This window comes from Seriola dumerili, unplaced genomic scaffold (assembly GCF_002260705.1).
Source record: "Seriola dumerili isolate Sdu_G_001 unplaced genomic scaffold, Sdu_1.0 BDQW01000242.1, whole genome shotgun sequence".
Classification (NCBI taxonomy): domain Eukaryota; kingdom Metazoa; phylum Chordata; class Actinopteri; order Carangiformes; family Carangidae; genus Seriola; species Seriola dumerili.
The window spans coordinates 5,808,433-5,952,611 of NW_019174497.1; the positions used below are offsets into that span (position 1 = coordinate 5,808,433).

The 144,179-nt window shown below is 40.7% G+C and overlaps 4 protein-coding genes across 4 annotated transcripts in view; 3 read left to right on the plus strand and 1 right to left on the minus strand.

Moving 5' to 3' along the window:
- The first annotated feature begins 11,952 nt into the window (after positions 1 to 11,952).
- On the plus strand, positions 11,953 to 79,523 carry cspg4 (chondroitin sulfate proteoglycan 4). Its single transcript, XM_022756251.1, has 11 exons — positions 11,953 to 12,028; positions 49,758 to 49,921; positions 51,242 to 54,796; positions 56,526 to 56,714; positions 56,892 to 57,167; positions 61,046 to 61,222; positions 70,252 to 70,450; positions 71,122 to 71,253; positions 72,668 to 72,828; positions 75,511 to 75,694; positions 77,018 to 79,523. The coding sequence occupies exons 1-11, from the start codon at positions 11,953 to 11,955 to the stop codon at positions 78,838 to 78,840; spliced, it is 6,936 nt and encodes a 2,311-aa protein (XP_022611972.1). The 3' UTR covers positions 78,841 to 79,523.
- A 24,128-nt stretch (positions 79,524 to 103,651) lies between these two features.
- On the minus strand, positions 103,652 to 124,005 carry snx33 (sorting nexin 33). The gene is made up of 2 exons (XM_022756080.1): positions 121,683 to 124,005; positions 103,652 to 106,856 (listed from the first exon to the last, which is right to left on the minus strand). The coding sequence occupies exons 1-2, from the start codon at positions 123,112 to 123,114 to the stop codon at positions 106,603 to 106,605; spliced, it is 1,686 nt and encodes a 561-aa protein (XP_022611801.1). The 5' UTR covers positions 123,115 to 124,005; the 3' UTR covers positions 103,652 to 106,602.
- Positions 124,006 to 125,045: 1,040 nt separating this feature from the next.
- snupn (snurportin 1) lies at positions 125,046 to 133,931 on the plus strand. The gene is made up of 9 exons (XM_022756156.1): positions 125,046 to 125,144; positions 126,538 to 126,702; positions 127,204 to 127,387; positions 127,681 to 127,785; positions 130,804 to 130,900; positions 131,807 to 131,904; positions 132,071 to 132,148; positions 132,642 to 132,722; positions 132,907 to 133,931. The coding sequence occupies exons 2-9, from the start codon at positions 126,545 to 126,547 to the stop codon at positions 133,225 to 133,227; spliced, it is 1,122 nt and encodes a 373-aa protein (XP_022611877.1). The 5' UTR covers positions 125,046 to 125,144; positions 126,538 to 126,544; the 3' UTR covers positions 133,228 to 133,931.
- A 6,627-nt stretch (positions 133,932 to 140,558) lies between these two features.
- The window catches only part of ptpn9 (protein tyrosine phosphatase, non-receptor type 9), a 24,385-nt gene continuing 20,764 nt past the window's right edge, over positions 140,559 to 144,179 (plus strand). Inside the window, exon 1 of the mRNA XM_022756328.1 lies at positions 140,559 to 141,025. Coding sequence (XP_022612049.1) covers positions 140,993 to 141,025 — 33 coding nt within the window. The 5' untranslated portion in view covers positions 140,559 to 140,992. The remainder of the gene's footprint in view (positions 141,026 to 144,179) is intronic.

Sequence of the window (144,179 nt, forward strand, 5' to 3'; positions counted from 1 at the left end):
TCATGTCTTTTCACCCATTTCATGGCATAGATTTCCTGTTTATGTAAATAACAAACATACAGCATGATTGTTTGTTTCTGGAAACACTTGTTAAATTCCAATCACTCAGCCTTAGAAACCAGAGCGCTGCTGAAGGTGAAAAAAAAGAAAAGAAAGAGAGATAGAGAAAATAAAGGGAAAAATTATAAGGGGCAAAATGTGTCAATGCAGAGCATCTACAGTTGAAGCAGTGCAGAGCTTTACTGCAGTATTTTCTTTTGGCAGTGTGTGAGGCCTTATTATTGCAACAGAAGCCAGGAATCCTTAATCCACAGGGGTCTCAGTGGGAAGGAAAAGCTTCTTGAACAATCCCCGTTCTGGGAGCCTGTGGTGAAATCCAGCGATCAGTCAACCCTGAGCCCCTGAGCCTCCTGAGGGCTTGGGACTCAGGCCAGTGTTTTACAATGACCACGGTGCACTGAGGAGAAAGAGAGGAAGAGACAGGGAGAGGGAGAGAGAGATGTAGCGATTGAGAGAGACAGAGACAGCCAACGTCTGCTGGGGGGGGGGGGGGGGGGGACGACAAAAAGCAAACAAAAAAACACTATAACTCACAAACACATTAAAAACTGGCTCAACATTGGTGTGTTCACAGAGCTGAATTACAAGGCTGGCGGGACACAAGAGTGGGTGTTGATTTTGCGCGACGCCTACACACACACACACACACACACACACACACATACACATATATGCACATCTCCACAGAGTGTCTGTATCAAGCCGATGCATTTGTATCTGGATAGAAGTCTTTGCACAAGGGACCATTTTTGAGAACAAAACCGCCTTTCAAACTTCACCGTCGATATCATTCAAGACATCGGGGTCTGACAGGAGCCCACAGGAGGCCATCTTGTTCATTTTAAAACTGTGATTTAAAAACCATTCGGGCTGCACTGTGCATAATCTTGCCATGCTACTTACCAGAACCTTCTCTATCACTCTGGGATGTTGTATTGTTGAAATGTGAATGGACTGCCACAAGATTTTACACAGCTCATGAAATAATAAAGGCGGCTTTTGAAAAATGGGCAACCTTTCGCAGATTGATTGCTGGCATGAAAAATACAATTCGCTGTTAAATGCCACTGAAATTATGAACTGCAGAGAGGTTTTTTTTTTTTTATTAATAGAAGAGCAGGATTTTAAGGATGGAGCCAGCTGCAAAAAGTGAGAAATCAACATCAACTAAAAAAATAGTACATTTAGCAACGGTACATGCTGTACAGTTGCATGCATAGGCAGTCACTCTGCTCATGTAAGACGCGATCATTTTCTCTGATTCATTCGGTTGCCATTTAGTGTTCACAACCTTTGACCACAACTAACTAATGAAATTATATTTGCATGCATGATTTAATTTTGCAAGCATCCTGCGCTGCCTTGTTCCCAGGGACTCTGAGACTGACCTTGCGTTTCTGACCGTTTCCTCTCAGCACACCGGAAATGGCTGTTTACTCACCATGGCTTTGTTTACATGCTTTATTCATTCCACGAGCAGTTTCGTGTGACAGAGCAACACGAAATGTTCCTACTCTGTGAACCGGAAGACTATACTTTGAGAATTTTCCCATGGAACACTGTCTTGTGAGTTGTGCATCTGCATCAGGCTCTTTTAGAGGCTAAACCCATGCCCCTTGCAAACAATCTATTCATTATAATAATTGCAATTACACATTGAAGCGTGTGCAGGCAAACAGGCCTGATGGGTGGTCATCAAAGCTCATTTGATCCTCCACCAGAGGGCAGTGCTAAGTGCTCTCTTGACCTCAGAGCTCTGCCTGGGTCCCTGGTGGTGCAGAGGCTGCATCTCATCCCACCTACTACTGTACCCCAGAGCTGTGTTTATTTGTACTCAGCAGACTCATTTAGCATGATTATAACCGAGTGAAAAACACCAACTAATTGCTGCAGATGTTAAGCCTGTCCAATACATTGATGGTATTTTTTTTTTGTATTCCTGCAACGTTCAGTAGTATTTAGTAGGCATTGTGCAGCTTTGACTTTCAGACAGTGTGGGATGAAACTTTTCTTTCCTTGACTCTACACGCTACAAACCCTCATTCCTTTCTCTCAAAGCATAGATGGGAGGTGCTTTGGATCTGTGCCAGGACCTCTTGAAAAAATAAAAAGAATACAAGAACAGAGGATGCACAGAATCATTGAGAGCGCTGAAATGGAGCTTTTTTTAATAATCGCCTCGTCGCACTGTGCTAAGCTTTGTATCTGAGTGTGTCTTTTGTGTCTGAACAAGCCCGGCACAAACACAAAAGGCAGTCAAATATTTTTTTTAGGCTCCCAGCAGGTTTCTTTAAATGTTTAAAAAAAAAAAAGAAAAGAAAAGAATGATACTCAGTTTCCACATGGCATCCTCAATCAAGGTTACAGAATAGAAGGTAATTAAGTCATTCAAGTCTCCTATGCGCACCATGAAGCTAATTTCTCCTCTTAATGGAAGCCTAGACAAGGCTCTTCTTATGAAGTATTACTGTTACTGAACGAATATTATAAAAGAAAAAAGACATATGTCCTGACTATTATAACTGCAAGCCAAGTCTTTTCTCTTCTTGTGTATTCACCAGTGTGGCCGCAGCTGTGCGCTGACCTCTGCAAAGACAAGTGTCTCGCCACCCACATCCTGGCATTCAAACTATGCCTTCACTTCACATTATGTTATATAAATACAAATATATGTTTCCAATACAGGAACTTATAAAATGCAACTCTGTGAAGCGAGAAGCATGTCTCGTTTAATTACATATATGTGTGCAAAGTGACAGACAGATGCTTTGTTAGGATGAAAAGATAATGTCAAGGATGCTTTGGATGGCACATGCCCACATCTGTGGAGCTGTCAGTCAACATCAAGGTGACATTTTTTTTTTTTCCCTTACCAACAAGATATTTTTCAACAGATATCTGCATGATCATTCTTATAGCCAAAAGAATGGAAGAGAATATCTTGGGCAAAAGCACATGAAAATATTTTCCCAAAATATCAAACTATTCTTTTAATTTCCCCCATTTTAACCTTACGTATGGAGTTTTAGTCGACAAAGTCAACTACAGTGGCTCCCCAAACTTTATTTTTCCTCCTATTCACGACTTGTTTACTTTCTAAAGTTCCAGTGCATATTGACAACAGTGAGCCTTGTTTACTTCTAATACCAACCTTGACTTTGTAGTTTTTGTGCTCTTCCTCATGCAAAATGTCCACACTTGTTGATTATTAATGAGTCAAGTTTCTGATTTATCACATCAGTTTGCCTTTAAAAACACTTGTCAACTCCAGCTCCACTCACAACTCTTACCCTTGGAAGACAAAAAATCTTGGGAGATAAATTTTTAAATTAGTTTTAAAGGTCCCATATGTTATAGTATAGTTTTCCTGTTTTATTTTGTTTTGTTTTGATTAAGATTGGATGCCCATAAGTAGATATATTTGTGGTTTTAAGAACCAAAAACCATCTCAATGAGCCTCTCTTCTGATTGGCTGCCTGTTTTCTGGGTGATTGAATGAAAATATAGCAAGTAAACAGAGAAGCTCAGAGAAACCATATCCTTCAAGGTTGGATGGTGGGTCCAGGTGGGCGGGGCTTGTGGCATGGCTGAAAGCGGTGACTGCTTTGTTGTGACATCATAAAGTTTTAAGGCTGAATGTCTGAATACAGGCTGTGTGCATTTCTCTGTGGACTGAGCACTTTGATACTTTCACAGTATCAATATAGAACCTAGACCTGCTTTATAATCAAACAACACATTGACATCTCACCTTCAATACGGGGCCTTTAAATATCTTCGTCACAACTCAGTTTTGTAGTTACACAAGTTTCATGCTCAGCTGAGTTTCAGGAACATGCTGCAGTACATTACTTATTGACTTTAGGTGAGAAAATCAAAGGATGCTTTCGTTAACTTCAAATACAGATGCCTCTCTGTCTCATGTGCCTTAACTCACTGTTTCAGTCATTGCCTGACTTGTCTCTTCAAAGACAACTGGCAGCTTCATACGTTCTGTCGTCTTCATGCTGCATATTTGCTGCTTTAAAGCACTGTGATGTTCAGGGCACAGCAGGGGGATTCAGTGTTACCGCCACAGTGTTTACCTCCCTCCCCTCTTTTCCTCCCATTTAGCAAGTTCATATGCGAGCAGCTGAGCGGCTTGACATTCATCTCTTTATCAAGTGAAACGGCACGTGAAATCCGGAATTTAGTTTTATGTACATGCTGACTTTGGCACACAATTGATTGTTAGAAAGATTTCTGTCCCACTCTGTTACACTGATGATGTGTTAGCTTTGATGGAGGGAGAATCCAGTTTTAAGCGATCAGCTGTGATGTTATGCCTCGCACTATATTACGCATCTGTCAAGAAACAAGATTGGGAAAGTTTTTCCCGTAGCAAAGTGAGAGCATTTGTCAGAATTTAACCTTGAAATTCCAACAAATTCAGACGAGATAGAAATGGTAACCTGGTTAGCGAACACATCGCTGGTAACTGAAGCTAATCGGCTGAAACAGAGGAAAAAATAAAATGCTTTATGTGTTTCCTGTCATGTTCTACCTTTATCTTTAACAGTCCTGAGATTGTTTTCATCAACACAGTCATTCATCCTCCATTTTTCATGCGTCTTTGTTTTTAATTTATTTATGTTTTATTTCTCCAGTGGCATCATTTAATACCTGAGGATCCCCTGTCTATCTGCAGACAATGTGGCCCACAGCATTGCATTAGGGACGGAGATTCAAAGTCACAAAGCTGTCAGGGAAAAGATAAACAAACTGGATTTGGTGAGGATTTAACCAGAGAGCCATGTGCCTTTGAAAATGACATGCTAATAGAGATGAAGTCCCTGAAATGAAGTTTACAGCAAATGCCAAAACTCAGTTTGGGCTGCAGCCACTTATTATTAGATTATATTGCTTTAAACGGCCTTGAGATGATTTGATTGGCAAGTTTAATCCTCTCGACTCCGTGAGCAAACATATCTAAACGAGTGATTATTTAAGTAAGGGGGAAAAAATTGAAGGTGACACTAATATTGTCATAGGAATTAGCATCATTGACAAACATGGGAGACACACAACATTACATGGGCACACGCTGCAAATGAGTCAACCGTTTTCCTGTGGTGTTTGTGCGTTAGCTGAGGTGGGAAAAGCAAATTAAGTTGACACTGCCGATGGATTGTCAAAAAAGGAGAGTAATAGGCTTACAGCGGGAAGAAAGTAACTCTGACAACGAGCGTCCGCTGACGTCGTGGCACAAAATAGGAGCCTGAAAAACTAAATTTGCCATGCTTTTTTTTTTTTTTTTTTTTTAATCGTCAGAAAATGTTGGCTGTTGGTCACTGGGAGCCTTTTGAAAGTTGAAAATGTGTCCTGTGAGTGAACTGACTTTATCAGCGACTGTCAGTCAGTGGGTAGACAATCACTGTGGGTGCAGAACGTGCAGCCTGGATTCATTTATTGATTAAAATCCCTTCAGCAATGTGCAGAGCCTCATTTTGCCTGCCTGCCATAAACATCAGGCTATAACCTGAAAATCCGAGTTCAATCAACAACTCTCTGATAGCGTTGGACACGTTAATCACACTGTAACACCTCAACCTCTCTGGGTTAGGCAGATGTAGATTCTCAAAGCTTAAAATAGATTTATTTTATTTAATAATCCACCAAATTTTATCCATATAAGCCTCTTCTGTGCAGGACATATTCAGCTTTTTGGCAGTGAGCCCACGTACACAATTATATACGGGACATTGGAATGCTAATCTTATCTCAATACTGTATGTGACAAATTCCACTCTGGGCTCCAGAGCTTGTTCCCGAACAGAACCACTTAAAATTCATAAAATCTCTGCCGCGCATCAGGTCACAACTAGTGAGAGTAGAAGAGTAGTACCCTCAGATTACTGATCATTTTAAAGTAATAATAAGTCACTTTTCCACATCAAAATGTCTAAAAATGACCAGACCTATGTTATATATTTGTTTGAGTTATGTACTTACATTATCCCAAATATTTTCAGTAATTCACAAAACTAGAGAAATATGTGATTTTAATCATGGTAATGGTACATTGGTCATTTGCTCTCCTGTCGATGGCGTCATATCCCCTGTGCGCACGCATTGGTATTTCGGTTGCCTGTCAGAAGGTCAAAATCCAGTTTTGAGCCATATTTTTAAGATACACTTTTTACACCATGGTCGTTTTCATTTTAACAGGATGAAGGATTTTAGTCGTCAGACGTTTGGATCTCAAGTTGTCAGAGGAAAAAACGAAGCAAATTTTATCCGGCTCGGCTCTCTGCTCCGAGGCGTTTCTTCCGGTTTTAATCCCCTGGTCAACAAACGCCGTCTTTTATTAGTATTTTGATTGAAAGACCCCTCATGGCGTTTAAGACAAAAGTTATTGATTGACATTATTTACTGTCAAAGTACTCTATCATCATGTGGCACAATTTGTAATAGGGCAGGGAGTAATGATTAATAAATATAGTTTTTAGTCTATAAACATCATAAAATAGTTACAAAATGTGCGTCACACTTTCCAAGAGTCCAAGGTGATACCTTCAAATGTTTAGTCTAACATGAAAGACACTCACTTTTCACACTGAAGAAACTGGAAACAAATATTTTTTGGCAATCAAACCGTCGACCATCAAAATAGTTGTGCCAAATTGACTGACTTATCTTATGTGTAATATAACAAACCTGCTGTAGATAACGATAAAAAGCCTCAGTTTATAATGACAGGCCATTTTCTCCTTTCACCGTTTCATCTTTAAAGGCTTTCCTCCAATAATCATTGATCTGTAACAGATATCATCTTGAAATGAGCTTCTTTTCCCTGTTAAGAATCAAGGGCCTCATAAGCTTCACCTCTGCGTGAGCTGCTCTCTCTCACGGCCTCTCATCAAAGTGTTTACCTGCGCTGTTAACTGACAGGGGTTGCAACCTGCAACCTCTTTAAAAAAAAAAAAAAAACTTTTCCACTCATAAAATCCTGTCCAGTAACCATGCCTGAGGCGTACTGCATGGGGAGCACTGATGTTGTGCATGTGGTTTCAGTTTATTCTCAATTTTGGTTGTCACAGGGAAAAAAAAAAAAAAAGAGGAGTCACGGACTAATATTATTCATGTTGGATTAGTTTTCCATGCAGTTCGTCTTTGAATGGCTCTCAAAGAACAATAAAGACAAATGGGAGGAAAAGTGAACATTAGTCAAACAATTGAGCTAATGAAAAGTGAACCATTATACTGTACTGAAGAGACGGAGAGGAGCAACTGAGTGGGTTCACATTAGCTGAAAAGACATAGCACAGTGATATCTCCTGGCCAAAATTAAGAATCTCTTACAATGAAACACTTCTATTTTCCCCTCAGCAGGGTCCTTGCTGCTGCCAATGCCACTGAAGCTCTTTGTTCAGGGGCCACTTGATTATTACAGTGTATTTTAAAAGCAGTAAATCATCGTGATCAAAACAGAACACTGTGATTATCTGGCATTTGGCTTAAGTTTGGTGGAAAAAAAAAAAAAAAACGGTTTGGAATAACATCGACATACTTGCTGCGGTTTAATCAAGTCTGGGGCTTCGAGAACATAGCGGTGGGTCTGGCCAGACGGCTGCAGCAACACATGATGGTGATATTTGAGACCCTGTGGTGAATGCAGAGCTTCTTCGCTCTGCCCAAGATAGCTTAAGAGAGGTGATATTTCGGCAGAAATGTCCCCAGTTACTGCTCTGTGTGAAGATAACATCAACTGGGGGAGAGAAATGAGATCTGATAAGAGCTGCTGAACTAACTCCAACCTCAGGAGAGTCACTGAGATACAACAGTAGGTAATTGGAGGAGGTGGTAGAATCACATGTGACATATTGTTGCACAAGTATTTCTATCCATACGATAGGTTCAGACTGTTTTAAGTCTCTCTAATTACAATACTCGCATGCCCATATATTTTATACTGAAAGAGTTATTGAACGCTGTAATCATTCTTCCTGTCCTCAACGGCTGTGTAATGATCCCTTCACAGCATGACAGTGTAAGTGATGGGAGGGGACAAAATCCACAGTCTGCGTATAAAAATTCATTCCGCAATTTATCTGGAGCTAATGTGAGGTTTCATCAGGCTGAGTTAGTCATGTGGGGATCTTAACATACTTATGAGCGTGTTTCCTTGCTGAGCTGCAAAGGGGGGACAGCGAGACAAAGAAGGAATTTCATACTAAAAAGACTCTTATTTTGCAAGATACCTCCTTTATTTGTTGGCTGAAGCCTTCTATCAACTTAATCTGAACTTCAGAATCCATGTTTGGACTTTTAAGCTTGCCCCAATGCCAGTGTGGAGAAGAGGAATAATCACAGTGACTAATAACTCTTTCAATGTACCTATGGGAATGTGAATATTGTTTTAAGACGGACTGGAGCTAATGTGAACCTTTTAAGCTGCATCGAATGTATTTAATATTAGTAATGAATAAAATGAGTGGTAGTGAATTATGCAGCTCTATGGAGCCTTTTAGCCTCTTTTAGTTTTCAGGTCTGCAGACTCCAGCTCATCAACCTCATTTCCAGCCACAAGAGGTCGTTGTTCTCGGCTTAAAAAGCTCTGATAAAGTTAATGCATGATACCTGACCTGCACCAAACAGCAGACAGACACTAGCTAGTGACAAGCTGGTGAACACAGAGGAGCATTTAGCAACATAAGAGCCAGATTCACTTGGACAGACTCCAAATGAATCCAGTTAATGTATCTAATAGGTAAATATTTGCTAACAGTTTTTAAACAACAAGTTTATATATCAATTGTTGCACTTTCAGCTTGTTCTGCTGCCCCCAAGTGGCCAGAAAAAAATCATTAATGCACCTTTAAAGTTACTGTAAGGAGTTTTTTAGCACTAGCATTTCTGTAGTGTAATGTTTCCATAAGTCGGTCTTTATAACCATGTTTCTAAAAGGTTCCTGTGGCCCACTGGTGTCTGTGTTTCCAGCGCGGCCTAAAGTGGGAAGATTATGCAAAATTATTACTTGACATGAGATTATTCACTGCACTTTGAGGACATAACATGAACAAAAATACAGGGCAAATTGCGTCCCGTATATATTCAATACAGGATGCAGCATTTTATTTTGAAATACGTGAAGAGTGGCAACCCTAGCCACTCCGGTTGTTGTGGTCCAGTTTCAGTTTTTGTTACCTTCTCCTGGGCCTGTATGGCGGTGTGGAAAATGTGTTCGCTCGCTCGCTCACTGCGGACTTTTAAACATGGCGGGTGAAATAAAATGCAGACCACACCCCCCAAAGTTCCTGAACCTTTGGAAAGTACTACCCCCCCCGACCAGGGACTTTTTTGGGGGTCGATCACTTACCCCGGAACTAAATTTAGACCCTGGTTCCTGCGGTCGAAACGCGCATAGCTCCTGGGGAAAGTTACTGTGGTGGAAACGCGGCTTATGTTGTTTTTATCTTGTCTTCCACCACCACAAGGATGCGCACAGGGGATTGAGGTGATACAAATTACACTGTAAAATGTAGAAATGTAGCTATGAAAGTAGATAAATAGACAAAGAGCACATGCTGATGTAAACAAATCAGGTTTCAGAAAGGATTTAAAAAAGGTTTGTAGAAGTTTCATGATGTGGGAAATGCATTCAACATGTTTTTAGGCCCTTGAGGATATACATAAGGTATTTTGTTGGGAACGGTTGAATGTAAACAAACAGACAAACATTCGACTAATAAAGACTCCACGGGACACCTTAAATCAAAGCACATCCATGCATTATTAAGCCCCAAAAGATCTTTTGTATTGCATCAGCTTACTTTGATAAAGTCGGGTTCACACACACGTCTACTTGCATCATCTGTAGCACTTACGCTACAGGGGCCACTGGTGCCGCGGATTGCATAAGACTGTCTGTGCTCTCACATACTGCAGGAGCCCACTCATATCAGTGGGTGACATCCCTCCAGGGCAAATTATGCATCCCCAGGGAGGCGAGAGCATGTCATCGGTGCAAACGGTTGGCTGAGGCTCAGAGGGAGCATTTTTAATTGTAGCTCGTGTTGTGCTGGAATAATCAGGGAGGCTGTGGTGTCAGGAAAGGTTCCCTGCAATAAACAGTGTCACGTTACAACTGCCATGTGTTATTTCACAGGTTTTCTTACGGCTACGATCTTTCACGCTTTTTTTTTTTTGGTTTTGCGGGGTGCAGAGATGAGAGGTCCACTTCATCTTTGCTGTGGCTGTTGTTTTCCCAACAAATGAATGCTACTTCAGTCTGGAGATTATTTTCCACTGGAGGTGCTGTTGATCCAAATTCAAGAGATTAAGATTTCGTTTAAAGGAGAACTTGTTCTTCCCCGCACAGATCAGAGAAATCCATATGAAAGATGATCTGTATGAATATCAGTTCCAGTCAGGAATGAGAACACATCAAAAAGCGATGTTTAGAAGGCATTAAAGCGTCGATGTGCGCACACACGAGTTCGAGGGAAAACAAAAACAAAATTTCTCCATTTATTTAAAATAACCCCTCTTATTCTCGTGTTTTGGAACTGTTTATCATACTTCATATGCCGGCTAATTTGAAGATCATTTCCAAGGAATTATTTGTTCGGTTGAAAAGCAAACTTCTAATTGAACCGCAAGAGCCGCAGTCGAGTGAATTACTGTTGTAAGGTTATTCCACACCTGAGAGGAAGTGTTTAAAAAATTTTAATTGTATTCCCATTTCGGCTGTCAGAGAGAACGAGGAATAATTTGCCAACCAGCTGACTGTGAGACAGGTGAAATTGAACGTTGAGGCTTTGAGAGTGAACTTGAGGTTTAATCTTAGCATCCAACCAGAAAATACTAATCCTTGTGAGGAGTGTGCGCATGTTCTTCAAGGGGGGGGAAATAAATAAATAAATGGGAAAAAGAAAGTGAAAGCAAAGTGGAGAACAATCAGCGACAGCACTCACCACGATTAAAGTCTCTCTCTGAGTGCTTTTAGATAACTTGAGCCATAAAACTTTTCCATTGTCCCTGCCCTATCAACAGAGGGGAGATAGTGAATGCAAATCCAACACAACCCACCTCTGCTTCATGCTAAAGTGTGAGTTTAATTAGCTTCAGGAGCAGGTTTGTAGAACAAAAACATAAAGGACGAGACATTGATCAAGGGAAAGGCTAGGAAGATAAGGCACCGAGAGAGTTGAGCAACCTGATTTGTCTTTAATTAAAAGTAAAAGGTTTATCCTTGCAGAAGGCAGCTGCTGGTCTCCAAAGACCACTCCAATTACTGAATGAGACAAAAGGAGGGAGTCTACGATTCCAGGAGTTGCCAGACTGAGAAGCTGAGAGAGGGGCAGTGTGTTTGAAGGGTGGTACAGGAAGCATGCCTGTGAGCTGATATATGTAAATGCACGTGAGTGTGTATGTGTGTATGTGTGTGTGTGTGTGAGAGAGAAAGATCTTTTGCACATATGTGTATAGTAAAAGGTCTTGAGCTTGTGAATGCGTTGGGGCAGCAGAGAGAGGCAAGGCAGGATTTGACATTTCAATCTTTGAAGGTGTGTATGTATGTGTGTGTGTGTGTGTGTGTGTGTGTGTGTGTGTGTGTGTGTTTTATCCTTTACACATATGTGTGTAGTAACAGGTCTTGAACTTGTGAGTGCAAAGAGGCAGCAGGGAGCGGCAGGATATGATATTTCAATCTTTGAAAGAAGTGTGTGTATGAGTGTGCGTGCGTTGGGGTGGGTTGAAGGAGGGCGTCCTTCTCGTGGTCCCTCCCCAGCCCTGCCCCTTCACATAGAGGAGTATCCTGTAGCAGGTCCCAAAACTGGAAACTCATTCAGTCCCTTCTGAATGGCGTGTCTTTAACGTGAGAGTGGAGGACTTAACTTTCAACACGAAACTATGACAGCCCTGCATTCGGTCGTGGTCGGTGCATTCCTGACCCTGCTGCTCTGCCTCCCCAGCCCCGGTCATGGAGGTAAGTGCCACTGCAAATCACTCTGTTGGTGTCCTGTTCCTCCCTTCTGCTCCCCTCTGTCAGAGATGCACGGTAGGGGAATCAGATCACTGTCCCTCTCAGTGGCTTCCCCAAAGCACAAGTCAAAGCATGACAAGCTGACGAGTTAGTGCCTCAAACCTGAACTAAGAAAGCTTTAACTTTAACCTGCAATGACAGTGAGCACAAACTCCACACCAGGACTTCTTTTCTTTACTTTTTTGTATTTGTTGTCCACTCTCACAGTGCTCATACCATTCATTGCTCAGCAGTGAAACCTTCTTTTTCTTGGATGAAACTCAATACAAGAGGGTCTGTCTCTGGTCCAAGGTCTGAGACAACATCTGTCGGTTTCTCATCTAATGCTGTTTTTTTTTTTTTTTGTTGTTGTTGTTTTTTTTTTTTTTGCCTTTCAGCCTGTGCCTGGCAGAGTGTGAGAGCGCATTTACCTTGAGAATGTCTGCATTGAAAGCTTGTTGCCAAAACGCAGGAGGTAGTCAAGTTGAAGCCCTCTGTGGTTAGAAGGTGAGCTGAGGTCCCTCTGCCGGCAGCAATGAATGGCTCTTTCAGAGGGAAGTGCGCGGTGGCAGGCAGAGCTGCTCCCTATCCACCCAGAGAGGGGAGATGAAAGTGGGGGGTGCTAGTAAATGGGTGAGAGAGGCAGTGTGTGTGTTGGGGAGGGGGATGCTGGAAGGCTAAAGTATACAATGGCCCCATAGAGCTCGAGTTAAGTCAGCTACAGATGTACCTTTCTCAGTATATGATACAGAAGCTGTTCTTTTTTTATTCCCCTGCAGTGTGAGGACAGTTTGCGCGGGGCGTTCGGCCTTTGGGTGTGGGGGAAAATCCGGTATGTGGATGGAAGTTGAAACAGTGTCTTGGAAGTTGAAACAGTGTCTTCAAACAGCTTTACCAACTCACCTCATTGCAAAATTGTACATATGGCGAGTTGGCAGGATCAGCATCGGACTTAGAGCAGCTGTTGAGCCCATTGTCTTCTGCCTGCTGTCAGCTTTTCAAACTCTCACTGCAAATTCCACTCCAGTTAAGTCTGGGCAAACCTCTCCACGAGTGTCTCACTGGCAGCTAAAGTGAAAAAGTGGCTCTTGATCTGAACGGAGGAGTGTTGCTTTGTTTCAGTGGCGACGAATCAAAGCTCAGCTGGAGAGCAGGATTCACCACGAGCATGAAAAAGAGTCATCTGCCCTTCTGCTTGCTCATTTATAGATAAACCCCACTGACACCCGTGACGGCGACACCTCCGCCGAAGAATTAGCTGTACACTGAGCAAACAGTGGCTGCTGTCTGAGTGTGGTCACATTGCATTTGATGGCAATTTACAGACACCTTTTTGCACAACAGTGTGCAGTATATTTATATAGACATAGATACAGTAATTAGCATTATGGTTAGCGCTGACGGCGCATCTACAGCCGTAGATGTGATTTTCCACATATCTAAAAACAAATGTTCCCCTAATCAAAACGATGGCAGAATAAAAAAAAGGGGGGGGGGGGGGGGGGGACACTGTACGAGGGAACAATTTCTCCTCATCTAATTATCTGCTGGCACAATCTTCGCCGACTCAGTGTGAACACTACTCACCCACTGACCCTGGAGAACTAAATGCTAATGTTGACCAGATGTACCAAGTCACTGATTAGATTTTGGCCCCCCTTCGCTCCGCAAAATGCCTGCCACAAGCTGTCGGGGGACTCTTCCAACCAACCACCTCGAAGGCTTACAGAGGGTTTCATTTCTTGCCTGTGTTTACATCTTCAAATCTCCCAGGCCGGGCGCCACATGATGTGCAGATACCTTGGCTGTTCCTGAAGCCACTCTTTTTTTAAAGAGGCACTGTGCAATCTCAGAGGTGGTGTTTCCTGCAGCCACTCTTACTTTATTTCTCTACCTTCAGCAACTTCTTGCGTGGCAGCAGAAATGATTAGAGTCCAATCACGAACACAGAACAGTGAACCAGCCCCTATAATAACAGTTTCCATGAGTTTTTCTTACCACTTTCCCATAGTCTTACAGCATCGTGTGTTATCCGCCCACATGGCAGCCACGGGAACAATTATGATGCAGTGTGAGCATCAGCAGTAGCTCACCATATCAGTTTCTCTCTTTTTTTTTTATAAACATACTGTATATATTTTAGTTTTCATGTTGTTTAGCTTCGTGATAACACATGATCTTTCACCTACCCAGGTTTACTGAATAGCATTAACTCCTTTAGATCCTGTATATCAGTGAATACCATAGAATTTAAAAGGGACACATCTTCTTTTCTTTTTTTTTTGGCATTAAAAGTAGACGAGACGCAGGGTTTTGTATTTGGTATCAAGGCATGCATATTTTATCATGGCTATATCTGAAATTGGACTTGACATGTTCCTGCTCAGAGTCTCTGTGCAGCTCTGTATTTCTTCAGTGACCATTAAAGCTGCCCTTTAACCACCACTTCACCAAGATTTGGAAGAAAAAAAACTGGCAGGGCAGTTATTTCCGAAACCATAAATTGCTCTCCAGTGTTTGCGTGTTGTTCGGTTGGCCTGGTAATAGGATTTGTTTCCTGTCTGTCTGTAGATAGTCACACAAAGTTTGATGTTGTCATGTAAATCTGTTTGTGAAGTTTTGTGCTCCTAAGGAAGTCACGTCTGCTGCCACTCCCCTCTGCTGGCCCAACAGTGTGAAAAGTTAATGACTTTTTTTTTTTGCCCCATTATCTACCTCTCTGCAAACTCTGTTGTTTGTTGTCTTTTATTTTGTCTTTTCTGAAAACCCATTTATGACATGTTGGCATTTCCTAATATGAATACAAATATGAGCAGACAGATGAATAGACAGACAGGCAGACAGACAGACTCTGTTGGCAGAACTAATAATGCTCTGTGTAAAACACTATAAATATGTATGATGTGAAAAAGCTACTAGATAATATTCTAAGAGCATTAATTGAATTACCACACGTCTAATTGTGGACGCTTGTCTTCAATTGCTCAAATAACATATAAGACAACAGCATCTAGTACAAACATTGTCTAATGGTTTATGCACATTTGTGAGTGTTTCAGAGATGTCTTGCTCGTGAATGTGTTTGCATTTTCAATTGCAAAAGCTTAACGAGGGGATTTGCATCCCAAGACTGCATATGAGCCGCCTATCTCCCCCAGAGTATAATGTCACTATGGTAACAAGAAAAAAATAAATATGGAGTTTGCCTGGGCTTTGTGAAGTGTCTGTGTACAAGGCCTCCATGTGTTCCTCGAGTGTTGGCAGAGAGAATGGTGTGACTACAAGTGTCTGCACAGAAGATTAATAAGTCCAATATTTGCATTGGGAAATTGATGAGATTAGTGTTCGGCTGGTTGTGCTCTGGTTCGACAGACGCACTTGTGTGACCCTCCCCTCACCCCATAGCTTAAACACAACACAATGTTAGGACAGAACAGAAATGGGGCATTTGGAGCAGACCCAAACAAGAAAATCAGTGTGTTTATAAATGCAGAGCAAAATGCATAGCCCCTCGTCTGCTCTTTCTCTATGAAAATCCTTCCACATGTGACTGAAGGAGTGAATATCCAAAAAATAAGCAGGGGCTCCAACTTTGTGAGACATGTCCTAAGAGGTAGTGCTACATGCTGTAATTATTTTTCAATCACTTTGTTGTACACTTCCAACACAAAATATAAGATATAATCTTAACATACAGTATGCCAGTAAAAAAAGAATAAACTGGAGGCTTCTCTGCAGCAGAAAAAGTGCATTTCGTCTGAAACTGAAGTGCTGAACATGAGTCATTCTTTACTGCTTTGGAAGGCGTTTTTACTCATTGACAATCTTGTCCTTTTGGCTGCATGAAAATGAAACCCTCATAACATCTCGGAGCTCAGGAGACAACCAACATTGATAATGTTTGTAATGTGATATAACCTCCCTCACTTCTGCCCGCCCAATGTTTTATCCTGTCACTTTCAGAGAGAAAGTTTCGGTGAGTCATGGTTTATTAACTGTTCTTTTTTTTCTTTTTTTTTTTTTTTTGGTTTTCTGGCCTGAGGCAGACATTATTGCAAGAATCCAAAGTTAGCTGTACGGGCAACCTGACTCACCCTGCTCCTTTCCTCCATATAACTTCATCTTGTTACTATAGATAACATTTTATATCTGACCTACAGCAACAAGGTAGGCAGTGTGTCTGCCCAGTAATTACAGTGCTTGTCCCATAATGAAAATGTTAGAGGTTTGATTCCTGTAACAGCAGTTAACTTGTCCTTGAGCAAGACACTGGGCTACTTTCTCTCACTGACACTGACCTGCTGTAGTCAGATAAGCATGTGAGCTAAAAGCAGGAAATGTGAAATGTTAAAGAGTGACAAAAAGTGCGACAGGGCAAGAAATGTCAGAGGGCCAACAATCACACAGGGTGTAAATAAGCCAGTATTTTGGCCAGACTGTCTAAAACACTTTATTTGGAGGTAGAGATGAATGCACATGGTTTGTTACAGTGAGCATGGGAGGTCAAAGTTTATATCTGTAAACTGTGATGGATGTTTACAACAGTTCGGGTAATGACATTGCTATTGGTGTTTGGCCTTACCTTGGGGCAAGGCTTCAATTCCAAATGGGCAACTGCCCCAAGGCCCCAGACTCCCAGAGGACCTAGGTTCACTCTGTGGTTACTACTTTGTGGTAATTTGATGCTTTGGTAATACTTCATGCACCACCAATACAACTACCAGGTTTACCTTGCTTTTATTATTTCAGTTACTACTGCACTTAAGCATATTCCTGTATAACTTTTGTGCTGAATTAATTCATCACAAACTAATTGCTAGTATGAAAGAATACGTACTCAGTGTACAGAGAGTTTGAGAAATGGGGGAATCAATAGGGGCCCACTAGTTCATTTTTGCCCCAAGGCCACCAGGTCCTTTAATTAGGCCCTGCACACTGGTTTCTTGAAGGCCAGTCTGATCATCTGACTGTGTGTTTTTTCCCCCATCTGACTTCTTGTTCAGCCTTCCAGATCTCAGCAATTAACTCTGTGAGTGCGATGTTGTAATTACAGAGCGTAATAATGTCTAAAAATAAGAACAAAAACAAGACCCAACTTGTAATGAATCAGAATTATCCTTAAAAGCAGGGGGAACCTGTGATGAAGCTATCAGGCGGAGTCGTGGTAGATGCACAACCCATCCAAAATAGGAGAGAAACTCTCTCTTCCTCCTCAGTGCGCCACTTGCATTGTTGTCAGACTTAAAGCATAGGACTCAGTGACTTCAAAGCACAAGCATATATCATAGCTCAGTTTATTCTCATTGTGATGCAAGAATACTGAAAAAAAGACATGTCCCTCGCCTTGAGGACTCTATACTCCCCTGGCAGATGATCTTTCCCACATTGCTCTCTTTGAGGTTGCTGGCTGTCAATGGCAGGCTCCTCGGATTATATTTTAGGGCCATGATCTGCTTAGAGCAGGCAGACAGCCCACACACAGTCCTCATTTAGCCCTGGGTGTGTACACAAAAGATTTTCTGTACATAAACACAGACCCAGATTCTGTCCCTAGGTGGGAGGTCAAAGGCCATCTCATGGTGTGCTCCCGTGTTGTTTTAACCCCTTCCACGTCAATCAGATAAGCTGATGGTAGGGGGTTTTTGCAGCAGTTTAGTGACGGATGGTGTACATTCAGATTTCAGGTCTGTAAGTGGCAATTTGGGATTTTTCAAATTGTTGTTAAACTGTGATTACCTTCATGCCATGCAATTTTAGGCAATTCTAAGGACACAGTCTTACCTACAGCAGCAGCAGCAGCAGCAGAGTGGGTTAGAGCTGCATGAATAAAGGAGGAAAACAGTCAACATTTACTCCAGAGGATTACTCTGAAAAAACGGTAAATGCCTTGCTGAAGGGCATCATTCTCCTCACAATTCTTAATACTTATGAACCAAAGAGTTTTACAGCTGCAGGACCGGAGCCAGCCAGGGTTTTTCATGGGTTTTTTTGTGTTGGCGCACTGAACATGATAATAAACTTTAACAGCTTTATTTTTCATTCACTAGATTTTACAAAGTGTGGACATGTTACAGATGTTCATCACTCTTTTCACTAAGAAACTTCCTTAATTTTACTCAATTAGCATTTACATTAATAACAAGATTACGCTTTTACAGCCATGCCTTTGAGTCAAATGCTAACTTTAGCATGCTAACATCTTAGTTTAGCATTTTATTAACATTAAACACAAAGTACAAGTAAGGCTGATGGAAATGTCATTGGTATTACAGGTATTTGGTTTTTAAACGTAGCCATAAGCAATGGACGAATCACATTTTTTACCTTTAAAGGTGACATACGGTAAAGTCAAGGCATCACCAAACTCAGTAGGATTCATCAAGTGTTTGTACAAAATTTCATGACAATCCATCCAATATTTGTAGACATGTTACAGTCAGAAGGAAAGTGGTGGACTGAGGGGCATTGGTAGTTACAGAGGCGCGGAAGCAGCGTGGCTAAAAATCAGACACAACAGCAGAAACAACAAAAGCGCTCAGTTCAAGGTCCTGTTGAATTTCTGTCCTTCGGCAAAAGCTTGACGTGCTCGGACTGGACTACAAGATAAGATTTGATTAATGTGATTTTTGAAGATGTTGGATCTTTGCAGCATCAGACAACAGGATATAGATAAGGATAAGTATAAGAGAATGTCAATTATTCAATATAATCAAAAGGAAACATTGTAAAATATAAGAAAAATAACAATAGAACAAACCAAGACTGCTGCAAAAACCCAAAGACAATTACCACCTGTGTAGATGCACTAAAGTGATAATGTCATGGACACTTTCGGATACTTGTGGGGCCGAGACCTGAAGTGTAATATTTAAAACCAAAGGGTGTGTTATGACCCTGAGAAAGATGGGGCTTATATCCTTCCCCCACTGCAGCAGCTGAGCTCTGTGTGTTTATTTTTGATAAGAGCTGTTGGGGAGTTTAGTACCCAAAAATGAAAACTCCAGAGAAAATTCTCATCACCACAGAACTGCCAAGTTTTCAATAAGCAGGAATTATGCATGACCAGATGTCTCGATACGAGTGGCCTCTGTGGGTTTTTTTCTTTTTCATTTTTTTTTTTGTGGAGAATAGTCTGTTTTATCATTTTTTGGTTGAATAGAGAGGAATTAGTTCTATACTGGCTGCCGTTGTTTCTCTTATCCACTGAAAACAAATTAAAAGCAAAGAGGAACAACAAAATGTCTTCTTACCCCAGAGGGCTTTTGTGGAAATACTTTGTCAGTTTACCCCCCCCAAGATCTTTAATGTTTATTGTGACTGTTATCAGTTGGTAATATCATCCTGATACTGTCATCTTACATAAACATATGATACAGATTCATGCCTGAATTAGACTTCAGAACAATGCCTGCTTTGTTGAACACTCTTCATCTTGTGTAACTCACATGCCCTGATCAGTGGCTTTAGACTGATGTGGCCAGTGGGGTAACGATAATCTACTGGAAAAGCAGCGTGAATCATGGGAAATGTTTCCAGCGCCGGGGCTGACTCATCTGAGACGTGTTAGGAAAAGCCTGAGGTTTCCACTCGCAACATCTGGAGGTGGCTTGGTCAGTTAGTAGTGAGCCACAGCTGGAGGCTTTAATCAAATTGTCCCTCCGCTTCTCTTACCTAATATAGCCAAAACAACTGCAATGAAAGAATGCGAGTGTGCGGCAATTAGCCAACGTTTGAAGAATGTCAGATGTGAAGTGGTTGTCGAAAGAGGGATGGAGAGACCAGTTTGTTATCAGATGTGTTTCATGTTCTCTCAGCAAGACTCCATCTCCTGGGAACCAAAATCTTTTTAGCAAGCAAGCCACACGCAGTATCAGCCGAGCGTCTTTAATATTCATGTGTTGCATGTTGCATTTCACATGCGCTAAGTTCCGTTCTACATAGCACCATCCCTTATAGACTTCTGTCTACTATTTTTACACGTCCAGCAGGGACAGTAGCTTGCACATGCATATGACTCATATTTTAAATATAGAGAAATCCACTGCGAGAATGGGGACTCCCTCCAGCCCAGAGGGTGTATGACTCATAAGCACAAGGCTGCAGTTGTTGATCATGAGACATCAGACTCCAAACTAATAGTTTTTTTGTGCGTCTAATTAGTTCTCGACTCCAACATGTTATTAGCCTTTCTTCCAAGACACCAGAATTTAGCTTTAGCTGCTATGATGTGTTCATCTCCTGAGAGGAATAAAACATTCATTTATACTCGGTGCATTTGGTTACATACAAAAGTTTTGACACTCTAACAAAGTTTAGTGAACACCTGACACCTGATGGATAACACTGACTTCATTTTCTTTGTTTTCCATGAGGATGATACTGAGTCATGTAAAATAAATATGAACTCCCCCTTTTTTCTTTCAAATAGCTAGTCTCCTACTCTATCATTCCCACTGCTTGGCGGTGGGAGGCTGCAGTTAAGAGAGCCTCTTTTCACAGCATGCTGACATGAAGGCAGATCAGCGCCAGCTCCCATCCCGTTGAAAATCTTCATCAGCACCGCCGAGGGACCATGAAGTGTTCTGAGTAATTTGACGCCAGACGGCCTCATTACAGGCTGGGTTCAGACAGAATCAAGGGGGCTGGGGATAGCACCAGGGCTGGGATCTGGCAGATGACAGTCTGGAATAGCTTGCACCGGATAAATATAGCTAGACGGGACAACCAACAAAAGAGCATGTTGCTTCACATGGGGTTGATGAAAGATGGAAGGGGGGGGGGGGGGAATCCAGGGTGGGGACTATGTGTCTGTGTGTCAGGATTGTGTTTATTTGAGTGTGTGTGAGTGTGAGGGCGTGTATTCTGTATGTGCTGTGGTTCACATAGATCCTGGTGTTAAGAGGCCAGAACAAATGTCGTCATCCCGCTGGTTATGAAGGCTTAAAATAACCAGAGGAAACGATTTGTCCCATGAAGTTGGGTTACACTGACTATATGGCTGCCTCCAGTCGCATGGAACAGAGAACAGCTGCACTGACGAGCTGAAGCGCACGTCACTGGTTTGCCAAGCCAGACAACCAAGCTCCTTGTGTAATCATGTTGGATCTTTCACACAGTTATGGCAAAACAGATGCTGAAAACTTCAACATAGTGTCATAAACTAGTGTGAAGTGATCAGTGGGCGAGATGATCTGCATCTGTTCTCTGCAGTTTGTCACAAAAAAAAAATGTGCTCATGATTATGATTAGACAAGTAGAATAGTTGTTGTTGAAGCAGGAATATTGAAGAAGGTTTTGTCAAGGTAGAAAAGGTACAATTTTAGGGCTTAACCCTAATTTATTGTTGGGATTAAATGGCTGGGCAGTTTCTTAATACAGTAGCAAAGTCAGAATGAGCTGAAACAAAGTGGTATAATCAACGAAGAAATGAAGGAACATTGTGATGCGATGGTTCGTTGGTAGAAATTAGTAGAATAGTTACACATAGTAGGAATAGTTACACATTTTGGCGAATCTGCTCATTTGTTTTCTTGCTGAGAGTTAGATGACAAAATTCATACCACTCTCATGCTAGCTAAAACTAGCAGCCCATTAGCTTAGCTAAGCAGACTGGAAACAGAGGGAAACAGCCTAAATCTGCCCACCATCACCTCTAAAGCTCACTACATCTTGTTTGTTTTAAAAACCAAAGTGTTAAAATAACTTCTTGTGCCAGCTGTTTCCACTGGTTTCAGCCTTTGTGCTAAACTCAGCTAACTAGCTGCTAGTTGTAGCTTTATGTTTACTGTACACATGAGAGACAGAGAAGGACATATAGCAGGCTTCATACAGTAAAAATGCACAAGACAAAATATGCCAATACAATTTTATTGACTAATTTCTTAATTTGAAAGTTTGAATAGGCTCTACATTTCCCTTGTGTTGCTTGTTATTATTCCCTTCTTGGCCTTGAATGACCCCTCCATGGACTTTATTATCTACTACATTCCCATATTCATGTTTCCCCTGTGAACTAATTGATTTGAACCTCCAGTTATATACATTATGTATGTCCACTACATGATCACTGGCTTTTACCCCGATGGAGACAAAAATTCATTATGAGTGTGCCTTCATTTCCTATATAAAGTAAAACCACTCTCACTGTAACAAACTCACTCTCTGTAGCTTCACCCTCAAACCTCTCCCTTTTACTTGTTAGGTCTCCCATGTACTTTCGTCCTTGCTGAAAAGCATGTCTGCTTCACTTTTCACGCCTCAACTCCAACAACATATTTACCTTTTCAGACATTATTCACAGTCCATGAAAGAGACCCAGCTCAGAACGATTCCATGCTTGATTAAACAAACAGAGAATCTAAACATGTTTCTTAAAAAGTATCCTATCATGTGGAGGAGAATAGAGTTTGTGAGAAATAAGAAAAAAGGAAAGAAATCTGAATCTTGGAGCAGCTGACAACAACAGCTGAGCCCACTGAAGTCAACAAATGACGAGCCAAACCAGAGGACAGAAGAGATGAGTGTGCACCAAGAACAACCAGTATTTTTGCAGCCAACTATGCAATCTGATGCGCCATATTGTGCCAGACTTTGCCATGGGAACGGGCCTGTGGGGAATGTAAAGATAGCGAACAGGGAAGCTGGCCGTGTGACCCTGGAATCCCCCGTCACTTTACAGCCAAAAAAGCATTCTCAAAGCTTCTCCTCAGGATGAATCTCCATTGTGTAAGTGACCACAGAGGAGAAACTCGGGATGGTTTAAACATCATTGAGTTCAGTTTAGATTTGGTGAGCTCATTGCCAGGTTGTCAGGATCATTCAGTCCCCTGAAGGGGAAAGGACACTAGGTTTAAACACCATGGAGATGTTGAAACCAAACTACTGATACACATGACCTGCTCAGGTAGTCCAATCTAGCAGCAGTGTGGTCTGATCCTTGCTCAGTAACCTCCACTTGTTATGTAGCTAATTTGCAGTGTGTGAGAGCATTTTGCTTTACATAAAGGTACCAGCAACCATCGGATGGCAATTAGCTCAAGGCCAGCCTAAGGGGGAAAAAACTGAACTTGCTTTTTCTGGCTACCTGACTCTGTAATGCACATTAATTTATCAGAAAAATTAGCTAGCGCCTGGTGTTTCCTCCCTCCACTAAACACATGAACTCATTTTGTTGATATATGGAAAGGAAAGTGGTCAAGTGAAAGTAAAATGAGTTGTGTAGCCAGATGGACATTTAGTAAAAGTTGACTGAGGAAAAAGGGTGGACATTGGCATTTATTGGAAATCCTAAATACTCTAAAATGGTTAAGATCCTGGAGGTGGTGAACTAACATTTAACTCACCGATTCTGTCAGTGAAACCCAATTTATTCATAATATTAGAGCCACCTGCTCTTTCCACATCAGCAGGTGAATGCAGGTGAAAGCGATGACCCTATACTGAGTCGACTAAATAGCCTGCGTTCAGTCTCCAAAGGGAGATGTACAGTAGGTGAAGGAGAAGGAGACACTTTTAATCAGGTTTCAGTTATGAGTCAATAGAGACGCCATGGATGGGGAAGCAAAATTTACGGATGGTGGTTATAAAGTTTTACACACACAGGCCTTTTCTCTACTTTAGCAGACAGTGAAAGGTCAGCGGGTTAACATAGAAATATCTGATCCCAGGAAAGTGTGATGCAAACTTTAAAACAGGAAAATCTCCCCATGATTAGATTTCATTTTCACCCAAACACCCGATTTTACAGCCTCAAAAAACTTTCTCGAAACAAAATAATGTTTTCAACTTTGCAACCACACATCATCAAACCAGATAGCACATCAGTTAGTTGAGGTGCGGTGAGTTCAGAGAACACAGATGAGTGACAAAATACAGTCACGTATAGTTATAGAGATAATCCACCCCCACCAAAAAAAAGACTTTTGAGATGTAGAAGTAAGCAATTTCCTTCTGTAATTTTTCATATTCTGTTTTTTGCTGGATGTCTCCACACTCACTTGCTCAGCAGCTGTTGTAGCACAGGAATCAGAGGGTCATCCAACATGCAGCTACTTTTAAGCAGAAATATTTTCCTGGCAACTGAATGTGGAATAAACTGGGTTCACTGTGTTGCCAAATTACGGATTTCATTTCCAGACATAATTGAACATGCATGTCAAAGGCAGGGAAGCTATATGTAGTGCAGTATTTCTGCTTTACTCAAGCATTTACATGACAAGGAAGAAGCAAGAGAATGTAATTATGTTGGTAATGTTTGCCAGTAAAATGACTCAGGTTAATAACTATGATTGAATAGGCACATAATCAAGAATAATCTCGAATGGTAGATCATTGATTAGGCCTAATCACGAACATCCCTGTTACTGGCTGCAGAATCTAAACATTAACAGCCCCACTTCAGGCTACTTCTTGTGCTTGAAGCCTTCAACAAATTGCAATGCGTGCTCATTAAACACACGCTTGCATCTTGTAACCTTCCCTTCTCCTCTAATGGGAAACCTTCACTCTCTCTCCCATAATTGACTGAATTCTTTGAACAGTTTCTGTTGAGCAGCTAAAAAAATGTCGTCCTCATGTTTTACTGGGAATGCTCGGCTCCAGATAGCGCTGCAGAAGAGGCTGTTTCCAACATGACACCTATAGTACAGTGCTGAGGGATGAAATCCAGTCCACATTCTAATAAAAACACTATCTGGTGGTCTCTGGAAATTCAAAAATAGTGCACTACTGCCAGGGAATGTTCAGCCGTTACCTGACATCTGTCTTTGTGTATGCAGGTCAGCATTCCTGAGCCCCGTTGTTGAGCTGAGTGGTTACAGTTTGGGAGCTTATACAGGGAATTAACTGCATAGACGTGTCAGTGAGGTCAGGATTTTGGTCTGGCTGAAGAGTTTTTTTTTTTTCTAGTAGACAACACTTAAACTGCTCTCTCTCATATGCAAATGTATGAAAAGAAAAAAACACACTATTAAAAGTAGGTTCACATTTTTCAAGTCTTTCTTCCTGTTAAAAAAAAAATATTCATGTACGTTGAAAGAAATATTGGTCCCAGTAATTGTTCTTATCCATACTGGAAGAAATAATGTCAGTACAATGTAAGAGTTGTGTTATGAAATCCACAGTAAATGGACTGCACTCATATAGCTCTTTTCTAGTCTTATCAACCACTCAAACTGCTTTTACAATGGAAGCCACATTCACCTATACACACACATTCATACAGGGCTATTTCCAACACATATAGCACTTTGCTACCATACGCTCATATTCACATACCAATCATACATCGGGGCAATTTGAGGTTCAGTATCTTATCCAAGGACACTTTGCAATGCGGACTGCAGGAGCCGGGAATCAAACCACCAACCTTCCAGTTTCATGGACGACTGACAGCGGCAGAAACATATTTAAAAATCAGCTGGAGCGAAAATGAACAAAATGCATCCAAAAAGTAAAAAAATGAATCCATAGGATGAAATCAGTCTGTCCAACACTTAGGTCCAGAGCAAGATATCTGACGACAACTGGTCAAATCATCATAAGGTTTTATATGGATATTGACGGTCGCAAGACAATTTGGGAATCAATGACCTTTTGTTTGCAGCCACCTGTAGTTTAAAGACCAACACCTTTGTCCGTGAATGTCCGTTATTTCAGGAACTAACTGGTTGGTTTTTATTTTTTTAATTATCTGTAGATATTCATGATTCCAAGATGATTAAATCAGATGTTTTCATCTACATTCATTCTTCCAAGGATATAACCACTTATGATGTTATTGTTACAGCACTCTTTCTTGAAGCACCACTTCCAGGACAATTTTTAACCCCGTCACTGTTCGATTTTCTCCAGCACCCTCATGTTATGGTTTACAATGAACATCACAGACAATAGAGGCTTTACATTTTCAGCCATATCACTTTTTATCACCAAAGTCACTTAAGGCCGTTACTGCAGTATTTCCATATTCCATTTGAGCCTCTCACATACTGATCTAACCCCCCCCCCCCGGTTATCCCAGCACTTTCTCTAAAGCATGCAGTGTCAGGACTGTGTGCTGGGTAGTGCGAAGCCATACTATCAGATGTGTGAATCATTCACATTTGATAATGGTTTTACCTTGACCAGAACAGTCCTCCTCAGGCCTCTTTTAAATGCAAGTCATAAACTATTGATGGTGGTCTCCGTTTGAACTCACTGCTGACTCCTGAATCACATCACTGCAGAGTGAGGTCATTTGGAATCAAACTTAGTGGCCCTGAAAAGGTCTGTCTTTGAGAGAGGAAAAAAAATCGGGGTTGGCTAATATGTACTGGAACAGGCTGTTGTAGTGGATTTATGAATGGGACTTTAACTGTGAGCAGGTGTGCTGTGTTACAGATATAATATACTTCCTTCCTGTGAGTCTTGAACTACAAAAATATATTGTTTAGGTAAAAGAAGGCCCCTATGGTGTTGTTTAGTGAAATCTAGATAAATCATGTAAAACCACTGAACCTCAGGAGACGCAGAGTGACGTATGGGAACATGGTACGATTTTAGTGAATCACTTTGAGGACGTGAAACACACATTGTGCGAGGAGGATGTTGTGGTGGCGCGGAGCTGGACATTTCATTGCCAATTCCAACAGGACCGGACCCGCGCTGCCCAGCCATCCAAGCCTGCCGCGCCCTCCTGTGTCGGCTTTCCTCCGTCTCCGCCTAACACGCCAAGAACGGATCTTTTCAAAAAACACGTGTCAAAAAAATATGAATGCGGCGACTTCTTTCTTCATGTGGCATTCATGGTGAAATTAAAAACAGATAACAAAAGGACAGCTTGGATAACTTACTATGCCTGGATTGCAGTTTCGGTGAGGCAGAGAGACTTCACAATAACAGCCCTGATGTGTCTCTGAGCTCTTTTCACTACACCTCGGTCTGTCTTTCTTATCCCTCTTATTCTTTGGTTCTGCGCCCATCCAGTGAGATTTCACACAAATAAATGAAAATCTTTCTCCCTGTTTCCCAGAGGTATTTGCACAACTAACATTTGAAACACACTTCTGAATCATTTCAGAGTGTACAGTTAATTCAGTGCGGCACATCCTTATCCAACTGTACCAGAACATTGATACGTAGGTTTTCCGGAAAGATCATTCTGTAATTTCCACTATGTAATACACAGTGGACGACAGCGGATGACATATATTGAAAAACCTCTTTTGACTTGATGAGTGCAGAGTATGAACCTCGGCATCCTCTGGAACCAAACCACTCAACAACAAATGGACTATTGTGCCTCCATAGTGTTACTCATATCCAAACGGCTAAGTATGTTTATGAAAATGCATCATTGACGCGTTCCATACTTTGCAGTGCACTGCGCTGGATGTGTTTATTTCCATGGGCGTTATTCTTGGTGAATTGAGCGCATCTGTAGAACATCTAAATGCCAGCTGGATGGTATTGGATGCCTTTGGCAGGATTATTGAGAATCAGTGCAGTTTCGGAACAGCGTTCATTAGTAGTCAGAAATATATGGGCTGCTTCATTTGGTCTGTGAAATTCAATTCCTCAACCTCATTTAAATTCTAATAAACAACCGCAAATATATTCATAACTAAAGGCCAGACCTCATTTACATTAGATTCACAGAACCAGTGTTGTGAATTTTGAAAAGCTTCAACATATGCTGTGTTACATACATGTTTCACACCCATTATAATAGCTCTGATTCTAACACTGGAGCTATATTAAAGAGGGGCGAGTTAATAGCTTGACTTTGATGAGCTTGATTTCACAGGCATGTAAAGAAATGTGAGACCTTTGAAGTGAACTGTAATACAAAGTAAGTTATATTCACTTTCAAATGGATCACCAGGACCCTTCTTCACAGTAGGCTTGTTTTACTCAGTGTTTCCAGCTGGAGGCATGCCTTATTATATGTTTCAGACAGTTCTGAGGGCGTAGCATGCTGTACCGTGCTCAGAGCACCAAAGGGGTTGAAGTCACGTGAACAGATGGGGGGCAAACTAAAGGAAAAAACCTGAAATGAGTGAAGAAATCTAACTATAAGAAATATAGGAAATATAAATATGCAAATGCTTCTACACTGGTGCACTGCATGATAAGAAATTAACATCCCATTATGCTCCGTGGCAGGTACAAAAATGCTAAGCATTCCCAGTTGATTCTGATTTTGTATCAAGATGACTGCAAGAGGAAAAGATGTAAGTGACTTTGAACAAGGGATGGTTGTTGGGAAAGATGCTCAACTGGCTCGTGTTTCAATAGGAGCGTGACTGAAGTGACATCTGCATTTCGGTCTATGGGAAAGACGTCAGTAAATAGTGATGCTTGTGCATTAGGGCAATACTGTAGGTAAGGAAAAACAGAACGGCAACTCATCCTCAAGTGACTCAGAAAGTCAGTGCAGGACGTGATCAGACTGACAGCAAGAACAGTCCATCGACAATTACATAGAGAAAGGGATGTTATAGTAGGGTTGCAGTGCATAAACCCCTCATTACAGAGATGAATGCACATTTGAGAGTTCAGTGGTGCACTGGTCTACAGAGATGTGGAAAAAGAAGTGATAGGGTCAGATGATTCATCCTTCACCATATTCTCCACAAGTGGACGAGTGTGTGTGTGTGTGTGTGTGTGTGTGTGTGTGTGTGTGTGTGTGTATGTGTGTGTGTGTGGCATACACCAAGAGAAGGGCACAGGCCTGAATGCTTGACCCCTACAGTGTGGAGATCCTGTGGCTCTGTGATGCAGTGAGGGGCATTTGCTGGTATGGTTTGGGTCCACTTAGAGGGAAGGGTTACTGCAAATCAATACTAAGCTGTTCTAAGGGATCACCCCCATCATCAAAACACAAAATGAGGGAATATCCTTGGTGTTTATCCCTCCAGTAGAGTTCAGAGACTTGTAGAATCAATGCTAAGGCACAATGAAGCTGTTCTGGCTGTAGTGGCCCAGCACCCTTACAAAGATACAACCCGTCTGTATATAATCTGGTTGTAAATGGATAAAGTGCTTGAAATGGGTTTTATGTAGTCACATGGAATCAGCCAGAAGCATCAATGTCCATTAGCGGCAACTGCAGCTGAAAGAGAGGTGTTCAAGGTACACAGGTTTCTTCTCCATGGACAAACAGTACAGCACATTTCTGCCTTGAGTTATCTGTCAAAGTAAAACCACAATCGTAGTTTGTGTGTGCTTTAGTGTAACTACAGCTTCTCATTGAAAATGACTGTTGCGTTTAGCGCTGCCACATCAGATAAGTAAAGCAGTTAAAAATAAAACACATTATTAAGGTCTTATGAAGCTGCTGTCGCACAGAAAGTGACGCTATTGGAAACAAGACCAACGCCCTGACACCATGCCAAGGCCTTCTGGTGAAGCAGCAGATCAGAAGCCTCAAGAAGGAGCTCTTTTCCCCAAAATACATCTTTTGCTGCTCTCCAGAAAATCCCCTCCTCCCACTGGGTACATGGCGTACTTTCTCTTTGACTCTTTCTTTCCATTTGTCCTTTCCTTTGCTGCATTTAGTCAAGTGTCAGTTGGAGCAGATTTTCATGGACACAAAGGCTCCTTTTACAGTAGCCATCTGAAAAATAACTTTCTGTGCCATTTGTTTGGTTTGCTTTTTTTTGGGAGGCGGTTTCCTCCACAGCACTGGGTTGGATGGCCCCTCCCTTCTTTGCGTCGGATTGCCCTACAGCTTATAAAACTTTAAAAAAAGAGCCTTCTTCTCTTCGATCCAAAACCACCTCAAAGCTTGGCTGAGTTAAAGGACAAATGCAGTAAAACATGGCAAACACATTCCATGTCATCAGCTACACAAAGCGGCTTTGGTTGTGCATGCAACGCTGTGTGTTTGTGAACTAAATCCATGTGTGTTTGCATGTGTGCAGCTCGGCTTTCCAAAGTTCTGTCAATTCACTGCAAGTCTCACACTTTGTGTTTGCTCCCAACACCCCATAAGAAGCCACTTTTTGTGACTTTACATTCAACTGCTTAGTAGTATGATGATTTAGGGAATTTATGAGCTTCATGTTCACAACATTTTTTTTTTTTTTTTTTTCATGTGGCAGAGCCATGAATGCTCATATAGTCTCCATATGGCAGGTGTGTAGGGTGATGAGCACTACAGAGATGAGGATTTTTTTTTTTTTCCCAACACTTAGCAACATTCATGTCATTAGGCACATGCACACTGGGGAGCCACCAGTGTTAACTGCAGCTTACGTGTCTTGCTCAAGGGCACCTCATTGGACCTTTTCAGTGGGAGGAAACAGCATTACTCAACCCCCAGCTCGTTTGGGGGATTCAAACTGACATCCCCGCAGTCATAAACCCTCCTCTGTAACCTTCATGCCACCAGCACATGCATATGCTTTCGCTTAATCAGGCAGTCCTTTATCTGCATCAGAGGCTGTGTGTGTATGTGTGTATGTGTGTGTGTGTGTGTGTTTTGTTTCTGTTGAGTGGATTGAATTGAGCGTGTCTGTGGCTCGTTGGCAGGATTCTGTGAGAGCAGGAAATGGGGATCCTTATGTGTTTATGTGTGCGTTTTCATGTGTGTGGCCATTGGAAGCATGAAGGCAGATGGATGAGTCATACATTTTAAGCTTCTCACTTTCCTCGCTGCCAATACGTTCAGATCCGTTGTTTTATTTTATCTGTATTTATGTCTGTTGTTCTGTGAAAAACTTTTTTACACGTCTGTTTGCCCAGAATATGGTTTATAATTAAAATTAATGCTGATTTCTTTCAGTATTTGGTGGAAGCATTTAAGCATCAGAGCTCAGTTAATCTGATTATACACAACTGAAAGACACATAAATCACTGCAGCAGTATATAAGGCAAGGATTAGACAAAGTAACTGAGCAGTTGACATCAGTTATCATCAGGTTATAAAACAGCACACTGACTTCATGCAGCACTGACAAATATAGAAGAATACTAACTGCAGCGCCACACCCTTCATATGACTCAAAGAAAGGAAACAAAATGTCATGCAGCCTTTACAAAACTGCTAACTTCACACCATTATTTATACCTGCCTAAATACCAAGTCTTATTTGTCTGGGAAAGACAGCCACATTCACCGTCAGCTATTTGTAGCAATGGCTTGTTAACTGTTAATCACGCTGAGTACTCGCACATTATTCAATTACCTTGAATGTAAACTACCTCTGCAGGTGGGCTGCCAATATTCAGCAAAGTGTGGCTTCTTATTTGTAGTCGTTTTTATTTAAAGGAGAGCACAAAGCAGCAGTGAGTCACCTGCAGTAACCTCTTTGAACATGGGAGATGTTGTCACAAATAACTGTTATTTTTAAGGGGAGCCATGTTTTCTGGGCCTGAGGGCGGTGAGCTGGCTTTTCCAAACCTTTTCCTGTCATCCACATATGTTGCTTGGGATGTTTAGTTTTTTTTGTTTGTTTTTTTTGCCTGGAAAAGCAGCATGCACAAGCTGCCTGTCCAAAATTAGTGTTTTTAAATTTCTCCGAAAAAGTAACCATGTCATGATCCCTCAAAGTCTGTTAAAAACCAAACCAGCTGAACATGTGCAACATCAAACCAGCCAAGAGGGGCTCGTCCCCTTTTTTTGTCTTTTTGGTTTTGAGACTTTTGCTTGTTTATTACGCCTGCGTTAAGTTTGGGTGCAAAGCGCTCAGTGGCTTACAAATTGTTTCAAAGGGATTGAGTCACTGGAATCAAAGTGAGACTGCACACACCAAAAGAGATAGAAATGATATCACCCGCGCACATGATGGGAAAAATTACTAATGAGTCTTTATGAATGTCTGACCCTAATAAGAGTATAATCACATTGGGAGCTGTGAAATCATGTGTTCACCCATTAGCGAACGGAACACACTTCTCAGTCGCTCCGATTACTCCAAGAAGCTCCCAAAAGGGCCGTTAGCATGCGCACTCGAGAATGTATTTAAATCCAGAGGAATTTTAATTACACTCAGATAGCTTTCAAGTGGGTTAGCTTGTGTTGTTTGGATGGTAAATTAATGGTTTTGTAAGCTGTTTTCATTTCATCCACAAACTCAGGAGTAAACAAGCAGACGACAGCATCACAGGTGATGCGAGTGACTCGTTTAAATGATAAACCCCCATATAAAATGTTATTCAAAGCTTTAGCCAGTTAGGAGCTTTAATCCACTTCACAAAGACTGATGTGTGTTTCAGATTTCAGTGGTCTGCTGATGATCAGTTGGTTGGTTGATAGATTTGAACATGTCTCTGCATGTGTCTGTTTTTCAAGTCTGTTTGACAGACGTGTCTGAGAAACCAGTAAAATATTTTCATTTTACCCATTTCATTAAAAGACAAAATATAAATGAAGAAAAAATAGCATTTCTTCGAATCATCAGAGGTTAGAAATGTTGTGACACGTGTGTGATATGCACATGAATGATCTAGGGTTTGTTTTTTGTTTTTTATATCATTTGTTTGTCTGATGATGGAGACAGAAGCTCTGAGAGAGCTGCGACTTTTTACAGGAAGCGCGTTGCCAGCTTGACAGATCATCCAGATCTGTGAAATACTCAAAAAGCTAATCCTCAGATTTATGATTACCATATCTGCTGGCGTGGAATTTGATCTCCCTGTGAGGCGTGAGATGTAATATATGCATGTTCGGAGCATGTGGCGCATCAGTTCTCACACATATTGACACTCTGTGACATTTGCTTACTTTGCCAGTAAACACGAGTGAACATCTGCAGAATGTTTAGCTTTAGTTCTGTACTCTAGGTGCCCCACCCCACCACCACCCCCCACCCCACACCCCCCTCATGTTTTACAGGTTAAAGTATATAATTTTGAGAGAGAATGGAAAAGTTTAACCTTCACAAACTCTTCCTTCCTCTCCAGTGAGTCAGATGGAATTGTAATGCATAACTTTCAAAAATGTTTCATACAGCTGTCATTCCAGTAACAACTAATGAATCACAATCAATGTTTGAAATACAGGTATGCAAGGGGAATTTCTGCAGGAGCTGAAAAGAAAAGCGAGTATAATCGAGAAAGCCTGCATGAATCCTTGTAAGCCCCAAAAAAACCCTAAACTCTCAACCTGGAAGAGGGGTTATCACCATACAAAGACTTTTTGCTATTTTGCTCCATGGTTGATATCAAGGTTTTTGACAGATTGAAGTGCTCCCCCATGTCTACAGGGAGAGGGAATTTAAAGGCACAGTCATTTAGTCTGTACAGTCCTTAATACAAACTGTGATTATGAAAGAGCAGAGGAAGTTAAAAAAGTGGTACATCAATAGACAGCGATTAAACCGAATCACTTAAATCCTCGGCTAAACTGGGCAAGATGTAACATTAAAATATCAATTTAACTGTAGTGATTAGAGTAGAGCTGTATCAGAGAGGAAGGTCTAATTTCCACTGACTGGCATCACACTGATTCTCTATATTTGCAGTGAAATTCAGATTTTGGGTATGAGGGACTTTTTTTTTTTTTTTTTTTTCTTGCCCCGGTTACGAAGAACATGGATGACGTATAATGTCTGTAACGCTGGTCTCGCTTGCAAATGTAGAATTTTCATCCACCACTAAATTTTTGCATGTTTCTAAGAGCTGTTACATTTAAACTTGGACATCAGGGAGGAAACAGGATGGAGATTAAGGGCCTCATTATGCTCCTCTGAAACGCCTCCCTCCACACCTTTCTGATATCAGAATAGAGGGGACATGTGTCAACATTTTTTTGCATATGAAAATTGTCCCTGTGTAAAAAAATGTGTCTATGGTTATGTTTTATTGTTAGGTGACCTGTGGTGGTCATAGTAATTATGACAAGACCAATGGAGCAACTCGTCATGGTTACAATACTAATCATGTGATGACAAGTGTGAGGATATCTTATATTAACCCCAAACACAACCGTATTTACCTCCTGATGTCATCTTTATGAAACAACACTTGTCAAAATTGACATTGTGATAGACCCTGGAAGGCATGAAACTGGGTCCACCAGCTCTTGCGGAAAAACATATCAAGTCTGTATTCCTAGATTGAGGGTCCTCATGAATTTTCTGTCTGGAGACACTCTCACATGGGCTTTCAGATCGTGCTTGTCACTTGATTGAAACCTGAGAGCAAAACACAGTCTTCCTGAACGTCTGTGTGTCCACAAAAAGTTTCATTTAACAACACATCATCTTTCGCTTTCTTTCTTTTGTCATCCTTTGATATTAAGCTCATACAGATTGATTGGTAAAGACGAGAAGTTGCTGTGTTCAGCTTACTGATTTCTGACTATTAAAGTTACATTTTAAGTTTAAACCAGCTTGGTATAATTTCTAGCTGCCAGTCCATATACAATGTCGATTTAGCTTTAAAAGTGAAGTAGAACTACATTGGAAAGTAAAAAGTTTACTTTTCACCACTGAAAGCTGATTCGATGTGTATATACAGCCCTGTATAACTGACCTGCTGCACTGTTAAACGAGACGTGTGGTCAGGGTGCCAGTGTCTGCCAAACAACAGCATGTGGAGCACATGTTCGTGAAACATTAGAGGGGAAATGGAGAAGAAAAAAGGTGAAGGACAGAACAATTGCTCCATTATCTGTAATAGCACCATCATGACGTACTTTCACTCATCTACAGGGAGCAAGGAAAGCAGAGAAATAGATAGATTCTTTAATGAAATTCATTTGCATATTTTAAACAAGGTACACACAATATGCTCTTAGTAAACTGGATGCTGCTATACTGTGTGATATGAGGACGTTTCACAGTATACAGAGATTTCATTTGCTTGTTTTATTGCCTCTCTGCAGTATGGACAAGCTCTGCCGCCTGATTACAAACTGTAACTGTCCACACCATAACAGTTCACAACTTGTCATGTTTTTAAATGTTTTTCACTTTATTCGTTTTTATAGTTTAAGGTGATATAGGTGACATCAGCAGCTGAATGATTGTGTTCAGTTGAGATACAGTTTTATTCAGATTATTATTATTATGTAAACATATGTAATTATTATTTATCTAGATTATTTAGATATTATAGTGATAAATCTGCAGTAAAAGTTCAGTGTGTGCATAAATGTATGAAATATTATTGTGGTATTAAAACTAAAGATGTTTAACATCGTGGACACAACTGAATTACAGACACACACTTAACAAGTAAAACCCTTCGTACAATCAATACTTAGAATTACCCGCTGTCTGGATAGACTTCTAAACCCTCGGGGATTTGTGTTTATTTTTTATTCCACCACGTCAGAGTTTACAATGGCTGCCTCTATCAGGTTCTGTTTGCAGCTACAGGGTTTTGTGAAGGCGAGCATTGATTTTAGTCATGGGCTTTGTTTTAGTCTGCGGTCCAGATAGTGACTGTCTCAATGGAGCATTTGCCTCCAGCAGTGAATAAAAAAGACATTCCTCGCCTTGCTTTTCGCCAGTGCTCAGTTACATGGCCATGTTGATGATCTCTCTCTCTCTCTCTCTCTCTCTCTCTCTCTCTCTCTCTCACTCTCATTGACACTGTGTTTCAACATTGCGCTCATCCACCCACTGGATTCATCAAAGTGTGACAGCCTTGTCAATATTCACCACCCAAAGTGGGCAAAAAGCCATCCAACGCCTCGATTAGATGAACAAATGTGCTCATAAATCTAAATACAGCCAAGGAGCTGTCAGCATTGTATGTAAAACTATGTGTAGTGATGTGGGTATTATGCACAAAATCTGCACAAGCCATCTGTGCCTATATGGCATGTCTTAAACCATCAGATTACTCACCCGTGTGTGGCACTTTCATCAGTACACCTAATTGTGCCGTGACAAGATTAAAGATTTGTCTACCTGATGATGGATGAAAGGCTCACAAGATTTGGATTAACAGATACGTTCTGACACAGTGTTCACAGGTTTGAAGAACATGCGCTCTGAACCATAGACCAGGTAAATCTTAACAGATCCTGTGATGGTTCCTTGTTTTTTTTTCCCACTAAATATTGTTCGGTCAAGAAAGTGAATTTACATTAAGACACAAAAAACATGAAACAGTTGAGACATGGATTGAGCAGAATACATCAGATTACCTGGTTTCTTTCATTTGTCACATGTTTTTTTCTAAGCTAAATGTGTGACAGTAAAGTTTGAACCTCATTATTTTGAAGGAAAATAAAATAACAATATTCATAGCATTCAACAACAGTTTCCATGAGTTTCCTGAATTCATGTCACATTCACCCAGAATCCAAAAGTGAATTTATTTAAATTGTTCAATCAAGTTTCTACAAAGCTTTTTAGTTTCAGTGACAGAATTTTAAGATCAGTGATTTGATGTCATTTTATGCTGGCTTTTCTTTTTTTTTGGGGAGGGGGGGTTTTGTACACAGGCTTGTACCTTTGACTTTTTGTCAAAGCTCCAGACGTTACTCATCTTCTGCACTGATGACTAAACCAGGAGAATTTCATGTCTGTCCAAGCCTCTGAGGTGTTCGTACTCTCAGCTGCATCATTGTATATACAGACTATGAACAGGGCTTTTACTCCCTGATATCCCAGAAATAACTCTCCTCTCTTCACTAGTCTATTGCTTGAACAGTGTCTTGTTGAGCTGAAAAGGTGCAAGACGTTTACAACCTCTTCCCCACTGTACATAATAACCAACAGAGCTGCTGTAGTTCTCCCTTTTTAGATCATGGATACATGCGTCATTGTTTCTGAGCAAACCATGAAGGCTACATTCAGCTGTCATGGACTATTAGTCTTTGTATCCACAGTTCTGGCAATTTAGACAAATCTTTGACTGTGGTACAGTGGTTTCACTTTCACGACACACACCTCCACAGATCAGTTTGCAAAGTAGTGAGCCTCCATCAATAACCATCCTGATGTGCTATCATCTTCAAGGTGGGTGGTACAGTAGGGGAGAAAGTTTGATTTCTCCACAGTCGTCTGAAATACATATGGTTCCTTCAAATGCGGTGAGCAGCATTTAGTTGAATCAGCCAGGCACATTTGGGGGTTACACAAAGGAAGATTATGAGCAACTTCTCTCAGACGGAATGAGGAAATAACACTGTAATCAGTCAGAGGCAATGAGGTGCATTACTTGTAATTACATCTGTTGGATACACGAAGAAGTTGTTGGAACAACAGCCCATTCTAACTCCCTGCTCTTGTTATCATCTAAATGCAAATTGGGTGTAATAAGGACCTTGTCTGTCTATCTGCTGAAGTTCTGTGCCAACTTGCAGGAACAGCAGAATGAAATAAAGATGTCTGATGTAGCTCTCAATCTTCCTCTATTCATTCTTTGTATTTTCTTTTTCAGCCTCCCAGAAGCATGCTCCCTAGTTTCTCTGTTTTATTTTTCATCATATTCCTTTCTCTCTGAACATTTTGTCTGTCTAATTTTTTCTGAAGTTTTATGTGCTTTCTGTCTTTGAGGCATCCCTGAGGTTCAGCGAAACTATGATGCACATCAACTCGTGGTGCTGTGGCTTCAAATGTGACTCATGACCCTTGTCACAAGTTCCTCTCTTTTGTAGGACTTTCTCACATAAAACCATGGAGACTGTCCTCACCAGATAAAAAGACAGCATTGGCTGTTTATTCAAAGTCTTCGGACAACTTATATTCTCAATGTCCTGATTAGCGAGCCCTTGTGGTCACTCAAACAAAGACTGTCCACTGTCCTGAAAAAAAGATGGAGATGGAGTCACATAATATACAACAATAAAACCTCTTAGGTTGGCGTAAATAGTTTGGCATACAAAGCAAATTTAACAGAGAAGAATGTGGTTCACATCCCCCATCAGTAAGTAAGGTAATATATTTCCTAAACCTTAAAGGAGGTATTTGTAAGTTTTCTCTGCCATCAAACGTGGTTTCTTGCCAGGAGCAGGTGGTAGTGATTGTCACTTGACAAGAGCTTCGGCCATCATCCCGTTTACAAGGCAAGAGGTTATAATATGCCCTCTGAGCAGCAGCATGTCTTCAGGGCAGATTGGAGGCTACAGTGAGTTGCTATCGGAAAGTGACGAGACTAGCTGGTTAGCGTCTAACTTCAGTAGAAGAAAAGACATGATAGAGACAAGAGTTAATGTTGATGTTGCTTTCCACCTCTGGGGACAGCTCTTGGTGAATAAAGGAATGAAGTTTGATGTTTAATGCAAAAATATTTCTTCAAGGCTGGTAAATAAAAAGCTGTTAATGCTACTTTTGGCTATGTAGCAATAGCAAAACTTACAAATAGCTCCTTTAACCAAGTAGTTTTAGCTACCTAAACTTAACTTGACCTTTTCTCCCTCTCACTATTCCTCCTATTTTATCTGAGAACACATTGTACTCTCTAAATAACACCCTATATAAGGTCCTTGTTAACCAGTACCTTCACCTTCCTGTCTCAAATAACACCTTTGGATCTTAGGGAGGACACAGCGGCAACCAAAGTCGAACTTTTCCAACCTGCTTTTATTCTGCACTGTGGTGGCCAAGGCCAACAATTGTTACCCAGATGTTGCAACCTTCAAGTAAATAAAGTGCCTCCAGGCGAAGTAATGGCTGGCAGCCATACTAGGGGTATTTAGACCTTGAGTAAAAGTGTCTCTGAACAGCTGATCTAAACACAGTGCTTGGTCATCTCAGCAGGATTCAGTAGGATAATATCTGATGAATTTGTTATCAGCATCTGCAAAGCTTTTTGTTTAGGAAAAACTATGACAAATGGCTGGAAGAACAAAGAGTTTAATTTTTTACCAGCGAAGTGAAGGTTGGTGCAGCCATCATGGATTACACTGTTGGAGTTATACTGTTGCTACATGCGTACACAGCACAGCTGCCAACGGGCATGAGTTATGTTCAGTAAACAGTGGCTTGTGTTAGAGGATGCATGTTGCTACGACATCCCCTCAGGCCCAGTGCGGTGCATGGAGTGGCCGGTGTCAGTGAATGATTTGGCAGGGACGCACAGTTTGTTTCCCCATACGGTAATTTTGTCACCACATGTTTAAACCATTACCACAGATGTGGCGTGAGCATTTTGGTCCAACATAAAGTTTACGTTGAATGTGTATTCTCATGTTGAGGCCTTATATGCCATGTGTAGGTAGGCGTGACTTTACGGGTCAGATGGCACTTTTGTTTTTTTCTGGACTGAGAAAAAGAGTTGTGACCAGAACAAAGAATAAAACTAGGAGACAGAAGTGAAAGCAAAGTGCTTGTTCCTTCTTCATCACCACAGCTAAGGTGCTCCTGAGCAAGTAAGTCACAGTACCTCCTGTTGCATTGTTAGCTTCCAGGTGTATGTATGTGTGGTGCAGGGCGTTCCTGGAAAAGGGAGCTCATGCTCAGTGAATCTACTCTGTTCAAAGAAAGGTTAAATAAACAAAGCACAAATTTCCACATCTGACTAAATCCAAACTTGTGCCACTTAGTTTATTTTCAAATAATCATTACAGTTCTGACTATTGTAGTTTGAGTCACACATCACAATAGTAGGTAGTGATTCAAATATCACTTCCATGGCAAAAGTAAACTAATATGAAACTCAAACATAAATTGTTAATAAAATCATTTGTATTTGAATTTGCATCTATTTCATCAACTCAGAAATACATTAGTTTGTGGTAAGAACTCAAAATAAGCGAGAGAGAGGAGTCAGTTTCGAATTCTAATCCCCAGAGATTTCTCCTCATGTCTACTACCATCTACCAACATTTTCCACTGAAACCACTGCTATCCATCTTCAAGTCAGTGCCTCAACAATGAAACCAAACCGTACAAATTGTGGAAAAATGAAATGGACGTATAAGTTGGAGCTGGAACATTGGAGTGCTGTTTAAGTTGTTGCACAGCGTTCCCGGGCTTTCCATGCTGTACAGTGTTTATTTTGGGCTGAAAACGGCGGGTAAAGAGAGGGAGAGAGTGAGAGTAGGATAGAGGGACGGGAAACAGAGGTGTTTGGTGGGAGGGAGGGTGCTCCTAACGTCTTCTGAATGAGACCTGAGCTGGGGGAAAAGTGCCTGGGTGGACTGGGTGGAGCAGGGCTGGCTTCCTCAACGGTAGCCTGGTGGAAAACGGTTGTGCGAATGGCGGGAGACGGTGGGCTGACTCAGCCAGCGGGCAGAGGAGGAATGTACGTGTGGTGTGTGTGTGTGTGTGCTCATGGCTACTAATAAGTGCATGGGTGTTTATGTTTGCACCATGTACCTCTGTCTGTGGGTGTGTGCCCTGGAATGGTTTCGAGTAACGCAGCGTGATGGAAGGGTTTGAGAGCAAGCATCTGGATAAAGCATTTATATGGGCCTAAATTCAGTGGAGTTGAGCGAGAGAGAGGTGTCTCCAGGGTGTGGGGGGAAGGGTAAAGTGGTGAGGTGGTGGAGGGGGAAGGAGAGGAGGGGGTCAGTCTGAGCTGGAGAGGGTCAGTCTGGTGGTGTGTGCCTTCAGCTGGTTCTCATTATGGGGCTAATGTGACGCTCTGATCGCAAACATAAAATGACTTTGCAGACCCGAGTTAAAGCCGGATATGGGTTTTGGGAGGCCCCTTCACTGCAGCTTCTGTATCACAGTTTCCCTGCTTGGAGCCCAGCAAGACTGGGGGCCTCATTTATAGAAAGGCCTCCCTATCGGATTTGGTCATAGTAAAGTGTGTGGTAATGAAGCTGAAACCTGGTGTGACATCCAGGCCTGTGTCTAGACATTTAGATCAATGTGAGGTCTAAATAAGGTTAGAAACACAAGACATTTGTAATGTTTTATCTGATTTGGTTTGGTTTATTTGTGCATAATTTGAAATTGGATTAAACATAAAAGTAAGGCTGCAATAAAAAAAAAATTTAACTTTTGCAGTGAAATATGGGATGTGTCGAAACCTGGCATTTTTGGGGGCTTTTTTGTTAAATTGACTTCTTCTTTACTATCCTGATAGGAAAGGAAATTGCCTCCACTTAACTCACTAACACACACACACACACACACACACACACACACACACACACACCAGTGGCAGTGGAACTAATGCAAGACCTGGCCATTGGGAGCAACTTTGGGTTTAGTGTCTCGCTCATGGACACTTTGACACCAGAGACTGAACCACCAATCCTGAGATTAATGGACAACCTGCTAAAACAAGTAGTTTTGTAGGAAAAACCTTTTTCCGTTTGTCAAAGTAAAGTACCACAACAAGTATAGTTTTGGCATCTGTACAAGAAGTCACGAATCAAATTACCACTAGCATGGAAATATTTATGTATATACAGTATATATATATACATAACAATACCCAAGCTGCTACAAATCCTTTTGCATTTTTAATAAATGGGACCCTGGTGGGAAATAAAGACATAAATAGAGATGAAACAAAAACAGAGAGAGTCAGTTAATTTATTAAACCTGCCTGGGAAATATTCGGAGCCCCTTCAGCAGCCAAGCCCAACTTAAACCAATTCTCTATCAAGTGATCCCCTGCACCGGACCCCAGCTGAGGGAGGTTTCTCAGGGTCCGGGTCTTAAATCTCCTCCCCTGTGTTGGCGTGTAAGTGGAATGATTTATGACAGTGGGCTGCTACTCAGCAAAGTGTTTTCCAGCCCGCTGCAAAGCCAATGTCATACTGATAATTAGTGGTGGAGTGACTGATGCCTGCACTGGTCTATAACTACAGTCATAGGCAAAGCTGAATGGAGCTATTGATATGTCAGAAATGACTGTTAATGGTGAATGAATTAGGCCTAAAAGAATCAGAATGACAGAAAACATGCAGACATACCAAGTGTGTCATGGTGGAAATTATGACACCAAATCATAGCGCTGTTAAGTGCTCTCTGCTCAGTCATACTTAAAATTATGACTGGTCTAGTAATGCTTCAGGCACCATCAAAAGTGTGCCAATTGTATGTATCATAGAAACCTTAAAACCCAGAGAGTAACTGAGGACAAAAACCTCAAGAGCACAGTATGCTGACATTAAGTGAAGTACCAGGGATTATAGAGGAGTGTTTGAGGCACAACACAGGGACAGTGGCTACATCAAGAATGTGCAAGTTGGAAAGCCTCACATTCAGAATTAAAGGAGTACTCCACTGATCATCTATCTTATCACCATCAAATATTTGTGCTCCCTTCAATACTGCCAAAGAAATAGCTCAGCATTATGGAAGTTACAGTTATTAGAATTCTTGCCAAGAGTTAGAGCTGGAGCCAGGAGGCGTTTAGCTTAGCTTACTCCACTGTTCACCAACAAACACTTAAAGCACTTAACTCCATTGAACATGTTTTTGAACTTGGACAGAGCCAGAATAGCTGTTTCCCTTCACTTCAAGTCTTTATGCTAAGCTAAGCTACGATAATTTCGCTCTGGCTCTAGCTCTGTACTTCACGCACAAAATTGAGAGCAGTCAGTTTTCCTAAATAAGTTTCCCAATATTTTCAACCTTAACTGTAAATTTTTGTAGAGTTATTCCTCCTTGGATTGCTATAGTTTTCTTAAGTAGTTAGCTAACTGTTAGCCAGCATATTCCATTAGCGATCCATGGTCACAGCAAACTTTTAAAAGAAACTTCTTACAGTGTTGATCTCGTTCAGAATGTTCCTAACATCTGTTGCTTTGCCAATAAATTACTAAAGCTGCTACTTTCAATGGAGACACAGCAATAGTATGACATGAAAATAGTGCATCTGGTCACTGGTATGTTATGGTGAAGCTATGATTGTTGCTATGAGTGAAGAAGCAAGCTACAATCACAGCAGAGCCACCTTTTAAGCCTACATGTGGTACTTGATATCCAAAAGATGGATTGTCATCAAGTATTTCTTTAGTCACTGTGCTGTGCATAGAAACTTCACTTGTGAATGAGAGGCATTGTACATTCTGTATGCAGAAATTTTGGAAAATGATGCAAACTTAAATGACAGAACAGAAAATGAACACATCATGGAAAAAGGAAAAAGCCTTCTCACTAAGCTACATCATAGGAAAATCAGGGATGTTAATGATGATGATAACGGGACACCATGTCCCTTCATTAAAACAAGACCTTTTCAGAGGCATGATGTGGTATCACACTTCAAACTGGTGGCCTAAAATAACCAACATTAAAATAATTTAGTTTCATTACCCGTACTAATCAGTGGATGTAACAAGAGGACACAAAACCTCTTTGCTCTCTGACTTTGGGTTGACATTGTAAATATTAGAGTCTTAAGTGGCTGTACTTAACTGCTAGCTAATTTCCGGCTGCTCTTACTTTGACCATGAGTACTGTGGAACAAAGCCAAAGCAGCCCAGCCAGTCGTCCATTACACTCTGTGTTCTCAGTTTGTTCACTCACCTTTATGTTTTTTTTTAATAAAGTACTGTAGGATAATGAAAATCCTTTATTGACCTTTAATTAGATTTATAAGGATATGTCAGGTGTAAAGGAGCAGAAGTACAGGACGCATTTCTGCAAGATGAGAAATGTGTCGTCATGAAAGTCTTAAGCTTAGCAGTGTCTACGTGACTTCAATTGCTATTTGGCTTTACTTTCCTCCTTTCTGTCCTCTACCCTACCCACTTTTCACATGGTGAGATTTCACACTGGAATTCATTACCAGTATGTTAAAATGTCCTTCAGCTCAGTCTATAAACAGCGCCGCTCTAGCTGAGGGAAAACAGAGAAAGTCACAGCTAAATGTGTAAACAGTCACTTGTTAGAAAGCTGTTTCTTGAGGTACACGCGTATGAATGGGTGGGTGGGTGGGGGGGTCAGCTGGTTTGAGGAGGGATATAGGTTAAAAAAGTCTGAGGAGGAGGGGGGGGGTTCAGTCCTCTGATGTCACGGGGAGATTATTTTAACAGGACCCACCCACTGGGACGTTGGCGGTTGATGGCTTCCGTAGTTCGGCTGGGCTGACAGAGGCACGCTTTGTATTAGCCAGTCATAAACCACAGCAGAGCCCTGAGTCACTACAATGCTTCTGTTCAGGCCTGTGTTTGTCTTACAATTTTGTTAGGTGAGTGAGATCATCAGTCCAAAGTCATTATGACCAGTGAGTCTTTTAGTTGAGTGCGATGAGCCAACAAACTGTGAATTCGTCACACGCCTTATTCGGCTGGAGTTTGAGGAAAGCTGTTTGCCTTGTAGCTGAAGCCTGACTTGAGAATTTGAGAATGTCCCATTGTGTACTTTTTGAAGTAGCACAATATGTCTTTCTTCCCTTCGTTCGCTGTTGCCGTAAAATATGCTACAGCAAAGTTAACATGAAGCTGAAACGCAGCCAACATTTGATGGAAATATTTTCACTGGCAACTTTGCAAGAGCTTTACAGACCAGAAAGAAGAGTTCATGGAGAGTTTCTGAAGTATAAAACAAGGCTGATCCTTCTCTTTCCAATGACTTGATTGGATGTTGTACAGTCTTAAGCTACACCCCTATAACCTGATCCTTCCTGATTTCCTGCTCTGTCTCATCTCAATCCAGCCTGTCACTTATTTTACAAATGTCATTAGTCCTGTAACAGAGAAAAGTCCCCATCCTTTTTTCTATATCCCTCTGAAAAAAAGTTGGGCTTTTCTATTCATTTTATATGGAAACCCAGCCTTTCAGAACATTAACAGCACAAACCCAGACAACACTGAGTCGTTCACATGCTGCTTTCCCTCCCTTTTCTCACAGGTCCATTTTCCTAAACTGAAATTACATTACACTGCCATTCTCCTTTCACAAGGAAAGGTCATAATTTTTCGTTGCTGCCGCCACCCCTTGTCTGTTGTGTAAGTGTGAGTTTTACAGAGAGAGGACCTGAAAAGTTGTAATTATTGCCAGAGAGGAGGCCACCCGCTGTGGCTCCACAAGCCTGTTTTTTTAAAATGTATTGTACCTCTTCTCTGTGGCTGGCATTGGAGTGACTCAGAGGGACGCAAAGGTGGATGGCGATTTGAAAGGGGGCTAAAATGATGCTGTGTTTGCCTTCACACTGACATAGCCTGCTCTGAGAAATGGCTCCATAAAGCCTGTAAAAGTGTGTCCCTGGTGACTTCTGAAAAGTCAGTGGGGAGGGAGGGGGGTCCTTATAAAGCAGTGGTGTCAAGGTATGTAGAGTTGTGGCTCAGCTCTCTGCTGTTTAACAGTGCTGGAGTTAGCAGTATTTTCTTCTATACACTGCCCCATACAAAGTCTGGTCTGTAAACATGTTGCAGCAACATGATCACTTCCTTTAAAGAGCAGCTAGTGTGCCCTGTGTCATTAGTGTGGGAAAATCATTTGTTGTAGGCATATGGTCATTTACAAAAACTGAGATGGCAAATGTTTATCACTAAATGGTTTTCCAATAATTATCACTGAACGTTTGATTGACTCATTCACCTTAAGTATGGCAGCCACTGGTGACACAAGTGCTCTGGGAACTCTGTTGCCTAGATATATATTGTTACTGTTCAGTTGTTCTGCTAATTATGGGATAGCTGCATAGATTATGTTCAATGGCAGCATTTTCTCAAGGCAGGCCTCCTGGCCTCCTGTGAAGGCCTCCTGAGTCCCATGTGTGGTTGGGTTTCGGTTATAAAAGCACAGCGTTTTCCTGTCTTGTAATTTACTTTTTCAAAATGTAACCAAAATGTATGTTCACCAAGTACTCTGAGTTCACAAACATAACCATAAAGAAAACTTTACTCGTGCTCCAGTTGCTTTAAGAAGATGGCAGATATTGTAGGGAAAACAAAAGAAATGTGTTGTCTCTGAAAGTTTTTTATTATGTTGACCAATCAATCACATGTTCACATATTTTCGTATTTTGCCAGTTATTAGTTATTTGTAGGAGGCGGGTTTTAGCAGAAAGCTCCAACACTGACAAACTACAATGACCTGAATTGTAACACAAGAGATGTATGTATTCTGTGTACATAACATGAATAGCAGCTAATGATTACTTTAATTATCGATTCATCTTCGGATTATATTTTTGATTAATCAGTTGTTATGGTTACTAAATAGCTTGTTCTGTTCAACAAACCGTCTTAAACCCGAAGGTTTTTTTATGTGCAACAGAAAAACAGCAAATTCTCACGTTTGAGAAGCTAAAATAATGAAATGTTTGGCATTGTTGTTTGATAAATGACAGTCAATCAATTAATTGATTCAGCCTCATTAGATTTCTGATGTTCAACTGCTCCTTTATATTACAAACAATGTTCTGATTGACCACAGAGATGCTGTACTGGGAAAATAATGTTTGTCACAAGCACAAGAGCTATTGACCCTTGTGAGGGATGAAATTGCTCATTGTGGTAATGACGGTGTTGGCAAATGGTAAACGCTGTTACACCCTTACAAGCTCTCCAGTTCTATCTATGGTTAACAACACCCTACCCTTCTTATAATTATATCCAGAGGCCATTGTGCCCTGTTGTAGTAGACACAGCCCAACAAAGGAAATGACTGGCCGACATAACCACTATTTACTGTAGAGTTAAGCTAACCATGGTTTAAGCATGGGTTATGGAAGTAGGAGGTTTGTTTGGGGCAGTGTTACCATGGCAAAATTGTAGAGGAGAAACACACACACACACTCCTTGCTACTGAATAACATTTTAAACAAGCAAATCCTATCATTTGAGAGAAATGTGGCCTGTCAAGTATTTTCTCTAATGACTGTCTAACTGGGGAAGTGAAAAATCTGCATTGTAAAGACTCAGATCTTGTCTGTCCCGCGCATCTTCACACTCACTTAAAATACGACTGAAGCGACTCTGACTCATCGGCACAGACAAGTCACAGGAAGCAGAGTGAACTGAATGTCTCCAATCTTCCTGCACTTGTGGTCAGCGTGTCTCTCTTCCACATAGATTTTCCGGACATGTGTTGCTAGATTGAGACCAAAAGAGGACGGTGAAGAGGAGGAGGAGGAAAGGGAAAGAGAGACAACAGGGTAATTCATTCAGTCGTCCGTGAAAGAGAGGAAGACTCGGTTTCCTCCGAGCATTATAAATACAAGCGCAGTCACTCATCAAATTATAGCCATCTGCACTGGCCTGTGACCAGGATTCTGCTTGACGCACAATAAAGTAGTGTGAGGAGGGGCGTGGTAGCTGTAGGGGATCAGAGACTGTCCTCTCTTAGATGGTTAAACCTCCACACACAGACTGACACCGACTGTGGCAGCAGCTTCGCGTCTCCAGCTTACACTCATAAGGAGTACAGAGGATTCTTTACGGATAATGATGCCTTGTCAGCAAAATCACCTCAGCTAGATCTCATCTACACCCAGTCCCAAGTCCCTGGGAGATGGAGAAAATAGCTGAGTGTGATGTTGCAGTAGGAAACAGGAGGCTTGTGTCAGAAGCCCTTCATGGTTATGTTTTTTTTTTTTTTTCATCCTGTAGGTACGATTTACTCTTTGCATACCTGTTACACACTGTGAATGCACAAACAGTTTAAGCAAGGGTGCAGAGACAAAAGAAGTGTCAATGAGCAGGGCATTTGTACAGATAGCATATTGAAAATGTGCTTTTCCTACATGAAGCCTATTCTACACAGAGCTTTACACAGCTTAGCCGGGGAACTAATGAATTCCAGGTCCAGGTACACTGCAGAGAGTAAAGCTATTGTGTGTATCATTAGAAAATGTGCTCCTTTTTCCTCAAGGCAACAGCAGCAGGCTGAATTTGAACCAGAAAATCCCCAGGCAGAATTGTCTTGGCATCGCTCTCTCCTTCAGCTTTTTATCCCCATGCTCAGTGAACAATCCAACAAAAGCTCGGGTTTAAGAACCATGGAGCTCATTGCGATTTTCTTTGTTAATGCAATTGCCTGTAAGAAAAGATTCTGTTCCCCCATTTTTCACTTTCAGCCTGAAGGCCCCAGAGCAATTAGCACTAGTCTCTCATTTGGAATACCTTAGCCTTACCAGAACCCTCTGAACTGTACCATAACAGCCTTTAGCACAGTCAGCAACAGCTAACGACAATAACCTCCGAAAAGTGACATTTCGAAAAATGAATGATGTGTAACTGTGATAATTTTGCTTGATTCAGTAACACAAATAATATTTGAATGCTCTGCTTCATTCTCATTTTGAATTGACAAGATCTTAGTGCTTTAGTTTTGCTAGTTTTCCCTTGTGTTAGCATTCACACAATATGGATTACAAAGTTCAGCATGTGATGATGTCAAATAGTTTCCTGTGATATTTATTTCTGAGAGCCACCTACATGGTGTTTGTGTGACTGAAGGAGGCCGGCACTGTGCAGCAGCGTATTACTGAATGTCTCTGTGTTTTTGGCCCTGTGCTGAGACCGTTGATCACTGACTTTGTTCATGACAGAGCAGCCTTGGAACCAAAAACAAACGCCTCTTAGGTAAATCAAAAAACCATGGGCGTGATGATAAAAGCTTTGCTTTCGTACTTGCTGACATCAAAATGTTTGTCTTTGTTCACATTTCCTGTGTCGGTTGCAGATCTAGGATGGAAGGGTTCATTTACAGGATGAGAAAGTAGAGGACAAACATGCCCGTCAGTGTTTTGAAGTTTGGCAGCATGGCAATAATGCAAACACAACACAGGCACAGATTGCCCTTTAAAGGCATACACATTTGCTCTCATATGGACACCTTCGAACAGACTCTTGAGAAAATACTTTTTCCATTTATAGATATGAATACGAATGTTTAGTATCTAGTCATTTTTTTCTCTCTCCCTCTTCTATTTTCTGACTAAGTCATGTCTGAGACAGTATTTTGTGAGATTTTTTGCCTCCTGGCATCAAGCCTACCGTCCTGCTCAGCTACTGGATGCTGCTGTTGATTCTGAGGGAATATTTTCGCATTCATGATCTCATAGGAATGTTCTAGCTTTGACACAGCAATCTCTCTCTCTCTGCTTCATTATTCCAAATATTCCAAAGCATTAGCATTCTTTGCTGTTTTCCAATGAATTTCTGAGTCTTGAAATGTCACCCCAAAGTGGATGAATGGATAGCTAATGGAAAGCCCCCTTTCTATATCTCTTGGCTAATGCCATGGAAAACCCATGCTGAGGAGACAGGGTCTTGGAGGTGGTCCAGTTTAATCTCAGAGCATATGCACTGAGAAATAATTGACTTCCTCCGTGGTTTACATTTTGTCGAGGGCCCCGGACAGCACAGTCGGAGGCAGGTGGCTGAATTTGCATATCATTGGAATTGAGACAGCTCAAGCCTGGGAAATCCTGCACCCCAAGACTCTATATGCCCGGAAAACCTCCGCAGGGGTAATGACTGATGTCTCAGTGAGAGCATCCCTTTGAGGCCAGAGGAGCTCCTGTTAACCAAGAAGCAGCTGGAGGACACCTGATAATACAGGAATAAGTCCTGAGCAAGTTGCACTGTAACGAGAATCAGAAAAATGCTCATCTAATTGGTTTCTTCAAACATTCACGTTAGAAGTCACAGAGTTGACTGTCAGCAGTTGTAGGATGAGTTTATAGCATTGTACGCAGGTGACTTTTTGTTATGTTACGTTACGTTTTCTACTAGAATTTGGTGTCTTTTATGGCAAAAAGAGACAAATGTGAGCAAATTTTTTGTCATCATTCAAAAGTGCAATGTGAAGTAAAAATATGTCTGTGTGTATTTGCATAAACATAAAGTGAAAATGTTGCCTGCTATGCAGTATACCTTTGATTTATGGGCTACCATGATGCCTTTTTTTATTTTTATATGATATTAACTTTTTTCTCTCTTCACAGAGTCCTACTTTGGGGACAGCTACTGCAGTTTACAAGCCTTCCAAGATGTCTCCACCTTCCACCTGTCACTACAGATTAAGACAAGTCGGCGAAGTGGGCTGCTGCTCTTGGCTGCAGGAATGGAGGACTACCTATTCCTTGAGCTCCAAAACGGGAAAATACAGGTGAGTGGCTAACAAACTGGTGGAGGCTGAAATATTTTTAGAAACTGTTAGATAACGTAGGTTGGTCATTCTCAAAATTCACCTGGTTGCATCACTTTGATTTTAGGTCACTTGGTGGAGCAGAGGTTTGCTATGCGAGAACGAGTACTTAACAAAAGCTAGTGATGGTACCTAAACACCGAGCAGGACTTAAAAATATCAGGATACAAATAAAACAGAATCTAAAACATGCTAAAAGAAAAACTACTTCCAAAACCTGGCATAATTAGCACATGTGGTGTTAGCTTTTATACTGATGTATGAAATTACATTTTCTGACTAGATTGCTAAACATACATGTAAATTCACTGTCAAAGTAAAGCCTCTGTATTATTATATAGTAGGTGTATAGCATCTTGTTCTGTGTTGTTCTGGTGAAGGATCATTTAAGGCAGGGAAAATGTTTTATACATAACTGTGACACCAGTGCTTAATGTGTTATTTGGCTGAGTAATAATCTATTGATTCATTCTCTGCTACAGCCCCAGAGACAGCACATATGAAAAAACTTTTTTAAAGAGATTTTGGGCATCTTAGCTGCAAAATGTACCACACATTTTGAAAGCGATACAAAGTGGTTGTGAACGCTTTGAATTTAAATGGGAGTTTTGAGAGTCATTTCAGCTTCGGTGTGGTATGTGTATATGATGCATTTCATTAGGTGCCACTCTATAAGCAGCTGAAACCGATTCGATTTTCTGTTGTCTTCTCTTGTTGTCTCACTGCAATAACAAACCATTACATTTTACAGCTACAATTAGTTGCTTGATGGCTTTCGTAAAGCAGCAGGATTAACGTCAGGTGTGCTATGACAGGGATTCATATAGATTTTCATCCAAACGACCATATCTCTGCTTTTATAATGAGGTGACATCTCAGAGTATGTGTAATACAAGAGAATATTACCTTTTTTTGGTCTTCTTCATTCTGTTCCACCTAGCGATAGGAGATGCTCTGAGCAAATAGACTCAAGGCTTTGCAAAAATTAAATTGCTTTATCTCTCTTGCATGTGTTATAATCATGTTTAACCTTATTTAAGCAAAACTGAGATATCTGATGTTATCTGTGAAACTTCTTCTTATTCTAGCTCATTTTTAAATTATCTTCCCATAAGTGAAGGGATCCAGAAATGGTCATGAGCATAGATTAGAGTATTAAATTGGTATTTATGCATTTAAGGGAGATACTATGATGGAACTTCCTTTTAAACATTAGCCCTGAAACTAATCCATTTGTCTACAAAGTTATAAATTTAATAAAATGTTTTTGTTTTCCTTTAGGCACGGATGAACTTGGGGGCTGGCGAGGTCACGCTGTCCTCCTCCCAGGGAGTGCAACTGAACAACCTTCTGGACCACAAAATCTCACTGACGCTGCGTGATGGCAAACTCACCATGATAATTGACGAGCTGTTTCCAACATTTGTTCCCATGAACGACAATGGAGAACAGCTCAACATTGACCTGGGCATTTGGCTCGGGGGAACAGGAGACCTAGACGCTCCCTACCTCAGCAATGCCATTCCCCCTTTCCGTGGGTGCATGACTGAGGTCAAATTTGAGTCCCATCAGTTTGATATTCTAAGCACAGCATTTAAACAATGCCACGACACAAAGGAATCCTGCAGCACTGAGTTTGAGGCTGGTGATGGCGAGGCAACCAGTTTCAGCACTCCTGATTCCTTTGTTTCTTTCCCCACCTGGAGCGGGGCTAGTGGTGCTCCGAGGGTCTTGGAGTTCCTGATGAAAACCACCATTGAGGATGCATTACTTGTTTTCCACCCTGGCCGAGAGTCAGATTTCATTGCTGTTGGTGTTTCAAAAGGCTATCTCAAAGGTATGCTGGACCTTGGTACTGGCATGGAGATACTGGAGAATACCCAGGTGCAGCTGGATGATGATCAGTGGCATAGAGTTAAGGTTCAGATCAGTGAGGATTCTTTTGTCATTAATGTAGATAGCCAGTCTTCCTCCCTCCCTTTTGACTCATCGGAAAAACTGGACTTAGTGGGAAACCTGTATTTAGGAGGCATCCAGGGGAAAATGAAGGACCTCTTTCGTGAAAGCGGGTCCTTAAATCGTGCAGAGGAGGAAATTACAGCTGAATCCTTTATTGGGTGTTTGGGAGAGATCAAAGTTAATCAGAAGGACCGGAGCCTGCAGGATGCTTTGGTGACCAAAGATGTTCATGTTAAATGTGAAGGAGAGGACTATGATTACTCAAGTTATTATGATGCAGAGACAACTACAACTTCTCCTCCTGTCCGCATCCGATATGTTGATATGGACTTGAATGAACAACATTGCTACCCAACAGACGACACGCCAGAGATATTCAAGAACGTCACAAAACTTCTTGATGTCACCCCATTGCTTGTGACCGAAGGTGGGGAAGGTGTTCTGGATATCAGCAACTTAATCCCTACGTTTGACCTCAGTGCTGCAGGAATGCGTCAGTCAGATATTATCTTCACTCTCCAGAATGATCCCTGGTATGGCCTGATTGATATGAACATTAATACAAAACGCACACAAAAGTTCACTCTTCTGGATGTTGTCAATAAGAAAATTAAATACATGCATGATGGAAATGAAAGGCATGCAGATCAAATCCAGCTGGAGGTGGTTGCTCACAGTAGTGGTTACCTTCCAGAATGTCTAACAACTCCCCGTGAGTATGTCCTCCCAGTTGAAATACTTCCCGTCAATGATATACCACAAATTAGTGGAGGAGAAATCACCATCACAGAAAATGGCAGGACTCGTCTGAGCCCCAGCCTTATAAGAATCATGGATTCTGACACCCGCTGTGATGAACTGGTAGTAACTGTAACCTCAGAGTCTTCCATCGAATTTGGTTACTTAGAAAATGGTCAACAGCCCGGAAGAAGCATCTCAGAGTTCACTTGCAGGGAGTTGAAGGATGGAAATATCTATTTTGTACATAGGGGGGGTCATGCTGCTGGAATTACCCTGGAAGTGTCTGATGGGCAGTCAGTAAGCCATTCAACTACTTTAAAGTTGTCTGTGACACCACCTCATATGACTATTGTCACCAACACCGGCCTTCTCTTGTCTCAAGGAAGCAACTCGTCCATAGGTATTCAAAATCTGGCTGCCATTGCTCATCCTCGCAATGGAGATATTATGTATAACCTCACACAACCGCTGATATATGGAGAGCTACAGATTATGACAAATGATGGAATGTACAAGCAGGTCACAACTTTCCATCAATCTGATCTGGATCAACACCGCCTTAGATACGTCAGCACAGACGCAAGTGACCAAGAAGATATTGCGGTGGAGCGCATTCATTTTGATACCCATCTGGGGCAGTTCTCCCTTTGGAATAACACCTTCCTAGTAAAGATCATCCCTGCACAAGTGAAAGTTTCTACCCTGGTTCCTTTGGAGATAGAGGCTGGTGAAGAGCAAACAATTGGAATCACAGAGCTTCAGGCTGAAGTACAAGGAAAAACCCCAGATCCACAAACTATAAAATACATCATTGTCAAGCCTCCAACACAGGGAAGTCTCCTGTTGTTTGACAAAGAGCTAGCTGAGGGTGATATGTTCACCCAGAAGGACATTGTGGACAAAACTCTTAGCTTCAGGGTCCGAGTGCAAAGAGCTGTGGATAGCATAGACCAGTTTCAGTTCAGAGTCTTTGCTGACGATCAGCACTCTCCTCTCTACGTCTTCCCGATTAACATCCTCGGCAATGCAGAGGCTCCTGTTTTGACCAATGAGAGGCTGGTTGTCTTGCAGGGCGGTGAGGAGACTTTGAACAAAAACTATCTTTGGATGCACTCACCAAGTTCTACAGATTTTGTTTACCGGGTCACGCAAGGACCAAAGTATGGGCGACTGATAAGGGACTCCCCTTCTGGGCAGCCTAGATTTGAGGGGGCAATTAGAGTTTTCAGTAATGAAGACCTCCAACTTGACAGGCTTATTTACAAGCATGATGGCTCCAAGACTAGCAGTGATGAGTTCCATTTCTCAGCATTTGATCAAGGAGCAGAAAGTTCAGACATTCAGGAAACAGTGAGTGGTGTTTTCAGAGTAACAATCCAGTCCAAGAACGAGCATGTTCCCGTGAGGGTTGTGGATAAAGTCTTCAATGTGGTCCGCCATGGTCAGCGCCTGCTAACAACTGATGTCATCCAGTTCAATGATGATGACTCTGGTTTCAATGACACCCAAATTGTCTATGCTCGTGAGGGAATCCTCTCAGGCAATATTGTCTCAAAATTGAATCCATCAATGCCTCTTTTCCGTTTCACACAAGCCGACCTGCGAGATAAGAACATCCTCTTCATTCACCACGGAGCAGATCAGGAACGCTTCTCACTCCAAGTGTCGGATGGCTTCCACAAGACCACGACACTACTTCAAATCCAGGCAGGTGAGCCCTACCTGCGAGTGGTGAACAACACAATCATTGTCATCGACCACGGAAGCACCAAGACCCTTAACACCACCCTGTTGTGCGCTGACACCAACATGGACATCAGAGACGACAGCGAGATCAAGTTCCAGATAACTTCCCCACCTAGTGATGGCAGGATTATTGTGAGTGGGATTGAGGCGTCAGCATTCACCCAGGAGGACCTGAAAAAACGTGTTGTGTCATATGAGCATAATTATGAGAGTCTGAGGTCCAAGGACTCTTTCAGCTTCACCGTCCAAGCACAAGGACATTCTGAAGACGGCACATTCAGGATTAAAATATTCAAGCAAGGTTACCTCACTGAGCCCGAGGTGATAACCAATGAAGTCATCGTTTCCTATGAGGGAGAGCACACCATCATCAACAGGGATCATCTCAAGGTAATGTTTACTGACTGTGAGATCTACAATTTAAATCTACAATTTAAATTCATTTGCTTTGCTGACATTTAATTCTGTGCAGCATACATTTAGTTTTATTCAACAACACAGCATTTAATATTTATACAATTTGGCAATGACAATGTGACAGCACATCATCTTTGTCTTTTTCAAGTTTAATTTGTCTTTGTGAAAAAAGATCTTTCACATGACTCATTCAACCATACTGCCCTGTTTTGTAACCCTGTCTCTAATCTAAATTATAACCACATGAAAGCAGGGCTAAATATGACTCTGCAGTTGCTGCTTTTCATCTAGTTTATGTACTAAATTACAGTCTATTAAGTGTGGAAAACAGAGCATTAAGCATCCCCCGAGGGGCTTCCTGAAGCCCACTGTAATTTATAAGATGAGTCTGCCTGCGCTTCATCTTGAAAGCAATTAATAAGGTTTAAATTGTCGGACCATTCCTAACACATTCCCTGTACATATAGCTTGACTTAAAATAATGACATTTCTGAAAGTAAAATATTCCTTCTTTTAAACTTTAATTTCACAATAGTGCACACATCTTAAATCTGCGGTATTGACTGGAGAAGAAGCTGGACACCCAGTACACATACTATTGAAATATGTATTGAACAAAGCCTTGACAGAATGGCCTTTACAAGACTTAAAATATTGACTCAGCTTCTGGGAGCTTTTCCAATATGTGTCCTTACTATGAAAGGGAAAGTAGTATGATCGTCTGAAATATTATCAAACACCAGAGTGACTGGTTAACACTCCAAGGCTTTAGGCTCCAGAGAGTTTATTAAAACTTCTCAAAGTGGGATGACTGTAAACCTGCCTGTGTGTTTTAGTTCACTGTACTGTCTAACATTGTGTCCCATTTCCATACTAGTCTGCGCAGTACACAATAGTTGTCATTTTACACAATGGACTGAAGTTAACAGTATACAGTTTTAGTGTACAGTAAATTAATGTAGAGCACTGACATTCAAATGCAATACTGTGCCTGTTTTAGAAGGAACCAACTCCGCGCAGTCAAACCGCAGCTTTGAAGCACTGCTGCCGATTTCAAATGAAAACTGTTTTTCAAAGTTTTATTAGTTAATTTGATTTGTTTTGCCAACTGTCGTTAGAGAAGTTGCACAACCTTCTGCTATTTTTGTCGACTGAGAGCAGTTCCTCTATTTTCATTGTGTGTTGTATTGGGGGACAAAAACATCCATCCTAACCACACTTCAAAAGTGAAGCAATTAAAGTATTGCCAGTGTTCAGTAAGAAAAAAAAACATAAAAAACTTAATCTCCAATATTGGTGATTTAAAGTTTTTCAGAGGGACTGAATGATTTAGCATTCTTTTATGGGTTCTCCTACTTCTTAAGCTAAATTAACCATTTAAAACCCCATGAAAACTGCACTCACTCACAAAGCAGTAAACAGGGCTGTTTTTCTAAGCTCAAGAAAAGTTGTTAACAAACATTTTGTAGATACATGGTTTTCACAGCGCAGCATATGTGTTTATGCTGGCATTTTGAGGTACACTTAATTAGGCAAAAACACATTTACAATTAGGACATTGCATAGTATTATGGACATGGTTATCATCAAACAAACTACTGTATATACATCTGCAAATTTATCATACTACAAAATATAATTGTAAGTTTAGATAATAAATTAACAGTACTATTTGCCTGTATTTTTGTAATTTGCCTTTTAGGTGGACCAAGCTGATATTGTGCCGACAGAAATGGTGTTCACCATTAAAGAGCCTCCTCGGCTTGGTCATGTGGTCAAGCTGACAAACAGTTCAGACGGCACGGCCTCGCCTGTCCTCGACTACATTCACAGCTTCACCCAAGAGGACGTTGATCAGGGGCACATTCTCTATGTGTCTGCATCCATCCAGGTTTATAGTCATTTCATTTATTCTGTTGCAATAAATCAAATGTGGCAGCTTGTTCCCTTTCATATTCACATTGAGAATAAAATCAGACAAAAACACAACCCCAGCCTCTGATTGGTCTAAGGTACAAGGTTTATTTTTAATATATCAATTACCTATTTCAACATCCATCTCTTTCAGGGAAATGATGCCTTCACAGTGGATGTCAGTAATGGTTTTACCACAGTGGAGGATTTGAAGATCTCTGTGAACATCGTGCCTCGGCTTATCCCCATCCAGGCCTTCAACTTTACTGTGAAGGAAGGCCTCAGCAGAGTAATTAATGCAGAGATTGTAAACATCTCACATCCTTTCTACAGCTCAATAAACATCGAATTTATTGTGGATGAGTCACCACAGCACGGGGACCTCCGCTACCTCGATGGAGACGAAGTTAATTACTTTACATGGGAAGAGGTATGTAGTTCCATTATCTAAGAAATATAGAAAATACAAATTCACTTACATGTTCCAGTAAAAATATCATCAAAGCCCTCTAAACTATCGCTGCAATCAAATAATACTGCCTTTCTCTCTCATGTATCACCATGGTGTAAACTTATATGACCAAGTAACCAAGTAAAGTATAATTGCTCAACAGTATGGTGCTGTGCTACTGTTATTGGCATGATTAGCTGCTGGCTAATGAGCAAGGTCACTGGCTGTTTGCTGGTAGCTAATGAACCAGCTCCTATCTTCCATATGCATTTTGGCTTAGGTTATTTCCAGTGCATGAACAAGTGCGCACAATCGTCTGTTTTTGGTCTCCACTAAGTGATCAAATACCTGGCTCTTTTGCGGCTGAATGCCCCACTAGAGTGGAGCTTCAGAGTGGGGTGATATTGATGTGTGGGTTTGTCACTTTGAGCAACACCTTTAACAAACAAGCAGTCATTTGATCCGTTGTTGATATGAAGATATTTATTATACCCATTTTAAGGATTATGTTTTCCCTTTTGGTTTCTCTTGCTGTTTTAAAGGTTCATTTGTTTTTGCCCTGCCTGTTATTGACAGACAGATGCCTTGTCATTTAAACCTTGAGGCTTTCCATTCACCAAATGGTTGATTGTACCACATGTTTTGTCAAATCCTACAAAACACTGGGTCCTCTATCTAACATTTAAAAGGTGCTATATGTACGTTTTGCTATCACTACATAGCTAACATTAGCATTAACAGCTGTTTACTTACCAGTCTAGAAGAAACTTTGCAAGGATCTGCGTCAAACTTTATTCCTTTATTCACCAACAGCTGTCTCCAGCAGTGGAAAGCAACACCAATGTTAACTCTTGTCTCTGTCTATGTCTATGTCTTTGCTACTACTGAAGTTAGCATGCTAACCTGCTAGCCCTGGCCTGTCCTGTTCCATAATGCTACTTTGGGATAGTGAGTCTCTGTAGCGTCGAGTTTGCCTTCAGTTCAGCATGAGAGGATGAAGAAGTAGCGCTCTAACCTTTTGTCTTGTAAACACAAGAAAGGCTGATGGTCAACCACCACCACCCACTCCTGGCAAGAAACCACGTTCAGCCGTATAGAAAATGCATATATAGTAACTGTAATGATAGATTTGATTAATAATTTCTTCAAGGTTAAGTGTCAATTCCCAGCGCTTGAATTTCACCTTGGCAAAGATTTGTGTGCTTCTTTTTCAATCTGGGACCAAAAACTTCTGAGAAGAACCCCCCCCCCCCAACACACTAAAAAAACCTAATTATCCATATTTTATCCCATCTTAGTAACCCTGTAGAGTATAACATCTTCCTCTCACGAGAAGATCATGGTGGTTACCACAGCAAGGCGTCACCAGGGAACTTTCCCCAGTTACTCACTCAGTGCTGTTTTGGATTTGTTGTGTTGTACCAGATGAGGGGAGGGAGAATCTGGGAGCTGCTGCAGCACAGTTATCTGGTCTCCCTCCTTGTGGTTCAGAGGCCCCAGCTTTAGGAAAATATTAAAAATGCATGAGTAGTTACCGGTGGAAAAACCTCATGCATTCTGAATGGACCGCATAGTTTAGTGGAGCACACATGTCTGGACACATATCTTATAGCTCCTACATCTAGCCCTGGTCCGCCTGTACTCCCCTCTACTTTGCTGAACCATTGTGGAAAAACTGACGATGTCTTTGGACCGCCTTAAGCCAAAATAAACTGGCCCACTATATTCCTATAATAATGTGTGAGTGCACACAAACCTCCCGCACTTTGCTACTGCCAGACTCACTCACACTGTCCTTCAAAGATCCCAATGTGCAAGTCAGATGGGCCTAGTAACATAGCAGCAATTACATTTGTTGCGGGGAAGCAAACGTGAACATACAAATGATCATCTGCCAGTATGGAAAAAAAATTTTTTAATCCATCTTCTTGGAGACGTTTTTATGCATGCACTTTTTTCTGTTTTCTTTTATTGTTACACTCAGAGCATGAAACATAATCAGTTCTCCCAAATGAGTACCACATTGAAGAATAAATGTCCAAGCTTCAGTTGGCGTAGCATTTAAACCAGACTTTAATTGTTCCAAAAATAAAGTCGGATGTGTGTGCACCTTTCTTTATTGCATTTTTTTCCCCCTAAGTTAAATGCTGTTTTCAGGTCCACTGGGCAAGTCCCCCCAGCCCCTGGGAATGGACAGTGGACCTACTGGTGTGTGCAGTAATTTTGTGATAAAGTCATCATTTGGGGTGGTTCACTGAGGTTATGTAAGCGAACAGTAACATGGGGGGTGTGCAGTGAGAAAAAACTGAGAGTGACTCATGCAGAAGAGCTATATGAACGCCAACCACAAGAATGTTAAGTAACTCTATGTGCTGTGTGGCCCAGATGTGTCACATATGCATAGAATCTGTGTCAGACAATGTATGGTATTTTGCCAGCCACAGTGCTGACTATGATTCACTTGGCTTTGAACAATAAAGTCATGTACACATTCAGTAACATATGCTGTGCTGAGTGGGATCCAACTTGAAGGAATACAGGAAACCTGAAACACTTAGCTCTAATACACCTTCACTTTAATCAGGTTCAGTTCTCCATCAGGTCTCCATTAGTTTCTCCATCTGTGGAAACCTATTAAAGTCCACGCAGGTGCCTTTATTTTTCACAAAGTACAAAATGTTTTCAGAAACAAAGTGAGCAAACGTCTGTGGTTTATTTATGAAATATTATATCAAACATAAATGAAAGCAAAATAAATCAAAATAAATTGTATCACACACATCAGTCTTTCTCTGAGTAGATTTGAAAGCCAAATGTCCAACAACCACCCACTGTTTATTGTCCCAGCGAGCAGACTGACTCTCCCCGACCTTCCCCGATCAGTAATGATGATGGGGGTTGTTACTCCAGAGGGATGCCAGTCATATGGGATCCATTTGGCACTTCCTGCTCTGTGAAGTAGGTCCTCTCATCCCAGCAGCTCACTGGCTTTTGTCTACACAAAGTTCCAACTGTCCTCTTTTGCAGAGAAACATCCTGAATCTCTGTAAATTTGTCAAAAAGTATCAGAGGAAAATGTTTGATAGACAGATTATGTGATCCAGACAGACTACTGGACTGAGCAACAAGAACATGGGATGCTGGATGCTGGGATTCCTTTTCTTTATGCAGAAAGTCATCAGAGTTGGCTTGTCCTGGCCGCAGGTGCTGTTTTCCATCTAGCTTACTTGACACTGGATGACTGATTCCTTTGTGCATCTGGTTTCCCTCAAGGATTCGTCCCACAAGGGAGATCCTCCTTGCCCCTGTGCTGCTGCCAGACTTTAGGACCTGATTATAGCCTTTGTCTCAGAACTTTGAAAGGATATATGATTAGCTTACAAACTAAACAAAAGATACAGTGTGGACTTTAGACAGATATAGTTTTGTTAGGTCAGTGGATGTTTTTACTTGCACAATTTCTAAAATAAGCACCTTTTAAAGGAATAGTTTGACATTTTGGGAAATACACCTCCCATAACGCAACCAACAGGATCCAACATGACACTCCCTGTCTACAGGCTTCAGACTCCTGTTTATAACATAGACTTTCTGCTATTTCTGAATCAAGTTAAGAAATTAAGCTCCAGAAGGAAACTATGTCATGAATAGTTTCTCCCATTTGTCACAGTAGTTTGTCTAAGAAACCAAGATATGATGACTTCCTTGTTTCCCAAAAGCAGAGGGCTGATTGGATATAAGTGTTAGGAGACCTCCATCTTTTAGGCCTCTTAGCCTTTCCCTACTTTATGATGCTTCATACCATTCAGGTCTGATTCAGAAATGAGTGACAACTGGATCCTTCTTGTCTTCTCCAGGTGAAAGCTGGACACGTCTACTACATGCATGACAGCACCGAGAGCACCGAGGACAGTTTTACGCTCGCTGCCACGGCTTATGAGATTGAGCGCCGGAGCCTCCCTGTCACCATCTCGGTGACTGTCATCCCAGTCAACGACGAGCCGCCAAAACTGACACGTAACACGGGCCTGGAGGTAATGTTTCGCTCTCTGAAAGAGTATTAGCTGTTACTTTGAGCTCTCCTCCAACATGCTCAACGGCTGGATATGTAGCTGAAGGAAAATCTTTTATACCTATAGAATGTAAACTTTGAGTTCGTTTTTTCAGCTGATGAGAATTGAGGCTGACCACGGCCATCGTTCTTTCTGAGGGCAGAAGAACAAACTTTTCTTTGCAGTCTGTCAAAACACTGGAATGAATATTTTATGCTAAAAAAGATGAGGCTGTGGAGAAAATAACTTCCCTACAGGTACATTCTACTTTCAGTAAATAGGTTTTCTTCTCGTTACTATTGTGGACATATTTGCACTGTGTCCTGCTGGAAAAGAGAACTAGTCTGACTTGCGCGTATGTGATTGAGAGGAGTAGGCATTTCCACCTGCTCCAGACTTTGCATGATTGATCTGATGCCCAAGCGGCACAAAATATGAAAGGACGGCAGATTAATGGCTTTGTGATGGCTGATGAGAGTCTGACATGTTGAAAGGTCACTTTATGAAAGAACTACCTTTTAAGTGCTTTATGGATTTGATTTAGTTTGATTTTTCACAGTAAGTCCCATGAGATGTTAAGATGCAAAAAGAACCTCTGTGATGCTCTCGATTATTGTAGATTAGTGGTTCAAGACCAAAATGATGATCATGATATCAGCCTGAATTTATCAAGAATCGTAGTTTTAAGAATTAAGGAACTCTGAACTCCGAATGAACTCTGAATTTACCAATATCTCGCATCCATACTGTATAGTTTCATCTGCACTTACAGCCCACTGTCATGAATCCTGTATGAGGTGAGAATTAAATGGACTCCATGCTGCAAGTACAATAAATGCAGAGGATTCTTACTCAGACACTGAGGGAGACTGACCTCACAGATAATGACACATGCTGCATCAGTAAAGAAGAGGCTCCCACAGCATATTTGCTTCTATAAAGAGCCATAAAATACAAGTGAATTAGCATATTCTCAGCTTGACTGCTCCAAAATGTGGAAAGTGAATCATGTAAGTCACAGAACTATAAGAGGGCAGTGATTCACCACTGTACGCGCTCCATGCAGTGACAAGCAGAACCTCAGGTAAACAGTGTCTGTATGCATTTTAATGCAGTTCCAAATGTGCTGATATGTCAGTTTGCACTACAACAGGGAAGTAGGAACACATTGTCACAGTAAGTCTGCCTCTCTCTGTATCTTCAAAATCTATATTGAGACAATGTATACAAAATTATATATTACAAAATCAGGTTTGAGTTTTGACTTTGAAATATCAAATATGTCTAATTCAGTCTCTCAGACATTTTAATGAATTTATCTTTGTCTTTTTAATGCAATAGAACTGTGTATCACTTATTATATTCTTTATCAATAATGGGATTCTGTTAAAAGACTGTAATCAATAGGTGTGAATTACTGCCCATCCTTGAGGAAAACAGTGTGAATGAATCATGTAAGACTTTTATGTCATTAAAAGTATTAATAACATGTTTATATTTATTGCAGAAAAAACAATACTATTAACATACACTAAAATACAGTATATGCATGTTATTGCTAAGACTATACAGCTATCAACAAGAAGCAATACTCAAAATGTGCCTATATTTAGAAAATCAAAGTTTGTAATCAGTGTTTTATTACATATTTTTGATTTGCAGTCGGCCTGCACCTACATGTGATGTACATATACTATGGTCCTCCTGATGATGGACTGTGTACCATTACTTTCATTATAGATAGATCACACTTATACTGTATTTCTTAGCTAACTAATTACATTCTGTCACTAAATAAGTTCATCACAATAATTACTGTTTGTTGCAAAAAGAATGGTGGATATTCAATAGCATCTTTGTTTAAAGGTCCCATATTTTACTCTTTTCAGAAGAGAGGCTCCAAGTCTCTCTTATGGTTGACTGACTGTTTTCTGAATAATCAAATAAAAATATAGCAGATTTCAGGTAAACCTCCCACAAGACTGGATGATGGGTCCAGGTGGGCGGGGCTTGGGCCATGGCTGAGGGCCGTGACTGCTTTGTTGTGACATCACAAAGTTACAGAAGTCCTAACAGCTGGTTTTAAGGCTCAGTTTCTGAATACAGGCTGTGTGCATTTCTCTGTGGACTGAGGCTTTGACAGTTTCACAGTATTAATATAGAACCTAGACCTGCTTTATAATCAAACAACACATGGACATCTACCTTTACACAATGTGGGACCTTTAAGTAAATATACAGGAGGTTCACGGCGTGTTTGCAACATGCTGTCAAACTGATTCACGTCCGTCATAAGAAGAAAAGTTTTGCGGAATCAGTGACGTAGGTTCTACTGTAAGAGTAGGCAGGCAGTTGGAAAAAGCCAGCAGTAATCAGCTCACAGAACTGGAAACCAACTGTGTCATTCAGCCCTCCCTGCTCTGCCTGCGGCTCCACGTCTCCGTGGCAACCCGTATTTTTGGAAAACCAAGATGGTCGACAAGACCGCGGCTTTCTGGCAGAGTGAGGGCGGCATCCAATCCCTGTGCCTCCTCTGCAGGGGCTGCAGAATGTAACATAATCATATGTGGATGTCTAACCCACACAGAGCCTGGGCTGGCCCAGTGGCACTTGGATTGATTTAAAGCAGGAAGTGTGTGTGTGTGTGTGTGTGTGTGTGTGTGTGTGTGTGTGTGTGTGTGTGTGTGTGTGTGTGTGTGTGTGTGTAGTGACCTCTGCAGCAGATGATCAGACATGATGACTAACATGGCCGTGATCAGGCTCTGCTCAAGCTCACCATTGATCCCATTTGGCTCAGTCTATAGGATACAGCTGGTCTCGATTTGGGTTTACACTTTCTCTCTGTCTGCTTCAACTTGACTGTTTCTGAATAGTTGTCCCACTGGATCTATCTATCTATCTATCTATCTATCTATCTATCTATCTATCTATCTATCTATCTATCTTTCTATCTACTCTCTTTAACACTGTTGCAGGATTATATCATTTTTGCTTTGCCAACCTAATCCCCTTTGCTATTTGTGCATTTGACCAGTGACTGATAGATGGAATACAGTAAATTTGTTTTATCCCTCATCAAAACACAAAGCAGGAGACGGTATGTGAGGTTAATCTTTCATCGCTGCAGATGAAGAGCTGAAATCAAAATGGTACACCATCGCTGTCTTCTTTCCTCCTTGGCTACCACAGCTGCTATTATCTTTTTTTGTTGTTTTTGTTGTTGTTTTCCTGTGTTCTGTCCAGCTCCACCTCCCACTCCCCCAACACAGAATTAGGAACACGACAGTGTACTCTGTACTTAGACCGGCCAAGATTTCGGATGCCCGGACAGATTGGGATACAGCTTCAGACGTCTGGCGCCCCTCAGAGTCTCAAACGTTTAAGAGAGGGTGGTATCCTGTTGAGTCATCAGCAAACTAAGTCATTTGCCTATGGCAGCTCCTTCATTTCTGCCTCCAAATGAAATATCAGCCATTGTGTCCGATCAAATTGAATTCGCAGCCCATCCTCTTAGGTGCTAAACGCATTGATTGTTATATAAACCATCCATCTGCAAGGCCATTTTCAGATTACCTGCCCCAGACTGTCTGGTGCTTTGATGGGGCGGAGAGTGGGATGATGTGGCCATCTAGTGTTCACGATTGTGGACTGCACTGTGAAGGAAAAAAAAAAAACTCTACTGCAACTATTGTTGACAACACTGTGAACCTATTGATGTGACCTCATTTTAAATATTGACACCCTTATTTATTATTCAAGCATACCGGTTTAGAGTGTAAACTCTGTTTTCTGTTGGGGAACTATTTTATATTTCTTCCAGTTATGGTCTGTACACAGATGTACTTCAGCTCAATAGTTAATCAGTGCTGCATACATGGTGATCATTATCATCCTCATCATATAATCACTTATATGAAGTGTGCGAAAGCGCCGTCTCACATCAGCTGCTCAGTGAAATTTATGGGTGTAGGGTTAAAAAAAAAATGCACAATTGATTAGGAAACTAGTGGCAACATCATGGAAAACAATGGCACCACGCTGCAAAAGTAAAAGCAGTCAAATGCCTTTTACTGTCAGAACATGTCCCAAAGGTGATCAAACCTCCTGTCGTCCCCCATGTGGGTGTTAAGCCCGTTATTAGCAGTATTTTTTTATTTGTTAACCTTCAACTTGTATCTAAGATCATGCATAAGGTAATTCAAATAAAAATGATAAGGCATAATTCTAGGCAAATATGTGTTTGTGGTTAACGCTCCTGTGCGCTCATCATTGGGACAGACTGTTCCTTTATATCAAGGAAGGGGAGGAGAGTCTCTCCAGAGTTCTTTCTAAAATCTGCTATTTTTTTCTCACATTTCATACCGAATGAAGGGTTGGAGTTTCTCATACAGGTACATTCTCAGAACCAGGTGGTGCTTTGGGCTCCTCCGGTTAACACTGACCTGGCAAATACTGCTTTCTGAGTTTGTGCTCCATATATCTGAAACTCAACAACAGAATTTGCAGCATAAATCTTGTTTTTTTGCGACCTCCAGTGGTTTACCATCTCACCTTGCTGCAGTGACGTACAGGTCTACTCCAGGACCACATTATGTCACTGTTGGAAGATGCTACAAAGCCACACCTCTGACCACACCCAACCACACCCATTAGGGAGTGTCCGAGTGGTCAAAGGTAAAACAGGCTTGAAACCTGAAACTGGAGATGCTGGCAAAAAAAAAGAAAAGAAGTTACTCTTGAAAGCATTGCTGTGTTTGGGCTCTTCAGGGATCTGCTAGAGAACCTGAGTAATTCTTTCATTGCAATACCTTTCTAAAGTCGCTATAAACAAATGAAACCATGCTTGAGATGAGCAGAAGCTTTTGTCCTTAGGCTGCTGTATTGTTTGTGCAAAACATTTCTCAAAATTAACACCATATTTCCTGCTGCTTCATGCCTGGAGCTTGTTCCCCATTCCTTGAAAATAAATCTTTGACAGCCCCAGCTCTGTTACTAGTGGTGGGAGAATGGCAGTTGGTTATTGTAACACTTGTTTTTGCCTGCAACAGTGCTCCTAAATACTGAGAAATTGTCCAGGTGGGTGGCGCTGTTTTGAGCTGAGTCATCTCTGCATACTGTACCATGTCCAGAGCTACCAGAAGGACTCTAAGCCTCTCATGTCTGACTCTATAAGAGGAAGGATAAAACAGAGGGGAGGGAATGCATTGAGCAGCTGTCTCTTCCCTGGGTGCTCTGCCTTAAGGCAAACAGATTCACTTCCACCCTCCCTAACAGAGTCCAGATTTGACTCAAAATGTTTGGGTTCAGTCTGTGCTCCCCCACCAGGGGTGCACCCCCAGACAACCTATCAGGCTCAGCTTTCTGCAGGCCTGAAATGTAAACTGCCCCATGGAGGCAGAGCTTTTTTAAGGTCTGATATCACAGGTTCTCTGCAGGCTTCAACAACAGAGTGGATAAAACGCTTCCCTGTTTGTTGCTGTAGGCTGATATGGTGCAGTTCTACTTGAATTGCACTTCAGGTGCTTTAGAGATTATAGCTGGGGTCCCCTGCAGATCCAAGCAGTAGGCCTCACTCCTCTCCAAGCTAATGGTCCAGGGCTCGTCCTATATATAGCAACCCGTTTCCTTCCAAACATCAGAACTTCTGCTCTCCACACCCTGGCACCCAGGGCTCTCCACTGAGCATTTTAATGATTATATTCAGTGCAAAACCAGGCTAAATATAAATTTGAATATAGTCATTTGAATGCTGATGAAACAACAGTTAGACATCCAGGTTTGACTTAGATGTCTAGACATATTTTGACCTGTAAATCATCAAATCAGCGCTTGTGTTTGAACAGTCATGCACCCGATTTACCATCACAAAGTCGTAGACAATCTTCTCAGTTATTTATAATTATGTGTTACCACTTATCGTGCTAGATGTTCTCTGATTGCTTTAATTGGTATATATATTGCATATTATTTCTTTCTTACTTAGCATTCATTCAAAGGTGAGAGACAAAAATTCTCACAGTTATCAGCTTAACACAGGTACACAATGACAGCACTGTCAGGCAGTTTACTTTTTAATGGCATCTGCTGTTGTTACACAATACTGGTGAAATAAATATAGCAGCAGAACTTGTGCTGAACAGTCCTGTTGATTTCCCTTCAGCTCAAACCCCCCTTTTTTTGAACATGTCACCAGTTTTAAAAGTTATAATTTGAGAGGAAGCAAAAAAAGCACAAAGTGTGTCATGATGAATTACGGCTTTGAACTTCTGATGCAGCGCGTCATGGTGGTAGAGCTTTGATGCAGTGTCAGACTGAATGGGATTTTAGGAACTGTGGACTGTAAGGCAACTAAATTATACACTTTACAACATATTTGTTATATTAACCATTCTAGATGGGTCTGAAGTACCAGAAATGACAGTGAAAGAGCAGCAGTTTTTTTGTTTTTTTTGATTTCACAATAAACTCCAAGAGAGAGAGAGTTGAACTCACCTGGCAAGGGAAGAACAGGGATAAATGGAGCATATGTTATTTAGATACACTAGTGGCGTTACTCTAGGGGGGCTGGTCGGTCAGTCAGGACACGACTCTGGTCAACTCTCCCTTAACTTTTCCACCAGCACAAGCATGAGATTTGTGGTTTTGAGTAGATATCTCAACAAATATTTGCTGGATTGTCATGAGAGTGTGCACACATTCATGCCCTCCTCATTGTAACAGCTTAGATGATCCCAATCTTTCATCTAAGACATCATCAGGAGAAAAACATATGCAAATCTACTGATATTCACATCACCCTCAGCTTTGCCTTTAGGGCTAATTAATGGATTAATTTAGCATGCTAACACGCTAAACTGCAGTTGACATGCTAAATGTAACACCTGCAGGTAAACATGCATGTCAGCATTTTCACTGTGACCATGTTAGCACCATAGACTGTATGTAATGATGGACATAATCTCCACGACGTCACCCATAGGTTTGTGAAGAGCGGTTTTGAAGCTCAGAGTGAGCTGCTCCACCGTTGCCATCTTGGCAGTGCCTGACTCTGCCTATCTCTCAGCTAATCCAGAAATGAGCAAAGATGAGGGGTGTGTGTGGAGCACAGACTTCAGTGCATGCCGGTTTGTGGCGAGCATACACTTACCCACCTGTCCCTCAAAGAGGCCATGCTCTCAATTATGTATATTAAGCTTTGATAAAATTTAAACAGGTGAGTTATATAAAAAAAAATCACCCCCCGTACAGTTGTCATGAAGGAAGAAATTAGATATAGAGACCAAAACTGATTTTTGTACCAAGCTATAAACATGTTTATTACTGCTGTACATTTTAACATGGGAATCTATGGGGATTTAGTTGGTTTTGAAGCCAGCCTCAAGTGGCCATTCCAGGAACTGCAGTTTTTGGCACCTCTGTGTTGGCTTAATTTTTCAGCCCCAGATGTTGCCGCTCACTGATTAGCCTAGCATTTAGCCCAAAGCACCACTGTGTAAAAATACAGCCTCACAGAGCTGCTAGTATGGTTGCAGGCTGTTAGTCTTCTTTCAAATAATGTTTTTTAATTGAATGACTGGTACTTGCTGCCTTGGCACTATATTTGTCTCAACTAAATTGTGTTTCAACTAAAGAGTCTAGATCTGTGTTTGGATTACATACAGTATTAACATAAATACTAAATTGAGTATTTAGGCTATTACAGTAAATTAAAAAGAAAATCCACCCTTAAGCATTAAAGCACTTTTGAAAACAGCTGTTGTTAATGTTGCATGACTCTCTTGTATTATTTGGTGGAGCGTTTTCAAAATTCCCATGGAAGACTGGGCACATGTAGATAGTGTGACATCACATGGTGCAGCTATCATAACAGCAGAAATAGCAGGCACAATTACTGCAAATCAAATATTAACAATAAACATCAGAGTTTTAAAGAAACAGCTCAAATCTTTCACCAGCCTAATCTGTATAGAGATCTGTCCCAATGGACAGTATCCTCAGGAGGTCAGACTGCAACACCACTCTTAGACAGCATGAGTTTTAAGTTTTGACTTGCTATTTCTCAACTCTGGAAAACTTCTTTAATGTTATCTCTCTTCACTTACACATACGAATGAATATCATTAGAAAATAACTCTTGACATTTGTGTTAGACATGAATGATAGGTGCTTGTACGTGCCATGTAGCATAAATTCATTTCAAAATCTGACTGACTCCTGAGTGAGTGAGTAACACCTGAGACTGAAGTCTCTTCCCTTCTTGCTGCCTGAGGCTTCTTGCTCTTCATCCTGAATCTTGAGAAAGGAAGAACGAGAGAGAGAGGGAGAGCGAGATAGGTATCAGAGGGCGAATGGCTTTCGAGATCGATATGTACCTCTTACTGTAGGGTACCCTCGGCTCACTCTCCCAACTGATTCCAGCTATTTAAGAATGTCTTTCTGTGGGGATGTGGCCCATTTCTTTCAATTAATGCTTCTTTCAGCCAGCCGGCCATTAGAAGTCCATTAAAGCCCCTCCACCCGGGGAGAGTCATTCAGCCTGCACTGCTGTGCTTCATCTTCTGATAACAGGAGCGTCTAGACTGCCACAGAGAAATAATTAACCTTTTAAATTGTTACTTTGGAGGTGGCTGCTTGTAGGATGTGTTTGGCCTTGTTTTTGTGCTTAATTTTTTTTCTAAGTTTCTTTAGTTCCTCTTGGTTGGTTTCTTTTTCTTACCATCTATCTATCTATCTATCTATCTATCTATCTATCTATCTATCTATCTATCTATCTATCTATCTAGTACTTTGAAGAAAATCAGCTATACATTAATGTACAGCATTATATTGTCTTTATACATGCTTTGTGTTCTCTAATAATGTTCAGATAAACTCCAGATCCTGGTCTTGAATTACATTCCTCCGAACATAACTCAGACTGGGTGATCTGACGTGTCTTTTCATCTCTGTTTCTCATCCTCTCTCTCTCTCTCTCTCTCTATCCCTCCCCTGCTGTCTTTGATATTTCACAGGTTCTCGCTGGAGAGGAAGCTGATATCACCTCCAGCATGCTGAAGACCGATGATGCTGATACCCCTGCAGAGGAACTGGTCTACCACGTTGAGGTGCCAACCAATGGGATGGTGGCGTTGAAAGAGGCGCCTGAGGAGGGCATCCTGAATTTCACACAGGCTCAGATAAACAAAGGGGAGGTCATCTTTATCCACGAGGGTGAGAGCAACAGAAACCCTTGGTCACTCATACAATGTTTATCTCTACATATACATACATATAATATAAATAAATATAGATTACATGAATACAGTATATGACCTTTATTGACTTCTGTCCGAAATCCTTGAATTACAACAACACATCTGTAAATTATCAGCTTCTCCACAAGTGTCTGACTCTGTCTAAGCAGAAATCTTAATACCTGGCAAAGGAATCAATAAGTCACTGGTATTGATCAACAACCCTATTACGTAAACCCCTACAGATAAGCTGTGGTCCAGCTGTGTATATTAGTGTACTTGCAACTTGTTACAAACAAAACTTTATTTTTTCTTAAGGTCACAAAAGTTTAGGAATTTTTTTAATTACATTTTTCCATAACAATAATAATAATAATAACAATAATTATTATTATTATTATTTAAAGTATAAGATGAAAGAAAGACAAAAAAGTCAGAAACAAATAATTGTAATCATATAATATGTAATTTATATTACATAATATGTACATTGATCTGTTGTTGCATTTTGTAGTTTGTATTTTGGAAATTGTATTTTGATGCCTTGGCAACATTGTTTGTCTAAAACTTTCATGCTAATAAAGCATCTTGGAATTGAATCGAATGAACTAACTGAATGAACAGTAACAAACTCATCTGTTCCTCTAGGTGAGGAGTCTGGTGGTTTCAGTTTCACCGTGACAGACGGAGAGCACACGTCTCCTCTCTACCAATTTGTCATCACAGCCAGGCCTCTCACCATCACCATGGTAACGCAGGAGGAGCTCATGGTGTTCCCAGGTAAGATGCCAAAATATCCTTTAAGGCAATGAGGACAGCAGTGATGGAGGGATAAGGATAACCGCAGTGACGAGTGACTTGTTCAACCTTGTCATTACAGCAGCATAATAACAGGCCTTTTTTTAACCATTGCATTTTTTCTGTTTTGTATTTATCTCCAACATACAAAACATGGTCAGTCACAGACAGTTTGGCCAAACCTCACTGAAGTTATTACTTTACAACAAATAGAGTTTTTGTGTTGAAGGATCGTTCTCAGGATTCGTTTTCAGCCCATGAATGGCCACCACGTCTGACCTTTTGACCACTGGCTAACAAATGTTTGCAGTAGATTTTTCCAAGACACAACAACTGTCTTTTTGCTATGAAAATGAAAGTCCCTCACTCCTTAAGTTACATACAGCAGGAAATATGCCAAGTAAAAATATTTAGGTCACAAAAGAAGATCATAACCAACAATGCAAGAAACACAAAATAAAACACTTTGGTAACAGGAAATGAACATTGATATAGTGTCTTCCCTATAAAGTAGCATTTTCACTTTTAAAGTAATGGTCTGGGGTGTTTGTTTTGATCTTATTAAAAATTTACATGGAGTAATATAGATTGTCATGAACCACTGATAAAAAACCTTTGCTAAACAACAGCCTCAGTGGCTACAAATGGTGATTGCAAGATAATGCTGCACTGAATTCGCCTTAATTTCCCAAGATTCTTTTCAACCAGTTGCTTCAAGGTCATTATTATCATTAGTTTTATCTGAAACATGCTAAATGTCAGTGTAACCAGAGCACAGACACGGAAAAAAGTCATTCAACTTACTAATTAATGTCAGTTACACAGTACCAACGCTAACGTTAGCCGCTACTTGCTACTGATCGTACCAGAACAAGTAGTAGAGTACCAGTCCCAATTACCCTAATGTCATGGTGTCTTTAAAAGCTTGATTTTAAATGCTGCCGTGCACTAAACATGCACTTCTATGTCAAGTTTAAAATACTTTGGAAATGAAACATCACTGTATTTGTAGTGGTTAAAAAAGAACATCACAACTGGTCCAGATGAAAGTTTTGAGAAGTGAGACTTCTTAATGAGCACGAGTGTCAGCGCAGACAATAACCTGAGTTCTTTCCATAATAGACGTTCATTTTATAGCTGACACAGGGGATGAGTTGTCACTTTTTTTTAAAGCTTGGATAAAATCTCTCCACATAAGGACCCTCTACTGCACGCTAGTGTGCATGAGTTACTGTAACCACTAAAGTTTGAAGCATTTCTAAACTCTGCTTAATTTCACAAGCTCAGCTAAGCTGCCAAGAGGCCATTTTCCACAGAATCATTTCAGCTCTCAGAGGAGCGTGTGTGTGACTGTGTGTGACTGTGTGTGTGTGTGTGTGTGTGTGTGTCTTCACAGGAACAAGGCAGCCCATCACAAGTGCCAATCTGGGGGCTGTAACCAATGAGGATGGAAATGAGATAAGCTACTCACTTATCCGCCCACCTCGTTTGGGAAGACTGATCCTGGCCAATGACAGGAACCAGTATGAGGAAATTACCCGCTTCTCACAAACACAGGTAATTACTTTTTATGTGTGTGTGTGATGCTTGAGGTGTGTTTCTGAGATTTATTTCTTCTAGGACACATTAAACTAATTTCCTTCCTCCCTTCATACAATTAATGTTGTCCATTAACTTTTACCAATAATATTAGTGACAGTAAAAAGTAAATTATTAAAACAGTGAAACAATAAAATACATTAAAATGAAAAATATGTGGATAAAAAGTTGCCAGGAAAACCAAAAGAAAAAGCATCTTTTGATGTGTTTCTTCTTTAATAAGCAGTGAAGAGGGCACTGAAAGTTCAACTATTATTCATTTTCTTTTTGTCAAATAGATCCTCTCTCTCCACTTCCAGGTTTAACATTCCTATTAATAGCAGGTTTCACAGTCATAGCCGCTAAAGGCATTTCAGTAGTCTGCCACATACGCCATCAGACAGATATATAAGAAGACATAATACCACTTGAATGCATAAAAATGCAGCTAATCCTGCTTTCAGCACAAGCCGAACCAACCACTCTCCCAGAAGTGGAAGTTAAGTAATTAGAGAGTTTCAAGTTGCAGCTCCTCTGAATACTGTGGTGTTAGTTCATATGTTTTTCTTTTTGTTAACTTTTGTTTACACCAGAGAAGTCGGTGCAGTAAACTTGATAGTCAAGCTCACTTAGTGTAGACTAAAACAGCCGTAAATTAGTGGGACACACTGTGAGGACAAACACTGTTTGGTTATATTTTCCTCAATATGCTTCACTTCGCTGTCCTAAACCAAAAAGCTTTTGTTTGTTGAATTTAAACAAATTGTAACCTTAGTAGATTTTTTTTTTTGACTTTTGAAGACAAACAGTCTTTGTAGTTTTGTAGGTGCGAGAACTAGTCGTGACTTTAAAGTAGACTGAGCTGGTAATGGTTTATTATAATTACAGTAATTACAAAAATACTCAAATAATAAAATATAAATTTTGATAGACAGCAATTTTTTAATATTCCAATATTAATAATTAACAAAGTATCAGTTAGACATGATATTGACCATTTCCTGCATCTCTTCACACAGTGTAACTCTAACCCTCAGTTTACCCAAACACAACCCAGACATCTGACTTACTTTTACTACGCATCAGCAACTCCGGCTCACCTGAGACTCCTGGCTGACCTGCTTTATCACCTGATTATTGGCACCTGCACTGTCCAAATAAAGTTTTATTGTTTTGAATGTGCACTCTAACTGCAGTGTGTTCAGTGCACGAGTGCTGTGTTTCAGTGATCTGACAAACTCACACCATGTGAGGCCTGAACATGTTCGTCTTCTTTACCAGCAGGGGGCGTCATTGAATATGACATTGTGCCACTGTGACGTTTAGGTTCACCATGACATGAGCGTTAGGTTCTTAGTTTACAGGCTTTTAAAAGTTAGTGTTTTTACCCTTGACAGGTTTAATTGCATGTCAGGACTGAGTGACTGCAGCGTTGCATTTGCCTTTATTATTGTCAAATAAATGACAATCTCACCATAGTATGTAATGGACGAGGTTGGAGAAGTTTCAAATATACACGGAGGGTCGCAGGCAAAGAATAACACCACAAAAGAAGAGGTCTCTGTGATTTTATTTACAAGAGTTTTCATTTCAGCTGTGCAGCTGGAAAAGTGAGTGTACTAAAATGTCATTGTTTTAATGGTTGACACCTACATGTTTCAGCAAAACTCCTCATCAGGGTGTGGCTCTTGATCCCCAAGAGTTCCATTGTTCATTGATTGTGATTGTGCTTTTTTGCTTTTACTGTTATAGTCTGTGAAGCAAAGAAGCACTATTATTTTTCTGTTTACTCAAATTACATAAGCAAATAGCCAGATTCCAATAGAAAAAATATGCATATCAAAACATTACTGATATATCATATTTAATAGTGGTAGCAGTGTGCATGCACTGTGCAGGCCCAGTGTTTGTCTGCTGTGGTGGCAGTGTGCTCTCACTCTCATCTTTATCCGATTCAAGACTATCTGCTCATTTCCATTCCTGACATCTGACCGTGCTTGGACGAGCATGAGAACAAATTCTTTCCGTGCAAACTGCACCGTTTAGAGTGTGACAGAAAATCTAACAGTAGGTTGAGCTGAAAACAAGATTTGATGAGTTATTCAGCAGTGTGCGTTTGTGTGTGCATGCATGAATATACTTTCATGTGTGTGCGTGAGAGAGAGAGAGAGAGAGAGAGAGAGAGATGGAGCGAGAGAGAAGAGTTGAGTTTAGGACAGAGTGACCTCAGAGAGCGAACACAGGCCGTCACATTCCAGTTCTCCAGCCTGTATCCCAGTTCAGCTGAGCCAAACCACTGCTGCTACCATTAGTGCTCCTTTTTACTGAGGCTACGAACGTCAGAGGGAAAGAGAGCAATAAAATATTTTTTACAAACTTAAATGTCAGTCCTCATCTATAAAATTACTCAAGTCAAAATGAGTTGTCAACAAGTGACTGCAGACAGAGTCACTATAAAAACTAAGCTTATATTGACATACTGTAAGATTTTAATAAACGGGATGTGTTTTAACAAGATACTTACATAAAGTTTTCTATGAGCCTTTTTAACATCAATACTCAGTTGAAACTCATGGGAGAATATAATAGGTTTGTGATCTGAGTATTGGATTTTATCAGAAACCGCTCATCGTCTTCTGATTGTGTTTCCCCGACACACAGCTGGAGTCAGGAGCAGTCTTCTATGAGCACCAGATACCTGAGGAGCCTTTTTGGGTGGTGAGGGACTCCATCGAGCTCACTCTGTCATCCCAGCCAGCTCCAGATGTGCGTCACATCCTCCCCATCACCATCTCATACTACGCTGCTCACAGCAACATCTCCTCACAGCTGTGGAAGAACAAAGGTAAATGACAAAATGAGAGAGGAACACAATGTTCTCATATGAATAAATGAGATGTTTTCTTTGAATACCAGTGTAATAAACTAGAATCTAAATAAATGACCGCTCCATCAATAATTTATCAGCAAATCGTGATTACTGTATACACGCTTCCGCAGATGTTGAGATCCACAGATGAGCCACTAATCCTGCAAAGCCCCATTAGAGGGCTCCGCCTAAAATAATAGTGCTAGAGTCACAATGAATAGATATGGTTTTCACCAGGTGCAGCCATGGTTTATTTGAATAGACATATCAGATATTTATTTGTTTATTTATTTAACCTTTATTCATACAGGGAAGGCTGGCTGAGCATACATGCTCTTCTCTTGCCACTTCCTTTAAGATTCAGGCGTTAAATAGAGTAACAGACACAAAATGACCAGATGTTCATTGATAAAACTGAAACCACACAATGTTGTTTGTAGGTTGAAAAGAGATCCTCCACCAAAATCTATCTTTTGAGTATGAAACTCTCGTGCAGGCTTTAGAAGGTTGTAAAAAAGTTAGTTGTTGGCTCTGTCTTGGATAGTGGGCAGCTTATTTTGAATGTTTCATACTCAAAAGTTCCAGTACAGTTTGGGGAAGAAGTGTCACTTTGGAAAGGAATAATTTTATGTCTAAGTATTTTAACCCTAAAATCGTTTATAAATACATTTATAGTTATGGGTAGAGGGGGGTTCTCTTTATTGAGGTGCCACATTTTAAGTGGGAAACACTGATGGACTGGCCTTTCCTAATTCCACATGTCTGCTTGCTTTAAATACTTCACTTTATATTTATGTTGGTGTGAAAATGGCAGCTTGTTTGGAGTTATTATCTTACCTCACCACGCAGTCACAAGTAAATCACTGTTGAATCAAAAAAGAAAAATAATATAAATCATTATGTGGTTTAAAAAAAATAAATCAAGTGTACCTTATGGTCAGAATCACACTGATGTGCATTTCTGATTTATTTGCCATTATGCTGGGAAATTGCCTCAGTTTGTTCTTCATTATTCTTCCTTTTAATTTTTCATATGAGAGAAACTTGTTATCTACTGTAATTCTTCTCTGCCTGAACAGTCCAAAGTCATAAAGAGATTTATCACCCCTGCTTCTGTCGCTGCCAAAACAACAAGCACCCTGCTCCATCTGTCTCTCCTAACATGCCAATAGCCTAAATGTACTGTGCTGCTTAATTAAATAGCGATGGGAGGCAGCCAAAACTGGTTAGAAAATATCTCTGACAACTGAACCTGATGTCATTTAAGATTTTCTATTTGTTTTTATTGTTTCTACTCAGGTCTGGAAATGGTGCAGGGCCAGAGGAAGACCATTGACAATTCGATTCTTGATGCGTCCAACCTTCTGGCGAGCGTACGTGAGGCTAACCAAGATGATGTGGATGTGGTTTTTGAGATTAAGCGTTTCCCTGACCACGGTCGTATAACCCTGGGTGGTCAGGACCTGCCCCGTAATGCCCCATCCTTCATGCAGGAAGATGTAAATCAAGGAAAGGTGGAGTATCTCCATGATGACTCAGGGGCCTCTTTTGACAGCTTCTCTTTCAGAGCTCGTCTAAAGTCTGAGGGTCGTGGCGCTTCCTCACCTGCCGATGCCGTGTTCCTGGAAGAGATCTTTAACATCTCAATCAAACGGCGTGGCTCTGACCCCCCCGAACTCGTCACTACTGACATGCTCTTGGAGGTTCTTCAAGGCTCCATGACCATCTTGACCCGGAAGCATCTCAACACCCAAGACGAGGACAGTCCACCAGATGAGGTGCACTTCAAAGTGACCAAAGCCCCGAAGAACGGTCGACTGGTTGACTCACTCACAATGGACCCCATCTCTGAGTTCACACAAGAGATGGTCAATCGTGGGCAGGTGGGCTTCTACAGTGATGACAGCCTTGCAGATGGCGTTGTGGAGTTCATTGTGTCAGATGGTGAACACCAGACAGAGCCGCACACGCTCCACATCGGCGTCCTAGCTCGCACCTTGTTTCTTGACAAAGCTCCTGAGATCAAGGTGAAACAAGGTGATGATGAGACCCTGGTTACTGAGGAGATGTTGAAGGCCAGTACTGGGGGCCCTGTTGAGGAGGACATCCTTTACAAGATCACAAGTGTTCCTAAGTATGCAGCTGTCATGGTAGACCGGCAGCCAACGTCAGCCTTCACCCAGAAACAGATCAAAGAGGGCCGAGTCAGTGTCCGGTTTGTGAAGTCCACTTCACCTCGAGATAGTGTTGCCTTTGTGGCGCGCAGTCGGGCCGCTAATGTCTCCTCAGTCCTCAACATCACAGTACAGCCTCTGGCCAACATCGCTCAGGATCCTCTCTTACCCCAAGGTACTCTGGTCCAACTGGACAGGAAGCTTCTGGATGCATCTCCACTGGCGAACAAGACCAGAACATCCCCCACGTTCACCGTCATCCAACAGCCACGGGGGGCTCGTTTTGTGAGGGCTGGAGGTCCTGGTGCAGGTCAGCCAGTGGCCACGTTCAGCAACAGGGACTTGGATGAGGGCCGCGTTGCCATGGAAATCCTCAATCCCTCTTCTGGATCACAAGGTGATGTCACTCAGGATGAGGCCCGCTTTCTGCTTAAAGCCCATGGGGTGCCTCCTGCTGAATGTGTGCTGTCCTTCCAGACAGGCCCCTACAATGCTTCTGGGGTCTACCCTGTCACTCTGTTGAGGATTCCTTCAGACGCCCCAGTTGCCACTCCAGCCAGCCCCAACTGGAGTAACAACTGGCCCCGTGGAGCCGCCCCCACTACAGCATCTCCTGGTTCTAGCTCCAATGGGAAACCACACGTTTCCCGACGCAGCAACTTCTGGTCTATTCTCATCCCCATCCTGGTAATCCTCCTCCTCTTGCTGCTGGCAGCCATCTTGGCCTACTACCTGATCCGCAAAAACAAGACAGGCAAGCACGACGTCCAGACGGCAGCAACCAAACCCAAAAACGGAGAGGTGGCCGGCACGGAAACCTTTCGCAAAACTGACCCAGCCAATAACATCCCTATGTCCAACATGGACTCCAAAGACGCAGACCCAGAGTTGTTGCAGCACTGTCGGACGACGAACCCAGCCTTGAAAAAGAACCAGTACTGGGTCTGAGACCCTTTGAGATACAGTAGGACACAGAGAGAGGTGGATCCTCAAGTGTTTGGAAGCCTCCTCAAATCATTCCTCTCAGTATTAAAGACCTCTTGCCACAGCAGTTTAAATGAAAATATTTTCTTCACGCCATTGGTTATTTGCTTATCTAAACACAACTGTGGACAAATTCTCAGGCAATGAAACACTGAATACTTATTGGCAAAGAAAGAGGCAGTTTCTTATCTTAGGAGGTTCATGCCATGTCTATTTATTTTAGTTTTGTCATTCCTTTTGTCAAAGGGCACAGATAAAGACATAAACATGCCATGTGTTTGCAACAAGTATTTTTTGGGTGTGCTCTGTCATTGTATTCCATAAGATCTCATAGGCCAATATTATTCATTTGAGTGGATAGTGGTAATTTAAAGTCTTGGTAATAGTTTGATTTTAATTTTTGGTTCATTAGAAAAGTTGATAAGCGTGTACATAGTTGATGAGGTAAATAGATTGCTGTATTATCGAGAAGATGACAAACTGCCTCTTAGTGTTTTCTCTTTATTTTTCAATGTTTTAAAGGTACCGTTGTATGTTATTTCTCAGGGCTAAATTCAGTTTCAAGAAACTAATATTTTGGGAAATATACATATTCACTTTCTTGCCATAAGTTAGATGAGAAGATCAATACCACTCCTATATGTGTCTGTTAAATATGAAGCTACAGCCAGGAGTAGTATCAGTCTTCTCTCAACAAGAAAGCAAATAAGCATATTTCCCAAAATGTCAACCTATTACTTTCATGTCATCACACAATAACATTTCAGTAGTTTAATTTTTTGAGTAGAAAGCAGATGGATTAATCCTAAAAACAGTTGAAAATCTAACACTTTGTTGCAACACCTTGCACGGGTTTGATTGAATTTAGCTCAGAGTCGTGTCATCATCTGTCACATATTATTTCTGCATGCTTCCAAAGTGCTCGTAAATATTCACTGGACTGGCACAGCACTGACCACAAAACTACAGAGTTAGTAGACCACAGGCAGTAGGTTATTTTGGTATGATTGCTCTTTCACACATCCGTATTGGCTGACAGGCATGGGTGAGCCCATCTTGAACTGGGATGTTTCCAGTTTCCAAGTCTGCAATTAAGAATTCATAGATACTGGTTGGTGCTGGTGTGGGGATAATGAATCAAGTGCTCCACTCTATAGGTTACGCTGATTTAAAATGAAGACACTGACAGAGTTGAAGTCTTCAAAGCTACTTTTGATTTTAAGCATTCCATATGTAAGCTGAATATACAGATTTTTTAACTCTTTAGATTTGTTTTGTATATTGAGCATTACTGTAAATGAGACTCTCTTTAGACGTCTTTTTGTCACTCTGACCTGTCGCGGTTAAGTTATCTGATTGTTGAATGTTGAATGACATACTTAAGCTGAAGTAGAAAGTGTACAATGAGAAATTCAGAAAGCATTTTTGATCCACTAAAGAAGTGAAAGACTCAAACAATTCATTTTTCTGACCGTGTTTTACTATTTGCTGTATATTTCTTTTTTCATACTGTATACCGATGACACCTTATTCTTCGTTAGTCATATACTGAATATACGATTATGTCTTTGCAGTATTCATCGTCTATTGATTTTCTATTTTTGTAGTATTTTGAGAGCAGGAAATGTAGGTAGAGATTTTACAGACAGCGCAGAGCTCAGTGTGTATTTTCAGTGACATTATCTCTTACAAATAGCTAAAATAAAACGATACGTCCCTCATTCAGGATATCACATCCACATCTTGGCAGTAAATATTCTGTCTTTGAGTACAATTTTTGGGCGTCAAAAGGTATATGTACATGTAACTACATTTACTTAGATTGATCAACTACAAAGTGTGCATGAGTGTGAGCTTGTCTGTGTGTGTGTTTGTGCAAGCGCCCATCTCACTCTTCTGTTTCCTGCTTACTGAAGGTTGAGTTCATCACCACCCCTCATTTTTCATTATTTATTATTTCTTTCACTCCCCACACATCAGCTCCTGCTCGTGTTACGTGCTCTGTCAGAGATTAAACTGTTATCTGTAAACTGCAGGTGCCTAATGAAAAATAATGATAATGCAAAGCAATGTTTAGATTCTGAGAATAGAACATAAATGTCTCTTGAAGCTGCAGTATGTCTCTGAGCTTGTTCTCAGCATTAATGGAAATAAAATGATCATGCAACAAAACCTGTGTTCATCATTCTGTCTGCAACTATTGCTGAAAGTATACATCGCCAGGCCTCACATGTATGGGAACCGGCACAGGGGGCTGCCTGGTACACATTTGTAGATGTTTCTTTTATACTTGTGTGTAGTGTGTTTGCTGTTTGTTTGCTTTCATCTCTGTTTCAAACCCACCTCACATCAGGAGTTGAATCACCCAGTCGCCCGGCTTGTTTGATGTGCAAGACCTTTTTAGTTTCCCTACATCTTCAGATGAGCATAATCTCAGGATTTTGTTAGGATACTGTTTATATCACATAATCATTATAATATTAAAACACTCTTTTCATTCTGCAACTATTTGTAATTGGCTTTATTTGGCTAATTAAGAAATGTTTGAAATGTTAAGATCAATGGGCAGGGAAATCCAGGCTTTTGTGTTGTCACACCCAGATTACTGTAATTCATTATATTTTTAACTTCATCATATTCATCTTCAAATGGTTCAAGATAATGCAGCTCCTCTAAGTACATTATTCCAGCGTTGGCTTCTCTTCACTGCCTTCCAGTGAAGTTAAATTATAATAACAAAATATTAAAAAAGATTTTTTTTAAATATCATAATAAACTTAAAGATACTATTTTAGTTTCAACAACAAGGTGAATTTCTGAATTCCTCTGCCATTGTCATAATTCAGAGTCTCTGAGATAGGCTGAACAGTGTCTACTGGATGTTACCAGAGCTCATTTTTAAATGAAAGGAGACTGTGCATTCACTGTCTTTGCCCATAACCTTTGGAATAGTTTATCAATTAAATCGACCAGATCAATTGAAAGTAACAGACTTTTCTTACTGCTGTATTGCCCCTCTGTATTAAGTTATATCTGTTTTAATTCAGTTTTGCTGCTCTTGTATCTGTTTGCGTTATGGTAAATCATGTTGTGAAGCACACTGAAACTGATGTTTAGAATAATCCTATCAAAAGAAATCTTCACTCACACAATTATAACCCTAAACAAAAGAGTCCATTGTATTTGATTTAATGTGTGGCGATTTTGCTTTGGTTGCTGCTGTCAATGTATTGATTAATATTATAGCATCTTTACAGTCTCACTTAATATTTCATTTACTTTCAAAACATGTTTCTTCAAAGAACAACATGTGTTTTCTGGCCAAGGTGTTTTCAGCACAACTGTGTTAACTTTCAGCACAACATGAGACTATACATGCTGCTGAATTCTGTATTAATTAGTTGTGTTGAAATGTAATGCTAATTTAAGTATGTATAACACCAAACCTGATTCATGAATATAGACATTAAAATATCCAGGTTGTAAATTCATTGACTTGTTTTAATTTACCAGGCAAAGCATTAAAAACATATTGTTTACAGAGACAGTCTGGAGTGAGTTTGGGAGGAAAGAGAGGAAATTATTATATTATTCAGTAAATGCATTAAAATACAGTTTCCTAGAGAAAGACACAACATTGTCAATGTTTTAGTTATTTATATTGGAAGAAAGCAGTGCGTCTTTCCCAGGGAAACTTCTTTTTGTCAACATTTTGTTATCTGCTGCTGTATCTCCTTTTGACTACCAGGTGGCGTTAGGGTGCAAACAGGCCTCAGAAGAAGCCATAGCAGCTCCTGCAGCCATTCGTCAGCATTTCACAAGTCTGTCTCCGTCCGTCATTCTTTCCAGTGCCTGGCCTTTGCTTTTCATCGTTTCTCTCAGCTTTTTACATTTTCCTGCTCTCTTGTCTTCTCCCGGTGTCACCGGCCTCAGCCGTCGCTCTGCCTCTGTTCTCATCTGAGCGCTCATCCCGCAGCTTTCATAAGCTGCCTGGCACAGCTGTTCCTCCACATGTGTCTGCTTATGTCATGGTCTCTGAGCAGTCACTGTGCTGTGGATGTCAAGTCTCAAGCTGAATGTATTTTGATACGATCACTTTACTGTGGTACTGCTAAAACCCAATGAAAAATAGGGCTAAAAAGAAGATTAAAAAGAATGAAAGGGAGTCTGATATCTTTCATTTAGTTTCAGTCTGACTCATAGCAATGTTTGCCACTGATTCCTCCTGGGACAATCTAAGTCTAAACATAAATCTAAACTGAAACTAAGCTAAAGCTGAACATTTTATTGTCAAAACTTAACTAAAACTTGCAAATGTCCTTTAGAAAGTAATTCAAACTAAAAAATAAAACAAAGTGAATGTAAAATGAAGCTACCCTAGTGAGTTTTTATGAAGCAGTAATGTAGCTTTCACTTCAACTTAGAGCAAACAGTATCTACGGGGACACTGTTGTTTTCCTTGACTTTAGCAGAAATAAAAGACACGCATGAGAAATGAACAAGTGGGAAGCATGTGCAGGAGAGTTATTGGCTAATGTGGATGCCGGTTCTGAAGAACAAACATTGATTAAAGTGGTGGAAATAACACTCAGTTTTGTATTAAGAGAAGTTATAAACAACTTAGAGGATAAGGACGACATGTTCTGATGATGAAGGAGTGTTTGATGTCTCAACTCCCGTACCGAAACTGTGAACCGTGTAGAAACACAATATGTGTGTGACGAAGAAATTATTTCCTCCTACTAATTTTGATATATATATTAATTAATAATATCCCACTGTTCACTCCCACGTAGAGGGGCCTGGGTATAGAAGTGGGATGTTGTTTTGGAACCACAGGCTTCTTGGTAGATGCCAGATTCCTGATTTGGAAGCGGCACTCTTCTTTTATGTCTCAGCCTGGTCAGAGACGCTGAGAGCTGCTGATTGGCGGATGTTAGCCAGGATTAGTTTGGAACAAAATGACTCCTCCTTTCTCCCAAAAGACTAAGAGGAATGAAAACACACAAGGCAGGGAGGAGGAACCGCTGACGATAAATGTTTAAACTCTCTGATTATAGACAAAGTGTGACAAGTCACAAGATGTGTCTGCATTACAGTTAGTTACAATACACTTTTTTAAAAAAGAAATTAACTTCTGGGTTCAGTTCAAGATGTAAGAAAACCTCAAAATCCCACTGACATTTACAGTTACAATAACTAAAAACCCAGAGTTTGAACAGAGTCTCTCTCAACAGTATGCTGTGGCTTGCTTCATGTGTTTAGATAAGTACGACATTTTGATATAATGTTGTTATTTATTCAGTAGTTTGTTTTCAGCAAGATAAATTCAAGTAAACGTATTATATTATGTGTTAAGGTCTTATAACACATCCATGATCCCTCAGCTGTGACCTCTACATTCACTTCCACAGTCAGTGAGTTGTGCACCAACTTTCTGCTGTTTTTGATTATCCCTGTTGTGACTGCAGAGCTCATTCAGCTCTGTGTTTGAAAACTTGGAACAGCGCAGTGAGTGGACTGGTTATATTTTACATCAACAATAATCTAGCAGAGAAATTGGTTGTAGAGCAGATTGTGGAGGAGTGATGTTCAGATGTTCAGAGGAGAGCATCAGCAACTACTGTGTTGCCTGGCAATGTAGCGTTTTGTCGGTGTTTGTCGGCTGCAGCTTCTGTGGAGTTTCTGTTGTTAACACATGGCTGCCTTTTCTGCTGTTACTTCTTTAAGTAGCAGCAGCTATTTGATTTATGTAGCTTAATATTGTTAATATTGAATGGTGGTGGTGTAATTATCACTTGTAAGCACAGGCTGCAGAGTGAATTCATTGGTTTCTTTCGGTGTGGATCTTCACCAGGGAATGGTGTTTATGCAATGAAATATCAATGTCTATATCCCAAGTTACTTTACTAGCAAAGCGTCTACGGAGTCAGCAATTCGTCAGGACATTAGTTTGCTTGTTAACCTTCAATATAATTCTGAGCTGGGTTATGTTGACGTTAGCTTTGGCCCTTAGAGACGGGCTCAAAGTCAGCCTCAGTAGAAGAGACATGCCTGTTTGCTTTAGACTTTACTCTGCTACCGTATCTACAGACTCCATCAGCCCTCGACATGCTGTTAGTGGCATAAACAACAGAACAAACCTCCAAACCCAGATGTGTTTCAGTGCATGCTTCCCACCTCCGCCTGACATCTCCCACATCAGTGCAGAAAGTCACGACCTGGGAAAAAAAAAAAAAGTCCCCACCTGATTGGTGCATCACCGCTCTCAAATTGAACCGTCCACTGAGTCAACCTCTCTCACACTGATGTGGTTATCCACAAGTTCCTGCTTGTTCTCATTTTGGCAACATGGAGTTGCTGTGCTGCACTTCTCATGGATCACTTGTCAATCAAAGTGTGGGTGTCTTATTATTTAGAGTTTCACTTAATGAATTTCTGTAAGTGGCATGCATCTATTAAATCCAGGAAATCCACGGTTTCTCTAGTAAAATAAACCACTTTTATGCGTGACGACAGACGGGCGAGCAGAGCTGAAAATGTGAAAGCTTCCGTGTATCAAGGCACTCACTAGTGACATCAGCTTGCACTGAGTGACCTGGTTATTTGGCTTTTAACCTGAATTGGTACTTGTGACATACCTACTACAATTTTAAATGTTTTTAAAATGTAATTTGTCTGTCACTGACAGTACAACACTAACCAGTAACACAACAGATTGTAATGTGTTACTGGTTACTGTTACTGTGACGATCACAATAACCTTAAACCAAATTAGGAAATAAAATTGAAAACTGAAAACTTCCATTAACAAGGTTAAAAGCTGCTATTTTGTGCATGTACTGTAAAGGTATCCTCTGAGATTCATACTGAACACGTGTAAAACTCAGCTGTCAGAGTGGAGGTGGGTCCCCGGGGCCATATGTTGGGGTCAGGAGAGCAGTGTAATATGCTGGGCCGGGGCCAGGGTGAGAGTCACACGTCGTCCTGCTGTCTTGGCTCTGCTCGCTGCTGCTGCTGCTGCGGCCCGTCCTGGAGAAAGAGAGGCCTTTCACTCAGAAGGATGGACAGCTGGAAGAGAGATTGTGTTTTCCACTGTACAGTGTGTATGTGTGTGTGTGTGTGTGTGTGTGTGTGTGTGTGTGTGTGTGTGTGTGTGTGTGTGTGTGTGTGTGTGTGTGTGTGTGTGTGTGTGTGTGTGTGTTTCCACATGTGCGCATGCTCACCAAAAAGAGAACAAATCACCGTCACCTTTTTCTCATTTCTATCTCAACAGCTCAGATCAGTCCGTTACTGATGGAAATGATTAGTTCTCCTCATGGTGTCACATTCAGTTCAGTTCAGTTCAATTAGATTTATATAGCACTGAATCAGAACAGAAGTTTACTCAGGGCACTTTTCATATAGAGCAGGTCCCCCGTGAGTGGCAAGGAAAAACTCTACCTTTTAACAGGTAGGAATCTTGAACAGAACGTGGCTTATGGCTGACGACCGTCTGCCTCGACCAGTTGGATTGTCAGTGACAACACTGAGTTACAGAACAAAATTAAAGAGATGCAATGTCACGATCACACGCAAATCAAATTGGCAGTAAGATTTACATTAAAGATCACATTTCAGAAACAGCCTAAAAAAGGCACCATAAAATGAACGAAGAACGGTCAAGGCTTATAAGTAAGAATAAGGCCGTTCTAAAACAATTACTGTAATCTGACAACACATCCAGAATCTAATAAACCCCAAAACATCAGCAGAAAAGAAAAGAAGTTTACAGTTTCTACGGCAATTAATTAATTAATTAATGCAATGGTATTCTAGCTTGCTTGGATGTACCTGCTGATTCGATCATGTTGTCTTACAGGTAACAGAGGAGGAGGGGCCGTGAGTGAGTGCAACAGCTTAGCACCTGGGTCCAGTCCCACCATAAAGAGCTGCCGCCTCACTCCCCTCAGACAGGCTTCGTTCATGTTCTGTGTTTGTTTTCTTTATGATTTGTGCTCAGCAACAATCACATGTATAATTAATTTAAGCATTGTAGCTTTTATGAGTCTTCGATTATTTGTCTGGGCCTTTGAGCTGGTCATGACACACAATACAAATCTTACAGATGGGCAGCAGAGAAGTGGTGCAGGAGTCATTTGACAAGTTTCTATGGCGCTTTACTTTTTCTTTTTTTTTTCAACTGCAAAAAAAAAAAACCTTCACCTTCTGAATCCGTAGACCTGACATGAATATAAGATGAATACAGCTGCTGCTCTTTGTCAGAGACAAATGTTACACATGTCTTACAGCCACCTGTTAAGTCTGCAGACATACAGTACATTTAGGCTGACTAGCGCTTTAAGGTCAGTGCTGTAAGGAAGTATTGTGAAACTGGAAGGTGTGAATTATGTTAGTCCTTGAGGCTCCCAGCTAGTTGCATCTTGTTGCATATTTCAGAAAGTAGGATCACTCGTCAGAAAGTAGTGACTAATCCTGATGAATTGCTGGCTCAGGCCTTGATATTAGCATGCTGCTCAATAAATATCTTTTGATTTCCACCTGTGGAGACAGCTGTTGGTGAGTTAATGAATGAAGTTTGATGCTGAACTCGCAACATGTCTTCTAAATAGTGAGTAAACTGCTAACATTGGCTATGTAGTTACGGCAAAACTTATATAATGATATATTATATAATATAATAGCTCCTTTAACAGACAAAATTAACCACATACACTAAGCTCAACTTAGTTTTGTAATGTCTTCCACTTCCTTGTTTTGGTTTTCCAGCCAGCAGCTTTTCTGTTTTGCTTCTGTCCCACTGCTCCAATTAGCTTTGTTTTAAGCTGGTTTAGCTGCTGAACATATAACAGCATTTAGCAACTAAAGAGCCAGACATTTCCCTCAGGAGCTGGCAGAGACCAAAACAGACCTAAAACAAGAATGAATATTAGACTTATCTTTAGCAAAGTATCCAGGTTCACAGATCTTAGCAAAGAACTTGGTGAGTACCACGTTATTATTATCAAGGATACCCAGTGTGATAATCGTTGTGACTCCGCTCACCATCTTTTGGTTTCTACTGGTTGGCAAGGTTTAGTATTAAATTATGTAACCGTCTACAGCACATAGTTTCTCAGCCCATTAAGAAACGACACTACTGCAGCTGATTTGCAGCGATTTGTACTGAATGAAAGTTAATTAATGTCACACAGTTCATTCCTCAGCTCACCACAGACCCCCACTAGTAGCGAACCACTTCGCCTGGGGGCTGCCTAGACGCCAGCTTGCCTCTGAACTCATAACACTGCCTATTGGGTTTTGTGGCTTGACCAGCAGAGCAGATGATTCCTCGGGTCCGGCTCTGAGCGACACTTTCACCCTCTCCTCCTCTGTGAGAAACGTACTGTGGTCACCCTGCTTTGTTACTCCCACCGGCTGGAACACTATTGTCATGGAAATGTCTGTTGTGTTTTGTGTGAGAGAGTGTGTGTGTGTAACACCCTGCAGTGGGGTTGGACAGACTACAGCGAGAGCCAAGAACAACTCAACGCCGGACTAATATTGCCTCCCACCCTCCTTTCATCCCTCCCTCCATTTCACCTCATCTTCCTCCCCTCCTTCACCACCCACCCTCCATCCTTGCCAGCCCCTCATCCGTCCTAATGCCCTCCAAAACCATGAAGAGATGCCAAGAGTCTGGATTGGGCAGGAAATCAACAGGGTGGACCCCCGTCACCCTTCCCTGAAAGCTGGGGAGGTTATGCCTTCAGATCTGGGCTGCGTGGTTGCTCCGTCCAGCTGATAGGGTGGAGTTCTCCCTCCAGGGTTTATTGTGTCACTACATGAAGCAGAGGAACAAACAGCATCACTTTAAAATCTTGTGCATAAAAAATGCAAAACAGGTTTTGATTTCTTTTCCTCAGTGGAGAATATGAAAAGTGCTCCACGCGGTGATGTTCTTCATGTTGGCAGGCAGATGTTTTTACAATTTGCCAAAGTTTTAGTCCTTGTTATTTTTCAAAGGCGGGTTTGTGATTAAGGCGAAAACTTGTGTAAGTTCTCCCTGTTGATTTTGGACAGTGAAGGCTCCAAGCTGTAACATGACCAGAGGAAGTGTGGTCCTGAGCTGGTCCTGAAGGTGCATGAGCAGGGTGAGGTGGTGGTCAGATCGGGGCGGGCTGGGGTGTTCGACACACACACACACACACACACACACACACACACACACACACACACACACAGAGACGTGGTATGCAGGACCCGACTGGGAAGTTATTTTAAGGGAGCGCGCTTCTGGAAATTCACTCAGAGTTGTCTGCCTCCACTGCCTCTCATCACCAACGTTGCTCTACAGGCCACCACATAACAATGTGAAATCACACAGTGGATGGAAAAAAACTGTACTTTACAATGTGTACAATGTGTCAGTTTAACCACATGAATGCACTTTATGTTTGCAATAAGAGCTGAATATACGACGTCTCATACACTTAGAAGTAACATATGTTACAGTCAGTTTATTAGAAATGGGGAGATGAGAAGAGTTGGAGCGGTTGCAACACTTTTTGCATTTCTCTCAGTTGCTCAGAGACTATTTGGACTAGACCAACCAAACCTTTACGTGTTAAACATACTTCTGTCTGCTAATTACCCATGCAATTTATAGATGATTACATACGACATATCATTCGCAGTATTTAGTTGAATGGAAGAATTCAGATGTTGTTGTGGACTGTTGCAACATGGATCAGGGCCAATTGCAACATATTAAAACTTTTAAAACCAATTAGCTTTTGCTTTTTGTTTCAATAAGTAATGTATTCTGAAAATTTACATTGTTTCACAAGGATATCTTTATTACTATTATTATGTTTCATTTATTTATTTAGTAATATTTATCAAAGAACAGTTATTGTGTTATGTTTTGCATTGCTTATACGTTAAAATAATGATTATTGTTGCGTCTGTTGTTCTATGGGTTAAAAATTAGTTGGAAAAAAGGTTGAAAACAACAACTTGTTGCAACCGTCCACACCTTATCAGCTATGGCAGAGCAATATGTGCTAGCTAAAAACACTGACCTTGACATATGCTAACCATGTCACTTAGAAGTCAAGAGAACAATGATTCAAACTAAGCAAGTTTTGATTAACTCATACAAAGGGGACAGGGTGACAAAAACACTGCTCATGAAAAAAATTACTTTCACACCTCCAAGACAAGTTTTTTTCTCAATAAATGTAGCAGCAGATGTTGAAAGTGTCTTCTGTCTTCCTCGTAGGATCAGGGTCTAACTGAGCATGTGCAGTATGAGTATAATCCCTGTTTCTGAATGGAGGAATAAGGCTTGTTGCAACAGTCCCCAATCTCCCCTACTGTGAAAACAGTCTGAGAAAATGATTCTTACTCTTACTTAAGTAATCACTTTTCAGTTATTAATTTCCTGTTGCATTGAAAAATAGAAGGAATGCAAGAAAAGTTGCGAGAAATGTTCTGAGCTAAACTGAAAACTAAAATACAGATCGTACAGAATGCTTAACTTAATGTCATCTACAATAAAACAGCTGTGTTCATTCTCACATGAGAATAGATAACACTTCTCCTGCCTGGATATGACAAACAGCAGGAATGTGACTTGTTTACAGAGTAGGTGGATATTTACTCTGCGGGTGTGGAAGATTTACTGGGATCTGTCTAATTGCTGGTAATATCTGTTCACAGTTTAGTCTCCATGCATCCAGGAATGCTGAAAACCACAGGGGCAAGAAAAAAAAAATCACAGAGCTGCAGACTAGAGGGGAAAAATGTTGGCATGCCTCCACAGCCGAACAACCAGGCACAACTTCTTTTTTTTTTTCCTCTTATCTTTTTCCCCTTGCTTTGTGTTCTGACATTTGCACGGGGCGTGATGTGAGCAGATTAACCGCGTCAGCCTGTACACACTCCTGCATTGTGTGTCACATTCTTATTTGTGCACTGTTTGATAATGTTATCTGGGACTTGTATTTTCCATGCATTTAAATTTCACCTTTAAAGTGTTATTTCCCAACTCATTCATCTCTGGTCTCTTGCGCAAAATGATAAAGAAGTAGGCTATTACAGCTCTGGTCTGGGTTCTTGGACAATTTCCTGTTTAATTCTTTGGTTTTCATGTTTTGTTTTGGTTTTGATTTTCCTCTCATCAGGCAGTTTTGTCTTGGTGTTAATCCTATCTGGTAAAGTAATAAAATTGACTAATGGAATATCTGACTTAATGCCATCTTATATAAAGTTAACCTCAAACTGAGCGCATTGCCTAACAAACTAGTAATTAGCTGTCAGATGCTAACAACCAGAGCTCTGCAATAATGAAAATAGTGTGCGACGGCCCTCCGGCTCCGCCGTGGCCTCTACGGTTGTCTTGTTCTTGGTTGATGCTTGTGTGTTTCGCCTCCCTTCAGGTCCTGGTAGGCGGAGTTTGTGTATTAGTTCAACTGGGTGCACCTGGCCAGTCTATCCAGAATGCATTTAAGAACCGCTGTCCCCATTTTCTCTCTCACTCCATCCCTGGATTGTTCCCTGGCGGCACATGGTTTCTTTTGTTTGGTTTGGTCTGGTTTGGTTTGGTTGTACTTTTATTCTGCACCCTTTCATACATCCACTCACTAACACTACTGATCCACTGCCCATTTCATACATTTAGTTGATGTATCCGGCTTCATATTATGTAAATAAATGCTTTGTTCTTTATTTCAAGTACAACTGAATGCATTTCCTTTCTTGTGTCATGGACTAAGAGCCGAGTTGTGACAAGTGTTTCGTGCAGTGTTTTTGCCAAAATCGCTCTTCTCACGTATGTTGGACTCTCACACTGTTTCTCAGAGATACAAATGTGAGATATCCACCATTTAAAAACTGAGTCACACTAACAGAAACACTGTGGTTAATAACAGTGAGTTCTCATTAAACATGAGTGATGTTGTAGTGTATGAAGTCATCAGTTCCCTGGAAACATGAAGCAATACATACTGTACATTAGGGAGCTGTGAATCACTATGAACAGACATCTGTGTCACTGGAATAAAACCTTTTAATCACGCTCGGCTGTATATTCTCTACAGTCTGATGTTAGTTTTTCACTGTTGACGTTTGCTCTGTCCAATTTCACAGACAGATTATTCTGTCCCAGGGGCGAAGGGGGTGGAGGCAGTTTGGTATGAGAAAGCCTGACCAAACTTTGTGTATGGATGGCTGAGACTATCATGACTGTCACAGTCAGTCCAGTGTCAGCTTTAAAAGACAACCACGCTTTTTCTCCTTCCTCCTAAACTGAAAGCTCAAGATTTTCTCTTGGCATATGCAACTGTAACATATCTGCAGGGGTTTGTTGATCATATCAGTAAAGATTTGGCTGGTTGTTTAGATATTTGGATTTCAAAAGTCATTTTTTTGGCCTTTACTTAGTATAAAACAAACATACTTTCTTTATAGTCAACAGTACTAATAGTACTTGAAGTTGTATAATCTAATCTACTGTTCCCCTTACAAAGGCATTGGCAGTCATAAAAAAGCAATTTTCATATTATTAGCACATTATTCTGCATTTTGATTTGATGCTGCCATAATGACAGCTTCATTATTACTGCGTTCCTGCAGTTGCTTTCATTTCTGATCCTGTGGGACTAAATCAACAGAATCATATTCCTCTATATGTCTCCAATTCTGCATGCATATGGAAACTTTCTATAAAGGGCTCAGAAAGCCGGCCAGAGAGCATTCAGACACTTTGCAAGTGTAAAAGTGGGGCAGCCCTGAACCCTCACATGTTTAGCAGGAGTGTGTGACAAACTGTGAGTGTGTAACGGGAGACATAGAATCCGGGCATACCGGTCAGTTCCCACCATAGACCTTTTCTTCATGTCATACCAGGACAAGCACAGGTTTCAACAATATCAGTGATGGCTGCTTTCCACTTTAGTGTGCAGGTCTCAGGGCCCTGGTATTAAAAGTAAAAAGTTTGATGTGAAAAAAAGGCCTGTTCCCATCCTCATCTGTCAGTACCCCTGCCTCTCAGTCACCTTAATTAACCATTTTTTGCATATACACCCAGAACGCAAAGACTAGTTCTCACCAGATCTCTAGCAGGTCATCTGTTGTGCCACCACAGCCATCGCAGTTCAGCCTCTGTTCTTGTCCTTGCCTGCCTTAATGAGTCATTCCTGTTTTTGGTTTTTGCCTGGCTGCTCCCTTTTTGGATTTATTTGCTTCCACTAACTGGCTGTTTGCTGGTCTCTGCCTTGAACCAAGACCAAGAAATGTTAAGGACACATCCTCTCTTGAATTTCTCTGTTTCATCGCTGCACTGATATCTTAAAGAGAAATTCTGGAACTTGTCAGCCGACAGAGCTCAGTTATAGCAGATCCACTTTCTGGGCGATTTGCTTACCTGACAGTTGTCTGACATGCTTTCAGGTGTGTTCAGATGGAGCAAAAAGCTTTTGACAGCTGGACTGTTTTTTACATTCGGTTTCATAAGCCACAAACAGACAGCATGGCAACTTTACAGACATGCACAGTTGTGACGGCTCAGACTCTGATCTCAGATCTTACCGTGAACTTGACTTCTGCCTTCAATTTAATCGCTATTTTTTCCCTCATTAAGCCGCAGAATCAGATCATCAGATCAGCACAAATGTTTCTCAATAAGTTGAAGAATTCTCAACGTGCCTGCCTTAGTTTTGTGCTGCTTTGAGCAAATATGCATCGGTTCAGATCCACTCACGTCTTTCCCCTGACTTTCTATGCAACACATCACTTACCTTTCAGTGTATGTATCTGCTTTATAAGTAGTACTAAACAAGCAGGTTTCACAATTTAAAAGATAAAATACCAGGATAGACATTGTGCAGTTTTCATTATTTTACAATAAGACTCCAATTGTAGCTACAACAAAATATAAGAATAAGACAGTGTTACATCCCCCGGTGGGTGAATGTAATGGTGTGTAAAGTGTTAGTTTACTGTGCATCACCTCTGGATCCTCCCTCTTCATGTTATTGGTTGGTGCACCTGCAGCCAATCAGTCCGGCTTGTTAGATCACCTGGAATATAAAAGTAGGAGCTGCACATCGGGTTCTCTCTTCCACATACTGTTGCCTGCCTGAATGTACAGTATATATGTGTGTTAAGAGCTATATGTGTCAGTAAATTGTCTTTGGCTCTCTGATAACCTTGAGACAGATTTATCTAGAGACTTTCAGTCTGTTAAGTTTCAGTTATCAGTACTACTTTAAGTTAATGAGTGTATGAGTTGTTCTGTACTTTGTAAATCTTGCCAAGAAGCTCTAACGGAGAGAGCTACCATTTTCATTCAACCCTTTTTTTCTTCGTGTTTTTTAGTGTGCTCGAAAGTTTAGTAATGTAACCTTTTGTTTTGTGTCAGTTTCAATATTGTGGTTTTGTTTCTAGTTAGGATTGTTATGTTTGTTATTTTTGCCTGGGCTCTCCCTGGAATTAAATTATGCTTCACTTTCAGGCAATAGAAGTTTGAGTTGCTGGACAAAATGACTCCTCAAGTTCCTCATTTATTCATGTTACTCCCCTTTCCCCGAGACCAGCTTGGGGTCGTAATAGACAGGTCGGCAAAGACAGGAATCTTCCGTACTGTCTCTGTTGTGGCTGCGATTTTCTAGTTTTGATGAGGCAAGGGGACACTGAAGGGTTTATAGTCTTGCTGCGTCAAAAATGAGGATGTGAACGTGTGTTGTCCGCAGTCAGGCTCAGTCATTGTCATGACACTCGCCTGACTGTTTCCAATAAAATGTTGAAAACACCGTGGACAGAGAGAACGAACGTCCTCATTAGTGTAAGAAGAAAAAAAAGATGTAGAGAGAGAGAGAGACAGAGAGCGAGAGGGCAGACAGGAGGCTTTTGGATCAGATGGTGAGATAATGGTTTTTTTGTGGCTTTGTTTCCCAAAGCAGGAATGTTGTTTACAGGCACTGGACAGTGTCTCAGGAATGCAGACCGTTCTGAGGAAATGGTTGTTGTCTCCAGAGGGAACTTCAACAGCCTGGCTGTAGATCCTGAGGGGAAAGGCTGACAGGGACAGATTTAATGTGGAGCACAGGGAGCATGTTCAAAAGTGTCTTATAAACAGATAATGTGATTATACAACAAACCTGTTAAAGCCTCACAAAGCTCAATTTTCATTATAATATTTACATCTGGGACACATCCTCTGAGAATCAGTTTGATATGTACCAGACCAGTCGTAAACTATGGAGTGTTTAAATAGTGACATGACTTGTTGCCTGTCGGAAATTACAAACATCACTAACAGTTATTAAAGTAACGCTTCATAGAAATAAAATAAGCATGAGTCTACAACTTTATGGCCTCAAACTTGCCTCATCTTTACTGAGAGACTGGTTTTGGTGGATGGTTTAGGAGAATTCCCAGCTACAAGTTTCTCCTGGTTGAAAATTGGCAGTGAATTGATGATGACAATGGCAGCCCAGCAAGCGGTCCAATCATCCAGTCAGGTGAAGGAAGCTTTCGTCTTTATCTGTGAAGTGAAGAAAATGACTGTCAGTCAGAACCATCCCTGGTGAATTGTGGGGTGGGTCTATCAGCTTCTGGGATGGGAACAAATACTGTACTTCACATTTCAACAGTCCTTAAAGGAGCCATTTGTAACTTTTACTATTCCTACATAGCTCATGTTAGCATCAACAGTTGTTTACTTACCAGTCTAAAAGAAACGTTGTCAGTTCAGCATCAAACTTCATTCGTTTTTTCACCAAGAGCTGTCTCCAGCGGTGGTTAGCAACAAAAACTCTTGTCTCTATTACGTCTTTTCTTCTACCGTGGTTAGCATGCTAACCAGCTAGCCCTGGCTCGTCTCGTCACTTTCTGATAGCGACTCACTGTAGCCTCCAATCTGCCCTGAAGACGTAGCGCTGCTCAGAGGGAGGATTATAACCCTGTATTATAAAGACAACGATGACTGAAGCTCTTGTCAAGCGACAATCACCACCAACTTCTCCCGGCAAGAAACCTCGATTGGTGGCAGAGGAAACTCAAAGCAGTTGGTGGATAGGTGGTTAATCTGTTTGGTCCTTCATATCATGCTTGTGGAGTGCAGAGAAGAATAGGTGGTGTCACAAACCGGGCCGCACGGCCATGACAAAAAGAGGGAGATGCACACAAAGAAGCCAATTAACAAATGTTTTATTTTTTTTAAAAAACAGACAATAAATCTAGAAGAAGAACCTAAACTAACAATGGCATGTGTAATCTGTAGGATCAGCAGTGTAAGTGAGTGCATGAGTGAAGAAGTGTGTGAATGTAGTGTTGTATGGTGCAGCAACAGAAACAACACAAACCAAATGCCAACCAAACCAAACAGGTGCCTCAAGGAGGAGAGAGAGAAACAACATGGTTTTCAAAGCACTAGCACACAGGGCCCAGGTGTGCCAGGTCTGCTGATGAGCCCAGGTACTGACAACCCTTGGCCACACCCACCTCCAATACCTGTAAAAGGAAGCAGCCACACACAGGAAGCAACAGGTACACAGGTGGAGAGGGTTGTCACAGTGGTTAGAAGATTACAGTTAAAGAACAGTTAATAACCTTAGTGACTATTTTGACGCCTCCATTTTACTGATGTTGTTACTGAAAACTAACCCTAACCCTACCCAAATCTCTCAACTCTTTGTGGCTTGGTGCCTTTTACTGAGGTCCATTTTAAAACAGGACATTTTAATTCCTTCCAGGTTTGGGTGGTTTTATTGTGCTTTTTGCATCTCAGTTGCCACTGATTCATACTTGTAGCTATCTCGAATTGGTTCTTTCCAGCACAGTGATGTGAGCATCTTGATCTTATTTGGTATACCGCACACTAAGCGGGCCTATAAGACACGTATTACTTCAACATTGCAAGCTTAGTAGACAGTACAAGATATAATCAAACTACCCCTTGGTTCAGCTGCCAGAAATTGTTCATTTCTGGCAGCTGATCAGAAGCCTTCAGGTTGCAGGATGTGATCTGAAAGTTCACATTCTTTTATGTTGCAAGAAGTGACAAGAATGTTAGAAACACATCTTAATTGTCCTTTTGTGCTCTTTTTTTCTTTAAGCCTTTTACTGCATAAGCCCTCTCAGCTTCTACATACTTGTACTTAATGTGGACCTTTCTGGAAGAATTTGGGTCAGTAGAAAACAGCAGGAAAATTCATACAAGAAATCAGCAAAATTATGGTTAATTTTGTACAAGTTGACTCTGAGATAAGTCCAAGTCTGTGCAGCGTCAAGTCCAAATGGGGTTTCAGACAAAAACAAAAACAAAGACCAAAGAAACAGAACTGTTCACATCCACTATTCTTCATACTGATGTCGTAATCTTCTGGATTTAGAAAAGTTTAATAGGAGGAAGAACCAGAGATTGGGATTACAACTCTGAGAAAAATAATATTTGTGCACAGGGTTACGAGCTGAGTGTGGAGATATGAGCGCTTTCCACACATTTGTGCATAATCGATCAATATTTTATTACTACCTGATTCAAACGATGAAATGACCCTGTAAATCACATAAACTGTTACCGAATTTTTCATCCTTATGGGGAAATGAGTGAGACAGGTCTGACTTAAAAGACAAAAAATGTCCAAGGTAATTGAAAAATGCTGGAAAAATATAGTAATGAAAAAGAAAACTACTGGTATTCACACTGTTGCAAAGGTTCTGTTTTTTTAATAGGTTGGGCAATGATGTAAGGTTTAATACAGAGACAGAAGTGCCCAGATTAGAAGCACCAACGCTGCAGTTTCCATGTGATGACACAGCAGTCGTGTGTCTATATATTGTTTCAATTAGAGGCTGTGGTCCGGACGTAACAGCAGCGCCTTGTGTTCTGGCAGAATTGTTTACAGGCCTTGCATTTGTCTGATCTAAGCCTGAGCTGTTCTCTTTATTTTCCCAGTGGCCCCCCTGCAATTTCCACAGCTACCTCGTGTCTGACTCGTTCGCTATCTACAGCTGTACGGATTTCACAACCTCTTCACTTCTGGAGAAACAAGTCTTTGACATGTGTCGTCCTGGAAACGCTCAGCAGAGAAACTATTCACATGCAACTTGTGTATTACCTGTTTGGGCCTGTGGCGGGGAAAACATTTAATCATTTTAAAAGAAAAACCACACCAGCACACACACACACACACACACACACACACACACACACACACACACACACACACACACACACACACACACACACACACACACCATATCACATTCACAGTCCAAGACATCAGCTATAACAGGTTCTCCACCCAACTCCAAATTGTGTAACACGAAACCAAAAGTGCAGGGATTACTGTGTGAATAAAGTCTTTCACTTGAAATGCACTCAGCACAGAGGCACATGAAGTTATGAGTTTTGTCTTCAAAGCCAAAAAGCAGTCATCTGTGTTGTTTGTGACACCCTATATTCTGATGTCACAGGCACTGATATGTGGTTTAGGACCATTAGCACAAATAAAACATGCTGCTGGCTCATGTATTCGGTAGATAAAATGACTCTTCTATCTATTGTGTTTGGAGCCTCTCCGGGGCTTTACATCAGTCTGACTTCTTGGCTCTCTAGTTTTTCATTGAGCCAGAGAATAGTCCATGTCGATTCATGCTGAGTGGGCTAAAGAGCAAACTGTTGTGTCAGTATTAAAATAAGTGTTTTTTTAATCATCTAGTAGGGAGGACAAAAGTTTGATTTTCATGATACATCCTGGACTCTGTGGACACCACTGATGTCACCCAGAGGAGACAGCCATGTTGAGGCTGTTGTGGCCTGAAGACTTAAAAAAAAAAAAAAGGAGAAGAAAATCCTCTACCAAAACATTCTGTTGGGACTTTCCAGAAGTATGTGGAGGCATTTTGGGTTCAACCCACTGGAATGTCCTCCATCATGGCCAAGTGTTTCAGACTGAATAGCAGCTTGGGCAGTTTTAGCATCGGTAGTAGGTGTGTATAAGAAAACAAGTGTTAATATGAATCTATGATGGATGCTTTTATCCATAGCGCCCTCCAGGACCATTAGATATAGCATTCTTTGAGTCAGTGGAGTCAGTAGAGATGTGACCTTTTGCCTCAGAGTGCTTCCACCTTTGATCTACGGAGAAAAAATGGATAGTGTGTGAAGGTGTGTGTGACTTGGAGGTTTCATTACATGAAGCCAAACAGCCGCATTTTAAATGTTCTGTGGAGCTGAGAAAACAGAGATGAAGATTTCCCATTTCTACTGGCTTCCCTGTGACCAAGCATGTTTTCACTTGTACTTGTAGGGAAGGGAACACATGACATATGTTTAAGGTGGGATGACTTCAGTGGGAAAAGAAAGCCCTTCAGACACCTGAAATGCGCTTCTCTGATGGGTCTGGTCTGTAAGATGCATCTGGAACCAGTCAGTCTGAAGTGTGGGTCACCCCTCCCCCTCAAAAATGAGGGAAATGAGACAGGGAGTTGAAGGAGGGCAGGCAGAGAGACATAAAAAGGCAGATTGAGAGACAAAGCTTTAATACAAAATGGTAAATGATAGACAGAGGGACAGAAGCTGATAAGGTATGTCCTCAAGACTTTAAAGCTCCATAAATCCATATCACTGTTACTCCCCAGATTGTTCCAAAAACAAACTCTAATGATGCTTTCACCGAAAAGAACTATTGATAAGTTTGTAATACCCATAGCATCCATTGTTTCTTTCCATAGTTTTTAAAGAATATCCTCCTGACTTGCTCTAAACACAGCACCTTTAATGTATTCCTGTCACTGATAGTATTCAGCACATAGTACAGTGTAGTTATGGTTCTATCTGTTTTGTCCTTGTCTGTGTCGAGTCTTTTTTAGGTATTTAGCCTTTAATTGTCCCGGCCCCGAAACATTTCATCCTACACTTCCCATAATACAATTCAATTGTGTATTTCAGTAGACTCTTACTGCCTGGTAGAAGTCCATATCTTTTAAACTCCACTCTCCAGCTGCCTTCACAGCCCCGGCTAACATTATACAATTGTTCTGACAGAGTAAAATTACATGTGTAAAATCAGTGGAGTGTGCCTTTACGCTTATGTGGCTACATAGGGCTAATTTATAATGACTCGGGCTCTGAATGCACATCAAGGCGGCAGATTGTTTCAAAAATAATTTCCATAAGTTTTAAAAACACATCTTAACTCCACAGTGGCCATGTTTTCAGCAGCTTCAAATCCAGTTTGCCTCAATCTACTCCCCATTAACTATTAGCTGACATGTTAAACATTGTCAGAATTGAGGCAACACAAGATTTACTGACTACATCTGTAAACTGTTTACCCTCTACAGCCTTTTATTTGTGATGAATGCTCAAGTTAAGAAGAAAAATGACTCATTGTTTGCTTGAGAGATGTTGTTTTCCTTACACGTCAGTTTATTAAAATATTCTGGTTTCAGTTTCAAATCAGCTTCACCAAGAGGCAGGTTAACATTTCATATGATAAACATGCTGAAATCCACAGAAGCTGCTGCTTCATTTTAACAGCTCCAGGTTAATAAAGTTGGGAACCACTGTAGTAAAGATAATCCTGTGCATTTCAACACAAAACCAAATGAGAAAAAAACAGATCTTGACCTATTTGGAAAGGTCAAAATATAGATTTTTCCATGATTGTGGATCTTTAGTAATTAGGTGAAGGATCATTAATTAGTCCCAAAAACATCCAGTGCGGGGATTCCTCTCCCAAACAAACCTGATGGAGCCACAAATCTGGTTTGAATGTTGGCTTTTGGCCCTACTGTGACACTAGCCCCGGCAGCAAGCAGGAGGAGCAGGAGGAGGAGGAGGAGGGATTACCAGACCCACCATGTGTGCTGATTCGACCATCTGTTGCTTTTGTTTCCTTCAGATGCTCGAGGAAGTGGGACTCTGTAATCCTCTGCACTGTGGAGGTCAAGTCCATGTCACTGCAGACAGTTCAGGAGTGAGTGAGACAACAATCCCGCCTGGTCATCTGCGAAAGTGATGGCAGGAACAAATTTATAATTCAAGTATTCCTTTTGCCACTGAACACACAGACCACATACTTCAGGGAAGCTTACTTACAAATGACTCTGAAATTTGAGATTAAAAAGACTTGGAATCTGTTGGAAAATTTCATGTGTGATTCATGTCTGCAGTCCAGCATTTGATGCAGACAGCTCTACTGCCGCTGCGATCTGAACACATTTACTTCTGTGCACTGGAGCTCAGACTGGTTTTTCATTAAGGGAAACAAATGAGGATCCTGGGTACGTCGTGTCCTCTGAGGTATCCTGTTGAGGGACTGGAGGCACAGTTTTCCTCCCCAGACTATGCAGACATGAAACTGCTCCTTTCCTTCACTTTGTTTTTTTTTTTGTTTTTTTATAGACATCTGCTGGCACTTTGGGCCATAACGCTTTTACCATGTGCCCCTGCAGCAGCACTGCAGACCTGAAAGAAATTTATGCTTTTCCCTTTGGATAAGCCAAGTCAGTTACTTTACTTTTGGAGTTTTGAGCATGAAAAGAAGTTAAGAATGTGCTAAGTAATGTAAATGTGACTTGCAACATGACACCCGAGCACGACGGGACCAGTAGCAACAGGTTTTTTAGGTTGTGATAACTGAAGGAGTGCGCTGCTTCCAGTCATTTTTAGTTTTTATTACACCACTTCCATTTTTGCACCACGCTGGAGTCGTTTCAACAACTGTTCCCTTCCCTTGAAAAGACGTAGTTAGCTCATCTAGGCTTCAGCTGCGTCCGATGGAAAAAGACGGCAAAGTTAACCGGTTTTCATCTCCACCGCTTCCTCGCTCACGCAAACCGGGTTGCTGCAGAGAAGTGCACTGATAGCATTATTCCAGCAATACCTCAAGGTTTTAGGACTTTTTCCAAGGTGTTATTTTACTGCCGTTGAGTTCTTCTTGCTTCACTAATACTCTGCGGTGAACATCAGAGAAGTGTGAGGCAGACAAACTTAACTGGTCTGAAAATACTTTCTAAATCTGCTTTCAACACTCCAATTAGTGCAGTGATGTATGCTTCAAATGTAGATTTTCATTCTTGTGTCAGTCTTTGGTTTATTGGTGAATGTGATGACGTCTCCCCCTGGCTCATATTGTGAAGGTGACATCATCTCCAGTTGCATACCAAACCCTGAGAGAGCCTGAAAAGTAACCATCAAACGCAGGCATTGGGTCCTGATAGAATAGAAACATCTGGATTTTTTTTTCCAAGTTAAAAAGATTGCAAGTGTATCTGTAGCATACGCTGATGCTTCGTTCTTGACAGACAGCGGAGCAGCGGTCAGCATCACTATATATCACCACGAAGGAAATGTTAGTTTAAAGGTCCAAAATACAATAGTGTTGTTAAAACACCTGTAGGGAGCTCCCCATTATTAAGGTCTATGCCAACACCTCATTCATTTAACAACAGATTTGAGCTGTCCAATTTGAATGTTTGCTTCCGAAACATCTGGAACACATTAAAGGGAGAAGCCTGGGTTTCATTTGAAATATATTGTACTGGGCTACAGTTTGGCCTTCGTCAGCTGTCTCCAACAATCAACCAGGCAAGAGCAACTCACTCATATAAGGAAACTTTCAATAAAATGATCTTGGACTAAAGTATTGTGGCTTTTAAACAATGGTAACTGATATATGCTGTCACATAAGATTAAATAACTATACTTGAAGAAAAAAAGATCCGAGAGTCTACAGCCATGCTAGCAACTCTGTGAAACTTTACTTTGGCACAGCCCCGCTATGAGCTAAATGCTAATGTCAGCTAACATGCTCGAAGCGACAGAGCTAACATGGTGATTTTTAGCAGGTATAATGTTTACCATGAGCACTGTCTTATGCCACCCTCATGCCAAATGACTTTTCACAGTCACAGACAAATTTCCAATGTCAGAATAAGATCATTAAAGTTTTGCTAGCATTGCGGTGCACTCCCATCAAACACAGTAAGTACAGCTGAGACTGGTGGGAATGCCCTGGGAAATTTTGACTCCATCCAATTAATTGATTAAAGATATTTCACATTATACAAAAAATGTCAATCTCATGGAGGCACTAGAGGAAGATTTAAGGGATCGCTAAAGTCAGTAGGATTCACCTTGAGTAGAAAATAAATGTCTGTTCAAAATTTCATGGTGATCCATCCATTAGTTGTTGGGATATTTCAGTCTGGAGCAAAGTGGTGGACTCATCGAGCCACCTGTAGACAGGCATTGACATCCACTGAGCCACAGCACTAGCATGGCTAAAAAAAAAAAAAACACACAGATAAAACTTAGCAGAATGATTACTCATCCAAAGGTTTGAGGTTCTCTTTTCAGACTTCTGGCAAGATGTGCACACATTTCTTTGTTTTTCATTCATTTTGAAATTACATCACCGTGTCAGTGTGTTTACACATACAAAGCAATGTGTATAACAGCTCCTGGCTGTCCTTGTTTTGGTTATATTCAGGACAAACTGTTTGTGTGTGTCATTACATCCTGTTCACAAATTCCCTGATGTACTGAGTAGGGGTAGAAAAAACCAGTAGAATATGACAATAAGAGAACTTTGAGTGAAAACATCTATGGGGAGGCTTGTATGGATTATTGTATATACTTCAAGTGTTCAAAAAGAGAGCACTTGACTAGTCCATGGAAATAAACTCACATTGTTGTATTGTCCACTGTTTTTTAAATGATTTCCGATTGATATTTCAAACCCACAAAGATGACAAAGACAGAGAGAGAAATCACCATCATTATTTTTATTAAGATTTCTTAGGTCCCCTTCCCTTAAATCAAGTGACAAATTACTTACTGAAAATCACCATCTGTTCATCACCATCAGAGACTGAAACTAAAGCGTAGAGCTCCTGCAACTCACCAGGTCACACATCCATGTTGAGAAACAGTCACCTGTGTGAAATGCCTGGCATTTAACTTATCATGCAGCTTTGGAACATGAGAGGCAAGTGTCATTATGAAACCTGGTTGGGGAATGTTTTTTTTTCCGAATGCTCTCTTCACAGTTTCCAGATTCAATTATAAAACCAGAGAACAAATCTAATGTTACAACATCAAACAGAGTTTTAAAAAAAGGAAGCTCGATATGGAAAATGTCCGACTTCTTTGGTCTTGGAGAAACTGCAATGAGTGCAAATGCTGACCGAAAAAAAAAATGCTGACATATGAAAAGCAGAGGTTTGTTCAAAAACAAACATAAACAACAGCACATTTAGACAGCAAAGAGTTAAAGGCTGCAGATGTGGACTGAGCAGCACCAGTCACTGAGACAACACTCATATCTGAGTCATGCACACACACACAGACACACAGACCATTTGTTTACTGAGAAACCTGCACTCTGAATCAGCACTTCTTCGTTATAAAAGAACCATAATAAGGTTCCAACTTCAAACTGTGAAACTCAAAAACACCAGGAAGAGATTTCACAAAATTAATTTTCATTTCACTTTTCATTCCACACCCAAATGTACTGTACCACTGATCAACCCCTCTTCCATCAAAATGAACACTCAGTGTTTCACAACTGACAAATAAACACTGGAAGTTGCTTGAAAAGAAAAAAACAACAAAAAAAAAAAAGGCGTCCAGCTCGTGAATACATTCCCTACACTTCCTGAGGTAATGCATATAACGCAGACTCCACATACACCTCAAAGGTCAATACGACGCTAAAGATAGTCTCGTCTACACCACAAGTTTCCATGAGAATTTTTCTCTTGTTAAACAGGGTGAGTAATGTTACTGGAACAGCTCTTATTTAGTAGTGAACACTCAGTCCGACAGAGAGGAGTGGGACTCCAATCCTCCCGGTCACGCAAATCTCATCTGATGTGAAAAAATTAGCATTGACAAACTGTGATAACATTTAAAACTAAATTTCTCAGCAAAATATAGAAAGTGACACGTCTACATGAAAAAAAAGCAATATGGTAAATTGATCATTATTAAAGGACATTTGAGGAAATATGTATGTTCACTTTGAGTCAGAGAAGACTGATACCACGCTCATCTGTGCAGGATAAATTTAAAGGGTCCAGCCAGCAGCTGGTTAGCCTAGCTTAGCATAAAAAGGGGGAAACAGCCTAGCTACGCCTAAAGGTAATAAAATATGCCTTGTTTGTTGTTAGTCTGCACAAAAACCCAAGTTATGTGTGGGACTATTTCTTGAATGTACGCAGTGACATAACTCTCTGTAAAACCTCAAATTGTTTTACACTTTGGTTTTCGGACAGATTTAAGAGATGAGAGATAACGTGTTAATTAGCGAGCTGTAGAGGTGCTGGTACGTGTTGTTTTGTTAAGTTTGGACAGAGGCTAGCTGTTTCCCACTGTTTCCGGTCTTCATGCTAAGCTAACTATCTACTAGCTGTAGCTTCATACTTAACAAAAATAAATGAGAGTGATATCAATCCTTTCACTAACTTCATGCAAAAAAGCGAATATGCATATTTTTCAAAAATTGTCTTTGTTATTATTGCAATGTGATACAGATATTGTGAATGATATAATTTGGTTTACTTTGAATAAATGAAAACACAAAGCTATGGTAAAAGGAAGAATTTGCTCTATTGTGAATTAAATGATCTAATACAAAGGCTGAAATGTCAAATTGATATTCTTCCTCACACAACCAGTTAATGCACTTAAAATAAAAAGGACTATTTTTCATATGATATGGTTAGATAAATCTGCTACAGAAATGATAGAATTGTTTGTTTTTCACCATGGCAAAGGGAATTGATCAGCACAGTTGTTGACTCATTTCATTCACTTCACATAAACACACCCACACACACACTATGACCCACCAGTATATAAAAACATGTGCAAACTCGTCTCCAAACACAAGACTCATTCCAACAATTCACCCGATAAAACCACGCTACAGACAAACGGTCCATTTACAAATACTCCACCAGAATGCCTCAGAGCCTTAAAGGCACTTACTTCATGAAAAAAGTAAGAAAATGAAACTGAATTACATGGTATCATTAACATGTTGCAAAGTTTAGACAGGCCTCTGGGACTTGTATTAAGACATAACATGAGAGAAGTAAGTGAAATAAAGCAGTGAACACCTGAGCAAGTTGAGCCCTTAACATGAAAAAGAGGAGGCGATGGTGAAATTCCCCTTTACCATATTTTACAGTTGTTTTAACAGAAATACTATTTTTTTTTTTTTGTATTTTGATAAAAGTGACTTTGATAAAATCCTAAAATGCTGAATTAAAAAAAAAAAAAACATCAGTTGAATCAGAAGCCAAAGTGCAAGATGTTGGAGAGAAGGGGACAATTTCAAAATAAAACCCGTTTCATGGCTTTCATGTGTTACACTATAGAACAATCAACTATGGATCCACTATGAATTTGAAACCTATATTCTTATTTTAATGTTACAAACACCTTAAATTATGTAAAATAAACAATACGCTGTGACATTGCCTATGTGATGTGTATTTCAGAAAAAAAGGTACAGTAGACAAAAATATGACTTTGAATCCATCAAGGTGAAAGAATGACTGGCTTTGTATGTCTTCCAGTATCTACTGCCTCATTTTCCAGTCTTTTCCAACTGAACCAAATATGACCGACACAAAACGCCTTGATAACAGAGTCAAGACTCCTCTCCTTCTCCTCCGTGTGTTTTTTGGCATCTTGAACTGGGCAGCGGTTTGGTGTCTTCACAGACAGTCGTACATGCGCAGGGTGCGCTCTAGTTGCTGAACAACGCGTTGGTAAAAGGCTATCTGCTCCGTGAGGTAGGCCTGCATCATGTCTTTGAAGTCCACCTCTCGCTGCTGATGGAAGTGGCTCATCTCTGCCTGGAGGGCAAACCCAACCGTCCGGCAGCGTTTCCTAATGCCGTCGGCCTCATCCTGGTCCATCTTCCCTTCGTCAGTCATCCGCTGGCTCTCTTTCACCTTGGCAAAGGCACCTGGGTTCAGACAAAAACAATATTAAATTATATTCAAACTGTAATAATGTAAACACAAAGGAGCAATGTCATTTTATGGTAAAATGTGTTTGCACAAAGTGAGACTGGTTAGAAGTCAAACTGAACACTGGTTAAAGGGCCAGTTCACCCAAATCACGAAACAATACATACGTTATCATTTATCTCTGTGGTATGTGATACATATGATTGTTTTGGTTTTACTTGCCCAGTTTTTGAGATATTCATCTGAGGTTTCTGCGTCCAACCAAATAAAACAAAAATATCTTTCATCACTTACACATGATCGTATCTACCCATGTAGAGAGTTTGGGTTTTACGTCACACTTTGAGGGGAATTTCTCCCTCTAAGCTTGTACAATGCAGGTGAATTTCGTTTTAGCTGCCCACTACATTAAAAAACTACATTTAACAAATCTTTACAGAAACATTATGTACTGTTGGCTCTGGGTAATTAACAGAACACACTGTAAACAGATGAAGTGTTCAAGGGATTATCCTGAGCAACAGGGACACTTTTCTGGCAGATGATTGCTTTTTAATTTTTTGAATGTCAATTTATGATTTTTTTATGCACCAAATACAAATTTCCAAGCAGCTCCATTGTTTTGGGGTTATAAGATGTGAATCAAAAACAGACTGATAAACTGGACAAATAAAACCAAAACAATGTGAATAGCTGGATGCCACTAGTGGTCAATGAGAAATTACGTTTTTTGGTTGTTTTTTTTTTACCCTTTAATGTCACTGTCAACCCAACATTCACTATTTTAAGACAATGTAAAAATTCAGGGTACACCCCAATAAGATGTTAGCGATGACCACTGATGTATAAAGTCAGAGAAAAGCTGTAAAACCAAAGTTGGGATAAATACAGTTAAATATAGTCTAAAACAACAGTGTCAGGTTTTTATTGCTCTTTGGGTGGGTCTGTATCACAGAATCATATGCTATATGAAAGACAAAAACTGCCACAGTAATGTAATGCCAATATCCTCTCAGTGGAGCTCCGCAGGAACAACCAACGTCGTAACTCTTCCCCCAGAAATTAACTACTGTAAAGCTGTACACTTTATAGGTAGAGCAGGGAACACGCCACACAATTACTTTTTGTTTCACTGCATACCAAACGTCTAGTTTCAGTGAGATGAGGACAAGTTGTAACCACATTCACCCAGACTGGCATGATGTCATTTTCCAATTGCATGAACATGGCGGCCCGATGGTATGTCGCCACATCGCAATTCCCATCAGATTAGTGAATCGGACTCAATCTTATGCAACCTGAGCTCCAAACCAGGAAGCACTGCAGATTTCAGTCAGACATTATGCAGATAATCTAACTAGCAGGACTAGTTTGGACAAGCTAGTTGTTCTGTCCTTAATACATGTGCTGCAGCATACAGGTCTTATCCGTTAGCTGTATCTGTGAGTTCATGCCGCCCTGGATTTTGTATGGAATTCCTGGCAGAAGTCTGGGAAAGCATGAACAGCACTTCCAATCTGTTCCAGAGAGGAGGCGTGTGGACTACAGTCTGTGGCGCTGACCTACATTCATGTATTCTGTTTTCCACATGAGAGGAGAATGTGCATCACCAGATAGCATGACTGTGGAACATAAAGGGAAAGCGCTCGTGGTTGTATGCATGTGTATGGAGGGGAGGGGAATAATTGGGGGCAGGGGGGGGGGTCCATCGTTTTTTGATCAGCTAATGCAAAATCTCATCAGAAAAGAAGCTTACAGCAGTCTTCTTTGTAGCTAAATGTGACAGAAAATTAGACTATTGAGGCAACAAAACACAAGTTACAAGATGATAAAGTGTGACAGAATACAAAGCGAGGCTGTTTAGGTTTCCTACTCTTCTAAAACTAGTCCTTTCTTTAAAATTTTGGTTCAGTTGACGCAAATCTGCTTTCTTACTTGACACAAAACTCCAGACAAACTGTAATAAAAACCAAAAACCAGAATATAAAACAAAAGCTGTGTAGGTTTCCTACTATTCTACAAACCAATCCCTCTTTCCCACTATAGGCTCTCTGCCCCTTTTTCCTTGGGTTAAAAATACATGGCTCCATGATACATGGCCAGTGGTCTGGAAAGTCACCAGATTTGTTTATCTTGCCCAACCAGACTGACTACCGCATGTTTTATGGCGCACATGTGAGAGCTTCATGGGTCTGTCCTGGGTAGATATTAGTACTCTACAGGGGATTAAGAAGTAGGTAGGAGGTGATAGTGGGAGAGGAGAGGAGAGGAGAGGAGAGGAGAGGAGAGTCAATTTAAGCTTTTGCTTAAATCAGCACTTGCCCATTCGGAGGCAGTGAGCTCCCTTGCAGTAATGACAGTGTTACCATAGGTCTGAAACTCCTCCAACAAGGATTTAACAGCCTCCTGTGAACACAGTCCACTGTTGCAACCATCCCACTTTCAGTTTATAAGTGTGTAACATTTCTCACCAGCGTGCAATCGCATACAGAATTAAATTTAACACTTTTTAATACCTTCCAAGGCCTTTTATTTTGAAGGAGCTGATTTCAGTATTTCTTGTTGACTTTTCAAGAGCTGCAGATACTCCGCCTAGTTCATACAGTATGTGTGAGTATGAGACAGAGAGAAAAAGAATGAGGACGGTCAAGATTAACTATGACCGCAGCCCTCTGGGGGAATGAACTCTGCTAAACGGCATCTGCTAAATTCCCTATTCCCACAGACCTCCCTGAGCCAGAGGTCACCGCAGGACAAATTCAGGATGTGCAGCACTTCTTCTCTAACACAACATACTGTATATTCTCTGTTTGTTTGGAAGTCGAACGGAAGTCACTCCTGATACTTTGTTTACAGTACATGCTGCTTCATGTACTTAGATTGATGTATGCAGTGTTAATGGCTGAGTCCCTTTTAAGTAAAGCCAGCCTTATTTTTCTCCACAGACTGCAGATTCTTTAAAAGGTCCAATAATTAGCACACAGCAGTTTTAGGACAAGTGTGTCTAATTTTAATTCATTCTCATCTGGGGCTGTGGTTTCCAGTCGCAGTTTATTTAATCACTCCTCTTGATCCTAAAATGGAGTGGAGTTGAGACTTTTTAGTTGAGGCTAGTTTGTATACCTCTGTTGACCCCTACAATGTGTATGTAATCGATCAAAATAACATGGGCTGATAGGAAGACTGCTAGTCTTAGCTGTTTGTCATGAGATCGTACTGTAACAAGTGTCTTTAGGCCATGCAATGGCAAAATGAAACTTCTGGCCCAACATATGCCTGGGTCCTCAGCTCGAGTCTGGCCCATATACTTCCACATCTGGTCAGATTCTGGCTGTTACTGGCTGACAGCTGGAAGATTTTGTGTATGTGCACCAGAATAGGGCTAGATGTGGAAGTAGCATCTGACAATCATGCTGTATATGGGTCAGAAACGGGTCATGGAACTGGGTATACACTGGGCCAGAAGAAAACAAGCACATTTACTTGGCTCCTATAGTATTAAAGCCCACGGTTGTGTAATTAGTAAGTAATTAGCCTTTTAACTTCTTCTGGCTATAATGATTTCCAAAACAAAGACATTAGGTAACTGCTATTTGGAATAAAATAAATTGACCCCATCATTACAAATCAAGATATCGTCTTTCAAATTTTTCCCTTTAGAGTTCAAGTTGAATAAAATCTTTAATTAAGCAAACGATTGCTTATTGCTTCACAGTCATCTTGAGGTGATTGAGTTTGAGGAGTGAAACAGTGTTGGGCTAATATGTGAAAGCATAGCCACTAATATGTAATGACTTCACTGCTGCCGTGCAACCACAAAACACCCCCATTTTTCCTTCAAGACTTGGAACGGGGCGAAATTTCTCTCTTGCAAAGTAAAAGGGGAAAATATTTGGCAGGTTATAGGATGACATTTTCAAATCCAAGATAAACGTGCCATGGTTTGGTGAACCAACTTACTCAAACAGCCATTACTCATGTGCATTACAATACAAGAATACAGTCTAAGTAAAAATACTGTAAGTCTGGAAACCTTAAACTAGTTTAATGGTTTATTACTTTGACAAGAAAACTTTGTGTAATATTCCTTTTTGAATTTGTGTAATCAGAATGACTCATCAGTGCACTGTAAAATAAACCTGGGAATTCAAACACAGGAATAAATAGCGTGACTGAGGAAGATTAGTGGGTGTTATTCACATCGGACAGACTAGTAAACAGAAACATTCTCCCACTGAGGACAAACAGAGCTTGTCACCACAAAACACTGGCCATTGGTAGAAGGCTGTGAGTGTGTGAGTGTGTGAGTGTGTGTGGACGGGCTGACGTCTGTGTCAAGCACCACAGTGAACCGATGAGATATTTGTTTTTTGTTGATCTCTCAAAAATGTGAATGAAAACAGCAAAATACAAAAAACAAAAACAAACAAACAAAAAACACTCTTAAAATACTGTATCATAAGTTAGAAAGGATGTTTCCTTCACTGAGGTCTTCAGGCCCAGTCGCACCAAAAAATTCAAAATGGCAAGCAAAAATGAATCGACACATCTTAGCAGTAGTTGGTGAACGAGCTAGCAAGTCAGAAACATGCTAGCACTAGTCTATATTCTTTGTATTGAGCCGTTTACACCCCCTGACATTTTATTCTCATGACCGTACCATGTATCATTTCATGCAATAGAGTTAATGAAAAGGGGGAAAGCATTCCACATCAGCTAGCTTGCTAACTAGCATCATCAGTTAGGCTAGTGAGCTCACTCGCTAATGGGACGAGATATGCTCACCGATCATTTAAAAGACAAATTACCTGTCATCAAATCATTCCTCGTTTGTGGAGGAGTTTATACTTTGACAAACAAAAGTGGATGGAGCAACACAGCTAATAAGCTACTATAGCTTCCTTCATTTTGGACTCTCCGAGTTCTTGTTCCCTCAAAGAACAGCACTAAAGACACCACAAATTTTGCGTGTCAAACTTTGGAGAACTTTGATATTTTGAACTTTACTTTATTTACTTCTCCCCTGCCAGCGAATCCACTAATTGAGGTGATTCCATTCAAATGAATTCATCTGCCTTTGGTCTACAATGAAAAGACAGATCTAGGTAGTGACATTTAAGCTTAATAGAGGTGTGGAGAGAAACGGAGGAGGTGTGGAAAGGAAAGGGGAAAAGCGTGCAGCAGAGAAGGAGAGGGAAGCTTTCAGCAGAAGAGAAGAGAAGAGAAAGAAAAACTGAGACACAGCTTGCAAGAATGCATGACAGGGTCAAAAGGACTTTGCAATATCTGCCAGTGTTTAAAGTAGGCCTTAAAAGCCTTAAGGATACACAAACATAAAAAAACCTCCACTGCTGAGTAAGCTAACAGTAACAGTGTTTACAGCAGCCAATCAGATACACAGATAGAGACACAGCTGAAGTCTATGTCCTGACCTGGAATGTGCTCACAGGCAATTTTTGCCATCTCAAATATCCTTTGTCCATTTATCTTCAAGGATCATTTTTACTCTTTTATTTTTAATGACTTCAGGGATGAGGAATGTTCAAAACAGAACCACCCTCTTCTAGGCTGCATGGGGAATTAGTTACCAGAAATGTTCAATCTGTGATCAGGCAACTTCCTCTGCACGCTCCATCCTCCCTCGCGCTCATCCACTACATTTTTGACCCTGACTGCAACAGAAATAAGACATAAAGCTTGCAATAGCTCCAAACCTCAAATTGAATCTCTTAATTGAAGCCATGCAAAGAGATGTTCAACAGATGTTCTTTTTTTTATGTGTATAAAGAATCTAATCTAAAACCATTATATACTTCGTATTTACACAGATGGTGTTATAAATCCACACTCGTGTCAGACACGTTGCCTTCACGATGTATTTGTTTATCGACGGGGATATGCAACAACACTGATCTTGAAGGAATGTGTAATTCATTATCACTCACAATAGCCCTGTGTTTATCTTGCAATGATTTTATTTCATCTCCTTTCAGCTCAGGTTTCCTGCATTTGTATAAAAAAAGGGTGTTGTCACAGTTAAATCAAATATTGGACCAGATATGGATGAAAATATTTGGAATTTCCAGCTGACATTTGGAACAAAATGATCAGCTTTTATTATGAGATTTGAGTTGGCTTTTTCAAACTCTGGCAAAAGTTCAGACATTTAAAAAATCAGTTATGTCATCACACAAAGCAAAAAAAATAAATATAATCCTTTGTGTAGCTTATTAGTATGACTTTAGTAAGACTCTTTGTCTCACTTTGTGAGAGTTGTGAGTTGTGATGTGCTGAAATCCCTTCAGGTCAAGGCTTTCTGTTCTGTATCAAACATTACATTAATAGCAGTGTTATATAACAGTGACAGCTCTTTTGTTATTATTTCATCAGTTTTTGCCTTGTAACATTTGTCTAATCGGAAGTGTTGCAATGGCCTGAGAGAGGCAGCACAAATTTTTTTTAAAAAGTGGAGGATGTTCCTCTGATAAATCAGAGTTTAAATCAGAGTTGCCTTTGACACAACTGAATTCAAATCCAACCTCAACTGACAAATCTTACCAAATTAAATACTTGGATTTTCCATCATCCTAACTTCTGCGATTGCTTAGTGATGCTCACACAACAACATGACACAATAAGACTAGAGACTGTGCTGTAAACAATGCTCTCCTCTGGCGGATGACATCTCCACACCGACCACAAGGCTCATGTCAGTGTTGCCATGACAGCAACTACAACTGGTGAACACCCAGAGGCATTCTGACAGTTAAATCTTTATTTCTGTCAGGGAGAGACAGAGAAACAAAGACGGTGAAGTTTTAGTTTTGCACTACATTAGCTGCACTGGAGGTAGGAACCAAAGGAGCCAAAACAACAATTCATCTGTGAGGTAACTGGTGAAAGTGGTGCCAAAGAATGAACTGATCAAAACATGAACAAATTTTCATGGCAATTACTTCTATTTTCCAGTCCTTCATAGAAAATGCCAGCACTTGGAGAGTCAAGCAAACAAGCTGTGCATCCATTGATTTCTATCACAGGAGAAGAACATATAGACGGACACATACAAGCAATTCAAGGTTTCCAGTTATCCTAGCCTGCATTTCTTTGGACAGTGCAAAGGAGGAAGCCCACGCAGACAGAGGAAGATCATTCAAACTACTCACAGAAAACCCCCCGATGGTCTGGTCTGCTCCAGCTGTGAAGTGAAAGTTCAAACTATTGAGCAGCCCTGTCATACTTGCAGACTGGCTTTTAGGCTGCTAAAAATAGCAATACATTTATGCTGCATTCAGTGCGTTTTGCATTGTTGCATCTGGGAACAGTGGAGCAAGCTGAAAGCACATCTAAAATAACATTACATTACAAAGTCGTTACAGTTACTACAAGTGACCCTTTTCACATAACACATATTCATTTAATCTATTGTTAAAATGAAAAACTTATTATAACTTAGTTATAATAGTGTAGATTTAAAAAAAGGGCGGTGTTGGTGTTGCCACATGTATTGGTGAGGGGATCCAGGAAGTCGACAGATCCAGGAGTTTAAAGGATTATCAGACACAAAAACATTGAGAAAGGATTTTTACAAATCTGAAGTTTTCACATTGACAATCTTTTCATCCCCGGTCTCGATAACAAATAGTAGTCATGTTACAAAGTAATCTACCAGTGCCCCTTCTCACGCTTGATTGGCAAAGTTCAACTTGGCTAAGCTAATTTAGAGTTGGCCAAGGGACACTAGTTGAACCTTTGGCTAACACTGGCACCTTGACAATGTTGTTGATCAGTGTGCCAATGCAGTAGTCTCACTGAAATGAATGAGGACAGGGCCTTCATAGCTACAGACTAATACAGTATTTGAGAAATCAGCTGGGCCAGTACGCTATCCTCAATACTCAAGTGTTACAGAATCTTTGTGAACTACATTGCTCAGTTTTTGTTGACACAATGACAAGAGAGGTGTTCAACTCAACTTGTAATTAAGGTCACAGTAGTTTGACGGTGTTGTATTAAACTGCATCATGCACTGAAAGGTGAAAGGTGTCTAATTTCTTTTACACACAAGTGGGACAGAATATTAAAAAACAATCATGTGGAGTAGCTATGAAACTGATTTCATAATGTTTGCTAGCTTCCTCTCTTTCTTTATTACTTTTTCAGTCTAATGCCACAAAATGCGTTTTGGTTTTTTCGAGAGGAGGACGGAGGCGACGGTGGTAAAAACCGAACTCTTCGAGACATCTGTGATCTCCTTCAGTGTGAAACAGCAGCGCACCAGGCCAACACAGACAGGAATGCAGAAGCATGTGGATAGACAGTGTGCGTGAAGATGAGGGCCGAGTCTTTGTCAAGATTTATGAGTGAGCAAACATTTGCTCTCCAAAGTCACCACCGTCAGTCAGCTGAGGGGACCATAGCCAACAAAATAACATACAATCAACATTGAAAAGGAGCCATAACTGGGCCATTGCACACTCCTGAAACCCAGAGCAGGCTTTCATTAGCCTGGTTCCACAGATTGCAGCCTGTGTACCTGCTGACAATGTGGTATTTTCTTGTGTGTTGTAACCCGTGTATGGAATGTTAATCTGTACCATGTTTGTCAGATCATATAAACACGCCATGTGCTCCCGGCCAGCTCTTGGAAAATAAATAAATACATAGTATTGAAAAACTGTTCAGACAAAACACAAAAATACAACAAAACTCCCTGTTATTGGTGCAGATGAAGGGGGCATTTGGCATCAAGCGTTTCCTCAGAACTGGCAACAAAACATCTTCTCCTTCAAGCTGATAGGGCCTACATGTGGTTTTGTAATGTGCTGCCATATGGAGGACAACTAACCTCTTGTCCAGATTAAAAGTCTGGCTGGCTGCTGGAGGCGTCCCAAGGGAGCAAGCTCATTCTCAAACCGAATAATGCTCCGCTCTGATCTGGATCACAGGTTTTATCCCACTATCAGCAACAGCTAAAGGGGCATAAAGACAAGCACTGCACTTTTGATAGCCAGCCAAATGAGACACAAAAACAGCTTCAGCCTGGTGCATTTTATCTAAGAAAAATGCTCCACAGATTACCACAGATCATTTCTCATAACTTTTCATTTGTAACCTTAAAGTTCAGGATTTTAAACTGCATTTATTCCAGAGTGGCCTTTTCATTTTAATGGACAAATTCAACATTGTTTTGGTTTGTCCACAAAATTCTAACAATCACTGTTGCCTTGCTTTCCTCAGCATGTCATCTGGGGCCACAGTGGATGCAGGTCCAGACTTCGTGCAGAGCCAACGCCTCAGATTTCATCTTTAAAAAGTGATCAGACCAGATCAGACTGACACCATGGGGCGGGTCAGTTTCACTGTATTGTGTTCCCTTTTGTCATTATGCAAAGCTTCGAGAGGTGGTTTGGTCTCAGATTAGTGCATCAGCTGTTTCCAGGTACAAAATCTACAGACCATAGCAGTTACAGTTGCCGTCAATGAATCCTTACTTTCACACTTGCTATTTAAGTCCTTACTGATACAAGACCAGGATAGCTCCTTTAACGAGTTACTAAAGTAATTCAAAATAAGCACTATTGATTGAACAGGGGACAGCGCAGTAAATTTCAGAGACCAGGATTACCAACAAACAAGTAATTGTAACAGGCAGCGCGGTTGTAGCTGGCAGTGCTCACATCTGCCTTTCAAACAAAAGCCCCAGAGCACCTTTATTCGATCACAGTGCAACGTAGTTAACCCTTCAGATCAAGACTTTCAATTGTATTCAAACGAGATCAAGGTCCAACTATGGTATTAGTTTTGGCAGAGGTTCAAAGCACTGCAATGCACTGTTTGGAGTCCAACCCTCTGGACCAGACTAGATTTACTTTCTCTGTTATTGAAACCAGGACAGCAGCCCAGACAGACAATTCTGATATGGATGTCTTTGGGGGGAAACAGGAGGGAAAAAGATGAAAGGAAGCAGAGAGACATGAAGAGCCTGTAACAAACCAGAGGTGAAGCCTTAGTGACAGACTGATTTGCAGATTGAGAAACAGCAGAGACCAATAAAGAATATCTGTTGAGTAAAAGCCAAAAGAGAGAAAATGGGGCGAAAAGATTTAAGGAGCACACCCTGACATTTTTCTTGACATTACCCAAAACCTTCTCCTCCCTAAAGCCATTTTATCAAGGCCACATGCAGTCACTAGCTGCCCACCACAGCATCTCAAAGACAGTTAACATTCCTGCAGATCACATGCTCACCAGGATCACGGTTAAAAACAGCTTCTATAGACCTCAGTGAAGGGGAAAGTTAGACAGGAAAAAAGCAATGAGGAGATGAAGAGGAGGAGGAGCGCACCGGAAAAGGTTGACCTCAGTTCTGTGTGTTCTGAGTGTTGCCACAGCTGTATCTGGTTCAGCAGAACACAAGACACATCAAGGGGAGTTATCTGGACCGGCAGGGAAGACTCAGCAGAGGGAAACGGATTCTGTCTGAACAAAAACACTGCTGCGCAACTTTCTCTTGTACAGCAAAAAATATAAACTGTTTGGCACAGAACATATCATGTTATCATTCATACATTTCATTTTTTATGGTTTAAATAAACACCTTTTAATGTGATAATTACTAAGCTTTAGAGGTGCTGGTAGGCAGATTTTGTTGCCCTTGGACAAAGACTAGTTGTTTTCCCCTGCTTCCAGTCTTTATGCTAAGCTAAACTAACCATCTCTTAGCTGCTGGTTCATATTTACCGTATAGACATGAAAGTGTTATTGATCATCTCATCCAACTCTCAGTAAGAAAGTAAATAAATATATTTCCTAAAATGTTGAATTGTTCCTTTACTTCTTACCAGTCTTTTTAATGCAAAAGGTTATAATACTCCCTCTGAGCAGCGCTATGTCTGCAGGGCGGATTGGAGGCTACAGTGAGTCGCTATCTGAAAGTGACAAGACAGGTTGGGGCTAGCTGGTTAGCATGCTAACTCCAGTAGAAGAAAAGAAGTGAGAGACAAGAGTTAACACTAGAATTGCTTTCCATCTCTGGAGACAGCTCTAGGAGAATAAAGGAATGAAGTTTGATGCTGAACTCGTGGCGATTCTTCTAGACTGGTAAGCAAACAGCTGTTAATGCTAACAGTAATTAGCTAACGCTAAATGTAGCAATAGCAAAACTTACAAATAGCTCCTTTAAATAAGGAACAATCTAATTAAAGAATAAGTTAACAAGACTGCAAATGACCTGTAATTTGATGCCAACTTTCAGTAATACAACTTTCTATCCGCATTACTAAAGACGCATTTCAGTCAGAATCACAAAAACAACAAAAGAATGTGGTCAGTTGCCAACTTGTAATCAAAACAGATACATAGTCCTACTTTTCCAAGTCCAAGAACAGAGTATAGTTAAGCTAAGCTGCAAAAACAAAAACAGTCTTGGTTGTATGTACAAAAGTATGTTGACAGAATTTGCCATAAAATAACTAAGGTTATTCAACAAATATTATTTGATGTTACAGATAATCCCTCTGTAATCTGTTATTAGCATTTTTGCCAAACATGATCGCAAAAACACGTTGAAACCTTTCTTCATTTTATCCGAGTTTTGATAATGTTCCCTTTAAGTACCTTTCTGATTGACAGTGGCCATTGTTACTACAAGTAAAACTTACAGGATAAAGGTAAATGATGACACATACATAGTATAACATTAGCACAATAGAGAAGAGTCATAAAGCCAGAAAACTGACTCATTAATATCAGTTCCATCAAAGCAATATCCAGCTTGCGTTTACTAATATTAACTAACATGAGCCTCCATAAGCTTGGCTGTTCAACTTTATACTTGTAAGAGTCGCTGCACCAAACAATAACTCTTGACTCATAACTATGTAGCCAAGCAAATATTTTGACTTCTTGTGCCAAAGATTTAAGATATTCCCCTCAGTCATCCCAGTATAATGAAGGTGAGTGGATTTTTCTCTGTGGTGTGCCAAGCATTTAAATATTAAATTTTCTGAGGCGGATATCTCAAAAGCTCTGCATGAAACTGAAACTATCCACGTGACCTGACACCACCGGGTTTCATTAATAATCTTCATATTTCATGATATGGGTGGACTGACCCATTAATATCATTCAGATGGCTTTGTTTATCTCATTTATTCCTGGGTGGAGTACCTAAATGTAACTAGCTGAACTGTATCACAAATGAACTCTGCGATAATGAGCACCAGCTGCTTAAAGAAGATAACAACATCTACCAGCAGCATTACTCATGGTTGGTCGCAGCCCTTTCCTTCCTCCTGAATCAGCTGATATGGTTACTTGTTTGATAGCTGTGTTGGTCAAAAATGTAACAAGGTTAACAGCAGATAATGCTCGAGTTGTAGACATGAGTGAGCAGAACTAATACGTCACGATGTGCTTTATGAAAATCAGCCGTAAAAAACACGACTGTGGCAGAGTATTCAAATCAGGAATGTTCCCGTTACGACATAACAGCGTGCTTTATGATTTCAGGTCAACTATGTTAATGATTAAGCACCATTATGCTAATACAGGAGAGTGGTGGTGCATGTGCACAAGACGTTTTCACCAATATACTGTAAGCAGTGAATGTTGAACATGACATTTATGCTGTCATTCACAAATGTGACCACTGATAATTGCAAACAGGCTGAATCACTTCTTGCAAAGTAACGGTGGCTCTATTTTTCCACGTTTGTATACATGTGAGGTCTGAAAGGTTTAAAGGAAGAAAAGTGGTGGTGACTGCAGGGCCCAGAGTGACCTGTATGACCTGGTGACAGTAATGATGTGTGGCATTTTCAAAATAATGAATGTGCCTTTCACATTCTTATGTCAGTTCATGTAAAATTAGTGATTAGTGAACTTTTTATTATTTCACAGAAACTTTTATCTGCTGCTCTGAACAACTACAGTCTGCTGGGTGGAAACGAGGAGATGTATCTTACCTTTCCGGCAGCAGGTATGAGAAAACTTAATGACTTCACACACACATGAATAACAAAATGGGTAATTGGCATTTGTATTTCTTAGCCACACAACCAAAACAATAAGGATAAAGATTTCAACAAGTTAACAAGTTGTCTCAGACAACCGCCAGATTAAAAGACTACAGGAATGTTCAGCACCACGGATGTCACCAAACTCAATAAAAAGGAGCAGAAATTTTAAGGATTACAACGTCACATCCTACTGTGATACTGTACGTTTACTAAAAGCTGAACTTCCAATTTACCATTGATTCATTGCCTCAAATGATATTTAGTTACAGTTTGTACCTACAGAATAAACCAAATTACTGTGGAAGACCAAGGTCACAATAGCTAAGGCAACCTGATAACATGCCACTTATTCTGATTGCCCAGTCCATACACCACTCCCTGCCGATGATACTCAGGTGTCCTTGTTAAATCATGGCTGCTGGCTGTATTATTCCACCACAACAAAGCTTGTGCCGCTTGGTCTCATCAAATTTTGAACAGAGACCAAAGGAATCTGAGGTGAACCTCCACTACAAAAACACACAACTTTAAATGTGAGATTAATGGCGATATTGTTATATCACTAGTCAGGTAAATAGTTACTAATGACAGTCTAAGAAAACACACTTTGTATAATATCAGTAATATAAGAGCGTTGTGAGATGTGAAAATGTGAGACCTAAGCTCCTTGATACATACAGTTTAGTTTGGACTGTACGCATGTTGTTAAGTGACACTGAATATCTCATCAATATTACAGTGGTCTGATTTTCTATTGAAGTACATTATGTACCTATGCCTTCAATGATTTGTAATTTATAATATGATCAGTATAGGGTTAACACCAGGGAAGAGATACATAAATGATGTCAATTCTCTACCTTCCCCTCACACGTTTGAAAGTATTTCTTAAAGTGAGAGAATATGGTAGTGTGTGTGTGTGTGTGTGTGTGTGTGTGTGTGTGTGTGTGTCAGGGTGGTTGGGAGTCAAGGCGGTGGTGCAAATGACCTCAGATGCTGCAGGCAAACACTCTAACCTAAATATTCACTGCAGACTGACACATAAAACATACTCACACCATGTTTTATTTTGGTGTGTAAAATGGTGTGTGTGTGTGTGTGTGTGTGTGTGTGTGTGTGTGTGTGTGTGTGTGTGTGTGTGTGTAATGGTGTGTGTGTGTGTGTGTGTGTGTGTGTGTGTGTGTGTGTGTGTGTGTGTGTGTGTGTGTGTGTGTGTGAAGAAAGGAGCAGGACATTGCTGGAGGCAAAACCTGACCTCATCTGTCGTCCATGGCAAAATAAATAGCCCAGATTGAGAAACAAAACATGCTTAGTCTGCACCCATTCGCAAGTTATTCTTCACTATCACTGAAGCTTTTTCAATTTCCCAATGTAGTAGCTGCTTCTCTCAATTGTTGGATGCACAACAAGCAGATACACAATCACACTTGTTCCAAAGTTGTTATTGGTGGTTGTGTCTGAATGTTTAGGTTCAATGATAATCTGCTAAACCCTCGAAGAGCCTTCTCTCTTCAAGACAGACATATCCTCTGATAAATTCAATTGGTGTGACATGAAAAGCCCACTATGTGGCCAGATGGCTGCGAAAACTAAGCTATCATTTTCTAATTTTAAATGGAGAGCCAATGCGGGAATGAAAAATTGATGGGAGGCTGAGGATGCATCCAAACACCTGTGGTAATTATGGGTTTTCTTTTACTATTATTACATTTATCCATTTCCTGGAAATGGAGTTAAACTGTATAAGGACATCAGAGAAACCCCTCGCACATAAAAACGACTCGTAGAAGAGCTCATTACCTTTCTGTAGATGAATAATGTCGGGGAAGTTGGCGAGCAGGCCTTGGTAGAGCGACAGCTTGTCCAGCATTTGGAAGAGGTCATACTTAGGTTGCTCTGCAAACATCTCTCCAATGTTCTCGTAGGTGCGGCCTGTATGGGAGATGGCGTTGTTGAGGGCGTCCGAGCTGTGCGGAGGGTCCAGCATGAATGCCTGGCTGATAGACTGGAAGGCATTTCCCAGCCGCTGGAACTCCTTCCTGAACCCACCCAGGTGTTTACGCACCAGCTCTGAGGCAACATGTGTGAGCTGCATCACGCTGTCATCCATTTTTTTAGCAAAGGCCTTGAAGGAGTCGACCCGCTCCTCTACATCCTGTAGGTCCTGGTGCTCGTTAGGGATCTGGAGTGTCAGCATGAAATGGGCGCCCACCATCTCGTCCTTCTCCGCCCGCCTCTTTCCCAGTTTCCACTGCTTGTCGTCAGCGCACATCAGAAAGTGCTCAAAGCCTTCGTACTGGGAGAGGACTGGGTGACTGGTCATGTGGTTCATCCACAGTATCAGTCGTCTCTTACGCTTCTCGATGAAGTCTTCCTCAAATCGCCCCGTAGCCTGCTTCTCAGGCAGGTGAGGCACGGAGATCACAGTGAACTTGTGCAGTAAGCGGTTGTACAGCCAGTCAAAGTGTTTGTAGCGCCTGTAGACAGGACGTCCTGTGTGGCTCGGTGTGACCCGGTACGAAATGTAGGTCTTGATGCCCTTGAACTTTGTCTGTTTTGTGGGGTCTTCAATGGAGCAGGAGAAAGGCTGTGGGTTCTCCTTCCACCGGGGCCCCAAGGGACCCATCTCGATGGTGTACGACTCAGCTATTTTTGCCATCATGGGTACATCGCCCAAAACAAATGCTTCCACCCCTGAGCGGACAAAGCTAGAAAATCGATTCAAGTTCCTGCCCACCATACTGCCCTTCCTGGAGCTGGAGATGCTGTCCTGTCTCTCCATGTGCGGTTTGGGCCGGTAGTGCACATTGGGGTTGTTGGATAATGGGCTCTGATGAGCATGTCCATTGGCTCCCGGGCTCCTAGCGTGGTCAGAATCATCCACCACTGTGGACCTGTCATCCCAGTCGTCCCAGTCATCGTCTTCATCGTCATCATATGGTTGCTGCAAATGGGGAGGGGTGATTGGGTATGAGGGGAAATAGGAGGAGTCCTTTTCTAAAGAGCCTGCCGGGCTGATGGAGCAGTCAGTCACATTAGAGTTTGAGCGAGTGCGAATAATTTCCACATATGACGCTGGGAAGAGACCCCTCTCTCCCCGGCTGTTCTCCCCCTGAAACCAGCCGTCCACTGAGTTCTCATCAAAGATAACCAGTTCCTCATTCTCCTGGATGCTGATCTCTTCTTTGTTTTCACTTAGAAAAGTGTAGATGGCTTTGGCTTTCACTGACATCTTGATACTCCAGTGGGAAGTCCTAAACCAGCTGATTCTACATGCACATAGTGCCTATATTATATTGATGCTACTGTCTTGATGCATGCTGGGAAACATCTGACACAAGCTCACTGTAATATTAAAACTCATCTCAAATTACATGGCAGCTTTTGGATCAGGTGTGCAACAGCACAAGATGGCCTATGTAAATTTAATGATCAGATACTTAAGAAACACAGCAAAAGTAAACAGTTATGTAACACTATTAGTTCTATCCGCCGAAACTCAGTCTAAGATATACCTACTCTGACCACTAGCATCCTCAGCCCATTGAGGCTCTGGCTCTATTGTCTTATTATCTATTATGCTTGAAAATCTAACAATAACTTTAAGCTATAGATGCTCTACAACACATTTACTCCCTTACAACAGAGAGAGTCTCTACCTCATTTCGCATCACAAACTCAACAGGTTCAAAAACAAAGCTGGATTCTTCAAAGAGCTCCTCCGTAAACACCGTCGGTGGTTTTAATCCTCAAAAACTGGACTGCAACTTCGCGATGTTCACTCTTGGGACACTTGTTTCTCATAACGGAGCCTCCAAAAGATCCTTGATGAAAATATTTCCAAGACAAAGTGGCCCGGCGCGGAGAAAAACAGAGGGATGAGTAATGGTATCCCTGTGCATTTTGAGCCTGCTCCGCATTCCCTCAGAATCAAACTTGCTGCGTTTTCCTTGTAAACAGGTTCCTGCGCATCTTCACTCGACTCTTTAAACGTAATGAAAAGCAGAGGCAGCGACCAAACAATCGGCTCCTACAGAGCATCAACACACATCACGGGCCAGTGTTATTTCTTGAGGTTTATTCCTGTGCGCGCTGCAACAAAGTAACTCTTTCCATGACGTGAGGCTTGGACAATTGAAGGCAAGTTGGCCTTTTTTTCATCAGCTCCTTTATAGTCCTCGAAGGAGGAGGAACTGGCTCAACACCGCCCCCAACAGGAGAAACGCAGTATCAACCACAACACTGCCTTCAACATCCAAGAGACACTTTCTATAGTAAGGCTTCAAATGATGATGATGATGCTGACCATTAAGTAGATAGAGAGGATGATATTAATGGTAATGATAATGATAGTAATGACAACTATTATCAACATGGTCATATAGCAGAAGTAGGAGTTGCATCAAATTAACAGTAAATCAAACTGTCATTTCTTTAGTGGAAGTCACCACTATAATAAACCACTTTAATAGTGTATACTTGGTTAACATTCTCCACAGATGTTCCCTAAAATAGCCATAAGATGATCATATTCAACATGAAATGAAATTTGTATACTGTAGCACCATTTCATATGAAAGTAGTTCAGAGTGTAGTTACAGGATAATAAGACAAAACAAACAAAGACAAACAAAAATGCGCTGGTGACAAGTAAATGTTCACTACATAAGTACAATTTTGTACTTTATTTTTTTTTGTGCTCCTTTTTACTTCCACTCCCCAAATTTCAGAGGGAAATATTGTAGTTTTTACTCCACTACATCTATTTAACAGTTCCAGTTACTTTTCAGACTAACTTCTTATAGTATCCAATAGTATTGACAAGCATAATGAGCACTTTTATTTTTGATACATTAAGTAAATTTTATTGCAAATTCTTTTTTACTTAGTAAAATTCTGAATTCATGGCAAACTTGCCACACAGTGATTTCAGTCAGACTGTTAACCACTATAGCTATATGTATGGGGCCCTGATTTATGTGCTAGACCACTGATTGTCTGATTACTTATTGCAAATACCTTTACTCAAGTGGATAAAGATATAACAATATTCAAAAATATTTCCATCATGTACACAACTTTGTTCTGTAAAACTCCGGTATAGTTTGCAGTTCTTGATCGGCCAACCAAATATCGTCACTGGTGGGAAACGGTGGGAAAGATGACAGCGTGACGTTTCAGCAGCAGCAGCAGCAGCAGCAACAGCAGTAGCAGCAGCAGCAGCAGCAGCCTCCTCAGCTTCCCTCTCCCTGGATGTCCAAGGTATCTATACAGCTCACTTACCGATTATTATCCGACCAAACTCCCTTTGTAGTGGTTGATTTTGGCCTGATAATTATGTGTAGTTGGTAGAAATTAAAGCAGTGACGTAGCGTTGGTAGCCCATAGTGTTGCTAACGACTGCTCGGCCCACCGCATGCTAGCAGGTATAGCTTAACGCTAGCTGCTGAAATAAACTGTAATACTCTGGGATTTATTGATGTCAGTGAATCCAAATAGACCCCAACTAGATGAAGGTTTACACCACCTGTTTGCAAAGACGTTTGTAGTCTGAGTGTGTTACAAACGTCATGTTAGTCAATGTTTTATTTTGTTATAAAACTGAAGTTCAATGTTCAATTTAATGATGCAACTTTACTTAGGTACACCTAGCAAAAACTAATAGACAGATAGATATATACTTTATTTAATTCAGTCTAATACAACAGCCCTGCAGTTAATCAGTATTCATTCATCATTTAATTTGTATAAGTGAGGGTAGGTTAAATAATAGAATAAATAATCTCTCTGTTTAGTCCAATGCAGTTCAACAGCTCTACAGACAACATCCCCCAAATGGTCATGCATGAAACAGACAACATTAGTTTTAGCTGGATGTACCTAATAAACTGGCAACCGAGTGTATGTACCATTGATATGAAGTAAACCAGTGAGATCCTGTCCATGTATTCTACGGTACCTGACCTCCATTTGGGGAGCCACTGGTCTAGGGTGCAGACGGGAACAAATGATTAGATAAGCACGTATTATGTTGACAGTGAGTGGCAAATTACAGTTGTATGTATATGCCTCAGCACCACAGGGCAAATTACATATTGTTGATTTTTGAAGTTAGAATAAGGAAATGTGTCCCTTGCAGCATGCAGACATTAAAATTCAGCCTTTCTTCAACTGTTAATGTACTGTTACTCTGTCTTTCATGAACTTTACAAGTAGGTCTTAGTCAGTACCTAGTTCGTATTTCCACCCTTGTACTTCACTGTTGGCAAATAATGGGTTACTAAGTACTGAATTAACTTCTGTACATGTCATGAAATAAAAGGTAGCAGTGCACTAACATTTGAAGAAAGGCTCAATCTTTAATGTCTCTTTGCTGAATTTACTTCTTTTCACTTCAAAAATCAACCAACTTTTGCATATGTGGTCTCTATGTCTGGAAAAAAAAAAAAAACAGTCATAATTTTAAGACATCTGAGATAAATATGTGTATGAACTAAAGCACATGGTGTTTTTGAGGCTTGTAAATAGTGACATTTCATAAACCACATTACCTTCCAATATAACTTTCCTCAGTAGTCTAAGGGAAGTGGATGGTCAGTCTCAGAGAAAGGGGGGAAAATGCTTACATAACCATTATTTTTGTACCAATTTTCAGAGTCCCCATGGATGACCTGACCCAAGCCCTCTCGGCCAGCTTTGCTGTGTCCAAGGAGCCCAACAGTACCGCCGCCCCACACCCTCGGCTGGCCCAGTACAAGAGCAAGTACAGTGTGCTAGAGCAGAGTGAGCGACGGAGGCGCTTCCTTGACCTGCAGAAAAGGTACATGTCAAAACTATTTAGTGTTTGTCCAGTCCAAATGGTATGTGTGTTTATACATGGGAATGTACTTAAATTGCCTTAATTGCCATTAATTTGTTTGAAGTGTAAAATAAGAGGATGGATTTCTGCCCCCCTGCTCTCTACATTGCGACATTAGCAGATTTTCATCAGTGAATGCTCACTATTGATAAGTGGCATTTACAGAATGCACTGGAGACCTTTTTCAGTTGTCATTTACATCTGCTTTGTGTTGCTTCCAGCTACTTAGAACGAGTTACATTGCAGCCACAATATTGGTTAGCTGTTTAACATGACTCTCTCCAAATTGGACACAATTGGCCAATTTAAAAATAAAATGCAAATTAATGACTGATTTCGCTTCAGGAGGCTGCTGTTTTATTGCATGTTTTAATGTTGTGAGTAACTTGTAGGCTCAAGCTCAATCAATGCCACAGCAGAAGTGTCTGAAGGAGCTTTCTTTTTTTCCATTGGCCATCTAAGTAAGCGGTTAAACTACGTCAACCATGCACGGCGTCTGGCTGATGGGGACTGGACAGGGGCAGACAGCGATCCGGAGGAGGACATGGAGAAAAAGGAGGAGGGGGAACAGCAGCAAGATGGCAATGCCGAGGAGGAGGGGATGGAGATTGAGAGGAGGAAGCTGCCGAAACATTATGCAAACCAGGTCAGTGTTTGACGTATTATGACCCAGTTATATTACTGTTACACATGTGTGAAGGTCAACTAATTATTCAAGTATCTTTTTTTAATCTGCATTCTTCTCTGTTTAGTCCAGCAGAGGGCGCTTTAGTTTTTAGAATTACAGCCCTGTTTTCTGGCATTAGACTCAGTCTGCAATACATCACACTTCTTCTTTAATGCTGACAGATTTTTCCAATAATTCTTGGACTCTCCAATACAAATGTTGATTGAAGCTGAAATGCTGAGCTTGTTAACGAACCTCCCTATCCTCCTCAGCTCATGCTGTCAGAGTGGCTGGTGGACGTGCCATCAGAACTGGACACTGATTGGCTGATGGTGGTCTGTCCTGTGGGGAAAAGATCTCTCATTGTTGCCTCCAAGGTAGGAACCTGTCACTGCTCTTTCACTGTCTCACATGATCTGTTACTGCAGTCCTTGAATTCAAGAATTCAGGAAAGAAGAATATAATCAGGTTATGGTGCCACCTTGATACCTGGCTGGATATAGAACTGTCAGTCAAATACAGCTGAGGTTCTTTGAGCCGCTTCTTATTGGCTTTTGAAGTCTTTTCCATCTCTGCTGGTTTTGATGTGTCATCTTTCAGCCCAGATCGAAAGTCTTACGAGTCTCCAGATGTGTTTAACTTGAAGAACAGCAACCAGCGTCTATTTGATTTCTTTTTGATTTAAATGCACTATCACGGCTTTTCCCGAATCAGTACCTTTGAGGGGATTACTGCACGTTACCTCTGTTATCTGTAAATTCAACGCTGCATTCCTGGTATTGAGTAGAATGGTGTGAGTAAGATGAGCCACCTTGTCTGGGTACCTGTACACAATATTCATGATACGGGGTAATGGCATGGAGTAATTTTTTTCTGAGTCTGTGACAGAGAAGCCAGTAAGTCTGAACTCTTGTCACAATAATGCTGTGAAGAAGTTGATTCATGTAAGGTGCACAGCGAACACCGTATGAATCATAAGATTTGCATAATTTTGAGTCTGAGTCGCTAAGTGAATCAGTTTTATCTAAATAAAACATGCAGCTGCATAAATAGCCACAGGCATATATTTGTTTTAAACCCATTAAGTAAACTACATGACTACAAGAATGTAATGTAAAAAAGAAAAAGGGTTTGGCCTTGGCACTGAAGGGTTGAGGAAACTGGAAAACGAGAAGTAGAGAAAGCGACTTCTGCCAGACAACACTAAACGTATTGAGCCACGTTGTGTCTCGTCATCCAGTTTGAAATAAGAGAAGTAACCGCCATGCTGATTCAAACCTGAATTATATCATTAGATTGTAAAACAGAAAGAAAATAAAAGATGATCAGGAAAGAGACAGATTTTACAGCACACTAAGTTTCTAATTTGTGTAGTATTTTACCACTTTTCTACCTCCTCATACAATTAAGACAAAAGACTGTGTGTCAGTTGTTAAGCTGTAATACCTAAAGCAATGGTTCCCAAAGCTAGGGCCATAAAGCCAGTACCCTTTGCTATAAAAGCTGAGTAATAATTATAAAGCTTTATAAAATGTTTGTGCTGTAATTTCCTTGAATTCTGCACAGTCTGTTCTGCAACATTCCTCAGCTCTCCTTGTCAAGCTCACAACAACCTGATACTGATTCTGAACCGAAGTAGGTTCTTGATCTGCCAGTGCTATGTTCGTATGACTGTTTGCAACTTCCTAACATGAGTAAAAAAAAAAAGAAAACCACTGAGAGCTTGAGAGAGAGCTTTAGAGTTGTTTCAGTAGACGAATGTAAAAACAAAAAAGATTGGCAACCCCAAATCTACAGAAAATGCTGAGAGCCTGGAGTTTGTATTTACACGTCACATCTTATGAGTTGTCGGAAACAGAAAATCCAAAATTCAGGAGACCGGTAGAAGCCAGGGTGATGCTGAGTAAAAGCCGGTGTGTGGCAGTCACCGGGGCCCTGTGGTGAATCATAAGAAACCCATCAGTCTGATCAAACACCACCAAACATTCCCATTATTGAGTATTAATATCTTCTACAGTATTTTCAAAATCATCATGAAGACATGAAGAGAAGAAGAAGTGAAATTAACTATTGATAACTTCTTGTGAAAAATGGACTTTAGTCAGAACTTTGTGAAATTTCTCATTTACTTTCTTGCAACATCACGTTTGTGATGGGCTAGTCTTAAATGTAGAAAAAATTGCCTCATTTACATTGTATTGTATCAGTCTTATGATTCATGAGTAATGAAAAGGCTTGAAAATGCTTATCAGCATTAGATATGGATTACTGGTAACTGGTACAACGTGCCTGTCCTGTCGTGTGCTCTAACCTTTGTTGCAGTGGTGTCACTAACGCTCCACACCCTGTGATGCAACCGTCTACAGTATCATAATGACTGTGTGCACCTACAGTCAGCCGGTTCCTCGTTCCTTATATCAGACGTTGACCCCACTGATGACAAACATGTGGAACACCACAGCCCAGCGCTCTCTACAAAATGTGAACTGAAGATTCTTTGAAAAACAGAAACAACAGATGGCTCCCAGTGCTGGAGGAGAGCTGAATGACACGTTTCATCTGCTCGCAAGCATTCGCAGTCATTTGTCAGAGTTACACAATATGACACTGTGAGCTTTTAAAGCTGCTGCTGTGTAGCTCTATTTTTAATTGCACAAAGGCAGCTCCAAACAGAATATGCTCATAAATTATGATACAAATAACATACAAAGGATGAAACTTGAATAAGAAAGTGGTCTCAGACTTTTGGACCCTCTTTATTTAAAGCTGGGCAATAATTCAGGAGTAGTGAGTGGGATCGAACTCCAACAATTGAGTAATCGAGTAGTAATCAACCAATCATTTTAGATGAGGATGACAATGTGATAATATTGCCGTGTTGTTTTAAATTTAAATAATTTAAGTTAATGATTCCAAGTAAATTATAATTAAAAGAGAAACAGTTGTTCCAGTTTTCATTTTACGAATGTGAGTTTTTTCTTCGCGGAACACGTTTCATGTCATTGAACATCAGACTGATCAATTTATAAGTGATTTTTTTTTTGCCAATATTTGTCATATCATAATGTATATCACACCTAACTTAAATATATATATTTTTAATTTTTTTTGTACAGATTTATCTGAATCATCAATATATTGGTGTTGTAAATCTCCCATTGACATGTCTGTGTATAAGGTGACCTTACATGAGATTCTGAGGTTTAGAAAAGTTTGAATCGTTATGCAAAAGCCAGTGTCAGATAGTGTCATCATGCTACATTTACACATATGCCTTTATAAGGTTATAAGGATGTGGGCCATAAGGCCAACCAATAGAAAAACCACAGCTAACTAATTGCAGCCGTTGTCTTATCCCTCATGTGGCGTCTCTGTTTTTGACTTTTTCTCTGAAGGGCTCCACTGCAGCGTACACTAAAAGCGGCTACTGTGTGAACCGTTTCCCCTCCCTGCTGCCCGGTGGGAACCGACACAACTCTGCCATGGGAAAAGGTAGGAGGGCCGCTTGTGTCTCTGGAGGGCAGGGGTTCACTAAAATGGACCGCCTGGGTATTTTCGCAACACGCACAAGTGTTTCACCGACAGTAGATTCTTCTGTTGTCTCCCATTCACTCGTGAGGTTTTTATTTTCTTTCCTTTTTTTTTTACTTTTTAAGCTTTAAACTTTTTAAACTCCACCTACCTGCTGGTGGGACAGACAGTACGAACTCATGCCATGCAACTTTATTTTTAAATTCTAGTGGAGACCCCGAACTTTCCTAAGGTACCAAATTTGACTGAATAAAATGTTGATAAGACTATTTCCATTTGATGGATTGGTGATTTTAATTAAGAGATTTTTTATATTCTCTTAACGCTACTTAAGGGGAAATAAAAGGGAATATCTGGACATTAAGGGGTCAGTGAAAGCAGAGATCTAACTAAAACACCCAGTGAAGAGTTGATATTGTCACTATTAATATCAGTTTTGTCTTTTGTTGTTTGTTGACTTTTAAACAAGTTTTCTTTTTTTTTCTTTTTTTTATATCCTTTTGTAGCTAAAGAGTCTCGCAGCACTGGTTGTTCATTGATGCACCATCCTCAGGGTGTTGGGTGGGGGTTTGTTGTTGGTGTTTTGAAATTCTTTTGGTTCATTTTTGTTCCAAAACATCAAACGGGACCTAAAAATGATTTGCACAACCAAATAATATCAGAACTTAGATCTTAATATCAGAATAATTGAGCCAATGTTACAGATCAATAATCACATCATGCACCCTGAAGATATCTTGAATATATTCGTATTGCTTTTTATTAATTCAATAATAGTAAAGATTATATCATAAGTCAGCATAAGGGAGTTTTATACCTGTAAATTTTGTATATCTGTAAATTGGTCTTTATATTTACTTCATGCAGACTACACAATCCTGGACTGCATTTACAGCGAAGTGGACAGAACATACTACATCCTGGACGTCATGTGCTGGAGAGGCCACCCGGTCTACGACTGCCCGGTAAGACTGGCGTCTTAATCCTCCAGCAATCCAGGAATGCTTGTCTAATTGCTTAAGTAGCAAAGTCTGGGCCACAGATGTGCTTTTTTACCATGTTGCCAATCTCATTGGCTCAGGATTTGAAATAGGACTTTTTTGTTTACAGTGCTTGTTTTCTCATCAACAGACTGAGTTCCGTTTCTACTGGCTTCAGTCCAAAGTCCAGGAGACGGACGGCCTATCAGAGATCGCCAAACGCAACCCCGTGAGTACCAGAAACAGGAGTGGAGCCTCTCCACTTCATGCCCCACTTTTTCTTCCTAGTTTTCTGTTGTTGGAGACACTGTGACGTGTTTATTCAGTCTTTGGGTTTCTGAATGTTGTGTGCGTTGTGTTTCATGCCTTGCTACACTTAATTTCCTTTTATGGGATAAATAAAGTCCTGAACTTAAACCTACACTTCCTCAGGGGGAAAATAAGACAAAGGAACATTAAAGACAAACTCTCATTACTGTCTTGGGGACTAATTGTGCACTGAAGTAATTATTGCCCACAAATCTTGAAAATTATGGCGCTGGAGTGAACTTTGAGTTCCACCTCTAAACCTTCAGTGTTTGTGTGGCCCAGCTCAGCAGAAGCTAAATCAGGCTTAGTCCTTGCAGAGTGAGCTCACCATTGGAATTTTCTCACATTTGACAAGAAGACAAATTGTGTTGGGAACTAACATCATGGTGCTCTGGTTTTGTTTGGTCCAACAGTTCCGGTTTGTGAGCCTCCAAAGCACAGACTGCACAGCAGAATCAATTCAGAAAGCCCTGGCAGCTGAGTACAGCTTCAGCGTAAGAACAGATCATTTGATCTTAAAATGTTTTCTACAAAAACCTTGCTCTGCATCCAGAATGCTGGATGTAATGATGTTTTTGTGGAGAAAAATCTGTATATTTTCTGAAAGACAAACTGAAATATATTTTGTTTGCTTCTCTTCAAGCTTTGATGAATTTAATTCTGAATTTCTGGCTGCAGGTGGATGGTCTCCTTTTCTACCACAGGCAGACCCACTACACTCCTGGTAGCACCCCTCTAGTGGGCTGGCTTCGCCCCTACATGGTCACTGACATCCTGGGTATAGAGGTTCCCGTAGGACCCCTCACCACTAAGCCTGAGTATGCCAGCCACCAGCTGCAGCAGATCCTGGAGCACAAAAAAACATCAAGCGAAGTCCGCCCAGCTAACAGAAGCGGAGGCTACGAGCTAGAGTACCTGTCCACGCCGAGCCAGGACAGTGCGGACTCTCTGAACTTTTTGAATCAAAATCCAATAAGGGAAGCGAACATGGAGATCTGAGTGGGAGGCTTAACGAGATGCAAATTGCCAACTCAGTGTTTCTGAGTGGCGTCAGCCCACATATGGCTCTTTAGAATGTCTGCTGAATGGTTCTGCAGATCTGACCAATTGCAAAGCATGGCTAATTCTAATCCGGCACTGCTCAGGATGCCCTCAGCGTGCAGATTAGTAGAGCTATGCTGTATATGTGTTTTTATTTTGGCTAAAAACAGTTACATCTTCACTTTTACCTGCTGCAGAACTTGGAAACAATTAGTTTCCTTGAGAATAATTGCACAGCATTTAGCCACTATAATTACAATGTCACAGTCTGTTATGCAGATCCCTTTCATAACACCATAGGTGGTCGCATGCGATCAAAAAAAGAGGACAAGAGGTGTCTTATGTAAGATTTTGCTGCTCAGCGCTTTGTGCACTTAAAACAGATCTCACATAAGAAACATCTCATCCTTACTGTTGTCAGTTGTTTGTAGGTTTTCTGACGATGTCTTTGATGCGTATTCACTGATCGTTCATTTGAGCAACAGAGTTTAGGATTCATTCATTGTTTTGGAAGTTGAGATGTTGCTGCCTGGTCAGACCCTGTGAGTTGTCATCATGCTGAACAGCAGGAGTGGCATAGGCTTTTACAGTTAAATACAAAGTTTAACATTGCTGAGGTGTTTTAAAGTGTATGTTTCTAAATAAATGTTTTTTTTATTGGACTACAGTCCTGTTCACTGTGTTGCCATGGGTTGTTGAATTTTTTTTTTGTTTTGTTTAAAGGTCTACAGTATTTGAAAATTAAGTCTTGCTAACAGAAATTTAACAAATTTGGATTCTGGTGGCTTTTCCACCACTTGGTTATGTGGTGCAATTAAAAGTATCAAACAAAAAAATGAAGTTTGAGGAATTAATATGTCAAAATCTAGTCTTTGATAGTTAATTTTACAAAATAGTGTTGATTCTGTGATAAAACAAGGACTGACATAAAATAAAGCTAGAAAAAAAAAGCCTAGGGAGAGAGAATATATATTATCTTCTACTTAACTGTACATGCTCTGTCAGTGTACCAGTGAGTAGCTGATGTTCCAGTATATGATGTGACTCATACTGCTGTTCATACTGCCAGTGCTCATGAGCATCCCTTCCTCTCTGCTCTCAGCTTACTGTGCCATTTGCGTAACTGAAGAACTGGGCGGAAACTGTACAGGAAAAGACGTGTGAAGTGTCTGGCAGGGCTGTGAACTTGGTTTTAGTAACCTGTGCCAACACATCCTGGCAGAGAACACCTCAGATCGCCTCAGGTTACCAGATCTTGGTTATGTGAAGTAGTTTACAATGTCTGAGGAAGGGAGGTGACCTCATTTTCCTTTTCCTTTTTCCCCAGTTTTTAAACAAATTACAGTTTTGAATTTGAGTTGCTTCTGGTTACCTATAACCTATATACTATATACACCTACAACATAATGAGGTCTCTCTCAGATTATTAGTTTTAAGACTTAGCTGAGGTAGTAGTAGTAACTTTAAAACTAGTGTCTGTAGGGATGGCTTTGTTAGTCAGTCCACCTCTTTGGTTCAGACTCAAATATTTAACAACTATTGGATGTATGGCCATGAAATCTCCAGAGGATAAAGCCAATAGACCTATGACTATCTCTACACCAACTTGATGAGACTGGCACAAATTCGTACTGACTTTCACGATCCTGACTTTTCCTCTAGCGCCGCTTTGATTGATATTTTTGGTTTCAATGTTTCAAAACCTGTTGAATGGATTGTCATGAAACTTGGTAAAGACATTCATACCCTCCTCTGGATAAATTGTAATCCCTTTGGTAGTCCCTTAACTTTAATCTAGCACCATCATCAATTTAAAATTTGTCCAGTCTTAGTTTATGACTAAATACCTGCTAAACTGACATTTTTCCCAACTTTACTTTTATTTAATGCTAATTGGCAAATGAATCAATGCTAAATGATAACCTAAGATGGTAGTGAACATTATTCCTGCTTACCATTAGCATTTTGGCATTGTCACTGTGGTCACGTGGTGACGTTAGCATTCAACTCAAAGCCCTGCTGAGTGCAGCTCACAGAGCTGCTAGCTTAGCTGTTGGTTAAACCCAGAGCATTGTAATACATAAATTCTCGTGGAACATTTCAACAGCTGTTGAATGGTTTGACATTAAACCTGGTAGACATTCATACATACCCTCCTCTGGATGAAGTGTAATCCCTTTGGTAGTCCTTTAACTTTTATCAAGCACCATCATCAAGGTATAATTAGTAAACATAAATATTATTCCTGCTTACCATTGGCATTTTGGCATTGTCACTGTGAGCATCTTTGTGTGCAGATGTTATCATTTAGCTCAAAGCCCTGCTGAGTACAGCCTCGTAGAGCTGCTAGCTTAGGTGTGGTTTAAATTCAGAGCATTTGAAGTCGTCACTTTGGCCTTTTTTAGACAGTTTAGAGATAAGGTAGCTGAACAGTACAGGGGTTTGTGTTTAAAAGACACATGTTGTGTGTTTGTGCCACTACTCACTTTTTCTACAATGGAAAAAAACAAATGTTATTTTCTCCTTGCCTTGCTTTCGCGATGGTATCACTATTGCTATCACCACCTACACGGAACAGATGAAAGTAACATGTTCAATCATTACCCTCTGTGGGGATTATTATAACTCATTCTGGGAAACGTAGGAGATCACTGACTGAAGAGGAGGAGGAAGGTGCAAAATGCAGCTGAAGGAAACTATACCACAATTACAATACCTCATCACCTGATAACTCCTGGAAAGCAACACCAAAGACAATCAATAATTTTTCATTATCTGCTTTTTGATGAGATTTCACTTCTATCTAAATGCAGACAAGGAAAAAAAATATGTATAACAGTGATGATGACATTTATGATAAATCAGGTTCAAATGAGTTGAATTTTTCTATATATACTCCATGTTTCCACATGGTTTTAGGACTTATCTCCCATTGTGTCACTGCTTCTCTCGTCAACATGTGTGTGTGTGTGCGTGTGTGTGTGTGTGTGTAAACAGTACATGCCAGATTTCTGCAAAAAGCTCTAAAGGATTTGGCTTTACCGTAGTGTAGTATTTCAGAGCAAGATGTTTGATAAAGTTCATCGAGTACAGTCAGATTTTTTTTTCTTTCACATTCAGTCACCTCTACACGCAAAGGTCTGTAAAAGAGAGCATGTGGTTTACTGCAAGACAGCTATTAGTCAGCAGCACCGATTACTTTCCAGGAACTGAGCACCTGTCAGTCCGCAGTTACACTTTTCAGAGCACGCTCAGTCTCCCACACACATGCACAGACTAACACATACAATGTTGCTTACTTCAGCCCTCTCTGATCTCTATGAAAGGCCTTGTCACAAGACAAACAGATTTGTGTTATTCCTCTTCAACACCTGTCACATAAAGGGTGTTTAACCTCCATGGCTGGTTTTGGTTCCTGGTGTTATTGTCTGAAGGAAGACGCATGTTGATTTGTGGGTCTGCACAGGGCTGTGGCCAGGATTTAATTAATCATAAGGTCAAATACAAATCCCCAGAAGCTCCACTCCTACACCCCTTAGACATATGGAACTTGAGCAAACAAAACATTTTTTAATACTATTTTAAAGAATTAATTTAAAGGAATGTTTATTCTCTTTGTCCCAAAAGAGATTTTATGTCTGTACTGTAGATAAGGTAAGCAGCTGGTTAGCCTAAGCTTAATATAAACTCCAACTCCCAGCATCTCTAAAGCTATAAAATAAGATGTTATATCTTGTTTGTTTAATCAACATTTGTAAGAACACATGGTTTTAGGGATTGCATTTAATAGCTGAGCTTCAGAGCTACCAGAGCAGCTAGTTGTTTTGCCCTTTGCAGTCTTTATGCTAAGCTAACCTGCAGCTGTTGGGTGAAGGCCTATATTTAACATACAGACATGAGAGTGGTAGCAATCTTCTCATCTAACTCTCAGCAAGAAAGCGAATAAACAAAAAGGCTACTACCCCAACTATACTTCATTGTTTTTGTTTGTTTATTTTTGTTTTTTTGCAGAAAAGTATAATCACATTTAAAGATCTTTATTCTAAAAAAAAAAAAAAAAAACAACAAAATCAGGGTTCAAAGCCCATCATGTGTAATATGTTTGTAGCTGTAGAATGTCAGTTGTTGCACAGGTCATTAAACTCTCCAAATTCCCAGACATAATAGTGAGGGCATGACCTCAGTACATTTGCGATTCCTAGAAAATTCAGTTAAATGTGATTTCCATACAACCATAGCCATAGCATACCTTTGATCACTTTAGCCTTAATATATGGGGTCTGGAGTGGATCGTGCTGAACCAGAGGCCTCCACATTCTGTGCATTAGACAACATCTTGGAGTAAACTGATCTTTTTGGAAACTAAATACCTTAACCTCCCTCTCTAGCTTTTACTGACTGGTACAGTGAGTTAAATCAGGCCATCATCTCATAAGTATTTGATGCACTCAAACTTTTTTTGTCAGGCTGGATATTACGTGGGCAGGACTAAGAGTTTACCAATCCCATTTCCCCAAATGACATGATGTCAGCTGGTTTCACAGGAAGTCTATTGTTGTCCACCCCCTTTTCCCTTTGGTTTTCAAGCCAGACTTTCTCACGCCTCATTATTTACAGTTGGCCTATTGTGGGATCTTGTTATTTGTGTAAAAAAACAAACAGCACAATGAATGTACCTACAGTACTGGTAAAAGGTTTCAGAAGACCTTCATTTTTTCCAGTTGTTACTTACTACAGTTCCCACAAATATCTTGCGCTTATAGTTTGCTTTGCTTTATCCTTCTGTCCAGTTCATCCTGAACCAGCTCGATAGGGTTTAAGTCTGGAGACTGTGTTGGTCTCCCATTATGAGAAGCAACTGTCTATTTCTTTTCTTCTAATGTTTTGGCTCATTATCTTGCTATTGGATGAACCGCTGACCAACCAGTCAGTCTTCATTTGTTACTTGCATTTTTCTCTCCATTCAGATAGCAATATACAGTAACAATTCCTGCAGTACAGTGTTGTTGTGATAATGCATCCAAGGGTGTAGTAAAACACTTTATTCCAACACTGTCTTTGTACAACGCATGTTTATAAAAGTCCTGTTGTCTATGAAATTTTCATGATTTTTCATTTTTTGATGGCTCAAACTTGTTACAGTTTACCACTGACCTTTGTGCTATTTAAGGCTATTCACTGGGCTTGAACTGCTGGAAGAATGGAAGTGTTCTAAAACTTAGTGTTGTGTATAATTTCCAACCTTTCCTTAAAAACCACCCCCTTAAAAAATAGCCTACCTGTCTCAAAATCAGCCCCACTATCAGACAGGGTCAAAGGTTAACCTTTGAATTAGATTAAGTACAACAATTTATGTACTGACCTATATCACTGACAATAATGTGTTGAAAACACATTTCAACCTGTCCCCATCCCTCATTGTTATTGTGTAAATATTGCAGTAGAAACACTGGCCAGTCAGATGTTCACAGCACACATGGGCATAAATCTTTAGCTAGCTTAGTCATTATGAAACGTTAGCATGCTCACTTAACTAGATTAAAAAAACACTGCTGAATGCCTTTATAAAGCCATTAAATTGCAATCTGCTGGTATTACTAATTCTTGCATAGTTGTTAGAGACTCCATCTGTTTTCACTGCAAGGCTTATGGCCAAGAGCTGACTGAAATTGACTGTGTTGGTATTAGAGCTAAGGGTGGGTGATGGTGGTGGTGCTGGACTGAGTGTGCCCCTGTCTATAACTCCTAATGGCTGGCCTGTTCAAATGGCTTTTACTTCTTCACAAGTATAACAAGATATCTATGACGAGGACATTAACACAGCATTGAGAAATCTTTCCAAGCTTTCTTTCCCACTCTCTAGCCCTGTTTTGCATCACGTTACTTTTATAGTCTTATTGGAACACATCAAGGTAGCTCATCAATAATCTTGCAGGAAATGCAGTCTCTCGACTGCACTCGAACCAACCTTCCCTCTGAATATATATCAGCAGCTGATAATATTCCTAGGGAGACCTGCGTGTGTGTCTGTGGGTCATATTACAGCAACTTTATCATTCTGTTGGGTATTTTCTGTTTCCTATGATGTCATGCAATTCCTGTAAAGTGTACTGGGTTATTATGTAGCCTGGGGAATGCATGAGTTGAGAGTTTCACTAATTAAATTGCTATTCTTGAAACCAACTATTACGGAAGGGCCTGCTCCTATTATTAGTAATTTCCTCTCACTTTATTTCATGCATTAGTAATGTTAGTAATCGTTTGGAGAGTGCTGTTATGATGTAGACCTATAGCTAATACTAATGCACAAAAAACAGTATATTTTAAATATACACCACAGTGGCAGATAAGTAATATGTTAACAATCCCATAAAGACATGTTCAAGATGGAAAAAAAAAGACATCCCAAACTAAACTATTCCTTTCATTTAAATTACAAATTTGACTATTTATTGGCTGGGAGCAGTAACTGTCACTGCTGGTTGCCATGGAAACTGCTTGAACTAAGTAGTCCAAGATGTAACCCCTGTAAAACGGCAAATTGTTGTTTTTGGATTTAGGTTTTTGTACATGTTAAACAAATAAGACATACCATGTTAATTAGTACACTTTAGAGATACTTGTATGCAGATTTTTTTTTTTTCCAATTGAAAGTCAGGCTAGCTGTTTCCTGTCTTTATGCTAAAGTAAACTAGCATTAAGCTAACCTGTAGCTGTAGCTTTGGACAAATATGAGTAGTATCTGTATTCTTGTTTAACTCCTAGCAAGAAAACAAATATGCATGTTTCCCAAAAATTTCAAACTTTTGCTTAAAGGCAAGTGAAGAAACACCAGCAGATGAATTAGAAATTAGCTCTCTTCTGTTCAGGTCTGCACACAGCTGCATTATTCTTCACAGTGAGTCAAACATCCAAGTTATTGTTAACTAACAATGTCAGCAAAACCCATTTTGAGTGGAAGCTGACTTTATGTAGTAAAGTACGTGTAAGTTATTTTCTTTCTTTCAAAACCACTCGTGTATTTCAGAGTCTCCCTAGTGCCGCAAGAAGCAAGCTGACACTCAAAATGGTGATTTTCCTGTTTGGTTTCCTATTTTTATGAATGAAGGCGGAGGTCAGTGAGCTTTTGTCATTTTCTGGTCTTAACCACCAGGGGGTGGAGCGGCATGCAGAAAGAATAGCCTCCAGTCTCTCTCTCTCTCGCTGTTCAGGGCTGTCTCTCACACAACATAAAGGCAACGTTCAGAGCTAAAAACTTGCAATTCATGGCATGGAGGAGTCAGCGGGCAGCTGCCGCCCTCTGATCTGTATAAGGTTAGGTGGATGAGCAGCAGATCATGGTCTGAACCCAGTGATCATCGAGCCGAAGCAAAGCCTCGTCTAGCTGCTCGAGTGTAGTCCTCTGTTTTTTTTTTTTTTTCTTCCCTGTCTTCTTTCTCTTCTCCTCGGTGAAATCTGACACAACATCAGAGGCTTTTCGCTCTAGTTTGGATGGCAGATTCAGGCTAATTGGCCTGCGTGTTTTGCAGTCAAACAGTATCAAGAGAAAAGAAACATTCAGCTCATACTGCAGCGATTCAGATGCCTTCAACTTTGAGCGAGAGGGACAACCCCTAAAACCCCGTTTTTACACGAGGGAAAGACACACAGACATCTCCGTTATCTTCCACTTTATGAAAAGGACGCGTCTCGGTGAAAGGTGATCGGAGAACTGACGGGAACCATGGCAGCTACTTTATCGGCGGATGAAGAACAGGTAGGCCTTAAGAGTCTTTATGCTTTCACTTCTTCCTTTCTGTGTTAAATCGCCCTGAATTGTTCCAGTCTCGGCCCTACCTGGAGGTATTTTTGGCCCTGTCCATTGCGTGTGCGCACCGCAGCGAGTGGCGATGGCGGTGCGCAATGGTGGATTTGTTGCGAAATGATCCTGTGTGCGGAGCGGAAATATTGTATCGATTTCTGGCGCATTATTGCTCTCGTTGCATCACTGTCAGTTCCTCTCCAGCGGCCGAGCTGAACTGTTGCGAAAGAGGCCGAGCTCGCCTTCACCAGCCTCCACAGATGTGAAATAATTCAATGCGTGGCTCAGAGTTGCTCATTCGTGGGTGCAGACCGTGATATTACACCGGGGAAGGTTTTGGGGGAGAGCTGGAAACGCTGCCTGGTTCCACATTTGGCTCATTCAAAAAAAAAAAAAAAAAATGTGTACAGGAGAAACTTGGATAATAGTGTCATGTTAGTAATGTGGGAATGTGAAACTGGGTTAAACTGTAACATCTAAGCATCTTATAATGTAGACATATTCACAAATTTAAACCAATATGGAGAATCGGAAACGAATTTTCCCTTCATTTGTTTGTTTTATCAAGGCCTAAATAAGTTTCTGTAAACCCAAAGAGCTATAAACTTAGTTTTGATGCGCTTTTCCTTTTACTAACATGAATATTTTGGTTTAAAAACTGATGGACACCAAAATGAAACTCATTCTTTAGAGATTTCATATTGTTTCAAAAATAGCCAAGTCATCTCAGCACTGAGCTCTGTGTGTTTTAGATATTATTTGCTCTTGAAGTGAATGAGACTTAATTTTGGATCTGAAAAAACAAATCTAAGTAAGTAAATCTGAGTAAGGTAAATCTGAATTGCTGAGCTCACTCAAAATAATCCAGTTGACACTTTATCATTGGTAGAGTTGGAAAGATAAAGCGATTAGTTGATCAACAAAATAGTAACTGGAAACTTTTTGATAATCAAATTTGACACATTTCCTAGTTTTTGTTGCTGTTTTCTTTGTCTTCGTAAACTTAGTATCTTGAAGCTTTGCCGAGCTGGTCAGACTAATCTAAGCTAAACTAAACTAACTAAAGGAAACGGCCATTGGACATTTTGTCACTGTTTCCTGAAATTCTAAGGAGCAAATGATCAATAGATAAATCAAGAATATTATTGATAAAGAACTGTTTATTGCATCCCTAATTATTTTGTACACCCTGACAAAACTAATGCAGTCGAATACAACACCAGCAATCTGTAATAAATCATACCTTTTATGAAGGTTATGATGTTCACTTCTTGTTGTCTACTTTTGCTGTAGTTTGTGGTGCTGTTGGGTTGCACTGAGAAGTGTTTCCAATATTTTGTCCACCACATTTATATCAATGAGTGTAGGTCATTAAGTTGAATCAACACCTCTCTACAACAACAAAAACTGAATATTAACCTTTAGGGAGTTGAGATTTATTGCAGGGCCGATGTATTGGACTACATTCGCTTTTTAGTTTCTTATAAACTGGCAACTTAGTGTGAATTATAACATTTATCTTAGTTTGTAGTTCAAATATAATCAGTCAAACCAACAGTGGCATACAGCACCCAACCTATCAGAAGTTCAACGTGAGCAGAGTAAACGTGCTGTGGTTGGTAGTTTTTTGAACATTGTTCATTTCAGTTTCTGTGGTGGAATAATAATCAGTTTGCACACATTTTCAATCTATGTTTGATTTTTCAAGTCTTCTTCTTCTTTGGTGCTGGTCATGCTCATGTCTTCTCTCCCCACTGACTCCTCTCATGATCTGGTCAGCAGAAAGCCTTATCTGGCAACTCCATTTCCTGTGTGAGCCAGGGCCCCCGCTAGGGTACCGGACGCCCTCATTACATCCACAGCCTTGTGCTGGGTATATTGTGTGTGTGTGTGTGTGTGTGTGTTTCTGTGTGTTTCTGTGTGTGTGTGTGTGTGTGTGTGTGTGTGTGTGTGTGTGTGGTAGGGTGGCTCTCTCGGGAGTGTACACGGGTGTAGTGGAACTTCACTCTAACGGCAGCTGTTAAAAGCATTTCCACCAGACTCGGGGGAAGGGGGAGTTTATGAGTTACAGAGTGCCTGTGTGTGTCTATCATGTGCTCTAGAGAAAATGTGTGTGTGTGTGTGTGTGTGTGTGTTGTGTCTACTCCCAGGAAGCAGTGGAGTGAGAGAAAGTGGGGAATAGGGAGAGAGTGACGTTATTGACTTCCTGTTTTGGTATTGACTCGTGCCAAATGGGACTCACTGAAGTGAGGAGAAGCCGCTTGGCAACTGCAGTCCTACATTTGTAAATAGATTAGCATGGCATCTGTAATCATCAAATAGATTCTGGAAAGACAATGTCAAGGACAGCCACGAATCCTCGTTAGTATAATAATAACAATGAAGGAATGCATTAGCCCTGTCTGTAGGATCAAGATGTAATCATGACGCTGCAGTGACCCTCCAATACTTTCCATAACCCTTCTCCTAGCTGAGACATGAATACAGCCACCATCTACAGCATGACTCCTCCTGGCTGGAATGTGATTTCAATAGGCTTCATGTGAATACTGAGACATCAGTGACCAATTCCTGTAACTAAGGACTATGATGATTGTGAGTAAAACAAAACACAAATCCACCTTATGTATCCCAGTAAGTCAGCATGCACAATACCGTCACCCTTGCAATGACGCATCTAATTGAAATGCAGCCACTAATCAAAATTATCTGTGTTTGACAAGTTAAATCTTATACCACGAAGAAGGTGTGAAGAATTATATTAGTGGTGGATAATGCATTGTACAACATAATACGGTGAACAGCATAATAAACAATGTAGTCAACATGTGTAGTCATATTTAGCAGCACAGAGCAACAACAAATAGATCTGGTTTGTTGCAAGGATCCAGTGAACCAATACTGTGGGTAGTTGTGGCAGAAAAAGCCTAAATCGAACATGGTTGGATGAAGCACAGTGTCAAGGTTGTAGGCGGCAAAAGTTCATAAACTGTACATGGATGATGCATATTGAGCCGCAGAAAATAGAGGTGTACAGAATAATAACTGTAGAACATGAAATATAGGAGTTTAGAGTATTACACGTTCAGGGGACCCTTTTATTAGACAG

Coding starts and splice junctions, on each gene's coding strand:
- cspg4 (XM_022756251.1), top strand. CDS start 11,953: ATGACAGCCCTGCATTCGGTCGTGGTCGGTGCATTCCTGACCCTGCTG. Junction 56,715..56,891: donor ATGTGTCTGCATCCATCCAG/GTTTATAGTCAT, acceptor CATCTCTTTCAG/GGAAATGATGCCTTCACAGT. Junction 75,695..77,017: donor ACAGCTGTGGAAGAACAAAG/GTAAATGACAAA, acceptor GTTTCTACTCAG/GTCTGGAAATGGTGCAGGGC.
- snupn (XM_022756156.1), top strand. CDS start 126,545: ATGGATGACCTGACCCAAGCCCTCTCGGCCAGCTTTGCTGTGTCCAAG. Junction 127,388..127,680: donor CGAAACATTATGCAAACCAG/GTCAGTGTTTGA, acceptor TATCCTCCTCAG/CTCATGCTGTCAGAGTGGCT. Junction 130,901..131,806: donor CAACTCTGCCATGGGAAAAG/GTAGGAGGGCCG, acceptor TACTTCATGCAG/ACTACACAATCCTGGACTGC.
- snx33 (XM_022756080.1), bottom strand. CDS start 123,114: ATGTCAGTGAAAGCCAAAGCCATCTACACTTTTCTAAGTGAAAACAAA. Junction 106,857..121,682: donor CATTATTCATCTACAGAAAG/GTAATGAGCTCT, acceptor GTCTGAACCCAG/GTGCCTTTGCCAAGGTGAAA.